The 144,179-nt window shown below is 38.9% G+C and overlaps 6 protein-coding genes and 2 long non-coding RNA genes across 12 annotated transcripts in view; 1 reads left to right on the top strand and 7 right to left on the bottom strand.

The window, feature by feature from the left end:
- The window catches only part of LOC136833287 (uncharacterized), a 7,325-nt gene extending 5,019 nt beyond the window's left edge, over window positions 1–2,306 (bottom strand). The window contains exon 1 of the long non-coding RNA XR_010851402.1: window positions 2,153–2,306. This is a non-coding gene — a long non-coding RNA (uncharacterized lncRNA). The remainder of the gene's footprint in view (window positions 1–2,152) is intronic.
- Window positions 2,307–4,975: 2,669 nt separating this feature from the next.
- On the bottom strand, window positions 4,976–12,151 carry LOC136833543 (uncharacterized). Its single transcript, XM_067095766.1, has 7 exons — window positions 11,677–12,151; window positions 11,065–11,123; window positions 9,659–9,780; window positions 8,346–8,489; window positions 7,836–7,958; window positions 6,827–6,995; window positions 4,976–6,381 (listed from the first exon to the last, which is right to left on the bottom strand). The coding sequence occupies exons 1-7, from the start codon at window positions 11,862–11,864 to the stop codon at window positions 6,260–6,262; spliced, it is 927 nt and encodes a 308-aa protein (XP_066951867.1). The 5' UTR covers window positions 11,865–12,151; the 3' UTR covers window positions 4,976–6,259.
- Window positions 12,152–14,504: 2,353 nt separating this feature from the next.
- LOC136833286 (kielin/chordin-like protein) lies at window positions 14,505–29,371 on the bottom strand. Its single transcript, XM_067095226.1, has 13 exons — window positions 29,007–29,371; window positions 25,977–26,129; window positions 24,476–24,701; window positions 24,158–24,343; window positions 23,574–23,759; window positions 20,555–20,749; window positions 19,883–19,996; window positions 19,118–19,318; window positions 18,272–18,385; window positions 17,553–17,753; window positions 16,365–16,514; window positions 15,413–15,577; window positions 14,505–14,750 (listed from the first exon to the last, which is right to left on the bottom strand). The coding sequence occupies exons 1-13, from the start codon at window positions 29,140–29,142 to the stop codon at window positions 14,693–14,695; spliced, it is 2,085 nt and encodes a 694-aa protein (XP_066951327.1). The 5' UTR covers window positions 29,143–29,371; the 3' UTR covers window positions 14,505–14,692.
- Window positions 29,372–31,072: 1,701 nt separating this feature from the next.
- On the bottom strand, window positions 31,073–35,514 carry LOC136833285 (ficolin-1-like). Its single transcript, XM_067095225.1, has 4 exons — window positions 35,385–35,514; window positions 34,215–34,454; window positions 33,318–33,709; window positions 31,073–32,727 (listed from the first exon to the last, which is right to left on the bottom strand). The coding sequence occupies exons 2-4, from the start codon at window positions 34,425–34,427 to the stop codon at window positions 32,559–32,561; spliced, it is 774 nt and encodes a 257-aa protein (XP_066951326.1). The 5' UTR covers window positions 34,428–34,454; window positions 35,385–35,514; the 3' UTR covers window positions 31,073–32,558.
- Window positions 35,515–39,780: 4,266 nt separating this feature from the next.
- LOC136833284 (uncharacterized) lies at window positions 39,781–45,760 on the bottom strand. The gene is made up of 3 exons (XM_067095224.1): window positions 45,494–45,760; window positions 43,549–43,723; window positions 39,781–43,145 (listed from the first exon to the last, which is right to left on the bottom strand). Exons 2-3 carry the CDS (start codon window positions 43,721–43,723, stop codon window positions 41,695–41,697), a joined length of 1,626 nt encoding a protein of 541 aa, XP_066951325.1. The 5' UTR covers window positions 45,494–45,760; the 3' UTR covers window positions 39,781–41,694.
- A 1,189-nt stretch (window positions 45,761–46,949) lies between these two features.
- On the bottom strand, window positions 46,950–64,894 carry LOC136833281 (serine/threonine-protein kinase Nek4-like). Of its 4 annotated transcripts, none has more exons than XM_067095219.1 (8): window positions 64,776–64,894; window positions 57,536–57,646; window positions 56,423–56,521; window positions 52,889–53,038; window positions 51,006–51,164; window positions 49,740–49,886; window positions 48,592–49,602; window positions 46,950–47,950 (listed from the first exon to the last, which is right to left on the bottom strand). In XM_067095219.1, exons 2-8 carry the CDS (start codon window positions 57,635–57,637, stop codon window positions 47,789–47,791), a joined length of 1,830 nt encoding a protein of 609 aa, XP_066951320.1. In that variant the 5' UTR covers window positions 57,638–57,646; window positions 64,776–64,894; the 3' UTR covers window positions 46,950–47,788. The 4 variants fall into 4 exon arrangements, with proteins under 4 accessions (XP_066951320.1, XP_066951318.1, XP_066951319.1 ...); XM_067095217.1 differs by lacking the exon at window positions 64,776–64,894 and adding an exon at window positions 60,162–60,449; XM_067095218.1 differs by lacking the exon at window positions 64,776–64,894 and adding an exon at window positions 60,255–60,449.
- Window positions 64,352–106,389, top strand: Set8 (SET domain containing 8). Of its 2 annotated transcripts, none has more exons than XM_067095222.1 (6): window positions 64,352–64,570; window positions 71,127–71,313; window positions 95,101–95,634; window positions 96,090–96,327; window positions 101,695–101,885; window positions 103,174–106,389. In XM_067095222.1, exons 1-6 carry the CDS (start codon window positions 64,564–64,566, stop codon window positions 103,382–103,384), a joined length of 1,368 nt encoding a protein of 455 aa, XP_066951323.1. In that variant the 5' UTR covers window positions 64,352–64,563; the 3' UTR covers window positions 103,385–106,389. The 2 variants fall into 2 exon arrangements, with proteins under 2 accessions (XP_066951323.1, XP_066951324.1); XM_067095223.1 differs by lacking the exon at window positions 64,352–64,570 and adding an exon at window positions 64,936–65,182.
- A 9,940-nt stretch (window positions 106,390–116,329) lies between these two features.
- LOC136833283 (uncharacterized) overlaps window positions 116,330–144,179 on the bottom strand; it is a 241,806-nt gene continuing 213,956 nt past the window's right edge. Inside the window, exon 3 of the long non-coding RNA XR_010851401.1 lies at window positions 116,330–120,341. This is a non-coding gene — a long non-coding RNA (uncharacterized lncRNA). The remainder of the gene's footprint in view (window positions 120,342–144,179) is intronic.

Genomic DNA, 144,179 nt, shown 5'->3' with positions numbered 1-144,179 from the left:
TGTAAAAAGCCCAAGATATCTACAACCCACAACTTCTGCAAGTCAAGCATAACTGCAACAAATCCCCATCAACCTACAACTGCAGAAAAACGAAGATAACCTGCAATTGTGGCAATACCAACGACTCAGCCTAAAACAGGAGCTGGAGGCGAACTACCAAGATACTCTTCAGCTGTAGTAAACTGCACAGGAAGCTATGACAGTCCTAAGACACATGAGCTACGCCCTTATTAAGAAACAGGCCAGAACACCAGCATGGCCGAGACCATTAAATGACAACTGCCAAAGAACAAAAATGACAACTAACAGTAACAGCTATAACTAAGTTGTACCATTAAAAGCTTGCCAGATTTTAAGTTTATGGTGCTGCTGATCCTTCTAAACCTAGCAGCATCACCCTCAAGGGACAATAACAAGTTTTAATCAAGTTATTTGGCTTTGCTTCTGAATGCCTTAAGTCAATGAAAGCCGTTTCCTTGCAAAACAAGAACAAAAAACTGAATTCATAAATGAACCAATGCTTAAAACTTCACTTGCATAAATAAAGTGTCCTCGGATATTTCCTAATTCTATTTCACAAGACACTGGACTTCCCAGTAAGGAACCAAGTACTCAGTGTTCATTCATGGAATGGTTCATACCTTTGCCTTAAATCCTCCGTAAAATGCCATTTGGAAAATAATCCAGTCCAGTACTAAGAGCATCCAAACTAATATCACTCTTCTGAAGGGAAAGTTCACCAGCAAACAGCTATGCAAGATTTATGTCCCATATTGCACAGAATCTTATATTATTAACTAACCTAACACTTGCTTTAGTGGGATCTGCTGCTTCCATAACTGGCTCCCGTGTGTAATATGGTATACTACGTGGTAAGATGTCAGTCGCATGCTCTAGTCGCTCACTGAAAACTATATTCAAAATGATTGAGGGCTTTCCATGATAAGCTGACAATAGTTTGAAGCACCACCAACGGAAATTTTCTCGAGTAATAGAAGCAGCATTGATGAGGTTAAAATAGTAAACTGTTAATTTTATTTTTGCCAGGCAGAAACTGAATGGCTACAGAGGTCAGGAGCCCTGCTGAAGTTAAGAGGGTATGGGTCACAAAAAAAAAAAAATCGCACTGGGCAGGAAAACGGCAGCCACAGACAATAAGATTAAAGTAAGTTATCGGGGCAATACTGCCCTAAAGTGGAAAACTACAATATCTGCAAAATTTTCGAAATTGAGATATGCTACCTATTGGGCTTGTGAGACATTAATACACAAGTTACTGCAGTTTCAGAATGATTCTTCAGTGCTTTCCACGAGTATTTAGGGGGTCCCATTTGCAGTATCTGCAAAATCAGTAGTAGGGCAAAGGAAAACTATATTGTATACCATTTTTCTGTTTTGTATTTTTGCAGATACTGCAGTCTGCCATTTTAGGGCAGAATAGGAGTTGGGTGTGAAGTCATCAGGTAGGTTGCTGAACCCCAAATCAGGGTTAAGTTAGGATGTAACCTCCTGGATTACTATGATATTAATAACAGGTTAAATGTTTTATTTATATACCTTATTTTCACAGTTTCAGTACAACACATTATCACGGCTGTCCCTGTAACCAAGTTGTATCCTCAAGTTTAACTCTTGAAAAAATCTGCCGTTTCATTATTTTAGTGTGGGCTGTATTTAACTGGAAACTAAACAAAACGTTTTGAGGAATAATCTGGGGAAATTAACCTCGTCACCATTTTTCTTAGCAATTTAAGAAAGACGATATAAATAAACCAGATGATTGAAACTCATTCTTAGGCTCCTTTTTGAAGAATTCAGACCTACTGCCAAAACCACTGCAATGATCTAGGTCTAGGGTGGTAAATTTTCAAATCATGGACAGCTGCGCGAACGTGGAATCCATCTTTGAGTAAACCATGATGGAATTACTGATTAGGATAGTTATCAAAATCATAATTTTATGACGTTTGCAAAAGCGAGCCGATACTGAATAGGTCCTAAGAGGAATATTGACATACCTAATGCGGATACGTTTGCAGACCTTAAACCTTGTACCAGTGCGAAGACATGCGCCACGAAATATGGAATTCATCCATACAAGACGAAAAACAATTACAATTATGCAAAGGAAACAATAAGATGAAGATCTTACCTGACTAAGGCAGGCAGCCATGATGACACTTGGCGTCCGCCATTGAAAAAGGTTCGCCAGAAGTCCGTCACTGTCAGTCACCGTCCGTTCTTTGAGTTGCCATTTTATGAATTTTTATACACGTAATAAGACTTCAATTACTTCCTTCGACTAGCTGGAAAAATGAAAATGATATATAGAGACTGTTTAATCATCATTGCATATATGGCGTAAGTTTTACATACAAATATGTAAGGTATGTAGATTATTTTGAAAGAGGCTTCTTGCAACGATTCTCGAGGCACTACCGAGGTCTAGTGGCCCAATAAACAGTTGGGCAAAGATTTTAAAAGCTATTACAACTTTCCTACCAGTCAGTGAATAGTCTCAAGGTATCTGATGCGAGATGCACTGCAATGCTGGCTTTGGAGCCGTCAAATTTGCAGCCCGAATATTGTGTTATAACCTTCCATTTGACACTAAGGGAACTTGAAAATCTGAAGTCTTTAAACAACTGAAGACTACTTTTTTAGTATTATGGCATTTATAGTGGCGTATGCTGTACAATTCTTCGAATGCTTCTGATAACGTAAGAGTTTACTAAGAGTTTTGTCTTGGCAACAATTAGTCGTCGGATCTTCTGATCTCCTAATGACGTCTCCTGAGTTTCATTTGTATCTATTTCATTCCCTGTTCCCTCATATTTATCTGTTTATCACCTTTTCCTATAACTTCTCTCTCTCTCTCTCTCTCTCTCTCTCTCTCTCTCTCTCTCTCTCTCTCTCTCTCTCTCTCTCTCTCTCTCTCTCTCCAGGCTGGTTTCCCTTGTAGGCCTCTTAGGTTTGTATAAGTCTGTTGACTCTGTCCCTAAAGGTTTTTAGCTGAGGATTTACAGAAATCAAGAAAAAGTATATAGATTACATTTGTAGGATCACACAAGAAGCCTAATGCGTGTAAGATAAAGCCTTACCACATTTCCCGTGAAATCTTTAATCTCAAAATGAACAAGCGATGAAAAGCAGCAAGATACTATCAACGAAAAAGTAGTTTACAATTTCCAAAAGCAGTAAGCATCTCTAGGGAAAGGATAAGGTGACAAATTTGAGTTAATAAAAACATTCCTTATTAAACTAACATGCTTCTCTCAGAATCACTCCCTTTCAAATCAGCAATGTACCATTCTTTCCCTTATCTTCCTGGTATCAACCCTAACCTTTACGTTTTTACTACAAGTAATATTCATTGCCTCTTCCATTCGTGCTGCTTATCACAAATGAACGACAGCCCGGGAGAGATTTTGCGGACAAGAAGCAGCTACGGTCTAAATTTGGCAACTGGAGTGACCGGCATGCTGGAGTCCAACCACCAAGTGCTCCTGTACTTTGCAAACTAGTTAGGCAAACTTCCTTGGCTGTGCCTTGCTCTGTCTTCACCTATTAATTGAAAACAAATCCTTACGAGAATCTCACAACAATAGTAATCAATTTCATAGTGGCGAAGAGCTGTCAAATGGACGCTAGGCTAATTAATGTCGAATCTTCAAACCTAAGCCAGCCATTATTGGTCTAGAGTGATAAAAATGTAGACTGAGCTGTTAATGTAGAAAACACCTCGCTAAATGAGGTTTTGGAACGTAAGATAAGTCTACAGGACACAAATAATTATATTTTTACAGTACAAATAATTAGGTTAGTCTAACCAAGCCCAGACAACGTTAAGAGAAAATAATATGAACTAGACCAAGCTAGGCAACGCCATACTAAGACTACAATGAAACTCACATTTTTGCTTGGAATGACAACTTGGTTATTTTCTTAATTTTTTCTGCTTCCTTTGACTGAAATTGTGTTGTTTACGATATATAAAACGGACAGAACAGAGACAACGCAACATCTGTTTCCGGTAACTGTTGCTAAATCTTCTTCTTCCGTTTTCTTCCAAAGAGCATTTTTAGTTTTGTTTCGCTGAATCTGATTCGAAATTTTGGTCTGATGACTTTTTTTAGATTTTTCTTTGCTTTCATTGTTTTGCAATGAAAATCCAAACTCACGGGATTACCTGTGCCCAATGGAAGTTATGTTACGAAAGTAAAATTCATATAATCTGGGATACTCGATCTGGTACAATATCATCATTTAGCAAAAGTGATTTGCACAGGTGTAGATTTTTTCGAGTTTCGTAATTTTAACTCATGACATGATTTCAATAAAATACAGTACTTTTACTGTTGCATGCAATCATGCGTGAGCACTTATGAACAAATCTAAAAATGTGTTCCATTAGAAACAAACGGCAGGCCATATTTACAATAGTCTGTCATGAAATATTTTCATTTTCTTGATTTTCACTAAATTAATGCAAAGAAAACTGCATATCATTTTATAGTACACTATGATAAATAGTCCTCTTTACCCCTGAGACGAATCAGTAGATATGCAAGCTATTTGTAATATCATTAAAGTACACAAAATAAAGGCAAATGTCAATATGCAACGGAGTAGGCTTATGAGAAACTAAAAATATTCCATAATTTGCATTTCACATCTTCTGTAAGTGCTGTAAGTGTCGTTCGATTAATTCAAATAAAAGGATCGAATATTTATAGAACCGGACATTACCAGATTGTAAAGTTGAGGCTGTGTCTGTGAACATTTATAATAAAATTGACTGACAAAATGGAAACAGTCTAGCAATGGGCGAATGCTCACTACAAGATGATGATGATGTTTTAATCCCTAGAATTTCTTGGTCTCTGAAAAGACGGTTCTATATTTTTTTTTTCAGATAAACCTGTCATTCTTCCCCTTTTTTGGGGGGGGAGGGTTGGGGGTGGGGTTAGGGGTGTCTGGGCTTCATAAGGGTGAAGAGCTACTCACCCCCTCCGCCCCTTCCATGACCCGGCCCCACCCTCCCAACTATTCGACTAGTAATGCCGAACATTTTTGACGTTTATCAGAAATTCTGTGGGGAATTTTTCTCTAGTATTTTTCGCATAACTAACAACTCTGTTCTGGGGAGGTCGACGGGAGGGGCAGCTTTATATTTCACTGAATAAATAATGCCCATAAGATGGTCTATCAGCCAAATTCATGACCCCATATATTACCTGCAGTTTTTTCTTTAATAGAAAAATTACCTGTATGTATATTTGCTCATTAAATTTGACGGATTTTTTCTCACCTTCTCCACCGATTACTTACTGGAGCTAAGACGACAAACTTCTCTGAGGAAAGGACTGAAAAGTCTTCTTCAATGGACGGAGTTTCAGGTGGGACTAATCATCTAATGGCTCCCTTCGCTGTCGGCTTCAAGATGCTAATTTGAGTCTAAGGAAAATGATGGCCAGTTAGCAATACGCTTTCGTCATTTTTTTTTTTTTTAACCTTTCGTTTTTAATTTTACTCTTTTTACTCCATTTCTCATGAGTATTTTTTAAATCTTGTTCTTTCCTCTTTTTTTTCCTCCGTATTAGCGGGTAATGTTTTTTTTTTTTTTTTTTATCGTGCGTCAGAAGCGGAACAAGGTTCTTGACTTTCTGCTTACACGTGTGATTGATTACATAGATTATCTCTCTCTCTCTCTCTCTCTCTCTCTCTCTCTCTCTCTCTCTCTCTCTCTCTCTCTCTCTCTCTCTCTCTCTCTCTCTCTCTCTCTCTCTCTCTCTCTCTCTCTCTCCAATTCAGTCATAACGAGGTATGACGGGAATGGGCTGAAAATGATCGTAAATTTCAAAGTGTCTCGCAACAAAAGTAGAGGCGCCATTTATTTTTTAGCGCAGGTAATCTTGCGCAGATGTCTCGAAGCTGATGATGATCTTAAACAAGGACGCTTATTTAAGCTTCTTAAGCTTTCGCAAAGCTTAAACTTAAAGATATTACAAGGAACGTCAAGAATCAAGTCAAAATTTTATGGGAAGCTTTCAGTAGTCGCCTAAAACAACTGAATAATAAGAATAACTGGCCAAGGCGAGTGAAACAACTTGTACATATTACATAATATAAAATCTAAGCAAATCACACAGAACTTAGACCATGTAGAGTTACTGAAAACGTAACACTCTTGAGTCACAATCGGGCTCTCCTTGTACAGACCACGTTTTCGTTCCTCCCCCTCATGATGTGGTCCAGACTAGGGGTGTCCCCAAACTATCTCAGTGCGTCCATCGTACTGCCGAGCGCTCATGACCTTGAAGCCGTAACAAGCGAGACGATGGTAGTAGTCCCAGAAGAGCTCTCTAAGGCCTGGACGCCCTAGGAAGAAAAAAAAATGTTTTTTGGCCAGAAGTATGAATCTCTTGTTACAATAAACCTTTTGAAGGGTTTTCCAAGTTCCTGATTCCAAGTTCGCGAACATAGCGTCGAAAACCTTCTCACAAATCCTTCGCGCTTTCTCTGACCAAGAGTGACAGTTGTCATTAAAGAGAGGCGCATTTCAGCGTTCATTTACTTTTCCCTCCATCCTACTGAATCCCTACAGTTAATGGCTTAGGTTCCAGTGTAGTTACTTCACCGATCACAAACCTTGTCAACTGGATGACAGACAAAGACAGGAGAAAGAGACTTGTCAAATGGTCACAAAAGTACTAGGCTTATATCCCAGTCTGTCTTGATAATCTTTTCCATAATTCCCATCAGCCCGAGTGTTCCCCTCACCCACATAACTTTCATTCAAAGCAAAACTGAGAGAATAACGTACCGTAATGCGTCTCCATGCCAATCTGCTTGATGTTGGCCAACAAATGTGGCGTGTTGGTGAAAACGTCATCAAAGAACTTCATCTCGGAGGTTTCAACATCCATTTTGAGGTAGTCGATGACAGTGTCTAGTAGACCGAGTCTCTTCAAGATGTTTTCGTAAGTGTCCAGCTGGGTAGGAAACAGAGGAGCAAGTTAATGTCCCTCCATGGGACACTGTAGGAGATTTTTACGTGCATTAGCAAGTTTAATAATGTATTAGCTTTCTACAGAAGCCGTTTACTACTTGATTTGCTACAGAGCTCGAATTTCATCTGTATCATGTGAGATTCTCTTGCAGTTCTAGAAATTCATTTGGTATCTTTCTACAGAGCTCGAAATTCATCTGATACCTTTCTACAGAGCTCGAAATTCATCTCATACCTTCCTACAGAGCTCGAAATTCATATCATACCTTTGTACACTGCCCGAAATTCATATCACACCTTTGTACAGTGCTCGAAATTCATCTGATACCTTTGTACAGAGCTCGAAATTCATCTGCTACCTTTCTACAGAGGTCGAAATTCATCTCATACCTTTCTACAGAGCTTGAAATTCATCTCATACGTTTCTACAGAGGTCGAAATTCACCTCATACCTTTCTACAGAGGTCGAAATTCATCTCATACCTTTCTACAGAGCTCGAAATTCATCTCATACCTTTCTACAGAGCTCGAAATTCATCTCATACCTTTCTACAGAGGTCGAAATTCATCTCTCACCTTTCTACAGAGGTCGAAATTCATCTCATACCTTTCTACAGAGCTCACATCTCATACCTTTCTACAGAGCTCGAAATTCATCTCATACCTTTCTACAGAGCTCGAAATTCATCTCATACCTTTCTACAGAGCTCGAAATTCATATCATACCTTTGTACAGAGGTCGATATTCACCCGCTACCTTTCTACAGAACTCGAATATCACCTGACTTTTCAAAACAAAATTCGAACATCATGCGAACCTCACCTTGCAAGACCTCCCTCTCATTGTTACAATTTCCGTCTGGTTGCTGATGCCGAGGTTAAGGAACCGGATATTCGGCTTGTGTTGGTGGTCCTCCTCCCCAATGGTCGGGTCAAAACTGTACACCTGTTCGAAGACGGATGAACGAGGAGGACCTTTAACATACTCCTGAAAGAATCCTGGAAGTGTTCGAATACTTCTTGGTCTATTTTCGATTGCTTATTGGTCTACTTTCCAATATTTTTTTTTGAGATTGTTACTTGACTACTTTCGAATACTTATTGGTCTACTTTTGAACACTTGGTGTAATTTCGTATACTTATTGGTCTACTTTCCAATACTTATTTTTCAAATGGTTACTGAACTGCTTTCGAATACTTTTTCGTCTAATTTCGAATACTTATAGACCTAATTTTTAGTACTTATTGGTCTAATTTTTAATCCTTACTGGTCTAATTTTAATCCTTACTGGTCTACTTTTGAAGACTCATTGATCCACTTTCGAATACTTACCTTACATCCAAATACCCCAAAATACTCATCGAATGTCCAGTCGTTATTGATCCCGAAGGAGAGAACGCTACAGTTCCTCTCGTCCAGCCTGAAGACTGGGTCTAGGCAAACAGCTTTGCTGCCATCGCCAAGTCCGAAATATATCTGTAAAGGAAGGAATACAGAAACCGATTGCTAATAGAATAGAATATAGGGTTTAGGCCCAATGCCAAGCACTGGGACCTATGAGGCCATTCGGCCCTAGAAGGGAATTTTTTTAGTTGAAAGGTTTGAAAGGTGTAACAGGAAGGAAACCTCACAGTTGCACTATGAATCAATTGTTAGGAGAGGAGTCAGATGGAAGAGAGAATGGGGTATTAATCCGATATGCTAGTACTAAAACATGGCAGAAACTCAATGGGACGCCTAGTACTAGCCCCTCGGCGATCAAAGCTATCGTTCATTAAAATATAGGAATATATAGAAATGGGTGTATTTAATACTTTGGTCCCGAGGTGCTAGTACTAAAACATGGCAGAAGCTCAATGGCACGCCTAGTACTAGCCCCTCGGTGATCAAAGCTATCGTTCATTAAAACATAGGAATATATAGAAATGTGTGTATTTAATACTTTGATCCCCGTGGGGCTAGTACTAAAAACGGCGTTCCGTTGAGCGCCAACCATGTTTAGTACTAGCACCTCTTACTGATTGACAGGTAAATCTTACTCCACCTGTCATGATTTCAAGGTTACCAGCACATGATATTTCGGCAGCGAAGCTAAGGACAGGATATTTATCATTCATTCATGTTGCAATATCACGCAAGACTATAAATAACTCAAACAATGAATAACCATATTGAAAACACTGGTTCATAAATATTGTACTATTAATCACATAACTAGCTTCTCAAGCATTAGAACTTTATATTTTCCCGCACGCAAATTTCTTCGCTCTTTGACGAAAACTCCCTTGAAAACACCTGTCAAAAAAAGCACGGTTTATGTTTTCCTTGTAAATATCGACTCACTCTTTCTCTCTTGAAAACACCTGTCAAAAACAGCACTGTTTATGTTTTCCTTGTAAATATCAACTCACTCTTTCTCTCTTGAAAGCACCTGTCAAAAGACAGCGCTGTTTATAGTTTCCTAAATTCCTTGTAAATATCAACTCAATGTTTCTCTCTTGAAAACACCTATCAAAAAACAGCACTGTTTATGTTTTCCTTGTAAATATCAACTCAATGTTGCTCTCTTTTCAGAAACAGTCAATTCGCGAAGACATAATTTAATTTTCAGTTGACACGAGAACAATAATCTCCTGCCGACTTACCAGAGTCTCGCATTTGTACTGATTTTGCTTTTCGTATTCCAGAAATGCTTTCGAGCCCTCATAAGCGGGTATTGGGCAAGGTTTCCCCTGGGCACTTTCTTGTCTGGGATTTGGTGGCAATCCTGAAAGAAGAAGGATGAGAAGAAAATAGAATAAACTGACAACATTTCGCGAGCCTTTGCCCAGCACGCGATATGAACTAGACGTTGCGAGCCCTCTCTCTCTCTCTCTCTCTCTCTCTCTCTCTCTCTCTCTCTCTCTCTCTGTGTGTGTGTGTGTGTGTGTGTGTGTGTGTGTGTGTGTGTGTGTGTGTGTGTGTGTGTTAAAAGTAGCAGCGATTCTTTGTTTTACAAATTCTAAGTCACTTTTCTTCTTCTGAATTCACGATGTCTAATTCTCGTACCATAAATAATATTTTGCATGCACTGAACATACTGTACATGCACAAATGGGCTACATTGAGAGAGAGAGAGAGAGAGAGAGAGAGAGAGAGAGAGAGAGAGAGAGAGAGAGAGAGAGAGAGAGAGAAAGGTTACTCAACTGAATGATTATAGGCCTATGGTTACCGTATTCATTAATATCAAATAAAGAATATATAGTTTTCTACATTGACACTGCGCTACTGGGAGCCACGTCTCTTTCCGTAAAAGCGACATCGATAATTTTTTTAAATATATAAATAAAACTGGGAGCATGGACTAAGCGAACTAAATCTTCCATTTGACTTCGACGACACAGCAAGATGACAGTAAACAGAAATTTACATCTGGTTACATTTATACCAGTAAAAAGTTACGTGAAAACCCAGAATTTTACAGAGCTGTGCCTTGCCTCCAGGAAAACTGGACGAGAAATGCGAACACGCAGGTACGCCTTTACTCGATTGTACCATCTCCAATTTTACAGCTGAACGTATAAAGAATTTTACGTAATAATAAAAATACATCTGCCACGATTTAATTAAGTACAGGATATCAAACTTGAATTTCACATTTTTAATTAAAAATATGTGACTTTCATTGACCCCAGGTTCAGCACCTCTGAGAGAAACATCACTCTTTCTTTCCTGATGAGGACACTTAGTTTTCTCACCCTATAGTCTCTTCCTGACCCACATAGGACTATTATCCCTTCCAAATCTTCCTTAGGCTGTGATATAAACGTTTTAAATATCAATAGTCACTTAGAAAACCAGAAAAAAGACTTTATATAGACCTATACAAGGCCCCACATTGAATGACTCTCTAGGCTTACAGGGGCAAATCTATCTTTTCAAGGACATATAAAAATGTCAGTGGTATCGTAGCGATCTCATTTTCCCTTTCCAAAATGATGACGCGAAGACTTCCTTTTAAAAAAACAAAAGTGACGTGAGAACGGAATCAGAACTGTAAGATTCCTCTTACCGCTGGATGATTCTTCTTCTTCAGTGGCACTGGTGAGCACCTTTGTTTGAAGAGGTCGCCTGTGAAAGAGAGTATATTGGTAAGTTTGTACGAAAGGTATTTTTGAAGCAAAATGACTCGTTCGTGATGCACTGCAAAATATTAATGTTAAAATATATTCATCATCAAACAGTTATACATAGTTACACACAATCACGGCAAAAGGATAACTATTTTCTCACAATGCAAAGTCAGAAACTTTTCTAGGATGAATTTCTTCTATTTTAACAATTTTATTAGTTAATAAGGTACTGTTTTAATTGAATCAAGCATTGCGAATAAAATTATCTGGAAAAAAACCACGTCATTCATATAATTCAGATTCTTGTACAGAATATGGCCTTCAGTTGGCTCCCTTCATTTCTTAAACAGCAGAAAACGTTACACAACGACATTTAGGGGACCGATTTTTTTTTTTTTTTTTTTTTTTTTTAGGTTTGATATGCTTCGAATTCATCTTTCTTCTTGCAGTTCCGAGTCCCTAAGGTGATACGTGATACTAGACTTCAATACGCTCTCTCTCTCTCTCTCTCTCTCTAGTGAAAATCCTAGATACTGAACGTACACACTTACCAAACTGTGAACACTGTGATTCCCAACAGGGCAGCTAGGCCTAATCCGGACTTGAAGGGACTAGACCGAATCATTCTCTTCAGACGATCCACCACCACAAAAACCTGGAGAACACTGGCGTTAATACAAGACTGCCGAGGCTCTGCCACGCGAAGAATAAAAGAACGAAAAGGGTACACCGCAAGCATACACGACTGACTGGACGGTTTAGACTTTAGAGGGACGGGCAGCACTATAATTAGGTAGGCTGGCTCCGAACAACGCTGCGGCACCTGTGATATAATTTTCTTTTTAATTTCTGAGAAGGTTTCGTTTCAGTTTAAATACCAAAATAAATGAATAACTCATTCGCTTATGAAACACACACACAGAGAGAGAGAGAGAGAGAGAGAGAGAGAGAGAGAGAGAGAGAGAGAGAGAGAGAGAGAGAGAATTCGTTTCACAATGGTTTCTTTAAATAAAAAGGTTAATTGATTAACTCCGTAACTTGTGAGTGTGTGTGTGTGTAGGTGTGTGCAGGTGTGTGTGTGTTTGTGTGTGTTTGTGTAGGTGTGTGCAGGTGTGTGTGTATGTGTAGGTGTGTGTAGGTGTGTGTGTGTGTGCAGGTGTGAGAGAGAGAGAGAGAGAGAGAGAGAGAGAGAGAGAGAGAGAGAGAGAAAGGATTCGTTTCACACACAAAATTAGCCTATGATCCGATCTTAAGAGTACAGCAAATGCGTTTGCACGTATTTGTGCGCGCGTGTGCACACGTGAAGCTACAGTGGAGTAATAAGCTTTCTTAATAGTTTAAAACACCTCAATGTTTTATCAGGATGAATAAGGATAGTCACTACATTCCACACGCAAAATACGCGGATGACGTCTCGCGAATGTCGCAGTGTCCACTATATCAAACAAAACACGGTGCTACTATAGTGGGCGGTCTACTTAGGGGATCGTGTTTGTTTCGCCGTGTTTAGTACTAGCCCCTCAAATGTGATCAAGTCCCATATAACTCACTCACTCACTCTCAACGCTAAAAGTCGAAGTGACAGAGGATGGAGCTGCTTAGCTGGCGTGGTTATAATACCATGAGGAAAAGAGTAAGAAATAATATGCAATAACCTACCGTTGAGCGTGAGGGAACTATGGAATTTAGACACGAGACGTTAGAGAGAGAGAGAGAGAGAGAGAGAGAGAGAGAGAGAGAGAGAGAGAGAGAGAGAGAGAGAGATAAGAATTCTAACTCACGAAATACGAAGCCGATTTCGAAATACGGTAGCAATCGAAGTCTAAACCAAGGTCTAAAGATTGGTACAGCAATAATTTGTAGCCTTCTCTGTAACAGTCTCTGGGTATCCTTGAGAAAAGTCAATCAAATTACTTCCCCAGAGCCTGTGAGGAAAAGCCACGAAGCTCAATACGGGTAAAACACCTGAGCACTTTCGAGGACACAAAGCAGAATTAGAGAGCGGAAAACACGGTAGAAAGAATGGCCGCCCTCGAGCAGTAGGCCGATACAGATTATAATAGAATAGAAATGCTGAATCTAGGCCAAAGGCCAAGTGCTGGGACCTATGAGGTCATTCAGCGCTGAGACGGGAATTGACAGTAAAAGGTTTGAAAGGTGTGACTGGAGGAAAAACCTCGCAGTTACACTATAAAACAATTGTTACAGGTATGAAATGTCAGATGGAAGAAAGAATATGAACTGAGGTACAGTACATGGGAATGAAAAGGGTTGCAGGCTGGGGGCTGAAGGGATGCTGCAAAGAACCTTTAGTAATGCTTACAGTGTGCCCCTTAAGGTGCAATGACAGAACTATCCCCCTACAGAGGCCTTTGTACTGATGACAGCCATGAATCCTGCTGCGGGTATTCTCTGCTACATTTTAGTTCTTCTTTCTACATTTCTGCACTTATTAGACTTCAAAAATAACTTCTAGATTAATTTATACAAGTTACAGCAATTGCAGACTTTTCACTTTCTCAATGCTAGAACAAGCAGAGGTCCACTAACTTTCGTCTGTGTCAATTTTTTTAAGGTGTGCTTCAGACAGCAACTTTTTATAGTGTCCTTGCATTTTAAGAACTACATAACATTGAGCACACATTTTATATTGCAGCAAGTAATGCCATGGCTACGAAGGCTGTCAAGTCTAATCAAATACCATTATACTATGCACCTCTCCCACATACAGTATCTGATGGTCTTTAAGCCACTGCAACAAGTGACAAGTTCCTATTTTGACAAAGTGCAACCTGAACCTCGGTCAGCACACTGGTTTGATTGATGGAGCATGCATAATACTTTCAATCGGGATCCAATTAGTACAGAAATACCGTATGACCAAAGATAAATTTCCACTCGACATAGAAGTGTGACATTTGCTATATACACAATTTTTATGTCACTGTTGAATTAATATATGACCTTTCACCTAAATATACTAACCTTACTGTACATATCAGATACGTTAGTGAAGTATACATTTAAGTATTTTTCAAGGTCACAGGTATATATGACTAGATTTTCCTGTAAGCGTTGGTAACGCTGACAGTTAATTACCCACTTAGTGGGTAAAAAGTTATAGGGATGTAGTTTGGGCTGGTAAGTGATCCCTATTTGACCTTGGCATGATTTTACATAACTAAAATATCAAAGGAACCCATCTTATACTTTGCTCTGGTTTCCAAGAGTATAAAATATTAACTCTTGATTAATTACAAAGTTTAAAAGAAACCAATTTAAACTAGTCTATTGAGTTCAATAAACCTGGAACCAATCAGATATGTAGGTCAAAACTTTCCCAGCCTCTAAAAATAAAAGGAAATTTAAATTACACAAGAATTTTCAACACTTTCTTCATATATTACAAAATTTATAAAACTACAGCAGGACACACCAAAAAAATTCTTAAAACTACTTTAAATACAAATAAAATCTAACCTCTTCATTTATAAGTTAAGATGTAAAATGGCAAATTGCATCCAAGTAAAAATTAAAAATCCAAGACAGTAACGCTGGGCAGTTGCATTACACAGGTATGGGGATTACCAACTCCGATTCATCTCCGATTTCTGGTGCACTTTTACTGAAATGGGAAAATATATCTGAGTTTGTGGATGCATTAAAAAAGTTCATATTTTGGAATTTGGAAATGAATTTAGAATAGGATAGAATATAGAATTTGGGCCAAAGACCAAAGTCATTCAGAGCTGAAACAGAAATTGACAATATAAAGGTTTGAAAGGTGTAACGAGGAGGAAAACCTCTCAGTTGCACTAAGAATCAACTGTTAGGAGAGGGTGGAAAGTAAGATGGAAGAAAGAGAATATGCACAGAGGTACAGTAAAAGCAATGAAAGGGATTGCAGCTGACAACCGAATCCTTACAATATTACTGTATCTTTGCTATATCTGACTGACAACTACCATTTCTAAATTTATGAAAAACTGAAGCAAAATATTTGTACAGTTCATTATAGGTTAGCAGTGCAAGTGGAATAAATTCTGAAGCACTTACTTTAAATCAACTTACAAGAACCTTAAATTCTGCAGCATTCACTATTAAATCAACTTTTATATAAGTCCTCTTTTAATGAAATATAAAATGGTCAAGACTACAGTCATCCATGATTAGTCAATTTTAGAAAATCTTGAGTAAAGCAAAATGAGAAAATTTAATTACTACCCCATACACTCCAGGATACTGCTATTCAAATACAGTCGCTTGAGGAGAAGATACTGTACTTACGGGCACTGCCACTCAAGGCAACATTTTCCCTGGGGCAACACCAAGCTGCAACTGGCATACGGCCTTGGGCTTATTTCACACCGGAAGGGCTTTGACACGATTCCTTCCGCTGTGCAGTTGTGCTTAAGACAATCTTGTATCCACGTTGATCCAACTTTGCACGTCCTTTGGAAATGGCAAGTTTTAGTTTTACGTTGGCACTAACAGCAATGTCAAGGTATGTACGGTACCTCAAGAAAAACCATTTTCATCAACTTCAAAATCCCTTTAACTTTCACCTCCGAATTCTACACAAAATTTATAGTTGCTTTCTAACAGCATGGATGAGAGTTTAACTTTCATTTCTTAATTCTACAAAAAAAAAACGTTTAGTTGCTTTGTATAAAAATGAATTGGTTACTTTCTAGAGACAGAACTACCCTTAGGAATCATTAATTCCTCAAGATGCTCACTTCATTTTTTTATTGTAACTTCTATGAATTTAAAAAATTCTTCCCAAACAGATTTTCAGCAAAAAATTTCAGAACAGTTGCAGCATTAACCCATGATTTTAAGATGAAACACTTTCTTCCAGATGTAGTACTGTACAATGCTCTGTATACAGCCTGTACTTGAATACCATGCAGTTCCAAGGAGCACCATTTTTATATATTTGATTTGGAGAAGAATAATTTAAGGTGAAACTTGAAAAGGCCTGCCATCAAGAACTTCCTATAAGCATTTATAGGAACTCAAAATTTTAAGTGCAAAGGCTCTAAAAAACAAACCATTTTAACCCCTAGTGTGTGCAATCAATTTTTCCCCACATTTTTTCAGAAACAAAGTCCCGTTTATTGCTTATTTTCTCTCTCACAGAGTATCCTTTACGAGATGTATCATACTGTACAATACATAGGTAGAAAACTAATCTGATTACAGAAAAACTTCTACACCCAGCACTGTAACGCCTTACCCAGTATTGCTTTCAGTTGTGACTGCAGGAGTGACTGCACTAGTGGCTTCAGGACACGTGTAAGTAGCACAGCACTCCAGCGGAGGAATTTCATTGGCTACGCAGGAGCTATTGGGAGGGCCTATGCAGCGGGCTGCTAAACAGTTAGGGCTGAAAGAAGTCAAGATAATTTCTTTAGCATACAAATCTCCCACTGCAAGAGTAAAAGCCTCAAGTAAGGATTTCCCCAATACATTAACCCATCTTGAACTGCAGTTTCCATAATCTACAATTAAACACCACCATAATTCAGTAATTTGTTTTATGAGATCATTAATCAGTGTCAATAACACAGTTGGTCATTCTCAAATGCTCCAGCTGCTCTGGAGCCGCAAACTTCAAAGCATACTTGTACATGGCAAGACTTCACTCAAACTTCCCACTAAATGTCATTTTTCCTAAGTAATCTGGAGGTGTAAAGACTACTGTAAAGTTACTCCAAGCTCCAAAATTAACATCTTTTGTTGATGTGCCAGTCATTTTACATTATGAATCAAGACCACCACCTGGTGTTTCTATTGTAGTATTCAAGAATACTTCACTTCAAAATTTTCTATTTATAGCAAACACCTTTAAACGCTTTGTTACCCTGAGCTACTTTTGACAAAGTGGTTACCCCCATCAATCTTATTTCTGTTGCCTGCAGTGTAATGCATGCAATTAAAAATTAACTGAAGAATACTGGAAGTAGAGATAACACAAAGTTCCCATCAACCCAACACCAAGTACAGATGGTAATCTGGCCACAATGCGCCCAACTTTATGCAAATTCCCAAACACACTCACCCATTACTCCATAGGTCACAGGCAGTTTGCCTCTAGCATTTTGGCCATTCTCATTAGTGGCCATGATTTATCATTGTCTTCACTCTAAAAAAATTCCTTATTTATAGTAATATTAGTCCCAAAACTTGATAAGCAGTGATCATGGTATTGCTCAGTCAAGTAGGAAGTACAAATAGGAAGTACGAAGCTCTTCCTCTTAGCGGAAAATCTATTTAAGTGCTCTCCACTCTCATTGAGAAGAGGTTAAAACATCCAATAACTTTCATTTGAGAAAGAGAGAGAGAGAGAGAGAAAAAAAATGGATGGTAAAATGCAGAACGTTCTTTATTTAAAGTTCATATCAAACAAATCCATTATACTTACCCACAAATCCACTCAGGACAACATTTCCCCGGAACTATGCCAACGATACAGTTAGAATGAGGTGGATTCCCAAGAGCACGGACTGACGAACAGGTAATCGGGGCTTCGATGATGTTCCCCTCCTCCACACACTGGAAGGAGGTGCAACCCCTTTCCCACTTGCTTCCTACGGCCCGGAAGATTCCGTTGACATCCTTGCAGCTTTAGGTAAGAGAAAGGAATCCCTTTTATCAAGCAATTCTAGTTAAGATACAAAATTGTACTCCTGCTTTATAATAATAATTCCCACAAAATTTAGTCTTAATGAGTGCCTAGCTGACATTACCTCAAGTTTTATACAATCTTATCATGCCTATAAAATTAGTAAAGACTAAGTCTTAGAGTGATGTGTACGTATATTTTAGCATTATAAACCACTGGGAATGAGCTGCTTAATTTGTGAAAATATCAAGTCAAAATTTGGGTTCTGAGAGGTAATCGAGCATCAACATGGCTACTTCCTGATCTATTATATTCATCAATATTAAAGCAATACTGGAAAGCATTGCTTTAAAAGGGAATGGAGGAACATCACTTCCAAAAAGTTTAAACCTTCAAAGACAGCTAATATGCTAAGTGGAATCTCCAATTCAGTACACCTCCCATATCTTCAGTATTTCATGAAAACACTGCTAATTCAACAGCTACTCATACCCCAATTCAACAAACCTCACCCTTACCCTGTACGATTTGTAGGACACGTGTAAGTTGGACAACACTGCAGAGCAGGAAGGTCATTTGCAACACAGTCTTTACCAGGAGGGGCTGGACAGAGCAGAAGGTGACAGTCGGGGCTAGAATACGCAGAAAATCATTTGAGTAAAAAGTTTTACAGTGAACAGGTCCCCGTATTCGCGGTCTCACTATTCGCGGACTCTCATATTCGCAGATTTCTCTGTGGAACGTTATCTACCCATTATTCGTGGAAAATTCGCCCATTCGCGGTATTTTGCACCGAGAAATATTCACTAATTACAGTATTTTCATATTTTCATGACTAAACGCACTTTTTGTGATAAAACTATTAAAATACTCGGGTATATGCATTTAGAGGGTTTTTGCGTTTAAACTATCAAAATAGGCAGTTCTAAGTGTTTCTAGAGGGATTTTAAGTATTCGTGAATTTTACCTATTCGTGGGGGGGATGCAGCACGCATCCCCCATGAATAAGGGGGGTTACTGTACTGTTAGCTACAGAGGGATTCAGATACTGCTGATTATCAGATTCAACAGAAGACAAACCAATTAAGAGACCAGGGTACTCTGAACCACTAAATTCATTCAATATTCTGCATTGAAATACATGAAAATTTCAGTTGAAAATCAAATCACAATGAACCATAATTCTGGGCTTCTTGTCATATTCGAGCCAAGTTTCTGAAGTAATAATTACTACCAAATACCTGCAACCACTATATGCCACCTTTTAAATATCCACTGCACTACTGAAATTATTTCAAAATCCGAAAAATCCAATGCTTACAATTGTACAACAGGCAAAAAACAAAGCGAAAGAGGACACTAACCCACAAATCCAAACAGGACAACATCTGTTTGGCGGAATACCAATGATGCAGTTGGCATGTTTTGGTGCGCCAAGATCAGCGATTGAAGGACAGGTAACAGGCACCTCGATGATGTTCCCTTCTTCCACACACTTGAAGGAAGTGCATCCCTTTTCCCACGTACTTCCAACTGCTCTTCTGTTCCCGTCCGCATCCACACAGCTTCAGGATGCAAGAGAATATTGTTACTTGGTTAACAAGCAAGAGCTTTTCTCAAAAACAAAATATTCCTCTTGATGTACCCCCAGCATAAATCAATGCATGGGATGAGAAGAAATTTGGAAACTGACAAGTCTTTTTAAACCACACAAAATTCACTGACTTCAAAAGATGGATCTTTCCTGGATTGTGACCCCAAGGGTTTTCGGGGGTCATTGTCTAGGACTTAAATTTCTTGGGGGTCATCATCTTTATGGTATTTACAGTCTAAGTTTTTAAAGTAACCCCCAACGGACTTGTACTAAACACGCCACAAAGGTGGATGCATACCGAGTTAAAACTCTTGGGGGTCACTACCTAGGAAAGATCCCAAAAGACTACACGTCTAATCTTATACTCAACAACTTTGCCAAACCTTATACTTGTGCCTAACCTTTTCATGATCATAAAAATTGGTCAATTTTCCTTTCCTCATCCTTTCTTGCTCATGGGAAAACTGGAAAATCCTACGTCTATGTTACTGGTGAAGATTAAAACATCCAATTAACTAAAGGAGGAGACCCTTACCCTTTGATGTTATCAGGACACGTAAACGTAGCGCAACACTGCAGAGGTGGAATGGTATTTGCAACACAGTCTTGTTGAGGAGGACCAGCACAGCGCACGAGTGCACAGTTTATGCTGAAATAAAATGCAAGGTTTTAATTGATTATCCAATAAGTATTTCATAAACTTCCATGTTCCAGGGCAGTTTCACAGGACTGATGTAAAAATACTCGTAATGAATATTCCACGACAGGCTACTGCCCTTTAATACTTAATGCTCTCTAGCAAATATTGAAAATATAATTTTGAGAAATACAGTAAGTTTACTGAGTGGTCACAAACTTTGCAAGATGAAGAAATATGGATGTCATCCACTTTCCACAACCAATGCATTGCAGCAAATTGTTGAATGTTCCTACAGAATAACAGCAATTTATTATATAATCTGCACAGTTTTGCTATAACTTTGAGCTGACAACTGCTCTCCACCGATATTTTACACACTGAATACTAAGCTTGTTTCTAAAATGTGCTTAAAAACAGCTATTGTGTGGATAATCTCACATACACACCATATAAGAATACCCCAAGTGGCTACCACACAGGGCTATTAGGCATTATGTAACTAATTTCATAAGCAATGACCAAGATCCACTATTTATGGTTAAAACCAAAAAAAGTAAGCACACTTACCCACAAACCCATTCAGGGCAGCATTTTCCAGGAACAACATCGACAATGCAGTTGCTATGCGGGGGGTTGGTAAGGGGATAATCAGCGCAGTGTAAGTGACCTACAATGATTCTTCCATCAGCACACCTGAATAATGTGCAGCCCCTCTCCCACGTACTCCCATTTTCATGCCTAATGCCATTTGCATCCACACAGCTTTCAAGGTAAATCAATCATTAAAAATTGGTGACAAATATTTTAGTAGAATTAAGAGCAGTTTTTAAAATCTTTCACAACTTTTTCTTAAGATTCATTATAAACTTCGGCTTGATTTCAACAGATTGGTACAGCTAATCAAGTGTTCCCACAATAAACGTGGAACAGTAATGACTGCTAACAGGCTTAGCAGGCTAAACCAGCTAAAGGCTATCTACTGCACACCAAGGAAAAGAGGTACCCATCTTTGACTTGACATTCTCTAAATGTACCAGTATCACATAGTTCCTCCTCCTCCTCCTCCTAATATTGCACAAACTACAGGAGAATTAACTATCTACCCAGGCCCTCACCTTGCGTTAGATTTTCATTTTGGATCAACAAAGCCAATGCAATTTAGTAATAATATCAAAGCCAATGCAATTTAGAAATATTAAAAAGACTTTTCATGTGGGAAAAAAAAATTCGTGAAGATTGGTTCTGTAAACCACGATGGCTTTCAGCACACCCACACAAAGAATTACTCAAAATGAGCCCTTTATATTGCAGCATCTTGTTCTTGTAAGGTTTTGAAGTTTACAGTACTGGGTATGACACCTACAATACATCAGTCCATCTAAACCACAAGTTCAACAGCACTATTTCCCTATGCAGCATTTTTTCAGTACCCATTCAACCACCATTCTCGGGGCGATTTCTACACAGCGCTGAAAATGCTATGCTTTCTTAAGCAAGCTAATAATTTCCATTATATCTATTTTACTTGTATAGTTTCCTAAATGAAGACTACCCTGTTGAAAAACCTACTTCCCCTCGACTAAGTAATGCTTATAAACTTTTTTCAAAAGTTACTAGAGGTCTTGGAACATTTAGTAGCCATCTAGAATAATAACTCAAGGACGAGTGTCCAGTAACTTTTACATTTCACAACCCTGATTAAGTATTCCAAAGTATGTTTTCGTACTGCCTCTACCAAAGACGAACTACTGAAGGAGCCTAAACAGCTACTAACCCACAGCATATTTCTGGGCAGTATTTGTCCTTCCTGGTAACCAACTGGCAAGATGCATTTAGTCTTGGTGTATCTGGGCAATCTTTTATAAAAGATTGCATTTAGTCTTGGTGTATCTGGGCAATCTTTTATAAAAGACTGCATTTAGTCTTGGTGTATCTGGGCAATCTTTTATAAAAGATTGCATTTAGTCTTGGTGTATCTGGGCAATCTTTTATAAAAGTTGCATTTAGTCTTGGTGTATCTGGGCAATCTTTTATAAAAGTTGCATTTAGTCTTGGTGTATCTGGGCAATCTTTTATAAAAGGTGCATTTAGTCTTGGTGTATCTGGGCAACCTTTCATAAAAGATGCATTTAGTCTTGGTGCATCTGGGCAATCTTTTATAAAAGTTGCATTTAGTCTTGGTGTACCTGGGCAATCTTTTTATAAAAATTCCATCAAAGTACACACGTTGATGATGCATGGTGACCATGTTTCATTTGTGGCCCTTTAATTCCTTGACTATCAATACACCTCCGAAGAGCAAAACATGTTAATGGTTGCAGCACCAATCCCCAGTGTTAAGGATTTGTACGACCATTCATTATGTAGCTTTAGTTTCTATATTTGCATTCTGTTTAGTAGCAGACTAACATGCACCACTAAACAGCCACATAAAGACCACTTAAACTCTGTTATTCTTTATAAACTTTGCCCATTGGTATATGAAATAACCAAAGCTTAAAACTTTGCAGAATGTGGGTAGTATGATCAAAATTATCAACACTAGACTTTTACACAACATGACGTCAGAGTGTAACAGTATACAATGTACTACACAAGAACTTCATACCCAGTGACGGAGGTTCAACATGCAGTATTAGAATTGTACATTTAATATTTAGAGGTGCACCAAACCTAAGTTTTTGGAAAAAAATAAGTGCTGAAAGTTTTGGCTAGCATTTAAAAACTCAGAAAATTGTTCCATAAGAAAGCTTCAATGCAACAAGTGATCTTTCATAACCAATGCTTAAAAGCAAAGTATTTCAAACCTTTGTTCCAAGTCAAAATTTCACTGAAATACATGTACTGGATCCCTGTTCTTACTGTAAAAGTAATACACAACATTGATGGACTTAAAATCAAAATAAAACCACCATATCAAACTTAATATCATGCCTGCAGTTGCTATACATACACCCAGAAGGAAACCTAGTTAATATAAGGACAAAATACTTCATGCTGAAAATCCAGATTCCAGAGGTCGCAGGTTTGAACAATGCTCGTTTCCCTAATTCCAGGTTGTGTTTGTTGCTCGTTAAGTCACTATCAGCCAAACAGCTCCTATACCCCAACACTGAACCTAAAACTTTCATTCTTAACCCTAACCCTGTCTCCTGAAGCTACAAGAATCTGTATATTATAACGTATTTTGTGAACAATTATAATTGTGGAAAATAGCAAAACTCTCAAGAATACAGTACAGTAATGTACTGGCATTTCAATACTTACCAAGACAAGAAACTACCCATACATTAATATACTGCTTTAACTTTAGTCTCAAAATTTTAGTTCCTCTCAAAAAAACGGTCTGATAGTTTTTAACAAGTGAACAGAGATATCTGGATTATTTACACCTAGTCTTTTTCAACTTCCTGTGACAAAGAAAAAATTTTTTCAGAGTTTCCATAATGAGTATTCAAGGTACTAATTTTGACAGTCTTCTGAAAATGGGCCAGTTTGATCAGTAAACTAAATTGTGGAACATACAGCAAAATGCACAAGATAGAAAAAAGGCATAATTTCACAAATTGTTACTTAGAAAACTCACCCACATCTCACTACTGGGCAACACTGCCCTTCTGGTGTGAACAGCTCACACGAACTATTCAGAAGAGGCAACGGTGGACAGTCCTCAATTCTAGTGATTACTCCCTGGGCAGTACATGTGTGTACAATACATGGACCTCCCCATTCTTCATGCAGCTTCCTCTCTACTCCTTCAGCGTCAACACAGCTAGAAATTAAGTTAAACAGATGAGATGATACAAAGCAATATGGTGCCTGATCCAACGGGGTGTTCAGGTGTTCACTCCAAGGGTTACAAGCCAATTGCCCTTCAATGTTCTCATTGCTCACTGACAAGAAATTAAGTTCATACCAAGTTCCAGCAACCTTTTGACACTTGCTCCCCATCAATTTAATGTCTCGAGAAAATTATTACACCCCTTTTATAACAAAATCTTTCAAATTCCTTTGGCAAGTTATGTAAATATTTTACTTCAAAACACGAAACTTACCTAAGATTGATTAGATCATTGTTATATTGTACAAGTATACTCTTTAGATTTCCAAGCCTGCTTTGCAGAAAAAATATGTGCCCGAACAGGTAAAAATTTTAACATTTTGACTCACCCACAACTGACAACAGGACAACATTTCCCCTTAGGTGTGAAAAGCTCGCAAGAAGCGTTCAACTCCGGTGGACGTGCACAATCTATAATGCTGGTCAGTATTCCTCGAGGTGAACAGCTGTAAAAAATGCACGGGCCTCCCCACTCTTCATTAATTTCACGACGTTTCCCATCATTATCGACACAGCTGCGGTTTGCAAACGGTTTAAATTTGTAACCAAGTCTACTAAAGTCTACTAAAGACTTCTAAAGGTTCCAACATACTTTCAAGAACTTAGCAAAACCTATCAAAGTTCACCTTATGCACCAATAAACTTACAACTGGTCTGAACATTTCCATGTGGGGCAGCAGGGGCCTGGAATTTCCTCACAGGATGGATTTGGTTGTGGCTCACATGCCACTGGAGCTGGCTTGCAGTCAGCCACTTGTCCAGCAGTACATTCACAGTGAGAACACCCTGTTGGCATCCAAGTCTCGCCGACTGAACGAACTACCCCGGACTCGTCAACGCAGCTTGTGTCGTAACAGTCCTCACACGGCACTCCTCCAAAGTACAGTACAAGGATTTAGGTTAAATGGTTTAGAACAAAACCTCTGACAGCACAGTCTTGTGTCCAATTGCACAATACAGTATCCTTGTCACATTTACCACAGTTAACAAAAACCATTACTGTACAGTATACTGTACACCAATACCTTAGAAGTTTTTGGCAACTAACTAAATTTCTCAAAGATTATTATGGGAAGCAAGCCTAGTACAAACAGTTCGCCTGCAGTTAGTACCCGTTAAACTAGAGCAACCACGAAACTGGACCAAATACTAACATCCCATAAGACTGACAATTCTAGAGCTAGGCTAGCTACCTGATATTTTAAAAAACTGTATTTTTATAATCTAAAATATATTTAATGCATACGAAACTGCACAGACAAGATAATTCACAAAATATGACAGGAAGGCTCATATCTCTTAGCGCACTAAGTACTGCACTGTACCGCAGCTCCCATTATGGAGATAAGGATGGGGGAACTTAGTTTATTTGCTATACTTGTCAACCCCTTTGCTACTTTGAGTTTACTAGTCAAACAGGTTTATCAATAAAGCCATTATGCTTTCCAGTCTATTTCACAAGTTTTTTCTTTAAAGTTTATCACCACAAACCTATTCATGGCTGTCACATGGAGAATTCAAGTGGAATAGAACAGAATATAGGATTTAAGCCAAAATATTTGTTAATAAGGTTTGATAGAAGATAGAATATAGAATTTTGGCCAAAGGCCAAGCACTGGGACCTATGAGGTCAATCAGTGCTGAAACAAAAACAGACTATAAAAAGGTTTTGAACGTGTAACAGGAGGATAACCTCACAGTTACACCATGAATTAACTGTTAGGAGAGGTGGAAAGTAAGATAGAAAGAGAATATGAACAGGGGTACATTAAAAGGAATGAAAGGATTTAAAGATTGGGGCTGAAGAACCACTGCTAAGAACCTTCAGGAATGCCTACAGTGCAGCACATGAGTTTCACTGATGGTACTAACCCCCTATGGAGGAGAATGCAGGTAGCATTTGAAGAGCAAGGCAATAAGCTGTAGGTCCCATTGCTAAGTGACCAATTGGTTCTTAGCCATGTAAAATAAGTCTAATCCTTCAGGCCAGCCCTAGGAGAGCTGTTAATCAGCTCAGTGGTCTGGTAAAACTAAGGTATACTTAACTTACTAAGCCCAGAGAAATTACAACCTATGATGACAGGGGCTAAAGGGGTTACCAAGAGAGGCCTCTTGTACAGCATATAGTGGAAAACGCTTCAACCTCACCTTTACAGTCTTTGGGTGTCGTCCGTACGTGAACTATCACAGCAGCTGGTGGATTTCTACTTTCATCAATGGCACAAACAAGATTCACGCACGATTCTTCAATGGCCAATACAACACTCCCGGGTTCGTGTTTCGTTCCATTGAAACAGCATACTGCCAAAAAAAAAAAAATTAAACTGGCATATAACATCTGAATATATGGCGTACTTTTGTAAATAACAGATTTTCAATTTATTCCAACCTTTTCATCAAAGGATCAAATTAAATTAAAAGAGTAACCTATCACCCAAGGTTCCAGTACTAATACAGTCTAGTCTGTGACTGTGCTGGATAAAATAGGGCAGATAACCCTTACATTATACTGTAAACTTACTTTCATCCTTCTCATAAATAATGGCCAACGCAACAAAAATAAACTAGTACTTTACTGTTATATCTTCCATTGAACCTCATATATATTCCTTTTGAGTCATTCCTACATACAGAGGTTATATTCAGGACAATGCCACTATTTTAGGTCCATATACTTATGCAAATGGGTAGAACTAAGTTATAGGTACACGGCGGGTATTTAGCAAATGGCGGTTTCTTATAGTATTTTGGATGCTTATTAACAATTTAACGTTAATTTTTGGTCGGTCCTTTACAAAATTCCTTGAACTCTATGAGGGGGAATCCAGGGTTTCCATACGCGATCTTCACGAGACAGAGCGCCGGTACGTCTGTTTCGAATGGTTCATATCCCGTCTGGCAAGTGCAATAACTTGTTAACGTATGGGTAACTCCCCATTGCCCCGGGCCAGTACTAAACACGGCGAAGGGAAATTCCATTTGGCCGACAACAAACAAATGCTCCGCCAGTATCAGAAGCCCTAAAAAGTGTTGAAAAAACCAGTTTCCAAGGTACTGCACTTGCCGGACGGGATATGAACCATTCGAAACAGACGTAGCCGTGCTCTGTCTTGTGAAGATCGCGTTAGAAAGCCCTTGTTGATGGACTTCAGGGGACAATTACAGGTTAATTACAACCGACCGCCAAAAAGTAACGAATTGTAAATAAGCAACCAAAATACTATAAGAAACTGCCATTTCTCGCCAAATACCCGCGGTGTCTCTATTACTCAGAAATACCAAAAACTCAAAATATTTATTTATAAGGTTTGATAGAAGACAGAATATAGAATTTAGGCCAAAGGCCAAGCGCTGGAACCTATAGTCATTCAGCGCTGAACAGGAAACTATTATTATTACTAATATTCAAAAGATAAGAAGGCCAGTGGGGCCACTGACTTGAAATTCAAGCTTCCAAAGAATACGATGTTCATTTGAAAGAAGTAACAGCAATAAGGTTTGACAGATGTAACAGCAGGAAAATCTTGCAGTTGCACTTTGAAACAACTGCTAGAGGGGGTGGAAAGTCAGATGGAGGAATGAATATGGACAAAGGTAGAGTAAAAGGAATGAAGGTGTTGCAGAAAAGGGCCGAAGGGATGCTGCAAAGACCCTTAACTAATGCCTACAGTGCACTACGTGAGGTGCACTGATGGCACTAACACCACCCCCCAAGGGGATAGGAAATTTCAGGATGATTGGACCACATTATTTTTAGCCGTGAACCTGTTAGGCCATCACAACTCTAGACCAATTGAAGCTTAGGCAGCAAGACATGGCAGCAGCTCCTTGGGACACCAAGTTTAGTACAAGCCCCTCGGGATCAAAGTATTATATAAACCCATTTCGGCCATTTGCCAGTTTGGATGTTACGGCCTGAATGACTTACAGCCAAAACGACAAAGACTCGAATAGCCTAGGATACGTTAGGTTAGGGAACATCACTCCAACAGGATTTGTGACAGTCCTTTGGCGAGTTAAAAACACTGAGAATATGGACAAAGTAATTTTCCAAACTACTGCTCTCGTACTTTTGGCATTTTCGACCATTCTCGTTAATTAAAGCAATTCATTCTTATTATGGATGCCTACGTAGATGGGGGGCGTCATATAGTCTGGTCTAGGTTACCCCTTAACTCTACAGTAGTATGCATTTCAGAGGGAATACAACCTGACCTGCCCTAGGCTTTCTTTAACCTTACCGCGAACGCAGTGCCCTTGCCTGGCCTGGGAGGCTGGGGATTTTGCTCCCCCCGCCTTTTCTATCTTTTGGTCCCAACGCAAAAAATGTCCACAATTCCCACTAGGGTACGCCCATCTGACATAATATACGGTAGATCTCAGTAATAGATACACGGCGGGTATTTAGCGAGAAATGACAGTTTCTCATAGTATTTTGGTTGTTTATTTACAATTTAACGTTATTTTGGGGGGGTCGGTTGTAATTAACCTGTAATTAGCCCCTGAAGTCCATCCAACAAGGGGTTTCCACGCGCGATCTTCACAAGACAGCGCACAGATACGTCTGTTTCGAACGGATCATATCCCGTGCGGCAAGTGCAATAACTTGTTAAGGTATGGTACCGTCCCCCCGGGGCCGAGTACTAAACACGGCGAAGGGACATTCCATTTGGCAGACAACAAACAAATGCACCGCCAGTGTCAGAAGCCCTAAAAGTGTAGAAAAACCAGTTCCCAAATTATTGCACTTGCCGGACGGGATATGAACCGTTCGAAACAGACGTACCCGTGCTCTGTCTTGTGAAGATCGCGTGTGGAAACCCCTTGTTGGATGGACTTCGGGGTTAATTACAGATTAATTAGACTCGAGCGCCAAAAATGAAAGGTAAATTCATAATTAGCAATCAAAAAACTGTAGAAAAAGTCAAGTTATAGTGCCGTCGGCGACGCGGAGCTACCCTATAGTTCTACCTTTTTGGAATGTAATCTTGACAAGACGCAGCACCTTAATGAAGATTATCTGAATTTCGAAAGGTAACGTGACCCATACATTAAAAATAACAGCGGCCGAATTAATATAATAATAAGACACAGCTCAATAAAGAATATTTATCTGAAATTCGAAAGAATTAATACATACATTAATAATAACAGCAGACTAATTAATAATAACCTTACCCGGGTCATCTAAAGGAATCAGTCGCGCCAAGGCAATTAATTTTGGTAAAAATAAACACACGATAATTAAACGGTTCAGGTTCGCCCAAGACATCTTGAAAGCTAAGTGTAGACGTTCTTCGCCATAACACAGCATAACTGTCACTGAGCCGACGAAGTTGACGAACTAAGAAACAAACAAATCACTTCAGTTCGAACCGCAAAGCGAGACACTGAAAAGAACGTTGTCCCCAATACAACGAGGGGAAATCTTTATTCACTAGCTCTCGAATTTAACAGAAATCATAATAAAATTAAAGATATTATTTTATTTTCTTTTTAAATATGATCCGTAATTCCGAGCGGAAAAAAAATGTTTTATAATCGCAGCTATTTTCCGAGGCTTCGAACTGTTCGTTCAGTGTGAGGCAGCGAACATGTCCACGAGGACGCTGAAATACGGGAGTTTCACTTTGTTAGGTTTTATATACAGCCCTCCATAGGGATAAATCCCTTGTACGTTTTCAAAATAAGGTGCTTCTTATATTTTATTATTGTCTTTCAGTGTTTTCTCGTCAGTGTCATAGCTCCTGCAGGATAGGAGAGTCCTTAGTTCTTTTTTTAAATTTGCTTTCTTCTTATTAAAATGCCTATTAGTCAAAGCCACGGCCCTTATTATTTTTCACCTTTGACACATATTCTTTATACACTGTAAACTTATTGCCATCATATGTTTTATGTTTAGTACCACTATGACCTTTCTTTACACAATTTTTACGCTTTGAGATGTTGCTAGCACGTTCATTTGATTTGTGATTTTCACCACATCTAGGTCAAGCTTGGTCATTTCAAATGAATACCAGTGACAGTGCAGGCTTCCATGGATGGCCATTTCTTAATTTACGCTCAGTTACCCTCAATTCATTTCACATGTAAGCATTAAATACCTTTTCACATAAGATAAAGAATAGCTTTTCGACGACAAGAAGAGATGTACGATAAAATACGCACTCAGGGCAATGGGATGGAAGCAAACAAGCCTACACCACAAAATACCATCACACATAAAGAATTAAAATCAAAATGTGCTCAACTTTCCTCGGGGAAGCGGTTAGATTGAGGCTGCCGCTACCACCAGAGGTAAACAACAAAACTTAAAACAATTAAAATAAATAAATAAACTAAAAATAAAAAGAGAGCACCATCTTCAAGCATAAAATAATTAGCCTACTTGAGACCAAAATAAAAAGGAACCCAACCTGGGGGGGGTTACTTGGACGGGGCATCACCCTAATAAAGGCCAATAGGCCAATGAAATGTAATTTCGTAAACAAAAGGGAGGGAGCCACCGCACCACCAGGAAGGGAACCAAGGGGTTAAAATCTATCTATAACGACAGGAGACAACTCCAACCGATAACATGGTATACACCAGGGGTTGGCGTCATAATAAGACCTCAATATTTATGAAAATACGAGACCAAAACAGCCAAAAAAAGAACAAAAACCCCACAAGAAGATGGTACATAACTTAGAGATGGAAAAGGTGCTCGAATCAATTTGTAGAAAATAATCCAAATAAGAGGACGAGCACACAAAAGAAACGAATTTGTCACGTGCTAGAAAATGGAATGTTTTTTAACGGCTCACCGCTCTATTCCGGGGGTTTTGATAAGGAGAGATCTTTCATTTATTTCCGTGTTTCACTCACCCTTCTTTATACCCGACGAAGTAACCCCAGCTTTCCTGATATCTAGCATTATTATACCTAGAAATTCGTGCTGTAATGGAATTTCACCGGCTGACACGGGACTGGACTCAGAAATATTTATTTTTCCTACAGTGAGTCGAACTTTCATTTTGGTCTCCAAGGTTGAACGAAGATAAGGTGTATACATTTAATAATTACGATATCACACGAGAACAAATCAAGAATTAGGTTTTTTGTTATGAAACTTCATTTGTGTGAAAAGTAACAATTTTTTTTCTTTGGTGCATCTTTAGAGTAGTCGCCACAAATCACATTTCTCTCCCAGCAGAGTTTCACTTGTCGACTTCTAGGTCTAAAGAATAAAAGACTGAATAGACTATGTTTCCGGGACATTTATTTCAGCCTAGAACAACAATGATAAAGCAAACCAAAGTTACTTGCGTGTGTTTCATCGATCCGTGACTTTCTAAACAGAGGTCTAGCTCCAGTCAAACCAAAATGATTACGAACATGGCTGTCATTAGCTACATTGCCAGACTTCTTCCCGACTTATAATCCGGCTACAGATAATCTGCGTCCTCCAATTCATAATCCGGCTACAGATAATCTGCGTCCTCCAATTCGGGGTTCTTTAATCCGGTCATAACATCCTGCTTATCCATCCCAAGGCCTTCCCAGAAGAAAGAGACTGTTCCGGAACGCAGATTCCTGAGATGTATGCTAGTACCTCATCAGCCCCGGTTTTTTTGCCATGCCCCTAGGTTAGGTTAGGTTAGCTTAGGTTAGATTAGATAGGTTAGGTTACGTTAGGTTAGATTAGTACCTTCAAAGTGATTTGCGTGTGAGAAACATAATGAGATAATTTTCAAGAAAATTCTATAGTTAGTTTTTAGGATATGGCGTCCCACTTTTTTCAGGGAAAGATTCCAGTACTCAGTTACATCTCGGGAAAATGCTTCTACGACAAGGCCAATTTGATTTGCAATTTTTGAGGACCAACAACAGCATTTTTTTTATCACAATGTATCATTTATTTTCATCAGTGAATCTGGGCTAGATACTGGGAATTTGTAAAATCATTTAGATAATCACAAACTAATCAGAAACGAAATCATCCTAATCCTACCCTGTAATCAAAAGTTTAAAGTATGAGTTCAAATTTTCCTTTACTGTAATTTTTTCTACTTTAAATAATCCTTTACTCATCATGAAATCTCATTCCTTTTACCCACTTTACGTCTCCAGTTTTAGAAACGCAGAACAATAGTGTCAGGCTGTTTACCCTTTCTGACCAGGTATCAGGAAGATAATATGGCAACATTCCTGCTACATCGACAAGCCATCCCAACTTAGGTCAAAGGCAGGGGCGTCATTTGGGGGGTGCTGAGGGGGTCAACTGTCCCCCTCAAGATTCAACTTGCCCCCCAAGCCTCAACTTGGCCCCCCTCACCCCCAAGCCCCAAGAAGTAACAGCATGTTTTCTTTTTAAATGTGCAATCATAAATATATAAAATTTCTCAGAAATATTATGTTTCTTGATCTTTGTCTGTCTACTAGCTACCAGTGATGATGAGATACAACATATAGTAGTGGGAGTATATAATTTTTGATGAAATGCCTTGCTCGTGTGGCTTCAAAAACACATGAAATAGCTAAAAAAAAAAAAACTCGGCTTATTAGGCTTGCTTTGCTGGCCAAACCGTCTTTGCCCCAACAAAAATCTGAAATGACACCCGTGGTCGAAGGTTTATGAATCAAGTCTGTGAAAAGCTGCCACGTTGAAAACATACACGTGTTCGTAGTCATTTCGGTTTGACTACAGACCAGTTGGTGACTTCCGACGGATCGATATAGGTCCCCCTATTATTCATAAGCCGGTCTGATCTTCATTTCCGTTAACTTGAGGGAATAATTCATCCCATGCCAAGCGGCCCATTCAACCCCATTGGCATAAGACTCGTGTCGCCCAGAGAGATAGAGGCCGTTCAAGTTGCTGCGATGACAGTTGCTGTACCACCAGGCACCTGAATACCTGTGAATCAGTCAAGAAGATATTTTAGTTTGCATATTCACTTATGTATGCATATATATATATATATATATATATATATATATATATATATATATATATATATATATATATATATATATATATATATATTTATAATATATATATATACATATTTATATATATATATATATATATACATATATATATATATATATATATATATATATATATATATATATATATATATATATATATATATATATATAAATGCAAGTGGATATATATATATATATATATATATATATATATATATATATATATGTATATATATAATACACACACATAGTGGATATAAATATGTATATATAAATAAGTGGATATATATATATATATATATATATATATATATATATAAATAATCAACACACAATCACGTGTGGAACAGAAATAAATTTCTGACTCACGTCGGGATCAAACCCAGGTCTCTCAGGTGAAAGGCAAGACTTGTGTGGCCTAGTGGATAGCGCCCTTGCCTTTCACCTGAGAGACCTGGGTTCAATCCCGACGTGAGTCAAATTTATATATATATATATATATATATAATATCTTACTCCTCAGCACAGTCTTGTGTGGAATCATCAAGATCTCTGTCTTTGGTCGAGAAGTAATGCCCATGGTGATATGTGAAAGAGTCCCCGGCATCGCCCGAGTACCCGTTAACCTCCATCAGGAAATATGAGACCCTGTCGTGCACGTAGAAGAAGCGGTAGTGGGCGTGGCGCCATTCGCCCTCGAAGTCGTTCAGGTTGAACAAAATCTCGTTATAGGCTTGGTCCGTCAGCGCGTGGATGTGGTCCAGGCCCAGCCAGAATTCTCCGTTGAGGTTTCCGAAGCCCAGGGCGTATTCCATCCAGGTGAGATAGAAGTCCTGCCTGGGCTGGATGTCGTCTCTTCTCTGGATTACGGTCCATCCGCCTCCCCAGGTGTCCATGTCACATAATACCTGTGTCGAGAGAGCGGCGTGTGCTGTTAAAGCCCTCGTAGTGACTTCTAGCTTACCCAAGGCAAGCCTGTTATTTAAGGGAAGACTCACTGGATAGTTGTCGATTTCATAAATGTAACAGAAGAAGAAGAAAATGACACGTAAACGAGGTGAGGGTAAATTTAAAGGAAGCGTCCGCATGGATATATCGTTTTTTAAATATAATTTATCGGCTAAAGTGTAGAAAATGCAGTACAGGTGAGATAATCTGAGTAAATTACCGAGATACTGAGAAATTTGCCGCCTTTTGCCAAATATTTTCACTTTAATTTTCGAGGGGCTGGAACTAGATACGGTGTCCCACAGAGCTCCTGCAAAGTTAAGTACCAGCTGCTCGGGGATTTGAGTAAACACTTAGACTAAGATGGTGAATTCCTCTCAATCTCGGTTATTTTCTCAGGTTATTTCACCTGCATTGCATTATATGCACTCTTTCCCTTTACATCTACTAAGGCGAGTCTCAAACCTGCACTGGACGGTCTGGGAACCTGTCGTACGGATGGACCGTGTAGATACCACTGAGGGTGACGCCCTGCTGCAGAAGTTCGAGGCAATTCCGGCCGAAGACATCTTGAGACGAAGAGGCACCTTGGCTGGGAACAGAGGAGATAGCAGAGTGCAGCAGCAGCAGCAGCAGCAGCACAAGAGCGATTAGAAATGCCACTGGCGACAGAGCCATCCCGAAATGAGAGAGTTTTGCTGGAGTCTGCGAGTAAATATAACGAAATGGATGCGAGTAGAATTGCAAATAAACAGCATTTGTGAGCCGCAGGTATTCAGATTTGAAAATAAATCACCGGTAGATATGACGGTTATTTCTTATACAACCCCAAAGTTCCCAAATACGATCTTAATTCACAAGTTTTCAGCAATAATAAAAACAGTTTTTTGGAAATAATTTTTAAAAAAGGTTTTTGACACGAAGTCTCACACGTCAGTTAAGTGCTTTTGTTTTTTTTAAATATTTACATGACAGAGACTCCTGCCATCTGCAGAAATCCTCAGCAACACAGATCTAAAAAATAAAAAGCTACAGAATAAGTTGTCCCTCTGAAAGAGAAGGCTTTTACTTTTGATAATTTTAATTTGATTAAAATGGTCTTTTGACAAATACTTATCACGCATACTGAAAATCTCCTTCAAACCCAAAATACACTTATTCATAAGTTTCTTACACCCCTCCTTTCTAGAGAGTGAGAGAGAGAGAGAGAACCAACAGCCCAGAGCCATAACACAAGAGAGGATGGTTGTGCTGACTGACATCAATGCAAAGGTAAGTGATAGAAAAAAATATGGAGTAGCTGTTGGGTTTGAGAATATCTGGTCTGAGAAGGACATAGCTGCTTGGAATTCATGGCTGAGGTGGTAAGCTCACGTGGAGAGAATGGATGACAAAAGAAAGGCGAGTGGCACAGTGTGTGTGTGTGTTAGGGTCGTAAACACGTTGCCGGTGAGCCTTCTGTAATGGTATAAGTTACCAGGGAATTTTTCTGCACAGAGTTCATCCATGACACTGCAGATAAATAAATATATATATATATATATATATATATATATATATATATATATATATATATATATATATATATATATATAAAGAAACGACCACTTTAGAACGATAATGAGTTTAACAAACCTTGGAACCTCAGGCGAAGCTGTACTTGAAAAGTTCTCGGTAATATGGTCTCACTCTTTCTACCAATGGCCGCTGTTTAACAGTATAATATATATACCTAGCTTTGGAAAGGTTGCAAAAAATTATCTGATAATGATTCTCATTATTTCGTCTTCTTTATCTTCTCAGTATTTTTTATTGGGGGAGATTTCTTGGAACGCAGTTATACGATTTCCTTGATAAAAAAGAAATCTTCGTCTTCTTCTTCTTACTAAATAGGCTGCAGGAAATGAAAGAATGCGTGTGTATTTACCGAGCCGTTGCAGCGGCTAATTTTCAATGCTGTCGAGACTACGTTGTCTTTTTCTTCAATAACCAAACAGACAAATTTATTTGCAAGAGAAACTCGACGCATCCTGGCTCAGGACTTTAGGAAAATATTATAAACTTCTTACGGCTTTGACAATTCAGGTTAAGTTTATTTTGGTGCTATATATCCTATTATATTCACGTTTTCACGTTCACCTCCGAGGTGCTAGGACTAAGCATGTCGGAGGCTCCTAGGGACACCATGTTTAGTACTAGCCCCTCGGCGTATATAACAAGCCTTTCTATCACAAACAGTTCCTACACGGTCATTAAAATTGTATTTACACCCCTTCCGTAACTGTCCCAGTAAGAAATGACGTTCACTTTCCAAAACTTGAAAGAAAGAAGGAATTTCCACCCGTGGGCTTGTTTGAAGTTCAGAGAGGAAATGAAAGGGGTACCTCTGTACTGGTGCAGTCAACTACCCACCTTACAGAAGCTAAGCATTCATTCACTCACAGAACTCTTACATTTTATAAGGTCTGAAAGGTGTAACAGGAGGGAAACCTCGCAGCTGCACCATGAAACAACTGTTAGGGTGGAAGGGAAGGTGGAAGAAAGAGTGTATGAACAGGTGCAGTAAAAGGAATGAAAGAGGTTGCAGCTAGGGGCCGAAGGGACGCCGTAAAGAACCCTAAGTAATGCCTACGGTGCACTGATGGTGCTACCCCCCCTACGGAACATTCCATTTTCAAGTCTCACTTCGTGCGAGCTCTATATGAGCATAAATGCTGTGGCAAAGAGTGAGACTACACCAGGATTTTCAGTGTTTGGTTAATATCCCAATATGGGATTTAACTTAGTCCTATTCAATCCAGGAGGAAATAAGATTTCGGGTTCATACGACAGCAACGACAATTGCAAAGTTATTTGAGCATTTTGATATTACTGTCCGTCTTTCATAAGCACTTATGAATTCGTAATTATCTGAATAAAAAGCCACTGGCAGTTTAGCATAGATTAAAAACAATGAGAGCAAGTCCCCGTACAGAGGAGCAATGCCGTCAGTGCACCTCACGCGGTGCAGTGTAGGTTTTGCTTAAGGTTCTTTGCAGCGACTCTTCGGCCCCTAGCTGCAACCCCTTTCATTTCTTTTACCGTGCCTCCGCTCGTATCCTCCTCGTTCCATCTTACTTTCCTTAACCCTTTCCTAACAATTGTTTCATGGTGCAACTGCGAGGTTTTCCTCCGTTACACCTTGAATACTTCCTTTATCCCAACTTCCGTACAGCGCTGAATGACGTCATCTTAAGTCTGATATCCTAATTCCAAAAGGCCTTTGGTATTTTGTATAAGTCAGACTGTAAGAGCCCCGACGCTGTCTCTTCCAAACACGTGTGTGTTCGTGTGTTCGTCGATCGTCATCATCGGAGTCGACAGGACAAAACAGGAGCGTCTCGTTTTCTTTCTCTACAGGAACGCGATTTCAACCATACAATATTTCCGTCTTTTCTCCCTAAGCATTGTTGTCTTAACGTATGTACAATCACCACTACTTGCATTGCCATGCAAGCATTCTAATCATGTACTCATAATGTTCCAACGAATCTTCTGTATCAAACTGTGTGTATGTTTCTGTTTGTGAAGACGCCAAAGGTCTCTCCATTTCACATTTATTATGCTATTGCATTGTATCCATTAATGTGTCTTGAATCTCATGCAATTGGCCATATGTAGAATTTCCTGACCCTTCCACTGATGTATGTTTCATCACCGTATGTTAATCATGTCTTTTGATATCGCCATCTGTTTGTCTGCCGACAAACACAGATGTCTGAACCTTTTATGTCCGTTTTACAGACGCTACATTACCGACGCGTCAATAACATCTTCCAAGATTCTGTACATTTTATCTCTTTACGGGCTGCAACTGGCACAAGGCCAGCTAAATCAAAACAACAACAACATTTATCTCAGTAAGGAACAACCAATAAACCAGTTAACACCCAGCCAGTATGTCGCTCATAACCCAGTCCTTACAAGACCTCTTTGAACAATACTGGTCTCTTTTAATTACAGAGAGAATAAATCAAGTAGGTTTACGTTTACGCCGTGCAAACCTCTGGCTTCACAGCCGTTACAGTACACACATTTAGCCTATCGATAAGAGGACACTGTCATTGATGGAGTGTCAACTCGGACAGGTGTTTAATTGCAGTTTTATTGACAGATAGATATCATTATTATTTTCATCTGCAGTAACATCCATGCACGTACGTATATATGAAGGTCATTTTGGGGCAATTCATTTCAAATCCGGTCCTCGGTGTAGGCATACTATAGGTAATTGGTACGTCATTTATGTCGAAATACCGGCAATATTCGAATCATTTTGCAACTGCATCGTATTCATGACGAACAATTTGCTTTCCTCTGCATTTATTCAATATTTTGTGATAGTTCAACGTTCCCTCTATTGCCTTACAGACTATTGTACATGTTTTACATTGACACTAAGATGGTATAGGCCTACGGATAAAAATTCCCTGTACAGTGGTTCTCAAACTTTCGGCATATGTCAGAATGTCAACCCCCACCCCTTCTTTTCCAAAACTGTCTGCCTCAAAAGGTGCATTCCAAATAATATGCATATACTAAAAATCCTTGGTTACAATTTCGCCCCACCTAGGGGAGAATCCCCTCCTGGATGAGTACCACTGCTCTAAACAGTTCTATAACAATCTGTCTGAGACTACACTTTCTGGCTTCTGCTGAATGACTCCTATACAAAGCCGTGACTTTTCTCATTCTTAAAGGTACTACAAAGTATGATCAAACTTTTCAAAATTTTATAACAATAAATAAACCAGAATCACGCGTTCCGAGTGTAAGGTTACCCAGTGAACTCTGCATGTTATGCCCATCTGTTACTGTTCCCAGGGCGGTTAAACGATATGAATTTGAATGCTGGGAATATCTGCCTGTGTCGCAACTTGTTCCGTCAGAATTGCGTGGGTATGTGTGTGTGTGTGTGAGTCTTCACACGACGCAGACAGGTTTTTGCCAGCATTCAAAGTCGTGTACTTTGTTGAATTCGTTTTCCTAAAACTTATACTAATTATCTTCAACCAGTGCATATTACCAGTCCACTTATGTATATTTCTTTAAGTTTGAAAGAAAAAAGTCTCTTCCTTAATTTTGTAATCTCAATGCTTTGCAAGCCAATTATTTTGGCCCTGTTCAATGCTGGCTTGCAAAGGTCAACAGAGGATCCGTTGCAAAGATTAGTCCCTTCCTTTCAAACTATGACATTTCATGAACAGAAAAGAATATAGAATTTAGGCCAAAGGCCAAGAGCTGGGACCTATGAAGTCATTCAGCGCTGAAACGGAAATTGAGAGTAGAAAGTTTTGAAAGGCGTAACAGGAGGAAAACCTCGCAGCTGCACTATGAATCAATTGTTAAGAGAGGGTGGAACGTAAGATGGAAGAAAGAGAATATGAGCAGGGGTTCAGTAAAAGGACTGAAAGGCGTTGCAGCTAGAGGCCGAAGGGATGCTGCAAAGAAACCTTCAGTAAAGCTTACAGTGCACCACGTGAGGTGCATTGAGGGCACTACCCCTTTACAGGGAAAGTGGAGAATTGAGAGTTATAATACGCCTGATAAATCTAAAAAATCAATCAAAAGTGTGTGTCACGTCACATTTTTTTACTTTGTTATATTCTATGCTGGACAGCTCTCCCAACTGGAGTCTGCATTCTACTTTTCCAATTAGTGGTGCATTGTGGCTTCGCTTGTAATAATAACAACACTAACAATAAATTCATACCTCACATCAGGATCAAACATAGGGCTCTCACGCTAGGGGCTGAGCACAGAGCTAGGTTAGTGCTGCCAGATGAGATCATAACTGGAACCTATGTACTTTCACAGTAACTAAGGGTTTACCTGGAGAAGTTGCACACCTTAAAAATCAGTACGTTTTACCCAACCTAACCCCTTCTGAGTGAATATGAGGGAAATAGTTCAATCCCACTGTGAGGTGGGCATTCCTTTATGTTGCATGTGTGACTGTGTTGATTCCTGTAACATTAATAATAATAACAACAATGAAATGAAATTTGTATTTTATATGAATACACATACAAGGCACTGCACTGTAATCAAGAGACATTAACAATGATTCTTACAAATGCTCTGAATACACTTTATGTACAATACTGATCACAAATACTGAGAATACACTTTACAGCGCATTCTGTATACTGTTCTTACATTGAGTCAGGATTGTCCATGACTTTATTTTTAATTCTCAAAATCCTGTTGTTACAAAGAACACTATGTCCTTCAAGTCAAGTAGTTTGCTTACAGTATATTGCACATTATCATCTTATCAATGTAACATCTTAATTTATAATAATTTGCTCAATATATTCTCATATAACAATAAAAATATAAATTTTGTATAAAAGAACTTGTAGAACTATCCATTTACAATAATACACTGAGTAATGATATTACAAAACAGATTTACACCTACAAGTGCAACCTACATTACAGGTACCTAGTACTATTTTTGTGCAAATACAGGTTACTATTGAAAAAAAATAACAGAATCCTACTCTACCCTACTGGAATACCTGGATTTATGACGTCCTATCTGCAAACGCTGTAGAACTCAATCAGTGATGTCCTGTGATGCAGATGTCTGTTGCTATAAAAAATGCCATCAATTCCACTGTGGTTGCATAAGGCTTCTAAGGCCACTGCACCTTTGACACTCAACTGTTCTTCCTTGCACGTAGTTAAGGGAACGGTATCTCGGATAGACAGTCTTGGCCCTAAAAAGGCCAGCTGTAAACGAAAAATTCTACTTTTACTCTTCCTACACCAGACTAGGTCATGTAGAGGTCTTGGTCTTGTTTTATGCATCTCAAATGCTTGCTAGGAGAGAGGACTGACTGATTTCTTACAACATCTGGCACCAATATTACCAAGTTCATTGACGCTGCCGTCAGGGAGGGTGCGGGGAATTGGAAGGAGGAGAAGAATAAACCTCCCCTTTTTCAGATTATGAGGGAGTGTTGTCCATCCTGATATCTTCTTGCTGAGAGCATTTGTGGTTGAAGGGCTGGAAGTAACAATGGTAGAACCTACCAGACAATGGTAGTTGTTGTATACAGTAGTAACACAAGTTTTGGGCCTGGCTGATTATCAGTGTCAAAGGTGGTGATTGTTATTAGTGATACAGTTTAACCAGACCTCAAGGCCATATTTCTCGACTTAAAGGAATGACCCAAGGGATTACTGTACATTCAAAATTGAAGGTGAAATCCGAGTCAAAGTTGCAGAGGCAAGGCAACTCCGTGGAAAGAAACTGAAAGGAATGTATGAAAAGCATGACAGAAACTATTGAAGCTGATGCTTAAGGTTTGCAACAAAAGAACCTAGTATTTTACAGGTATTCCTGTAGTGCACTGCAGAGGCTCCTGCTCTTCCTTCCAATTTCTCTTAGGTTTTTACAAAAATGGGGTTATAGTTTAATGCACTAAGCTTTCATCTCTTCTTGCTCAAGAGCTTCCAGTAACATCCTGCTCGGGCACACCCTGAGGGGAACAAAAGTTAGAACCATCTCAACATTAATTTTCATTCAGTGTCCCACAGGAGGGCAAAGTCCTAAATGGAACATTTACCAGTGAAATTTTACTTTTCAAGAATATGTATATCCCTTTCTAATGTCTTCTGTCAGAAGATGTTGTCTTTAGAATTCTAACTATATTTTCATTGCTGAGCTGTTGTCAAAGTTTAGAAACTTTGGCTCAGTGGTCTGAATATGCTACTTGGTAATGATATTGATAATATGCTTGCTGCTGTTTAATACTGCAACCTCATAAAACATCAACTTAATAACCCTTTTCATGCAAGCTGCACAACTCTTTTGCAAACACCTGATATGCCTTACTTTTGCACTATATGATCATTCACAAAACATGCATGGGAATGCGTCACATGCAAAAATGTTTCATCGTATCTCCACTCCCAATCTTTCTTCTAACATTAACCCGGCGTTTGCATGGATCTGTTTGGCTTTGCAGTCAGACAGAGGCTGAAAGAAACTTTTGTACCTCATCCTGTACGTAAAGCTCCTTCGCCCATTTCTCGGATGCACGTAAGTACTTAATAACTTATAATCGATAAGCAAGTCCTGTGCAACATTGACAATAATGGTACCAACAGAATCAAGATCGAGAGTGATTTTGCAGTCCCTCAGGCCTGTTGGTGGCAACTCAGTTTCTCCGATGGATGGCTGATCTTTCCTTGTTTCCACCTTACATTGCCAAAAGCTAAGGTCATAGACATACTCCATGGGAAAAAGACTGCTTGGTGAATAAGTAATGCAATGACGATCAGCAATAATGTGATGTCCATGGGCCCAAAATTCATTTCTATCAATGTCCAAACAAAATTCTGCTAACCGCTCAAGATCTATGGCACACATGGACAAGTCATCCGTAGATTCTGATTGTGACGACTCCGAGGGGTTAGAATCAGTAACAGACACTGAATACGAACCACAAATGATGTCTTTCCATATTAGGGTTTTGTTGTATGAGTGAAAAGATTTACTAAGGTTCCTTATTTCTAATGTAGTGTTTTCCAAAAATATGGTTTCAATATCAAGGTATTTCTTCCTATACATAATTAGTAAGTAAGTGTCTACTGAGAATGGTGACTTTTTTAAAATATGTAGAGGATACGCATATACAAGTTTACCACCCGGAGTTAATGAAAATCTACTGTAATGTTGTAATATATTCATGAATTCTGTATTTTCATTCACTAATATATAATCCTTAAATTGTGACATCAAAGTTCTAGATAACTGTTTTTGAATAAGAGAACAAAGCTGACCAGGAACTGTGCTCAAATCCGAACAAACTTTTCTTTGTATCTGAGCAAACATAAAATATGGAATATTCATACACTGTCCATTATAGAGCGTCACATTTTCTGTGCGCAAAGGATCACACTGGAAACAGTTTAACGAGCCTGGACCTCTCTCAAACACATACGTGATGGCTCTGGAGTGATCAAACCCCTTTTCCAAAGACCGATAACCGGTGGCTGAGTAACCATTGTAACGTGAGGCATCAAATTTGAAAACTCTTTTCAGAACTAGATCGGCACGTGATGCCATGAGAACCACTTGCCAAGTGTCGTCCCACCTCCTCTTCTCTGGATCCAGTGGTATTCCTCCTTGCCCAGAGCACAGTGTCACTATGATCTTGCCGCCATCAGTAAGCATGCGACTGGAACTTGCAAAAAAATCCTCTAGCAAAGTTCGATTCAGGTGGATCTTCATTTTCCCCCCAACGTGTGGAAAATTGAAGACTATGTGGGAGAACTTCTGACTTTTCAAGGTTCCATGAGTGTGAAGTTTGGTTGCATCCACACCTAAAACCACTTCAATCCCTGAAACAAAAATAAAATGTTAACCAAATGTATTAAAAGAAAGGGAATGTTACATAATAATTGGTGAATTTTTCCAGCAGCAAAGCTCTGAATAAAAAATTAACATGGAAGCATCAATAAGCAAAATATTAAATTATTATGATTTTTATTTACACCACCCTTGTGAGGAGTCAGCAATAAAGTTAACTAGCATCAGGTTTAACCCCACTCAGCTATGAGCTTTATCTTGCCTACAACTAAAATGTGGAATAGTTTGGCTAGTGCGGTTCTCGAATCTTCTGATCTCCGAATATTTAAGCAAGAAGCAAATTCATTCCTGCTTTCTGCTGATGTCTCAGAGAGAGAGAGAGAGAGAGAGAGAGAGGAGAGAGAGGCTCTTAAAGATCGAAAGAACTTTACTTACCTCTTTCCCTCAGTTTCGTAATATTCGCACTGGCTCTTTCTGTGACATCTTCGCGGAAACATGTAGCAACGAGTGTCACATCGCTCGCAAGTTTGTTACGACTGCTTAATGCTTCAGTGAAAGAGAAGTCACCCTCCCCGACAAACAGCACAGATGACCCTGAGTCAAAGTCCATCTGTGGAAATCAATAAACAAATATTAGCCATTATTATCAACCAAAATGGCAGACAAACATTAAATGATGTGAAAGTATGAAGTTTCTATAATAATTCCTCATAGCACACAAACATAGCAGTCTTAACTACTGTTTGATTATATTTAGTTGCAATAAGCATACATTCTTATAGATCATACCAAATTACCATGAACTAGCAAAACAAGCTTTCATGGAAAAGAATGTCACATGTGGAAACAGATAAGAAAATTAAAAATAAACTTAACATATAGTACAATATGTATTCAGCAATATCTAATCTAAACATGCTGTGACTACACACCTCATAGCTTTGCATTTAGCACACAGATTAGCGAGAGTATTAAACATGGAAATCTAATCTAACACACTGTAGAAGCTGTATAGCATTGGGAGGCAAAATCTTCCCTTATTTTGCCTGATTTTTCCTTGTCCTAATCTATGAAAACCACAGAAAGTTATCTTTCCTCAACTTTCACAGAGCTGAAGAACTGTCCCCATCTTACACTAGCCTAACCTAGAAATATTAAAAATGACAAATTATAAAGTAATTATCACCATTACATATCAATTTTCATGTGTGATTGCCAAAAATATGGGTTCAAGATAATGTACCTCTCAAGTTCTAAGCGAATTTTTCATTTATTTTGGAACATTACGACTGAGGTTTTTCACATCTCAATGGAGGCTATATGCCAAGAGCAAAAATACTAATGATTATAATCCTGTAAAATTTCTTTGGTCTGAATATAGATTCTTCACATCATTGTAGGAGGAGTGGGAGAAGTTTGGAATGCTGTCGGCAAATTGAAAATGTAAAAAAAACAACGTGGACTGGTTACAATCGTTATGAAGTTATACCATACACGGAGCCAGTGTAGACAGGCGGGTCATGTGGTCTGGCCAAGGCTGCCCCTTAACTGTAGTGTGCATTTCAGAGGGAATAAGACTTGCCTAGTATTTACCTTTACCTAATCTTACCTCAGAAGTCGTGCCCTTATCTGCCAGAGGGGATTGCCCCACAGGAACCCCCTAACCTAAGCTGCGTTTAACTCGCCTTACAGGTTAACGCCATACCTTGGAAACTGATACGACCAGACCAATATCAATACATAAGGTAACTATAAAATTGGGGGTGAATAGGCCTAAACATCAATTTTTTTGGCTAAAAATTGTAAAAATAAAATAAAAGTGTCGCTGGTGTAGTGGTTAGTGGAATAAAATATAGAGTTTAGGCCAAAAGCCAAGCACTGAGACCTATGAGGTCAATCAGCGCTGAAATGGAAATTGACAGTAAGAACGTTAGAAAGGTATAGCAGGAGGAAAACCTCGCAGTTACACTACGAAACAATTGTTAAGAGAAGGTGGAAAGTAAAAGGGAAGAAAGAAAATACAAACAGAGGTACAGTAAAAGGAACGAAAGGGGTTGCAGCTAGGGGCCGAAGGGACACTGCAAAGAACCCCAAGTACAGTAATGCCCACAGGATATATTTATATATATATACTGTATATATTATATAAAATATGGTAGATATATATATTATATATATGTATATTATATAGTATATATATATATATATATATATATATATATATATATATATATATATATATATATATATATATATATATATATATATATATATATGAAATTGAGGCCAAGCTGAGATAGCACTTTCTCTCTCTCTCTCTCTCTCTCTCTCAATCCGCTCCTAGCCTAACCTCAGGCTACTCAGCAGTATAATGACTCACCTTCGGTTCGAATCCTGGCACAGACTAGCCCGGGCCAATGCAACGATCTCCACAAATTCCCCAGAAACGCTTTTAAGGACACTCGTCATTTGTCACAGGTACAAAGCTCCACTCCCGTGGTTTTGCCACTCGAAATTAGCTTTTCCAAAATTATCGCCTGCAAAATCATTCTCAAAATCTTCCGTTGGCCTCAAATTAACAGGACATTATAGTTATGTTGTTAACTTCGGCGAAATGACATTTGTAACAGTAGTAGTAGTAATCGAGAATTCAAACCCTTGCAACGGCTCTTCCAGTTTCTTCTTTACTCTGATTTGTGGAAAGTTATATATTAATAATTATTATTATTATTCAGAAGTTGAACCCTATTCATATGGAACAAGCCCACAGGGCCCAATGACTTGAAATTCAAGCTCCCAAAGAAGTAACAGATGGTAGTAATGTAAAGTCCAGAAATAGATCAGTTAGGAAAAGATAGATTAACTTTCTCGCATTCTTAACATGGCTGCCAAATGAAATTTATATCTCCTCTTGGTATTACTGTTTGCTGGACAAGAAAGTAATAATGTTGTAAGCTTTAATTCTTTTTTTCCTTCAACAGAAGGACTTCATGTGGCAGCCACACATTTTCAGTTTACAGTTTTGATTTACGTTACGTGCTTATTAATTGACAAGAATTCTATAAATGGCAGACATGCTAGATCCCTACAATGAGTATAGACAGTCATGAATGTCTTCTGACTCATCATGAAAGTCCAATTCAGGCCATTTGAATATCCTTGGCATAATGTTTCTTTATAGTATTCTGCAACAAATTTTTTCCTAATCTGCTGTTTTGGATATGTTTGACAACTTTTCATCTTTACAATAGTCTAGCTCATCAAAGTACAGCATTGATCTATTCATATTTTTCAACTGATAACTTTTATTTTTGCTAGAACTACACTACACCAAGACTGCATATAGTGTTGGGAGTTGCACTGTACTGTATAAAACCAAGCATTGCTGCAAAACATTTTGAAGTTGGTTGCAAAAGCCAGCAGATCACAGTGAGGCCTGTAAAAGAACCGTCACATTCCTAGACTTCTTACAACTTGTATCAAGGATCTGCTCTTCAGTGAGAACTGAAAACTGAAGTACAGGTTACATAAAATTGAAAGAAATTATTATTATGTCATTTAACTAGACCAATGATCTAATTTACTTAACTCTTACAGAGCTAGCCTATAGGATTTGTTGAACGGGTAAGTGGAATGCAGCTGGGCCAAAAGAAGTGTTTCTAAGAACCTATAGTATCATCTACACTGTGCCACACAGAGTTCACTGGCAGTGACACCCAGAACGGAAGCTTTTGCAACGAACTTTTCAATCAGATGCAGAACAATTTTACCGAGTACTGCACCTCTACTCATAATATTTCTGCATTTTTCTAGCTAAGGAAAGTCAAACAAAAGCATGTTATGGTATATTCATGACATAAATTACTTTATTTACAAAAAAGTGTTTAAAACATATACTGTACACTATTTATAAATATAAGCTAGTAAAAATATATATAAATACATGTAAAACTTTGGTTTCCACTAAGTACAGAGTACTCAACATTATCACGGTGTAATGAACTGTAAATAATTTTTTGTTTTGTGGGGGTGTGTCATCAGTTACTCAAACTTGAATAACTATCAAGAGTACAAAAACTTACCCCCATCTACTTCACTGTCTTTTCCTCTCTCCACACGTATAAAATAGCAATTAAAAACTATATAAACAGTGCCAAGATTGAAAAATCCCAGCTAGGAACATGTGTGTGTTTGGATACACATACAGTGTAAAAGTAAAAAAAACATTCATAGACTATAGTACACTATACTGTATCATTTTTTTCATCACAGTGCAGAGACCCAGATGTTTAAATTTAGCATATTATTAAAAATTACATTCTCTTTGCAGATTACCAAGATGGAGGTCTAGACTTTTGATAATGGCAGTAATGAAGATTATATAATTATTATCATGAACTCGATTTACTGCAGCTCAAGAGTTAGATAACTTGAGCTAAAGAGGTTCTCTTTGTACATAAATTAGTTTTATTCACAAACACAGACATCATAAATAACTATATGAATTTTCTGTTGGATGACAATGACGCTGGAAAGACTTTCAGAAACTGCTATGCACGACATTCGTAAAATACTTCCCAATGTGGGAAAAACTCTGCAATAATAATGATAATTCCACTTACACATGGAAGAAACTGGACAACGACCACAATCACTCACAATTAGCACGATTTTATCACTCCTGCAAAAAACAGTAACAGAGCTTGAAATGGCAAAGCGTCGATGACACGGCAGCAAACTTTTGGTCGCCAAGTATAGTACGCGCCCGCTCGCGCTGTTCGTCCCAGTCATCCCACGAGCCAGATTTGACCACGGACAAGATCAACGCAGCTTGCTCCTGAAAATTAGGCAGTAACATGAAAATAGGCCGACAATGACTTGAGGACGGGGGGTGAAATGTCTTACAATAGATATTTCAAAGATTTTTTGTGATAACACAAAACAAAAGTGTGGAAAATACGATGATCTTTGAAAAATTATATGACAATGCATGAAGGATTTTATATGTCATTTAATCCTGCATCTATTTTTTTATTGGGGACTCTTATCAGCTGAAGAATACTGTTATAAAAATATAATTCCTGACAAAGTCTTCACAACTTTTTTATTTTACCTGTTTCTGTGTGTCTAGGTAGTGTCTTAATGTGAATTTAGTTACGAGGACTGTACTAATAAATTATACTACTGTACTGTATACTTCTATTCTTCTACTGCTTAACTGCCTTCTCCTCTCCTTAGATTTATTCTCCTATAAAGTATCTTACAATTGCTTTTACTCTGTAAAATATACATATCCAACCTCTAATGCTAAGAGTGACACTAGTTATCCTAACCCTGGACAGAAACATAAATTGTGCAAAATGGTTCTTCTGAGGTTCTACAGTGCCAACAAAGTTAAGTCTTGCCTGCAGCTAAAAACAATCAATCTAGTACTGTAACAGGAAATCAACACCCAGCATAAAAGTGAGAATACTTTACCTCATCAACACTTTTCATCAAAGTTTCCTCTAACATCGACAGCCTGCAAGAAAGGTCCATGACACAATCACCAGTAACATTATTCCTCATATCTTCCGTTATGTCACTCTCGCAGCTGAATGAATCCTTCAGTGTCGTATCGAGCATGCTGACAAAGTCATCGATGTCATCTGACTTGGCAGGACCAACATTTTCTGTGCCTGCTGCTTCAGCGTCTTGTGTCCTGGGAGAATTTTCACTGTCGCATTCTCCTTCGCTGCTGCTGGAACCGCACGCTTTGGTCTCGTCAATAGCAGAATTAAGCTCTGCTCGATTAGGCTCGGCTGGCAGACCACTGAGATCTTTAATCTCAATTTCCTTGTCTCTTCTCTGCCTTCTCCTTTCCCTAGCAGATGAAGAAAGACGAGGTAAGCTGTTTTCTGGTAACCCTGAATTTATTGGAGATTCATCAAGACTCTGAAATGGTTTAGAACTGCTAAAATTTTCGTGACGTTCACTATCAGAAGACGGTGTCCTTTTGATGCGCCTTCTTCTACGAGACTGCGATCCAATTTGACAGGCTACATGCACGTCAATCTTTTCCCGACGCTTACACTGACATTCCTTCACTCCGCTAGGTTTAACCTCCATCCGAGATCGATTCTCTAGTTTCATTTTATCGCCAGCAATGTGCAAAGATGCAAACTCTGTAGGCAGAACTTCACAACATCTTTTAACGTGTACATTTGGCACATGGTTTTCAAAATGTTTTTCTTCCTCAATGTGTCTACATTCAAAATTTTTATCCTTGTGTACATATCGAAAACTGACCTTCGAGCGAAGCTTACAGTCTCTCTTATCATCTACATATGAAGGAGCAGTTGTATCTTTAAGGAAGGCTGAAATATGTTCCCGTATGAAAGGTTTGTGCAAAATCTGGGAGGCACTAGGACGGAGATTAGGGCTACGACTCAACAAGGAGTGAATGAGGCTTCGCAACTCATCTGTGTACTTGGAAGATATACCTTCAACCTAAAAAGATGAGAAAATAGTACAGTATCTGAGTGAAGAGTTCCACAAACTGTAACAAATGTTAAAAGCTAAATAAAAAATATGTTGCCAAACATAAATAAACAATAAGAAACAAATACGCTGTACCAGTAACAAACCTTTCCCCTGGATATTCGACAGATAAGTGCTGACAAATCGCGAGCAATGAATGCATGCTTCAAAGTTGTTAGTTCGTATAAACAACATCCAAGAGCCCATACATCACTCTTGTAGCTATAAGGGACCCCAGAAAACAATTCTGGACTCTGTTGATAAAAAAAGAATGAAAAACAAGATTATTACAGCCAGACAAATCTGGCAATGATGAAAACACTTAACTCACAGGCTTTAAAAATGTGAAATTTCATGTCCATCATCTACAGCCTCAATCAATGCTTCAAACACTTAAATGCACACATTTGGAGAGTTTTTCTTTACAATACCTTCATTGCAAAATCTAACTTCCAATCCTTTTTTTCTCATGTTCATACTTAAAATAAACATTTTTCAAAAAAGGAGAAATAATAAACTTTCTTAACTGTTAGTAAGCAACCCAGAAAAGCAATATTTCCTACCATAGGAACACTTTGTCATGCCAATCTGATTTTTGGATACCCAAGGACTGAGGTGTCAGCATCAAACACTGTACCTAACTTGTTAGTTTATGCTGAAACGTTTAATATCCAAAACAGGTATCAGAATGGAATTTGTTTTTCCCTAGCTGGTATGATTTATGAATTTGGCTGACAAGCCAAGCAATGGGGCACTTTCGGCCATTCAGCACTTATAACTGTGAAAAGAAGGAGTTTGAGATGGAACTGAAAGAAAACCCCACAATTACACTTAGAGGTAACAGTCAGAGGTGTTGGAAGAGGGCTCATGAGAGGAAGCAGGAACAAAAGTACTATGGTAAAAGGCTAAAAAATGTTTGCGGCTGGGGGCTAATGGGACGCTGAAAATACCCCTTTTGTAATACCAACGCCGTTTGCCAAAGACCCTATTTTGGAACAAAATCCGAGAGTCAGTTGACGATCTACAGAAAGGCGAGTCAGAACATTTGGCTATGCTTTGAATGTTTCTGGTCTACCTTGATGAGAAGTAACAATTAACTGATTGTCTTATGATCGTCATTATAAATACACGGTTTTATATTCTTTGATGGTGAAACTGTTGATAAAAACTGCTTCATGCAGCACCACAGTTGATTTCAATGTAAACAATACATCATTACAAATCAAAACGAAAGTTATAAAAAAACTCATTAAATCTGCGAACAATCTAGAGCTGCAGTATTTCTAACATGAATAATATGACATTTCCTGAAAGGATTGTGCAATACAAAATAGGCACTCAAAATTACAGACAAGCCAAAACTAACACCTTACCATGTAATATGGCGTGCCAATCATCGTTGTTGCCAGGTCCATTGAGGAGTTCAACACACGGGCAATGCCAAAATCTCCCAGTTTAATAAGACCGGAGCGCGTCAAGAAAATATTCTGAGTCTTCAAGTCCCGATGAAGGATGTTGTGAGACTGGAGGTACTGAAGGACACTCAATTAATAAAACTCCACATCTCAAAAGGTAAATCTACATACTAAACGTACATCTACGGATTCCTGGGTAATCTATCCCTTTGGACACAATGTCTTATCAATATTCACATATTCCCAACAACTACACTGTTTAATCTCTAAAGCCCAGGACAGCAAAACAATACAATCTGTGCTAACCTAAGAGGTTACTTATTTGTTTATATTGTTTGGGCAACACCTGATGTCGATTGCAAATGGTCAAACTGGGCGCAGCTGACAGGAATATGCTAGGTTTCCTAGCACAAGAACCACGTACTCAAAACAGCAATGTCAATGTGGCTGGGTAAATGTGTGAACATAAAAAGGCTTTTACACTGATGAATCTGAGCCAACCGAAAAAAGCCTCTGTGGTTTCCTATTTCCTGGTTTACATAAAATTCAACATCTCAGTCAGTTTTATAAACTGCCATCAACATAAAATTCAACATCTCAGTCAGTTTTATAAACTGCCATCAGCCACATTACAATATCTTTGGATACAAGTCAAGGCAAAAATATAATGGTGGGAAATTAAGTGGACAATATCTAAAAGTAAATCTTATGTTTTCATCACTAACATAGCTTTCTACTTTCCACATATTTCACTGTCTAATAAACTACATACCTCTCTTCATGTTAAAATCCCTCTAAACATTTTCCATACCAAAATTAACCTTTCATTAACATTATAATATATATGTATTCCCCATGAGGCAATGTTTGACTTTAACCCTACAGTACACTGGATGACATAAGATGCCAAATCTTGCAGAGCCATTTCCATTATACTGTATATATGTCATTTGTTTTCCTCTTTTCTCTCTCTCTCTCTCTCTCTCTCTCTCTCTCTCTCTCTCTCTCTCTCTCTCTCTCTCTCTCTCTCTCACTCAGCATCAACAAAAAGCGCCATGAATCCTGAAAACAAGTACGAGCAGTCCTCTATTAGCAAAATCTTGACCCTTCCCATGTGGCCGACATCCACAAAATACGTCGTAAACCTTTCTCGTAAAATGACCTATTTTTCTCATCCAGTCTATGCATAATTTACATTACAATCCTGGATAATGTAGTCATAATTATTAGTACACTCCTCCAAGATCTCATCCTGTGGGACAACTTGTCTCTTAAGAGTCCTGTGGCAGAACTTTTGTTTCTCAAAATCTCACATGTACACGCCTGGGCTTAAAGAGTTAATAAACATACACAAATCAGGTTTTCAAATTTACAGTTTCTCAGTGTAGCAGTGGATGACATCACCAAAAAATAATTCATGACCTGTTGCAGACAACACTAACATAAATTCATCCTTTTATACGAACCTCAGCTGACAGTTGGTAAGTTGAATGAACCGAATCTCAACTGTAAGTGATGTGAACCATATTGGTTTCATAAAAATAATATTTTGAAACAAAATGGATTTTCTTTTCTTGAATGGCAAACAATTCAGGTGGAAAATTGATTAGGAGTAACTAACTTGAAGTACTGTCAAAAGCAAAAGTACATAACCATGATTTAATTATACCTAAAATTCAAGTGAAAAATTGACTAAGAGTAACTAGCTTGAAGTACTGTCAAAAGCAAAAGTACATAACCATGATTTAATTATACCTAAAATTCAAGTGAAAAATTGACTAAGAGTAACTAGCTTGAAGTACTGTCAAAAGCAAAAGTACATAACCATGATTTAATTATACCTGCAGCGCCATTGTGATCTGAATGAACCAGCGTATTATCTGCTGCTCGGGAAAAAGAGCGCCGTGCCGCTGGCGAATTTTCGTGAAGAGGTCTCCCCCTTCACAGTATGTCATCAGCAGGTGCAAATGTTGATTCATTTCAAAGGAGCCCTGCAAAGAAAAATACTCTTCTACATCAGGGGAAATGACTCTACTGTACTTCAAAGGAGCCCTGCAAAGAAAAATTTTCTACATTAGGGGAAATGACTCTACTGTACTTCAAAGGAGCCCTGCAAAGAAAAAAAAAATACTCTTCTACATCAGGGAAATGACTCTACTGTACTTCAAAGGAGCCCTGCAAAGAAAAAAAATACTCTTCACATCAGGGGAAATGACTCTACTGTACTTCAAAGGAGCCCTGCAAAGAAAAATACTCTTCTACATTAGGGGAAATGACTCTACTGTACTTCAAAGGAGCCCTACAAAGAAAAATACTCTTCTACATTAGGGGAAATGACTCTACTGTACTTCAAAGGAGCCCTGCAAAGAAAAAAATACTCTTCTACATTAGGGGAAATGACTCTACTGTACTTCAAAGGAGCCCTACAAAGAAAAATACTCTTCTACATTAGGGGAAATGACTCTACTGTACTTCAAAGGAGCCCTGCAAAGAAAAAATACTCTTCTACATTAGGGGAAATGACTCTACTGTACTTCAAAGGAGCCCTGCAAAGAAAATACTCTTCTACATCAGAAATGACTCTACTGTACTTCAAAGGAGCCCTACAAAGAAAAATACTCTTCTACATCAGGGGAAATGACTCTACTGTACTTCAAAGGAGCCCTGCAAAGAAAAAAAACTACTTTCTACATCAGGGGAAATGACTCTACTGTACTTCAAAGGAGCCCTGCAAAGAAAAAAATACTCTTCTACATCAGGGAAATGACTCTACTGTACTTCAAAGGAGCCCTACAAAGAAAAAAACTCTTCTACATCAGGGGAAATGACTCTACTGTACTTCAAAGGAGCCCTACAAAGAAAAAAATACTCTTCTACATCAGGGGAAATGACTCTACTGTACTTCAAAGGAGCCCTGCAAAGAAAAATACTCTTCTACATCAGGGGAAATGACTCTACTGTACTTCAAAGGAGCCCTGCAAAGAAAAATACTTTCTACATTAGGGGAAATGACTCTACTGTACTTCAAAGGAGCCCTACAAAGAAAAATACTCTTCTACATTAGGGGAAATGACTCTACTGTACTTCAAAGGAGCCCTGCAAAGAAAAATACTCTTCTACATTAGGGGAAATGACTCTACTGTACTTCAAAGGAGCCCTACAAAGAAAAATACTCTTCTACATTAGGGGAAATGACTCTACTGTACTTCAAAGGAGCCCTACAAAGAAAAAAATACTCTTCTACATTAGGGGAAATGACTCTACTGTACTTCAAAGGAGCCCTGCAAAGAAAAAATACTCTTCTACATTAGGGGAAATGACTCTACTGTACTTCAAAGGAGCCCTGCAAAGAAAAATACTTTCTACATCAGGGGAATGACTCTACTGTACTTCAAAGGAGCCCTGCAAAGAAAAATACTTTCTACATCAGGGAAATGACTCTACTGTACTTCAAAGGAGCCCTGCAAAGAAAAATACTCTTCTACATCAGGGGAAATGACTCTACTGTACTTCAAAGGAGCCCTACAAAGAAAAATACTCTTCTACATCAGGGGAAATGACTCTACTGTACTTCAAAGGAGCCCTGCAAAGAAAAATACTCTTCTACATTAGGGGAAATGACTCTACTGTACTGTATCTACAAGATATATAGAAAAAAAGGGGCTTTAATTACTGAAGTATGCCTGGACAACCAGCAAGACCATATCACAGACCATCAAATACTTTCTAAGAACAGCTTGTCTGTTCTATTTTTATTCCTTATATATGGCTGCTAGAATTTTCTAAGCGCTATATTTATGTTGCAACACTTCTTAACATTTTTGCATGTCTTTCCTTCACAGAAACAGACAAAAGCCAAAAATACAGAGATACTTTGTAGACAGAGTAGTGTGAAACGATCTGAGGCATCTTAAATGAAATAGAGACAACTATCCATACAAACTGAAAAATATCAACGGAGAAATAGATTTCCAATGCCTGATACATGTAAAAAGGCCAAATTTGGAAGAACGAAGTTGGAAGGTCATTCCTTAGTGGAAAAATTGGCCTTACAAGTAACGAAACATTTCCATTAAACTAAGGACACCCTGGATCTTGAAGAAAGCTACTGAGAAGCCAGAAACATAGTAGTTACATCCTGAATGATGAGGAGAGATTGCTTAACTACTAGTCAACAGGAGTGTCCCATGGGCACTTCCAAAGATAATGGAGGAATTCTGAACATGTGAGACAACAAAATAAGATTTATCGCTGTAGTCCATTGGGAATATGATAATGGAAATGAAGAGGCTGCTGAGAGAAGGTACCAAAGTTAGAAGAGTAGCTGGAAGAGGGACAAGACAAAATGGAAATTCAAGCAAAGGTGTCCAGGACAGAACACAAAAGAGTTACCTCATTTTATACCCAACCCAGTAAGGAAAATTCTTCTCCAATTGTAACCGTGATAGTATTACACACATTTTTATGTTAATACAGGAATCAGGATTAAAACTCAATACAGCTTCCATGGCACAGCAGTAGCAAAACATCCTAATAATAAGATTGTTAGGTACAAAAAATCATTCAAAACATAAAACTGAAAATAATCAGTTACTTCATCTTTGTGGTCATCGCCCATCTGGTAACGTATCATATCTTACTTATAAGCAGTAACATTATTCCAATTACTGTATTACAAAGCAATAAAGTACAGTACATTTCTAGCCTCACAAGATTTTTCCACAGGATCTGTTCTTAAATGAATGGTGGAAAGTGGATCAGGGAAGTTGAAGATCATCTTTAGTATTATCTACAGTCCATTGTTCAAAGTTAATCATAAGTGGCATCCTCTACGGGTTCTTCTTTGTATAAAACACAGGAACACACCACTTGCCAGACTTCTTCACTTATCTGCTACAGTATCACGATGGTGTTTTGCTAAGCTATCTTTTCAGGCATGATGTAATTTGCAGATAAATCTCCTAGACTGAATGGTAGGTGTAAAGCAAAATTTACTTCAAGCTTTAAATTTTGTGACGTACTGATACTCACCAGATTTAGAAACTTAGAGGGCCAGATCCCCAGAGCATCTGGTAAGCTAAGGGGCTACTATACATAGTAATTGTCATTCAACAATCTTTGTAAATTACCTGAGCAAAATATCATACAACAATCTTTGTAAAAATTACCCGAGCAAAACATCACAATTAAAAAAAAAAGCCACACGGAACCTTTCAAATGACACAGAGCATAAAAGCACATATTAGATAGGAAGATTTTTTAACTGAAGGGACAACTTAAAATTGGAAAAGAACCTCAAACACACATTAGTGTGGTGGCAAATTTGATGTACAATAACAACTGCAAACGAAGACTACTTAAAAAAGGTACTGTACCTTGTATGAAACAATATTAGGGTGCCTCAGTCCTGCCAGAATATGTACTTCCTGTCTGGCAGTCTTTTCTTCTTCTGAATTTAGGTGTGAAAGTTTGACCTGAAATACACAGCATTCATATATCAGTTCACAAGTTTCCACGGGTAAAATGTGATGCACTGCATTGGCAAAAATACTAATATAAAACTGAAATAAAACAATTTTTGAACCAACACAGTAAAAGTAAAGTTTTGAAAGTTTTCAATAATTCATCAAATACAAACCAGTGTTTTACAGCTAGTTGTTAAATGTTACTACAAGGAGGTCAATTACATTTATGCCAGGTTCCTCCTTGGTAGTGGCAGCTACTTGCAGTGTCTGCATGAGAAACAGAGTGCATTATGACCGTAAGCATTAACCACTGTAACATATCAAAAGGAACAGGATATGTCATAAGAAAACATGATGAAAAACTGAGAGGCCACAGATGTACAAGGAAAATTATAACTGAACTGGAAAAAGACCTGCTATACTATATGCCAATGTGCCAAGAAGACAGAGGGGAAAAAGAATTTATCTTCAGGGTCTTAAAAGAATGCACCTGATCTCAAACCAGAAGTGGAAAGGTACTACACTACACCAATTTGCAAATAAACTGTCAAATAAACAATAACTACAGCAACTTGAGGCACTGATCAGTTCTGTCTTCTACACAAGGCAATGAAACTAGTGCAGCCTCTATTTCTGCAAGGTGACGGATGTCCAGTTCTAAAATGACCTTTTTTCCCAAACTTGAATTCCATCAGGTTATGTGTATTAAGTAACAAGGGGACTCTTAATTGGCAATACTACTGTTTAGCTGTATAGTACTTTAACTAACCTAAAAAGTCTATTTCTAGGGTACTAGATGAAAATTGCAATAAGAAAGTCCAAGAAGTCTGTGTTGGGTAGTACATGGAAGAAGAAAAAGGAAAATACTGTACTGTACAAGGAAAAAACTGAAAGAGTCCAGCCAAAAATCAAAAAGGATGTTGGAAAGTACCTATAACTCTACCTACAGGGGTACAAAATTCTTTTCTAGTCAGAGTTATACTGTAATCCAGTGTTTAAAAAGATTATTGTTCATCTACTTACAGACTTGAGAACTAGAAGTCGATGGTCAGAGATTCTTGAGACCAACCACACAGACCCATAGCTTCCTCGCCCAATTTCCTTTATCACTTCGATATCTTCCATCCTTAATTCCTGAAAATAAAACCATAGACTTAAAATTCATTTACACTACATAAATTGGAAGTTATCTGTCATCCAAATTACAAGTCATAAAAATAAGCCCTTCACTTAAACCTGAAACCTGAAAATCATGAAAAATATATTCATCTTTCTGGGACTTAAAAAAACCTCACTTTATTGTAGCAGTGGCGAGAACCACACATAAAACTGAAAGAGCCGCCCTAACAAACTGTAATAAGTGCAATGTACAGCTACTTCATGTTGATGACTTTGGTTAAATTTTACTTTAGTTGTGCAGGCTGATTCCCACTAGATGTCGACCGGGACAGGTTCCTCATACATAAACAGACATAACCTTTCCTATAATGCCAGGTCCTGACCTAACCAGATCTTACCTGCCTAACCTAACTTAGGACAACATGCCCTAACCTGACCTGGGGGGAGGGGGCCTTCACCCCCTGGACCCCAAAAAAAAACACCATAACCTGTCCCAGTCAGCGACTGGCGGGAATCAGGCTGCGCAACTAAAGTAAAGTTTTACCATGACTTTACCGATAAAGACACACAAATCCTGTTTACTAAATATCTGAGAGAGTAAAGGTGTGCTATACTGTACAGTACACAGATGTCAACCTTACAAATTCTGATTTGGGTTTTTGAACCTCTAAGAGTTACAAAATGAATGGCAAATACAGTTTCTGAAAGTTTCCTCATTGAAAGAAACTGTGCCTATACTGTACAAGATCACAAAACTCATAAATTAACTATCAATAATTCTCTGCAGGAATTAGGGTAGCCTGGATTTACTCTCTATCTTGCTGGGCCAACAGACATCGTACGTTTTTAACCTGCGCCATGCTAATACAGTGGACCCACCTATTCGCGTTCTGGAATCGCGGCTTCACCTATTCGCGGATTTTTCTGAGGAACGTATACATGTGTACACATTATTCACAGAAAATGCACCTATTCATGGTATTTTTCATACAGAAATATTCACTAATTACTGTATCTTCAAATCATTTTCATGACTAAATGCATTTTTGTGATAAAACTATCAAAATAATCAGGTATGAGCATTTTTAGGAGTGTCAAATATTTGCGAATTTTAGCCATTTGTGGGGGTTGTGATACGCATCCCCCGTGAATACTAGGGGTCGACTGTAATTCTGTATGATTTATGTACCTTGCCCATCTGAAGTTATTAAATAAACCTGATGCCCAGGATGACAGCAAATTTACTCGTCAAAAGTCAAATTCTACCGAACAGTACTTTGAAAGAAATAGGTCTTCTGTGATGTATTAGGTCATGTGCAACCAGATCAGGCTACCAAGCAAATGTCTTGATGTCGATCTTTCCTTTAATGGGATAAGATGTTGATTAAAAACAAAAATAAAAAAAATATAAAAAAAATCAGGTGAAACAGCAATGCGTAGAATTTCAATGGGCTAAGTCAGACCTACTTCAGCATGAAACCAAGGATAAATCTGATGGACAAGCAGTGGCACAAAATTAATGGATAGCCTATAAAGTCACCTGTAACTTCAAGCTTATGACATCTATTTAATTATAATTAATAGCCTACGCTAACATGATTATACTGGGCCGAAGTTAAGCTACGCTCTGTCCCTGGGAGTTAATAAGGTAAAACTACGGGGTAACTCCGCGAGGACTGCCATGTTGTTAAGGAATGGTTCCGCGCATGCGCAGGTCATCAGGGAGCCATATGCTCAAGAAGGGATTGGCTAAGGAAACCTATTACAAAAGGGACTATGCTAACCTGACGTACCCTAACCTAACCTAACCTAGCAGGCCACGTTACTTAACCGGGGGCAGACCCCCTGGTGAAGGAAAACTCCACTATTTACCAAAAGCTCCCGTTTGACACTGTGCATGCGCGATAGCATTCCGGGATGGCCAGCATACAAAAACATAACAGTTCTGATGTTAATTACAGGTTAATTACAGTCGACCAACAAAATATAAAGGTAAATTGTTAATAAGCACCATAAATAGCCCACTGCAGGAAAAGTCAATTTACGAAGTAATAGGGTACCCGACGCAGAGCAACCCCAGAGTTCTACCGTTAATATAGCCTACTTAACCATAATTTTCATCTAAAGTGAATTAAATTTAACAATGAAGACCTTGCAAGGGCCTACTGCAGGTCCACTTTTAAACAATAGTATACGGTGGTCATCCTACAATAGCCCTGTGGGAATGAAGTCAGGCTTTGACGGGCAGCCTAATTACTAATTTAACTTTGTTTGACCTATAACATACTTAAATAAGGCATCCAAGTCTGAAAATTGCCTAATTACAAATTGCCATTAATTCAAAAGCACTCGCTTTCATAAATAGGTCCTGTGTACCCATAAGATGATGCGAGAATACCTTTGTAAAAGATGGCCTATTTACAGCTTAAAACGCAGTAATTTCGCGATAATTTCACTCTATTAAACCAGATATATATTAAACATTACAAAACTAATAAGGTTATCACATTAATAACGAAATTATACATACAACAAACATTTTTCGTTACGGCCAACGGCAGGCAAACGGAGAAAATTACGCGACCCAAAGACGGCAACGTTTGTTTACATGGGCTGTGCTCACCTGAGAGAGAGAGAGAGAGAGGGAGCGAGAGAGAGTGAGCGAAACACCTTCACTTGACACTAATTATCACAAAATCTTCCCCAAAAAAATGAATTAATTGAACGACATGATTTTAAAAATAAAAAAAGACGTCTGGAACGCGGGACTACGTAGCCGTCGGCGTCCCCAAGACTAAACTCCTGAAGGAGGATGGAGGTGAATGTCACGGGTGTGAATAAGTCATGAAGTCTCCTGTACAAAAAGCACGACTTTTTAAAACAGAAACTCCTTGTCAGACTTTGATGAAGGGATTTTACTGTTTATTTACGATGATTTCGCTTTTTTTGATTTTACGAATTCGAAGATAAATGTTGATTGAACAGAAGGGAGGGAGAGGCTTGGCATTGATCTGGTGATGTACCCGATTAAGAGAACATCAGATATGGGTGATATTCATCTGTCGCGGGTGACTCATATTTACGAAGTCACGCGATTCGAATATTGTAAAGTTCTTTGTACGAATTATTGGGAGAATTGCTGGTTTACATGTGTCTTTTACTGTAATACAGCAGTATAATGTGAAGATAAGAAGACCCATAAGACACCGTTTGAACGTTGCAACCAAACATTTCGAGCACGAGCACAGAAGGAAGTGCTCGAAATATATGGCTGCAACGTTCAAACAGTGTTTCATGGGCCTTTTTGTCTTCATATATATATATATATATATATATATATATATATATATATATATATATATATATATATATATATATATATATATATATATATATATATATATATATATATTCCCAGTAATTTGTACAGATAATGTATAGATGTGCAAGCACTCTTGTCCCTCTTGATTTCGAAAAATGGACGTGTTCAGTGTTGGTTCGCTCATATGAAAGGAAAGTGGGCCTTGCATTGTTGAGTAACTTATTCTCCCACTCTACAACAGGCACAAGTTTTGGAAGTCCGTTACTCTTTTTGTGTTTCCAGCGTCCCATAATTTTACCCTTCTTTCTTTATTTTACCTTCTCTTGTTCCTGAGTTAGAAAAGGTTATCAGGTTACCAGTCCAATCGTCCCCTACACTTAAAAAAGCCAAAATGCTCTAAATAATTACTCAGTGAAACAAATTCTTGAGGTAAGAGTCGCATTTGTAAAAGAGCGGCCTGGAAACAAAAATAGTGTTTACTTGCCTTTCAGAAGAGAGAGAGAGCTCGTAAAGCAAAACTAAAACTAAAGAACCCCAGGGGACTTTGGGTATCGATGAAATGAGAATTAGACCTATAATCGAAATTATCTTGGCTATTATTTTGTTGAATGCCATGGGTAGTTTGCCCCACGCTGTGAATACCCAGAAATGTCAAAGCCTTCTTATCTATAAACCTTCCCTCCTCTACCCAAGATCTTCTTTATTAAAAAGCTGAGAAGTTGACCTTTCAATTGCTTTCATGTATTCCAATTTAACTTTCCCCTCAGTGGACTATTCGACCATTCTAGCTTTAAAACACCTGTTGCAAGCCTTCCTGACTCCGCATCGCCAAATATTTACCTCGCAGGGCTCTAAATTTGGAAAAGACCCCAATTTCTGACAACTTTCTACAAAATTACAGAATCTATCCCCAGATAACTTGACTTCTGACTTCAACAGCCTCAGAGATCTGTTGGAGGAGGCATTCAAATTGGCTCTGAATAGAGCAGCTGAACTCTATTAGGGGTGATTTTGAAAAAGCAGGTTATTTAAACTCTTCGATTACCCATCTCCGTAGGGGGTTCGTGCCGTCACTACTCCTCAAGTGATACTCTGTAGCCATCACTAAAGGATGCTTGCAGCCTCCCATCGGCCCCTAGCTAAACCTACTTTTCAGCTTTGTACTTTACCCCCATTCCTGCTTCCTCTGTTCCGTCTAGCTTTCCAACCTCATTAACTGTATTTTAATATTTTATTTTTATTTTATCTATTCATCAATTAATGTATTAATCTGCTTTTTTTATTTTCTAATAACTGATCTCTTCTTTCTGTATTTTGCATTATCTTCTGTAACTTCTTTAAAAAAAACATATTCTTTGGAAGCTTGAATTGCAAGTCCATATGAATAGGGAATTATCTTCTGAATAATAATAATAATAATAATAATAATAATAATAATAATAATAATAATAATAATAATAATAATAATAATAATAATAATAATAGCGTTTTCTCCCAGTTCCAGACCTTTAGAACTATGTAGTTCGAATCATTTTCTTTTTCTGGATCTCTTATCTTGCTTACTCAACAACTCCAGCTCCTTGTTTTCACCGTTACAAGAGAGCTGAACGAACGAAAGTCCCTCAGCGCTACGCTTTGTAGGCTAAATTTCATTAAATAAATCCTATTTTCCATGTTTGTGACTCAGTCCAAACGTACAACTAGGATTCATTCACAGTCTGTAGACGCAATTCAGACATTGGTCTAGAACTGTGGTTCTTAGCCTTAAGAAGGGGGATTTCCATGGTAGATGCTAGCCCAAGGGAAAAATTAAAAATTCTCTCATTACATTCGATATTCTCTTAACAAGAGTGAGGAGCTAATATTCAGAAGTTTTTGAAAAAATGCAAAACGTTATGACGTTAGTTCCCTATAGCCTACTACCCACCTCACCATTTTCTATAATTATTTATCTCCCTCCATATCCCTCGAAACCGGTTCTCTTTCTCGTTTTTATAATTTTCCTTTAAATCTGGCAGGGACTTTTAATTACAGATGCCAGGGGGAGGCGTGGAGGGAAGGACCAACTCTTAGAGGCGGGCGTGGTAATAAAAATGTTAAGAACCACTGCTCTAGAAAGCTTCTGGAAGACATATTAGACTAATTATCTTTACCCAGTCCACCGGAGAAGATATATTAACGATTAAAGTACTCGATCACTATTCCCAGTGACTTCGCGTCCAGATGTCCACACCAGGTCTCTTATCCATCTTCAAAAGACAATGACTTTCTGCGGAATGAAATATAGAGTTTAGGCCTAGGCCGAAGTCCAAGCGCTGGAAAAGAAATTGAGAGTAGGTAAGTTTGAAAGGCGTAACAGGGGGAAAACCTCAAAGCAGTTGCACTATGAAATAATTGTTAGGAGAAGGTGGATAGCAAGATGTAGGAAAGATAATAAGAAAGGAGGTCCAGTAAAAGGTGGAGAAGAGTTTCTTTGCTTTACAGATCGTTACTGAGCAAGAAGTGCTTATGGGATTAAGTCTTTTGTTCTAGGTACAAAGCCCATTTTAGTCTCGTGACTATGGAAAATTTACTCTGCAAAAGCCCTAATCAGATTCCATAGAAGACCAACTAGAGTTTTTTATTTAAGAAAATTATCCATATTTAATTGAACTTGGTGTTTGATCCTCTAAAAAAAAAAAAAAGGCCCAAAGTTGAATACGACTGAGAAAAATTCTTCATTAGCAATTTTTAAAAAATTAAATTCAGCTTATAGAATTATTTTTCTTATATTAGTGTTCTGTCTTATAGTGTTTTTTATTTGCAAATATCTCTAAATTAATGTTTAATATATATATATATATATATATATATATATATATATATATATATATATATATATATATATATATGTGTGTGTGTGTGTGTGTGTGTAATTCCTTTTTAAACCATAATTAATTCCATAGTTTAATGACGGCCATTTTACCAATAAAAATTAAAGTACTTTTCATAAAAAGACAAAATGTAAGTGAGATTTATATATCAAAATCCATCAAACACAGGACTAACATCAAAGTAAAATAAACAGGATGTGTATATGTGTGTGTGCGTAGAATCTACTGCACACATTGTACCATATACGTATGTAATTGTAATAGCCACAACGCCCTTTTAACTTCTCGAATTCTTCACACTTTTTGGATGCGCCTGTCATTGCAAAGCCTTGGGTCCATATGCAAGAAATACGAAGCAAATTCTGATATATACGTAGTATCATTATCAATCAAACGAGAAAATTTCGAGGTAGGGGCGGTGTCTCTGATGGCGAGAACCAGAAAGAAAATTGGTCTGTTTTCGGGGTATGGCCCGGAAACCCTTTCCTTCAAGAATTGAACCTTGCGGTCGCTGTATGATACAGACCGATACCCGAGTCGTACCATATTTCAGCCAAATTCACCCTGGACCCAGGACCCAAACCCAGTCCTTTCGAGTGGTTCCCCCAATTCTCCCAAAGCTATATAATTGGCCAAACGCGAGACCTCAAATATTTCTTTTCCATCTTTGTAAAACAGTTAAAGATCAGGTATCAGGACGACACGAAAATCTCGCCACGGCAAATATTTCAAAACGGATGGAAGGTAATGAAAAAAAATAAGCTCCGCCTCGCGGGAGCCTTTCGGAGGGGCGCAAATGAGCTCGTTTTGCCTCCGTCCGGTTACCGTGGGGCGAAAAACGAGTGGCACGGCCACTCCGGACGGAAACCTTGTCTTTTAAAAGGCATTTAAATGTCCCTAATCCCCGCATAACCAACATCCACTGTATTTACTTTTCGCTCACTGGTACCTTTTATTGGCTCGGCCGCTAGCTATCAGCTGGTCTTGGTTTCCGGTGGACTGGAATTCTGCGCCGCTGTTTCGCGTTGCATTTACCGCACACGACGTCGCCCTCGATTCTCATCGCGCAGACGGCGAAAAGCGACCGGATTTCGTCGCGAAAACGGCGAAATACGAAATAGGAGGGCGACGGTCCGACCGCGGCCGTTGGCGAGAAACGAGTCTACGTGCATGTTTGAATGGAGGAGGTATCAAAGAGAACGCATGTTAGTGTACATAGTGAAATTTACCCTGTGAGTTTCGCAGCGATTGTGAGTAACGCGCCTTCCTCGAGCCGGATCTGGCTTATGGTGAATCACATTCATAACCGGAGGAGTATCAGCACGAGGCTCGGCCTCCGCGGCAATATGGTGAAAGGTGAGAGAAGAGAAAGAAAGCTTTTGTTTTCCCTCTCCCCCCTTTTGGTGGCTGCTGAGGAGGAGGAGGAGGAGGAAGAAGAAGGATCCTTCTTCCTTCCTTCCTCCTCCTCTCGTCCCCGAACTCCTGCTCCTTTTGACGGGCTGGCCCGGCCTGCCCTGGCCTCCCCGCGCCCTTGGCGAAGGGAGGACCAGGTCGCAAACGGCCTGGCGAGCCAGTGCACGCCCTTGGCAGGCCGTGCACGACCCCTGGGACGTGCGATTCGCTCGCAATGGATGCCAGGCAGGCGCCTCAGCTTCCGTCCCCTCCTCGGCCCAAGCACAGGAGTCGCTTTCGCCTGGGATCGATAATTTCCGAAGGGCGACTTTCCTCTTCTCGCCCTTCGGAGGAGCCTTGGCAGGGGCCGAAGGTAGTTCCCGTGTCCTCGGCTGGCCGTTAGGGTCCGCTTTCGCTCCCCGTGGGCGGCTGTTATGGGCGACGCTTCGTTCGCTCGCTTGTCCTGGAAGGGAGGGTGTGATGGGCATTTGCTCGGCGCCCCTTAGGCCTGGTCGGGGTCGGTCTTGCCCTTTGTGCCTTGGCACCACTCGAGGGTAGACTGCCCTGACCCTAAACACAAAGGGTTTCCTGCTTTAACTAAGCCCTTTCCCAAGTTCACCTTGACTTACATGAGAGCAGTACTGTACCCTAGGCCTGTCATTCTTCTCGGTTGATTGAATTGGCAGGCGTCTCTTTCGATTGGCCAATCACTTGGGCACGGAAACTGTTTGTACCCTTCCTTTGTCTCGCTTTGTTCCCCCAAGGGCCAAGCCTAAGCCCAGGTCAACCAGTGAGAGAACAGCTGGGCTGGCCGAGGTTAGACTTGAGTGGACCTTGGCGTCTTAATTTTAAGCTTCTTGTTTGTAGTTGAAATGTAGCTTAACCTTTTCCAGATTTTAATTTAATGGGAGTATAAGCCTGTCCGCTTTCCAAATGCAGTGCTTGGGCAAGGGTGTAGAATTCTGTTGTGCAGTTTAGCGGCACAGGCCTTTAATTCATTTTTAGTTACATTTTGTATTCAGTATTTTTTTTTTTTTCCCACATGTAAATACTAAAACAAAATTTTCCCGAAACCTTGGTAGATTTCTATGTTTTTCGCTCCCTCCCAGATTTTGAGTTTTTTTTTATGACGATGAGGGTCATATGGATAAGATTGCCTCAATTTTAAAGCGTTCACCAGTTGTGGTTGTCGCAACTGTGGCTAACATCAGCCTTGATTCCCTCTATCAACCTAAAGCGTTGTTAATTCTTAGGTAGAGCTCTGCACTGAATAATTGTTTATTAATGAAATTTTTTGACAGATCATTATAGAATACCATGTAAATTATATAATGCAGTACAGGTGAGAAAACTTGAAGAATTTACCCAGATAATGTGAGAAGTTTACCATCTTAATGTTTATGCTTTTACACAAGAGCTCTGTGGGACACCATGTTTCAGTAACAGCCCTCAGAGATTGTCATCAAAGCAAAAACAAAAGACAGTCAATTTCTCAGTATTTAGGTACATTTTTCTAGTTATTTTGCCTGTACAGTATGTCCCCCTGTATTCGCAAGGGTTAGGGACCAAACCACCCGCGGTAAGTGAAAATCCGTGTTAAGTTGGTACCTCCCTCTAAAAATGCTTGTAACTGCCCTTTTCTATATTGTTCAGTCAAAAATTTGATTGATAAACTATCTATGTGGAGCTCTTCTATAGAATTACCAAAGGATGTTATGAGATCATGTCTTGCTTATTGGTGTTATAGTGTCAGGCTGAATTTCTTCTCTAGATTTGTCGGTTATTTGCTGAGTTTGCTCCTAATAAATTGAGTAGTGTGTGTGTGTTATTTTTGTGAAAAATAGTATTACCTGACAACAGAGTAAAACTGTTCTAGGGCTGGGCCAAAGGATTAGGTAGTAATCTTATTTACAATACCTTTCCAGTAAATTAGGTTTATTTAGAAGGCTGTAGTGCTGTGAAAATTGTAAGAATTGCAACCAGAAAAAATTTTCATTGTTCAGCGAAGGTGTCTTTCGTTGTATGTTTTCCAAAAAACATTTTTTGTTTGTTTTTTCATGCATTCCGTTAAAATATGCTTAACGGTTTCTTGTGTTTGACACATTGCAAATTGATGGGGGACTGTGTGGTGTGTACATTAAAAATTGTCAAATTATTGAGCCTTATTCATACTCTTGGTAAAAGTACCTCTTATTTTTCCGTTATTTTTGACAGTGTCCATAATAGTTCCGAATATTTTTGTCAAGGGATGCCATTTTTCCCTTTGTTAGAATTAATGACATTTATCCAGTCTTCAACTTCAAGGTGGAACCCAAAGATAGGGAGTTATATACCTTGTTTTGCAGCAATATCCACTTCTTTGCTTTCTTCAGTTCCAATGTGAGAGGGTTTTCTTACTGTAATGCATAATTGTACCATAATTGATAAATCAATTACAAGCCTACGACACTTGATCCATTGCTTGAAACAGGCAGACCAACTTGGGTTGTGGTTATTTTGATGACTGAAGAGTATAAATATTTTCACATTAAGTGTTTTTTATGAAGGAATGTCACTTTAGGTTTCTGTATTTTACCTGAGATTCTGCTGAAGATTTTCTTCTAGTTCAGTAGGTAGACTGGGACATATGGTATGTCTGCTTCATTTGGTAAAAATTGTTGACAAAGGGAGAAATGAGCCACATTGGTGGGGTCTTGTTTGCCAGCTGCAGACTGATACAGGCAGTCCCCGGTTATTAGCGACCTGGTTTTACGGTGCTTGGCTAGCGACGATGATAACTGGAATTTTGGTGCCAATATGCGCCAATCTTGCTTATCGGCAGGTTTTACGTGCTTGGCTAGCGACAATGATAACTGGAATTTTGTTGCCAATATGCGCCAATCTTGTTTATCGGCAGGTTTTACGGTGCTTGGCTAGTGACGATGATAACTGGAATATTGGTGCCAATCTTGCTTATCGGCAGGTTTTACGGTGCTTGGCTAGCGACGATGATAACTGGAATTTTGGTGCCAATATGCGCCAATCTTGCTTATCGGCAGGTTTTACGGTGCTTGGCTAGCGACGATGATAACTGGAATTTTGGTGCCAATATGCGCCAATCTTGCTTATCGGCAGGTTTTACGGTGCTTGGCTAGCAACGATGATAACTGGAATTTTGGTGCCAATATGCGCCAATCTTGCTTATCGGCAGGTTTTACGGTGCTTGGCTAGCGACGATGATAACTCCAATATGCTGGTCTTGCTTATCGGCACCGAAAATCTCTGGTCATCGGCGCCGATAACTGGGGATCGGTGCTGATAACCAGGGATTGGCGCTGTTATCGCCAATTTTTGGTTGCTGTCGGGAGCGGAACCCCTGTCGATAATCGGGGACTGCCTGTAGTGAGTGTAATTAATTTATAGAATACCGTTTACTAATACAACAAACTTTTCCATAACTCCCTTTGATTTCCCAAAGTCAGCTTATGTGTTACTTTGCAGCGTTCCATCAGGCCCTAGCTGCAATCTCTTTCATTCCTTTTACAGTGCCTCTGTTCATATTCTTTTCCTTCCATCTTATACTTTCCATCCTCTCCTAACTATTGTTTCATAGTGCAACTGCGAGGTTTTCCTCTTGTTACACATTTCACACCTATTCACTCTTAATTTCCCTTTCAGCTCTGAATAAACTCATAGGTCCCAGAACGTGGCCTTTAGCCTAAATTTTATATTCCAATTGCCTGGCAGTGTTGCGGTAACTGGATGTTACAAATATTAAAAATGGTTTTTGCTTTTTGAATGTTCAGTACTCTGCAATATTTTATTTCAATGTTTTCATGTTTTCACATGCTTTGTAAAAGTGGGAATTCGCGGCCTATGGAGGTGGTGTTCTTACTCTGATGAATATTCAGGCAAGAAACCAATATAGGCTGTACTGGCATATAGTCGACCCCGTTTATTCGCTGCTTCAGTTATTAGTGTATTTTTCTGCGGAACATATATCCACATTATTTGCAGAAAACTCGCCTATTCACAGGTTTTTTCATAAAGCAATTATTGTATTTTCATATTTTCGTGACTAAATGTTTTAGGATAATAATTTAAGGTATAATGGGGGAGTTGAACTATTAAAATAGGCAGTTAAGGTATATTAGGGAGTTGAACTATTAAAATAGGCAGTTAAGGTATATTTGGGAGTTGAACTATTAAAATAGGCAGTTATAAGCATTTTAGAGGGGGTCTCTGGTGTTTGAACTATTAAAATAGGCAGTTATTAGTGTTTTTGAGGTGGTTTTGGTATTCGTGAATTTTCGGTATTTGCGGGCGGTAGTGGTGTGCATCCCCTGAGAATACCAGGCAACAAGTGTACAGTTTTTCTCCATTTCCTCTGGGTCATTAAGTTTTCGTTGCTATACTTACATTCGTGCACACTAGGCAGATTTTTCATAAATTGGCAAAGAAGACTAGTATACTGGTGAAGTTGCTGACGTCAGCTCACAGCAAATGATGATGTGTTAAGCATGTAGTCAGCCAGAATAGAAAGTCGAGTTGATGAGATGAGCATTCATTGTTTTGGATCATTGCCTCACTGGGAATGTAGCAATTCATCTCACGTATGTACGTGCACTATGGCACTAAGAGATTAAAACGATAGGTACTTGGAGTCCAGCTTAACTTTGTAAGATTACTTTTGTAAAGTTCAGTTATTGTCATGGTTAATCTCAGTGTACATTGGCCTTTGACATATACAGTTGCTCATTTTTATTGTCAATATGGGGAACCATAAAAATATGTTTTGTGCTTTTTCACTCAGCTAGGCTAATCAGCTAGCCTACAGCCACTTCAAAAATTTTGAGTTTTCTCCCATTGCTTTCTTGTGTAATATTTATAGTTTATAGTTAAAAATTTTCGAGTTTTCTCCCATTACTTTCTTGTGTAATGTTTATAGTTTATAGTTATATTTAAGCCTATAAAGTTCAAGGATTCTCTTATTGAGTAATAAAAATCCACAATTATATAGTAAATATATTACTATGTAAAAAATCAAAGACTTTCGAACACCTGAACGGTGTTCCTCATCAGTGTTAACGTTAATTACTGTGTAAAAAATCAAAGACTTTCGAACACCTGAATGGTGTTCCTCATCAGTGTTAACGTTAACGTTTAACGTTAACACTGATGAAAGTCTTTGATTTTTTACATAGTAATATATTTACTATATAATTGTGGATTTTTATTACTCAGATTGTTTTTCACGAAATTGTGAATCTATTAACGATTCTCTTATTGTTAGGAAAAACAAGGATTTTTTTTCTTATTTGGCTGTTGTTGAGGTAGGTTTTACATAGAGATTATCAGAGCCAGTTCTTTATGTTCTTTTGCTAATATATTTGCCTCTCATTGTCCTTGAAGAGTTGTGCAATGGCTAATATAAGTTTTGTTTATGCTCTTCTAATTGTTTAAAAAAAAGTTGAGGTCAGGATATCTTGTGATGTCTAGATGTATTGTTTCACAAGACTCAAAACATTAAGGAGTATTATAGGAACAATGTCTTGAAAAAATGCATTTTGAATGAGCAGATTGATCTTTACTAAAGTTGGACTGTTGAGAATATAATCAGTTCCCCTATCAGAACTCTTGACTGTCATGGGGCCAGCTGTCATAGATAATCCGTGCAAAGTTGTTTTTTTATAGTACATTCTGTTACATGTTTTTGGTGCTAGTGTAGTATAAATTTGGTGACTAGCAAAGAAAGGATTTAGATTTTGTGTGAAAATATAAGAGAAGAGGTATACATGTCAGGATTGAGAAAAGTACATGCTGTAACTAAATTTTTGTAATGATTTAAGTATTGTAAGTTTTAGTATTACAATCAACTGTTAGTGTTAATTTGTGGATAATTTTAACATGTATTTTTCGTTTGTTTCAGGGAAGCGTCGAACAAATCGCAACAGCAAAGATGAAAATTCTTTGGTTAATGCAGTGGATGGTCCGAAAGGCCCCAAGGAACCAAAGACGTTTTATGGCTCGTTGAACAGCAGTAAAGCCAATAACTTAGTGAGTGCAGTCAGCCGAAAGAAAGAGACAAAGATAACCTCTTACTTCTCTCCATCAAGGTACATATTCTTGTGTTTGTTTTGACTAGCGTAAGAGAACTGTTTAAGGATGGCTGTGGGTCTTACACCCATTTAACAGTAGGAAGTTGTGGTTCACATGCCCCTAACATCAGCTGTTTTTGGGATATTCTCTTAGTTTGTAATCAAGAAACTTACCAGTAAGAATTCTAGATGTTTTAGTAGTAAAGGACTGCTTCTGTTGTGGATCTGTCAAACTTCACAGCTCTTGGTGTGCTCATACAACTTTATAACATGCCTCCCTTCCACCTATGACCTACCCTAATCACTTTTTGTGTACTAGTATAGGTCATACTAGACAGATTAATGTAAATTTGGACTTTCAACTTTTCTCTTCCTTCTTTGTATTTAGGTCTCTCCATAATTTGATGGTCATTTATACAGTAGCCTATCCACAGAGCTTTTTCAAACTACCTATCATCATTAACTTCCAGTCAGACTTTTCTCCCTACAGGGGTAGATGTAAAATGAGTTTTCCCCTTCCACTCTGTCTTATGCATTGTCATTTTGAGTGTCCACCTAGTCTAGTCTCTGTCTCTGCTCTTTAATCCAGAATTTCATATTTGTTCTTCCTGATCTTTGTCCTGCTATTCTCAGATTTACTACTTTTTCTCTACTTATATGGGGATAGATGGACCTCCATATTTACTGCTTGTTTATACTTAGCCAGTCTTCTTGAACTGACTTATTTAATCCACTGCCAAAGAAAGCATTGCATCTTTGGTAGTTTGCCAAAAGCTGCTCCGAATTAGATGAAGCAAGCTGTCCTCTGAAGTATTACAGGCAGGGTACTTCTCAATTTGCTGTCACTACTTCCTTAAATGTTTTCGTGCTTGTATTCTTGGAAATGAAAAGCAGTTTTCGTCTCCATGAGGGTATGTCATCATCTGAGTTTTGTGCTTTCAGCATAAGACATCCATTCCATTGCAAAATATTTTAGCACCCAAATTTGAGCTTGTGTTACTCTGCAGCCTTGTGGTAGCATCCTTGTACCTATGTGGAAAGGCTTTTTGATAAGTGTTAAAATTTTTATGGTTTTTCTGTAGGCATTTTGCACTGCCACTTCTGTATGTTATTCAGAAGATGAACCCTATTCATATGGAACAAGCCCACCAAAGGGGCCTGTGTTTGTGTTTACAGATAAGTTCCCTGTGAAAGTCAGCGAAATTAAATTGATGTGTAGTTGTGGGAAATTATTACTCGATATGCAGACTACTACACTCAATTGAGTTTTATCGGCCTGTTCCTCCCTCTCTGAACTATAAAACTCGAACACCCTTAGTTTAGGGAGACTTGATAGATCTGTTGCAGATCACCTTGGGGAGCAATTCCTACCCAAGCATAATGCGTACCTAATTCGGTACTGGCCTTACTTAACTGATTCACAGGGGAAAAGGAAAGGGGTCTCGGAATCAATCACTATGTAAAATTTAACAATTTAATACAAGAAACGAATATTTAACACATCAAATTAATTAAATTACTAATAAACAACAACTGAATCACAACAACTGAATCACCGTCGGCTGTCTAGCAATAAACAACTTACGTTAAACTAAAGGTTAATCCAAATTACACATATTACAGTTACGGTAAAATTAACACAGTAACAAAACTATCACAATAAAAAGGCCGCAAATTCTTCCGATAGATCCCTTTGGGTCTTAATATACACTTAAGACAACCTCCAAAGGAACACGGATACTCCCCCTTTCACACCGGAGCTCTCGACCGTCTCTGCCTGCTTCCTGTCAAAAAAGCATAAAGGTAAGACTGGTGGGCGTATGCGTAACTATTCCAACAACGACAAGAAGGGATAATTGCTAGTTATAAATACTAAGAGGGAGTATCGAGTATCAAGGTAATCGCATTTCCTTTACAAAGGAAAATGAAAACTTTCACTCATGAATATACAAATACATAAACATAAATAATACATAGACACAACATGACAATCTGAAAACATTCAGATATTTGGTATAATAAACAACTGAACACCAATAAATTTTTCTGAACTCCATCTACAATGGTTCAGAAAATGGAGAGAATGTAATTTCTCGACATTCTCCCCCACAAAAATAGCCAACAAATACTGTACAGTAAATCAAGGCACAAAAAATTAATTTATGTACCTGAAACACATATCCATTACAACAGATCATGTTCATAATAAATCCTCATCAATCAGCTCCTTTCGCTTGGCATCACACTTTAATGCTGCACGTCTCATTGGACGATGTTGAGGTAGGGACTCCGGTGATGGAGGTACTACGGGATGTGGTGCAGGGAGCAAACCTGCATTTTCATCAAACTGAGGTAACCTCTGACGTATCAACCTCAAGAAGTACTACTTTATTTAGACTCCTATGGTATAATTTGTCACCTACCTTTATGAGTAAGGACCGCATACAACACCATCTGTACTAGGTATGAGCTTTTGTATGCGACCTAATGGCCACCATTTACGGGAAGAAGTTCCCAAATCAACAAGGACAATATCACCCTCTTTAAAGGGGCATTCACAATTGTTAACACTGCTATAGTGTCTTTCCCTTAAAGCGGTGAGGTAATCACTATTCCACAACTTCTCAAACTTACACAGCACGCTAGACAGCCTAGTATACTGATTCCTTAGATCCAAGTTTTCAGCATAAGGGATCTCATCACTATCCGGATATTCAGAGGTGGTGACAAACACACACTTCGTCCAAATATAAGATGTGCAGGAGTCAAACATTCCATACTGTCCTCTGAAAGGTATGTAAGTGGACGATTATTAATAATAGCAGAAAATTCTGACGTAAGGGTTCTCAATTCTTCAAAGGATACAACTTTTCTATAAAGGGCTTTAGCTAAACATCCTTTTGTGACGCCTATTAAACGTTCAAAAACCCATTTTTCCATGGAGCCCTTGGTACAGAAAACTTCCATTTAACAGATAAATTCTGCATATGCTCCATAACCTCAGGCTCGTCACTTATTTCCTTCCAGAAGTGCTGAAAACCTACAAAGTTTCTGGCATTATCTGTAATGATAACATCGGGCACTGAATATAATGCACAAACCTGCTTTAAAGGCTAGCAAAAGTCTGATGCAGAAACTGATGATACCAACTCCAAATGTACTGCACGCTGAAGCACAAGTAAATAAACACACATAAGCTTTCCCTGAATATCAGAATCAGGTTCAGCATAACAAATAGCTCCTGTATAATCTATACCAACACAAGAAAATGGCCTGGTTAAAGTGACTCTCTGCTGGTAAGGGCGGAGGACCAGGATTAGCCATAACCTTACCAGCAACCTTCTTACAAAACACACATTTGTTAATAATAGATTTGACTACCTGTCTACATTTTGGTATCCAAAATTGCTCTCTCAGAAGAACTAACAATACTGAAACTCCACAATGATGATTGAGTACATGAAAATATCTTATTATAAGCGTAGTCAAGTGGCTTTGAGGTGGGAGTAAATAAGGTGACTTTGCAGTTTCCTTCAAGTTAGCATACTGGATACGGACTTTGGTGCGCACTAAGTTCTGTTGATCCACAGATAGATTTAACTGAAAAGCAAAATTCTTAATGTCAGCTGAAACCTTTAGATTACTGTTAAAAGATATGCTACTAAACCAGGATAATGTTGTTGCTGTGCCAACCTTATTAAGTAAAGCAGTGGGTCAAGTGGAAATTGGTAACCAGTTATTATACTGATAAATTTCAATACTAAAAGCATTACTCGCTTTACTTTAATTAAGTTAGAGTAACATTCAAATTTAATAATTATGGGGGGAGGCATAACATTTACTGGTTCAGCAATGATCTCATTAACACTCACGTTCAATGACATATCAACTAAATACTCCTTTGAGGAGGATAATCTCCCTAATCAACCAATCTGGTCCATACTTCCACAAAGAAGAAGCCAACAATACTTTAATATCACAACCTCTGGACAAAAGGTCAGCTGGGTTCTCCCTAGAGCTAACATACATAATGGGAAATGCTGAGTCTCTAATTTCTTTAACCCTATTTCTTACATAAGGGTCTTGACACTTATCACTCCTGATTCGTGCTATAGTGACTTCACTGTCACTCCAAATAAAACAAGATTGAAATTTGAGGTGTGATATTTTCATCAAAGTGTTTGCCAGTTTACAACCAATATTTACGATGTCAGCTCCAACTTTGGCATGGTTAGCTTCTTTTGGGGACAAACTCTAGCTTTACTAACTAGCAAATTACTGGTCTGGGAACTCAAATCAACTGAGTATGCAACTGCACCAAAGGCCTTTTGAGAGAGTCGTAAAAATATATGCAGCTGACATTTTCCTGGGGAAACAGCAAATCTAGGAAATTCTATGGTAGAAACTGTAAGCAATTGCTCTTTAACTCTATTAAATCTCTCAATAATCTCTGGGCTGACTGGTTCATCCCACTTCAAATTTAGTTTCCACAAATCTGAAATTAATATTTTCCCTAAAATTACTACAGGGGAAACTAAACCCAATGGGTCAAAGACACTTGCTATGATGACAAAATAGACCGTTTGGTGACTGATGAGTCATTCACACTACAGGGTTTCACATTTAATACATCTGAAAAAATGTTCCAGTTAATTCCTAACACTGAAGTTACACCATTTTTGTCATTTACCAATTTCTCTGCACAAATATATTCATTAAATTGTGCACTGTTTGACACCCATTCCTGTAGTGGCATACCTGCCTGCTCTAATATATGATTAATAACAGGGTAGTCAGCTAACATTTGTTCAACATTCTCATAAGTACACAGAAAATTATCTACATAAAAGCAAGACATCAGAGATTTTGCCAATGGGTGTGAATGGTTAGTAAAGTGATAATTTAAGGTACTTTGCAAAGGAAAGGTGAACAAGTAGCACCAAAACATACAACCATAAATCTGTATGATACAATACTTGAGGGGTCTGTGGGGTCTGTCATCCAAATGAATCTACACCAATCTCGGGATGATTCATCAATCCCAATCCTGAGGAATGCTTTGCTTATGTCTGAAATAACTGCCCAAGGATTGGTTCTAAATGTAAGAAGTGATTCAAACAACTTAGTGGTCAAAGATGGCCCTGTAAGTAAACATTCATTTAGAGAATAAGTGCCAGACCTTTTAAAAGAGGCATTAAATACAATACGTATTGGGGTTGTATTCGAGTCCTTCTTTACATGATGATAAGGCAAGTAGTGACCTTTGATTGGTTCCGACGGTGGAACACTTTCAATAAATCCTAAATTCAAATACTCAGACAAAATACTACTATAATGGTGCCAAGTAAAGGGATCACTAATGAATTTCCCCATCAATGACTTCAATTGTCCAAGTGCTATACGATAATTTGTAGGTGGTCTGCAACTTGACTTAAATGGCAAACTTACCACATACTGGTTATTAACCTTATGAATAGAATGCTCAAACTGTTCAACTGTTCTTCTCTCCTCTGGCGAGAGGTCAAACTCCTTTATTCCTATGGCATCCAATTCCCAAAGATTGGAAATGCTACATCACTCACTACAGAGGTCCATTACACCAACATCGCACATATCACATGCTGGGTGGCTGGCAATATTCATTGACTGATCATAAGACCACTGAGGCATGGGACCATAAATGAGGGCACCACCAGCTGTACTGAAAGTACAAATACCCATAGTACTAGACTGATTATGTATAAATTTGTGAAAATAGTCTACACCAATAATCAACTGAATACAATTAACATTATCACTAGTAAGGTAGTGATCGCCAATTTAACACCTTTACTACGAAGGAATGTGGCAACCTTAGCTATACCAGGAGTGAAAATACTAGTGTCCACATTATTATGAACCAATGCTTTAACTGAAATTCTTGATTTACCCAAGCGAACCACCACCTTAACCAGATCACAAGTAACTGACACTGGGTCACACCCAAATGGAGAAAGGGATAGTGTAATCCTATCCAAAGTCTTAAGGTTTAACTCCTGTACAAGTGAGGGACAAATAAATGATCTCTGAGAACCTGTATCAAAAAGGTGCGTGTTTGCAACTTTGTGCCACCACCTGAAACTTGAACAGTTGCTGTAGGTATTGCAGTTGAAAACTAACTTACCTTCCGAACAATATCGAGGTAATACTGCACTTGACTGTACAGATACAGAACCATTATCACCCAAATCACTTGTGGTAACAGAACTTGAACTAACACTCTGTACGGAATCACCCTTGACAGATTTCTGGTTTTGAACATTAACTCTGTCCATGGACTTTGAAGGATTCAGTACTTTGTTGTTACACAGCTTGAAACAAAGGAAAGTATGATGACGTCCATCACAGTGTCTACACTTCACCTGTGTTTTGCAGTTACTAACTACATGACCTGGCTGTAAACATAAATAGCATAAACTAAGTTCTCTCAACTTCTGTCTACGAGATTCCACACTAGGATGATTACTAAAATACTTGGCTGCATGGTTTTCATTACAGAACAAACAGGGGCTTATGTTTTGCTGAATATTAACCGAATTTGACCGCTGGCTACCTGCAGAAATTATTTTATATCTATCTCCTACCTTACCTGAATCTGACTGAGACACAATGGAAGCTACTTTTAGAGGGTTATGACCAACTGATTTCGAATCATGAGAACTTAGTTCTTTACAGTATTCAAACAAATCTAGTGCATACTTCAACCCTTCTGAAATCTGAGAGAGTGAAAGATCAAATGTTTGATATTTGCTGATAAGTAACTTTGATGTCTCTGGCGACAACTTCTGGAGCAAAATATTTGTTAGGAGAGACTCAGACTGTTCTACATTGACTTCATTATTACTTGCCTGCAACATCAGCTTCCTATAAGCAAGTCTAAAATTCAACAATTCTTCATAATTATGTCTGGGAGAGGGTAAATTACTAAACTCTCTAAGCAAGGAACGAGTTAGACGGCTACTATCGAGATAGGTCTCTTTCAGCATCTGTATAGCCACATCATAATTCTGATTAGTAATACTAAGACCTTCTATAACCCTAAAAGCATTACCTTTGAGACTGGACCTTAAAATACTGAACTTCAAAACACTGGTTATATCAGTACGGTTATGAATGACACTACTGTACAAATCCCAAAATGCTGGCCATTCCTGATACTTACCATCAAAATCTGGTATCTTTATATGGTAACCTTGGCAAGGGAAGTGCACCATTCCCCTTTATTAGGAGAAATACCTGTATCACTAACCTTAGACAGGGTTTTCTCATTAATTTTAGCAGATAAATCATTTCTGATTTTCCTAGCATTGCGACCAGCAGCTCTATAGTCTCGTAATTTGGGACCCAATAAATCAGGATTTCTAGTCAACACTGACTGATAATGAAGCCAAGTATTCTCCAGATTCTGCAAAGCACCTTGCAGGTCACTACTATAATTCTGAAGAATTTCAAGAGCAGGTTCACCTGTGCCTGCCAAGTACTGCTCTATCTCACTTCCTATCTCTCTAACATGATGGACAGCATCATCATACACTGTCTGAATGAGTGTATCAGCATGCAAATTTGCACCTAGCGCTTCTGTCTCTGTAGCCATGACAAAAAAACTACAACCAAATCACTGACGACAGGAAAATATTGTTAACACTTAAATATTCAATGTTAACCCTGAAATATAACACCACAATACACATTGATATACCGAATCCTGAAATACAAATACACCACAATACACAGTGATAATGGCACAAATGGAACAAAATCCTAAAACATGTTACACACAATGATTATCTGAACCTCAAATCATGGAGACTGGTAACTGCTGGTTAAGGTTATCAAACCCACTTAACATAAGCACAAAACACCGTCATAAATATGATAATGAAACCAGGTAAATGCAAATACCATTTCACCATCGGAAGAACTTATGGAAAAAAAACTATAGCGATTGATTCACGAGTGACTAAAACAAGAATGTTGAGAACTAACTATCTACTAAACTAATGGCATCCGTTCAAAGGACCACTATCTAAGGGTGTGGGAAATTATTACCGATATGCAGACTACTACACTCAATTGAGTTTTATCGGCCTGTTCCTCCCTCTCTGAACTATAAAAACTAAACACCCTTAGTTTAGGGAGACTTGATAGATCTGTTGCAGATCACCTTGGGGAGCAATTCCCTACCCAAGCATAATGCGTGCCTAATTCGGTACTGGCCTTACTTAACTGATTCACAGGGGAAAAGGAAAGGGGTCTCGGAATCAATCACTATGTAAAATTTAACAATTTAATACAAGAAACGAATATTTAACACATCAAATTAATTAAATTACTAATAAACAACAACTGAATCACAACAACTGAATCACCGTCGGCTGTCTAGCAATAAACAACTTACGTTAAACTAAAGGTTAATCCAAATTACACATATTACAGTTACGGTAAAATTAACACAGTAACAAAACTATCACAATAAAAAGGCCGCAAATTCTTCCGATAGATCCCTTTGGGTCTTAATATACACTTAAGACAACCTCCAAAGGAACACGGATACTCCCCCTTTCACACCGGAGCTCTCGACCGTCTCTGCCTGCTTCCTGTCAAAAAGCATAAAGGTAAGACTGGTGGGCGTATCAGTCAACTATTCCAACAACGACAAGAAGGGATAATTGCTAGTTATAAATACTAAGAGGGAGTATCAAGGTAATCGCATTTCCTTTACAAAGGAAAATGAAAACTTTCACTCATGAATATACAAATACATAAACATAAATAATACATAGACATACAACATGACAATCTGAAAACATTCAGATATTTGGTATAATAAACAACTGAACACCAATAAATTTTTCTGAACTCCATCTACAATGGTTCAGAAAATGGAGAGAACGTAATTTCGACAGTAGTTAAACCAAGCTACCTGATCAATTTGATCATTAATCTTCTAATGTTGAGTTCTCTCACTCCAGTGTTAGGAATGTAATGAGATCTCGTTCCATTTGATTGAATGCACTTTCCATGTTTCCATCTGGTCCAGGTCTTTGTGAACATTTCTTTTGGCCCCTCATCCAGTGACAAAGCTGTTTTAATCTTAAATCTCTGTACTGTGCTTTCAAGCCTTGGGACACTAAAGGCTGATTAACCTACTCAGTAACTCTAGTAGAATAAGATTCAATCTATTCATGATGTTACCTCCTTGCAAAACAAAACCAAAAGGGAGCTCTATTTGTTTTTGAAACTTCTCTCGTAATTGAGTCCGATTACCATAAAAGGAGCTTAAGATGGCAAGAATAAAATGGAAATAGATAAGCCAATAAATGAATGGTATCTAAAAACAGGCTCTAAAATTATAATTAGAAGTATAAGTTGAAAGTGTATCTATCTACATCCTTGATCAAAGGAGCTAGAATTCAAGACTGAAAAAGGTCATGATACAAAAGTTTTAGTCAAGTCCTGGGTCAAAGGAATTTGACCAGTGACCAATGAATGTTCTTCATTGTATGACAGTTTAATGTGGCTTGTAAGATTACCCAGCTGACAGCTAAAACTGCAGGTAGTATCGTCACCCCATTTATTGTGTAAAAGTCTCTGGAGGAAGATAGTGTAACCATGGCACTATCATGGTGCCGTTGCCGTCAAAGGAGTGCCTATTCGGACCCTGAGCCTCCTGAAACTGTCTTAAGATCCACATAACATTCTCTCCCACTTGGGTTGTGGATCAACTGGTAATAGCAGATGCAGCAGCAGCTATTGCTTACATCTCCCACATCATCTTGCTGCAGACACTAGTTGCTGTCAGCCAAGAAGTGGTGTCTAGGAGCTCTGCTTTTGACTTCATGTAGTTACACTCCCTCTGTGAGGAGTGGAAGATGTGGGAGATGTAAGCAATGGCTGCTGCTGCGTCTGCTATTACCAGCTGATCCACAACCTAAGAGGGAGAGATTGTTACGTGGATCTTAAGACAGTGTCGGGAATCTCAGGGTCCGAATAGGCACTCCTTTGATAGCAGCGGCACCAAGGTAGTGCCATGGTTACACTATCCTCCTCCAGAGATTTTTCATTCTTCGAAACGTTGACCAGGACAGCAGTCTCCTACACTTCAAGCACAGTTCTTTTTAGACTTTCAAGAGTCCCAAGATCCTAAGATAGACACTCCTCGGGGTGATAGCAACGACACCACAGTAGTGCCATGGTCAACGAAGGGCCTAGTGTCCTTTCATCTACTCGATTGCAGTGCAGGTACACGAGTAGACAGTAGAACATTCAGCACAGTGGCCAACCAGACACATCCCAAGCAAGATGGATGTAATTACAAACAGTTCAGTCGATAAAGTCTGGAGATAAGGACAGTTGATCTTGGCACCTTGACTTCTGGAAATTTGTTCAACCTCTGAAGAAGTCTTGACTTACTGAAGTTAGAGCTGTTCTGCCCTGTCTTCTCACACCCTTGAACAAGCAAGACATCTTTAGAGTCCATTTACATCTGGAGGATTATGCCTTTCGCCATTCTTCATGTTTTGAAGATGATCAGTGAGTTTTATACATGAACTTACCTGTTGTTTACATATAGCTGTAATTCTCGATCTCGACAGAAAATTCAAAACTGGCGGTCCCGCTTAATATATGGTCAGGTGATACGACTACCCCGCCCTCTACCGGGTACCTGGATCCATTTCCATCAACAACTAATCATATTTTTCTCTGTCGGGGCCGGCGACTAGTCGCCTGCTCCTCTTCAGGAAATTCATCGGTGCTTTTTCGTTTCTTCTTTGGTGAAGTACCCACTTTTGTTGACGGTTCTGGCTTGTTTTTGGCTTTGGTTGAGATTTTTCTAGTTATGTCTGATTCAGGATCTCAAATTAGATATTATGGGGGTTGTAAAACTACGAATGTCTCGGTCTAACATAGACCCTCACTCTTCTTGCTCTAACTGTAGAGGGAAATTGTGTGCACGAATCTGGATAGATGTGATGAATGTTAAACATCTTTGTCTGTGCTTGATTGGCAAAAGTTGGCTAAATATCAAGCAAAATTAAGTAAAGATAGGGCACGTAAGGCTTGGCCAGAAGTTCCTCCCAGAGTAGGAGTAGTATTGCCTCTTGTTCTGTTCCTGTTACCCCTCCTGTTCCTATTCCTGCCCCGAACCTGTTGTTTCCAACCCACTACCGTGTCAGACCTTCGGGCAGAATTTGATGGTAAGATTTCGGCTCTTTTTCTCTGATAGAGAAGATTGGCCAGGATGTGAGTCATGTCAGACATCAAAGTGTTACGAAAGTGATAGTGTTGTGGAGGAGGTGACTGTTCGCCCCTCGCTCTCCTAGGTCGAGGCCTCTGTCCGGCTCCCAGGGCTCAGGAGAAGACATGCCAGCCGAAGGGAGGCGAGTGGGGTCTGCTCACGAGCAGTTGCTCCCTCTAACAGTCCTGTTAAGGCCCCAGGCTGTTGCAGCTCGCTATAGTAAAAGCGATGCGGAAGTGTCTTCTTGTGCTTCTGTTTCGTCGAGAGGAGTTGAAGCAGTCAGAGTCTAGTAGGCACTGAAGAGGCGCAGAGCTTCCTCTCCAAGTCAAGTTCGATCAAGAAACTTTCGCACGTTCTCCTCTTCCGTCTTGTAGCTTTTTGGGATAGCCCAGAGATCTCTTCTTCTTCAGGCAGTCCGGATGTACGTTCTCACGGATCGTAGTTGGCGGCGCGGATCCTCCTGTTAGCATGCAAGTAGCGGCTTCCTTCCACGTTGATCCCAAGTCGGCTTTTATGCCTCCGGTTCCTGGCCCCTTCGCAAGAGGACAAATTGGACAAGATTTTGAGACTTTTCGGTTTTAAAGCTCCAGCACTTCAGGTTCCTTCTGCAACTGAGGCTCCGGTCTCTGCTCCGCCACGCACCTGGCGCGCTTCCGCTGTCACGGCCTGGCTCCGCTCGTTTCAAGCGCGCCTGGCTCGCCCGATCGCGCCTCCTGGCGCCACTTCGCCGCACCGCCGCACTCACGACGCTACTTTTGCGCTTTGCGCCTCTCAAAACACGCGTTTCAAGACAATGTTTGCGCTTCTAGCGCTACTGCGTGGTTTTTGGCGCCTCTTGGCTCCTCGGATCTTCTAAGGCTCCTGACTCCTCTCAAGCTCATGTTTCGATACGCTTGACGCTGGTCGGGCTCTTGGCGCCTCGGGTGACGTTCGGCGATACTCAAGAGGATAACGCAAGTTTGGCTCGAGAGTTTCTTTCCCCGGTGCTCCAACTGCTTCAGAGATTCTCTCCCCAGTTTCGATGTTTGAAGTAGATGATGTTCGTCGCCCTACGTCCAACTTTAAGCATCTCTTACAACTTTTTTCCAGAACTTTTCAAGAAGACTTTGCTCCAGCTTCCCTTCGTCTCCGACTCACGCCCAGTTTGCCAAGGATTTTAAACCTCCTTCCTCTAGATTTCTGAAGCTGGTCCTGTCTGTTTCGCTGAAAGAGCTCTCCGAAGGCAAGAAGGATGGTTGAGCAAGAAAAGATCTCAGGGTAAAACATCTTTCTGTTTTCCCCCTCTCATCTGTCTTTAAGTCTCGTTCGTGGTATGAGACTGGGGAAGTCTTTCCTTGGGAGACTCTGCCTCCTCTCAAGGGGATTTCTCCAGCCTTGTGGATTCTGCCCGTCGCTCAGCTTTTTCTCCGTCCAAAGTCGGCTTCGTCTTGAAAATTGACCATCTGGTGAAGAGTTCCTTTAGGATCTTGGAGATCTTTTCTTTTATTGACTGGTCTATAGGAGCCTTTGAGCAGGATAGTGAAAGTCTGTGATCTTCCCCAAGACTGCTACAGATCTTGATGCTATTTTGGCCTGCCTGGACAAGGCCATCACGGACGGAACGTCAGAAATTGCCTCAGTGACTGCTACCGGCATTTTGAAGAAGAGAGCACATTGGATTTCGTTTGTCGCGAGAGAGTCTCCAGGAACCAGAAATCTGCTCTTCTTTTTGCTCCTTTGCTTAAGGAATCCCTTTTTCCCGCCACGTTAGTTAGGGAAATTTCGGAGGCTCTCTCACGATTCACTCAAGACCTACTGGCTCATTCTTCTAAAAGACCCAGGTTTTAACTTCTCCAGTAGTACCCAAGCCTTCTTTCCCTGTATCCTCTAGGCCTTCTCGGGTACTCCTTCTCGGCCCTTTTCGTGCTAGGGGAAGAGGAAAATTCTCTTCTCATCCCAGAAAGCTAGGGTACCAACCGATGAGTTCAAGGTCCTTCATGCAACGGTCGGAGCCAGACTAAAGTCGTTCTGGCAAGTTTGGGAGGCCAAGGAGCAGAACCCTGGGTGATCAACGTTCTGAGAGAAGGCTACACCATTCCCTTCTCAGAGAGTCCTCCTTAAAGTCTTCGCCAGTAGACTTCAACGTATCATCCAGGGACTCAGAGAAACTTGTGGTGTTGGAGGAGGAAGTTACTTCCTCCTTCAAAAGGGAGCCATAGAAGCAGTCCTCGAACCTTCATCTCCGGGGTTCTACAACCGTCTGTTTCTGGTTCCAAAATCGTCAGGAGGATGGAGACCAGTCCTCACGTAAAACGCCCTGAACAAATTTGTGCTTCAAACACCATTCAAGATGGAAACCACAGTCGGTTATCAATTCCCTGAAGGAAGGAGACTGGATGGTGTCCTCGATCTCCAGGACGCTATACTTTCATGTACCTATCCATCCGAGACCAAGGAAATTCCTACGGTTTGTGTTCAGAGGCAGGGCTTTTCAATTCAGGGCTCTTTTTGCTGGCCTATCAACAGCCCCACAAGTTTTCACAAGGACGATGGCTCCAATTGCGAAATGGCTTCACTTAGAGGAATTCACATTTCCCTTTACCTCGACGACTGGCTGATCCGGTCTCCGTCAAAAAGGCCAATGCATGAAGGACCTACAAAGGACCCTTTCTCTTACCCGACGAATTGGGACTCATAGTAAATCTTCCAAAGTCACAACTCTCTCCATCTCAAGACTTGACTTATTTGGGAGTTCGGATGAACTCAGTTCTTTTTCAGGTTTTCCGACGTCTCAAAGGATCGAAATGCCTGCTGAAAGTGAGATACCTGATGGCAGCCAAGACTTGTTCTGCCAAGGAATGGATGAGCCTTTTAGGCACCCTCTCATCGCTAGAGATGTTCGTCAGTCTGGGGAGGCTACACATGAGACCTCTTCAGTTCTTCCTACAGCAGATCTGGAACAGGAAGAAAGACACGGATTCGTTTGTTTTTCCTCTATCCACTCAAGTAAAGCAAGACCTGTCATGGTGGAAACGACAGGAGCAAACTAGATCGAGGTTTGTCACTGAGACAGAGGAACCCAGACCTGATGTTGTTCTCCGGCGCTTCAGACGAGGGTTGGGGAGCAACATTGGGGATCTTCAAGTGTCAGGCAATTGGTCTTCATCCCAACGGGACTGGCACATAAATGCGAAAGAGTTGAAGGCAATACATCTAGCCTTGGAACATTTCGTGCTTCTGGTGGAAAACAAAAAGATAGTAGTGCACTTTCGGACAACTCCACAGCTCTGGCGTGCGTGAAGAAACAAGGAGGCACTCACTCCTTCTCTCTGTTCGAGATCGCAAAGACCTGCTTTTGTGGGCGGCAACCAAGAACATAGAGCTAGTAACTCGCTTCATCCCGGGAGCTCTCAACGTAAGAGCGGATATCCTCAGCAGGTCACTCCAGGTCATTCCGACGAATGGACCCTCCACCAGAAAGTCTGCCAAGGCCTGTGGAAGGTTTGGGGAACTCCCATGCTAGACCTGTTCGCAACGAGGAAAACCGTGAGACTACCTCTCTTTTGCTCTCCTTTCCAGACCCAGAAGCATTAGCGGTGGATGCCATGCTCTGGACTGGTCGGGTCTCTTCCTTTATGCATTCCCTCCCTTCAGGATGCTGGGAGAAGTCCTGAAAAAGTTTCGAGCACACAAAGGTGTGTCAATGATCCTTATAGCTCCATGGTGGCCAGGAAGATCATGGTTTCCAGAGCTACTGGAGAAAGTAGTGGATTGGCCAAGGAGGTTGCCATTCAGACCAGACCTTCTGTGCCAGTTGCACAGCAGAAAGTTCCACAGGAACCCGTCAGATCTAAATCTGACAGGGTTCAGACTCTCGAGCGACTCTACAGGAGGAGAGGCTTCTCTAGAAGAGTGGCGCAGGCAATGGCTAGATCAACCAGGCCCTCGTCTACAAAGGTCTATCAAGCGAAGTGGAAGCGCTTCAGGGAGTGGTGCCCGAGTCTGGAGTGTCTTCCACTTCTACGACTCTAAGCCAGGTGGCGGATTTTCTTTTGTTTCTGCACAAGGAGAAGAAATTGGCTGTCAGCACGATTAAGGGGTATAGGAGTATGCTGGCGGCAGTTTTCAGAAGTGTAAGAGGAACTCATGATTTTTTATGGTGCTCAACTAAGAACCCCAAGAACCCTCTATCTAAAAATGGGATTGCTTTCCTTTTGAAAGAACTGATTCAGGAGGCACACAAGGAATTAAGGGATGTGGATTTCCCCTTAGTTAAAGTGAGGCCTCATGAAATTAGGGGCTATTGCAACTTCTTTAGCCTTCAAGAAGAACATGGCTTTAAAGGACATTCTAAGTTCAACTTATTGGAGATGTTCGTCTGTTTTTGCCTCGCATTGTCTGAGACAGATCCAAACCACATATGAAGACTGCAGTACGTTGGGCCCCTTTATTGCGTCTGACACGGTGATGGGCAAGGAAACCAGAGGCTCTAGATCCTCTCCTTAGTTTCCTTGGGTGCAGAAGTTTCTTTTGGCTGCGACTACTAGAGCCTAAGAGGTTAGATGGCCTAGTAGGTCTAATTTTAATAGGTTGGTGTGAGTTTTTATGGTTGGGTGATATGATGGTGGATGCTTTGAGTACTGCGCCTGAGCAGGGGCATTATATGCTTTGGTTGATTGTGTCAAGACGGCTGGGCCAACAGACCTTTCTCCATATAGCAACCTGCGCCTGAGCTACTAGGCCCCGCAGTTGCACTAAGGATAGCAGGTTACAGAGGCAGTAACCAAGAAAAACAGCTTCCCTTAGCAGGTAAGGATCCAAAGTTAAGACGTTTTTTCTTAGCCTGATGATCTCAGGTTTTTCCTTTTAACACTTACAGCTGTCCATGCCCACCGCCTCAATGTGGAATCAGCTATATGTAAACAACAGGTAAGTTCATGTATAAAAATGACATTTTATAATAAAAATAAGATTTTATATCATACTTACCTGTTGTTTACATATAAAACATTCCCACCGCCTCCCGCAATTACTAAGGGGACATAGAAAATATGATTAGTTGTTGATGGAAATGGATCCAGGTACCTGCAGAGGGTGGGGTAGTCGTATCACCTGACCATATATTTAGCGGGACCGCCAGTTTTGAATTTTCTGTCGAGATCGAGAATTACAGCTATATGTAAACAACAGGTAAGTATGATATAAAATCTTATTTTATTATAAAAATGTCATATTTATCATTCCACTTCTATGGTTCTGTGGTTCCTCCTTAAAGACTAGACCTTCAGCCCAATGCCAACGACTCGTTTGTTAGCTTTGAGTTGGCCGAGAAACAGTGTCCAAATTGTCATTTCTCTGACTAGTGAGATGATCAAATGACCGTACCCTGCAACTTCCTGGTGGACATCTGTATGTTTTGGGCCAGATCTTTTGAGGCCAGGAGCATTGGTCTGTACATCGCACTCAGGAAGAACCTGTCAGTCAAGTACTAGGATGGAATGCAATTGTGCAGATCACATTCATCTCCTTTTACCTTGGGACGTTGCCCTTAAGTCCATGAACACCTTTCCTTTGGGTCCTATGGTGGATGCTCATCAAGACATGTAGTTCACCCAGCTCTTCAGGGACAGGTTGCATCTAGCCTAAGGTTTGCAGCTGGAAGGGGAAGGTGTGTGTGTGGGACTGGCCGCCTCCCTTTCTGCTGTCTTCCTTCCACTTCCAGTGGGCAGAGGAACAGTGAATGAGCCGACATGCTGGATGGGTGTGCATGCAGTTGATCTAGATGACTGATTTCGATTCTCCAACTGGCCAATGAAGAATTAGAGGAATTTATTTCTGGTGATAGAAATTCATTTCTCGTTATAATGTGGTTTGGATTCCACAGTAAGCTGTAGGTCCCGTTGCTGGGTAACCAACTGGTTCTTAGCCACGTAAAATAAGTCTAATCCTTCGGGCCAGCCCTAGGAGAGCTGTTAATCAGCTCAGTGGTTGGGTTAAACTAAGGTATACTTACTTACTGAGTGTCATATTTATAATTTAGCTCCTTTTGGATTATTAGATGCAAATCCTTCCTTCTCTCTAGCTTTATAGTCTCCAAGACTGGGGTTCATCCATACCTTATCGAGTCAAGATTGTTACATTCCATTAATTCGAAATGCCTAGAAGTCTGACAGTTTAACATCTCTCTTGTTCAGAAGATCAGAGGCATGGTCTCCTTCCTTTGCTCTTTCATGACCAGGAATAGAGAACCTAGGTGAGCCGAACTACCAGTCAGTGCAGAGATTTACTCATAATCTTTCCTCTAAAAGTAAGTCTCTCATATGTAGAGACCTAGTGTTTGTATTTGTTTAGGAACAAATGACAAATTTTTTAAGTAATTTGTATTTTTCCTAACATACAAACCTGAGGTCTTTACATAAAGGGCCCACCTCTTACCATCCCTCGTTCTCTTACCTGGGCCAAAAGGTAAACTGCGTAGAATTGAATGCTCACCGACTTGGTGGGCTATGCTTCTGCCCATGCGATCCGTAGCCATTACCATAACCACCTTGCAAAAGTTTAATGACCGGTTTACCAGCTCGCTGAAAGTTAATCCCATATGTAAAGACCTCAGTTTTGTATGTTAGGAAAAATACAAATTTCTTTAAAAATCTGTCACAATGGAAAAATTAAACCCAGTTTTTATAATATAATTCTGTTACAACATTATTTTTATTATACAATTCTGTTACAACATTAACAACTGGATTTTGGAGAAAAGGGTTGATGGTCACATCACAGTGCTAAGCAGTGTACCCTATTTGATAGTCAAAGAAGGCAGTTCTGTTTTCTTTCTTCAAGTTCAATGGATAGGATAGGAATCTTCACCCTGGGAAACGAAGTTCTTCCTTTGAATTGAACATGCATTCATTTCTTCATCTCAGAACGTGGGTCTTACTTTTGACTCTGAATGTCTTTCCCGTGACTTTGAATCATGTGGAGGGTGACCGCAAAGTTAAGTACACCTTAGTTTAACCAGACCACTGAGCTGATTAACAGCTCTTCTAGGGCTGGCCCGAAGGATTAGACTTATTTTACGTGGCTAAGAACCAATTGGTTACCTAGCAACGGGACCTACAACTTATTGTGGAATCAAACCACAGTATACCGAGAAATGAATTTCTATCACCAGAAATAAATTCCTTTAATTCTTCACTGGCTGGCTAGAGACTCGAACTCAGGCCTAGAAAAGTTCCTCGTTGGACGAGTCGGTAGAGTTGTGGGCTAGCACTCGCTAGGCCCGAGTTCGAGTCTCCGGCCGGCTAATGAAGACTTAGAGGAATTTATTTCTGGTGATAGAAATTCATTTCTCCTATAACGTGGTTCGGATTCCACAATAAGTTGGGTCCCGTTGCTAAGCAACCAGCTGGTTCTTAGCCACGCAAAATAAGTCTAATCCTCAGGCCAGCCCTAGGAGAGCTGTCAATCAGCTCAGTGGTCTGGTAAAACTAAGGCATACTTTTTCGGGCCTGGCAGAGTGCTGCCGATAACTCTACCGACTCGTCTAACGAGGAACTGAGAGTGACCACAGTGACCACACTGATGTAAATATGCATATTGCACTTGTGTTACCTCATTGTACCTTCTCTCAGGCAAACCATCCTCAGATCATGACAGTTGTTTTGTTGTTGATACCTCCTCTTTCCAAGCTTCTCACCACCTTCGCACATGGTTGTATTTTGTCTCTACAACAGTGTCTACTGAACCTCTTGCTAGCTATCTTCCTGCCTTTGGTATTGGTCAGCATTGCTTATGAAGTACTTGTACACTGGTTTTGTTCCTTGTGTGACTAGTGCGGTTATGACTTATGTTGAGGATTGTCACTCAAGACAAAGGTGTAGTGGTTGATTATATTGACAAATATAACATAGGTATGAAAAGAAAAGAAGAAAGGCATGAATCATTACAGACATTGGCATTGTGTAGGATACAAAAAACAAAGGAAGGGTGAAGTAGTGTCCTTAGATTCTTTTATAATTTGTTTCATGTCGACAACACCCTTTGGATGATTTATAAAGGAATCAATCCTTGGAAGGGGGTAGTATCTTTGTGTACCTACGTCATTGGGTGTACTAGTCATAACCACATTCTTTACAGTAGATGGGTGCTATGGGATTCCATTTCGATTAGTTAAAACCTGCGCAAAAGACGACACTTAGGTCTAAGGCAAGTTTGGTAACAGTAACAGAAAGGCTGAATAAGGAACCTTAGCTACCATATGTAATATTTATGTAACACCTTGAAGTTGAAAGCTGTTAACTTTGAATGTCATGACATGAGGTAGTCTATGATGGGTAAGTCAGTCAGTTTTTGGCATACTATCCATAGTTCTTGTCTAGGTTGTTTGCCTTTTGTGCCTATCTTTTGGATACTAGCTGATCTGTGGCTGCAATCTCTCTCTCTCTCTCTCTCTCTCTCTCTCTCTCTCTCTCTCTCTCTCTCTCTCTCTCTCTCTCTCTCTCTCTCTCTCTCTCTCTCTGCAATCCTAGAACTGGTGTTAGATGCATGCTGCCCCAACTGGCTGTGTATTATAACTGAATCAAGATTGCTCATACTTATTTATTCATACTTGTAGCCTTTTAACTTATGGAATTGTCTGCCTGACGGTATCTCTCATGAATCAGCTCATGCACAAATTCAAGCATAACTTTGACATATTCCTGCAAATCCTGCAAGATTAGCCAAGATGCAGGGCCACAGTTCATTTCTGCAATTAGCAGGGTCATAAGTTCACACTCAGGAAGGCCTTCATAAGCCCTCCCCATGTCCTCCATCCCTCAAGCAGGTTGGAATCACTTATACTGCCCTTTATGCTTAGTGCTTAACACGGTTTGCACCACTTTGACTAAAGCTGCATAGTTTACAAGTTCTGGTCCCTGTTCTGTTTGGTCCCTGTTCTGTTTTGGTCCCTGTTCTGTAAGGGATTTTCTGTCCTTGACACAGTATGCACCACTTTGACTAAAGCTACATTGTTTTTTTACAAGTTCTGTTTGGTCCCTGTTCTGTAAGGGATTTTCCATCCTTTACACAGTATGCACCACTTGACTAAAGCTGCATTGTTTTACAAGTTCTGTTTGGTCCTGTTCTGTAAGGGATTTTCCATGTAAGGGATTTTTTTACAAGTTCTGTTTGGTCCCTGTCCTTTTACACAGTATGCACCACTTTGACTAAAGCTGCATTGTTTTACAAGTTCTGTTTGGTCCCTGTTCTGTATGGGATTTTCCGTCCTTTACACAGTATGCACCACTTTGACTAAAGCTGCATTGTTTTACAAGTTCTGTTTGGTCCCTGTTCTGTAAGGGATTTTCCGTCCTTTACACAGTATGCACCACTTTGACTAAAGCTGCATTGTTTTACAAGTTCTGTTTGGTCCCTGTTCTGTAAGGGATTTTCCATCCTTTACACAGTATGCACCACTTTTTTGACTAAAGCTGCATAGTTTTACAAGTTCTGTTTGGTCCCTGTTCTGTAAGGGATTTTCCATCCTTTACACAGTATGCACTACTTTGACTAAAGCTGCATTGTTTTTACAAGTTCTGTTTGGTCCTGTTCTGTAAGGGATTTTCCATCCTTTACACAGTATGCACCACTTTGACTAAAGCTGCATTGTTTTACAAGTTCTGTTTGGTCCCTGTTCTGTATGGATTTTCCATCCTTTACACAGTATGCACCACTTTGACTAAAGCTGCATTGTTTTACAAGTTCTGTTTGGTCCCTGTTCTGTAAGGGATTTTCCATCCTTTACACAGTATGCACCACTTTGACTAAAGCTGCATTGTTTTACAAGTTCTGTTTGGTCCCTGTTCTGTAAGGGGATTTTCCTGTCCTTTACACAGTATGCACCACTTTGACTAAAGCTGCATTGTTTTACAAGTTCTGTTTGGTCCCTGTTCTGTAAGGGATTTTCCATCCTTTACACAGTATGCACCACTTTGACTAAAGCTGCATTGTTTTACAAGTTCTGTTTGGTCCCTGTTCTGTAAGGGATTTTCCGTCCTTTACACAGTATGCACCACTTGACTAAAAGCTGCATTGTTTTACAAGTTCTGTTTGGTCCCTGTTCTGTAAGGGATTTTCCATCCTTTACACAGTATGCACCACTTGACTAAAGCTGCATTGTTTTACAAGTTCTGTTTGGTCCCTGTTCTGTAAGGGATTTTCCATCCTTTACACAGTATGCACCACTTTGACTAAAAGCTGCATTGTTTTACAAGTTCTGTTTGGTCCCTGTTCTGTAAGGGATTTTCCATCCTTTACACAGTATGCACCACTTTGACTAAAGCTGCATAGTTTTACAAGTTCTGTTTGGTCCCTGTTCTGTAAGGGATTTTCCATCCTTTACACAGTATGCACCACTTTGACTAAAGCTGCATTGTTTTACAAGTTCTGTTTGGTCCCTGTTCTGTAAGGGATTTTCCATCCTTTACACAGTATGCACCACTTTGACTAAAGCTGCATTGTTTTACAAGTTCTGTTTGGTCCCTGTTCTGTAAGGGATTTTCTGTCCTTGACACAGTATGCACCACTTTGACTAAAGCTACATTGTTTTACAAGTTCTGTTTGGTCCCTGTTCTGTAAGGGATTTTCCATCCTTTACACAGTATGCACCACTTGACTAAAGCTGCATTGTTTTACAAGTTCTGTTTGGTCCCTGTTCTGTAAGGGATTTTCCATCCCCTTTACACAGTATGCACCACTTTGACTAAAGCTGCATTGTTTACAAGTTCTGTTTGGTCCCTGTTCTGTAAGGGATTTTCCATCCTTTACACAGTATGCACCACTTTGACTAAAGCTGCATTGTTTTACAAGTTCTGTTTGGTCCCTGTTCTGTAAGGGATTTTCCGTCCCTTTACAGTATACACCACTTTGACTAAAGCTGCATTGTTTTACAAGTTCTGTTTGGTCCCTGTTCTGTAAGGGATTTTCCATCTTTACACAGTATGCACCACTTGACTAAAGCTGCATTGTTTACAAGTTCTGTTTGGTCCCTGTTCTGTATGGGATTTTCCATCCTTTACACAGTATGCACCACTTTGACTAAAGCTGCATAGTTTTACAAGTTCTGTTTGGTCCCTGTTCTGTAAGGGATTTTCCATCCTTTACAGTATGCACCACTTTGACTAAAGCTGCATTGTTTTGCAAGTTCTGTTTGGTCCCTGTTCTGTAAGGGATTTTCCATCCTTTACACAGTATGCACCACTTTGACTAAAGCTGCATTGTTTTACAAGTTCTGTTTGGTCCCTGTTCTGTAAGGGATTTTCCATCCTTTACACAGTATGCACCACTTTGACTAAAGCTGCATTGTTTTACAAGTTCTGTTTGGTCCCCTGTTCTGTAAGGGATTTTCCATCCTTTACACAGTATGCACCACTTTGACTAAAGCTGCATTGTTTTACAAGTTCTGTTTGGTCCCTGTTCTGTAAGGGATTTTCCATCCTTTATACAGTATGCACCACTTTGACTAAAGCTGCATAGTTTTACAAGTTCTGTTTGGTCCTGTTCTGTAAGGGATTTTCTGTCCTGACACAGTATGCACCACTTTGACTAAAGCTGCATTGTTTTACAAGTTCTGTTTGGTCCCTGTTCTCTAAGGGATTTTCCATCCTTTACACAGTATGCACCACTTTGACTAAAGCTGCATAGTTTTACAAGTTCTGTTTGGTCCCTGTTCTGTAAGGGATTTTCCATCCTTTTACAGTATGCACCACTTGACTAAAGCTGCATTGTTTTACAAGTTCTGTTTGGTCCCTGTTCTGTAAGGGATTTTCCGTCCCTCACACAGTATGCACCACTTTGACTAAAGCTGCATTGTTTTACAAGTTCTGTTTGGTCCCTGTTCTGTAAGGGATTTTCCGTCCTTACACAGTATGCACCACTTTGACTAAAGCTGCATAGTTTTACAAGTTCTGTTTGGTCCCTGTTCTGTAAGGGATTTTTCCGTCTCTTACACAGTATGCACCACTTTGACTAAAGCTGCATTGTTTTACAAGTTCTGTTTGGTCCCTGTTCTGTAAGGGAAATTTCCGTCTCAGCTGTCTTTTAATGTTGTCTTGCTCCGGTTTAGTCCCTCGTGGGCAAATAATCAGTGTTCTGGTTAGACTACAAAGAAACTGTTGTTCATTGACTCAGTTTGGTATTTATACGATGTAACCATTGCTGTAATTATATAAGAGTCCATTGTATTGTGCAGGGGCTACTGAATTTGGGAGTTAGATCATTCATATGTAAATTTTGTTAATACTTGGAGTGCTTTATTTCCAGCTGTGTCAGCAAGTAATTTTCCCTGTGAAACCTTTCATGTTTTCAAAGTTTTTAAGCAGGTTGTTTGTGTGTGTGAAATATGCTAAAAGACATACTATGTGTGCGGGTACCTTACCAACACTTAAAGGGTTGAATTTCAGGTGACTGGCCGGATCAGACAATTTGACAGTAACTGGAAACTGTATAATCGTGCAGAGTGATGCTGAATTTATAAAAAGGATTGTAAATGTTTTTGATTTTACTTTCAGATCTCCACCAGCTGCTGATGATGCGGAAGGAACTCCAGGTGAAACGTTGGCCAATGGGAGCTGTGGATTGAATCTAGAGTTTACGAGTGCACAGCTGACTCGCCCTGTTTCATCCTCTGCCCCTACGACACCCACCAAAATGGTGAATGGTACCACTGGGATGTCTAGCACTGTCGCGGCCCTCATCACCCCCCCGCAGCGGACAGTATGTACGAGAAGCCAGGCACTAAAGGAGCTCCAGTTACAGCCTCCTAAGGATATCAGCAGTTTTGCAGTATCGGCAAAATCTCCTTTAACTGTGCAGTGCCCCGTCAGTACAAATTCTCCCAGCTCCTCGTTAGGTGCGACGTCTGGCGACGAAGGTAACAGTCTTCACACGGGCCCCCCAACGCCTCACAAGATCCAGGCGCTTAATGAAGAAGTTCTGAGGTTGGATTCTCCATTATCGCCATCTTCAGCCTTGTCAAAGCTAAAGCTTTCTATGCCTACCAAGAAACTCGTTTTCAACGGAAAAACCACAAAAGCAAGAAGAAAGTAAGCGACGTATGTTTTGTTGGTTGTTTCCTAAAAAAAATAAATGCCATAAGATATTTTATTACCTAGTTGTGGATGGTTGAGTAAAGAATTAAATGCTGCGATTTGGAACGTTTCCCTTGCTAGCTTAAGATTTCATCCGTATACTAGGTTATTATATGCTGATCACATCCAGTGTTGTTTGCTTAATTACATACATAAATTCAATGAGCAAGGTTCAGTATTAAGTTGTCCCTGCATTAAACAGACTGTCTTTAGCTGGGCACCTTCCATACCCTTCATTGTTCAACTCTACCCTTACCCTGTACATGTGCCGGTAACTTTTTTTTTTTTCTGTCAAGCTGAGTAGTCATTTCTGTGTGGGAAGTTGTCCAAGTGGCCTGCAGAGGCAGACTAATGATAGGTGAACCGAGTTTCATCATTATCATAAATATAGCGGCCCTTCTTTGTTTCAGGTTACCAACCCAAGCACCTGGCCGTATCCCATCGCAACCAAAATTAGAGAAGGCAGTTAAAACAGACACCAACACAGTAGTGACAAATGGAGAAGCTAAACCTGTGTTACGGGGCACTCAGATGACAGAGTTTTTCCAAATTAGGAGATCGAGACGCAAGCCCAAAACAACTTTATTACAAGAACGTCAGAAAGAAATAGAGGAGAGAATTTTGAATAGCTGTGAGGATGGATTAAAGGTAAGGACTGGTTTCATCACAGCCCCACGAGTCGTATATGTGCCCACATTCTTGGTCTTGCAATGTTCCGAGACTGTTTACACTCTTTTGCCTAGCAGACAGAAGAAAGGCAATGTCACGGCACATCTGCCGCTTGGAACCGTAGGTACCTACCCTTTACCCTCCTCATTCTCTGTTTTGTTTGCAGTGCTGTTAACAGCTCTGTCTCCAATTTTACTCATTGTCCCAAAGCCCAACATATACTGGAGAGGTGATGTTGAAGAACTTGTCTTGATGGAACTACGAGGTAACTAACAAGAAGGATTCTGACTATGACCCCAAACCCTCCTACTTAAGTCAAAGTTCTTGGGAAACTTGCAGCATTTTCTAGACAAGGAATGGTACAAAAAAATTATTGACCTTTCCTTTACACATGAAATGTAGGAGCTTCCTTGAGGACAGGTGTATCACTGTCACCTGTTAATCAGGCAAACCCAAAAATGCATGGTTCCTTTGACTAAGGCATTTGCTTATAGAATGTCCAGTTTGGAGAACTTTTAAGATTGATTTCTCTCTTAGGCTTAAGGTGGGGATGGCAGGTGCAGCCTTGCCTAGGTTTTGTAACATTTAATTTTTAGTGTATTTTGATTTTCAGTTATCTTATTCTTAATTTCTGTGTTTTAACTTTACAGATATTTTTATCTATATATTTTTGTTTATGATCTTAGAACTTTTTTTGTTTAAATGTATATTTTTTTTTTTTTATGGTCATTGGCAATGACCCTTGCAGTCATAATGTCAGATAACTACCAGTCTATCAGTCTCCTCTTCAGAATTGCTAGTAGAATCTACCTCTTCAGGAGACAATGAGACTTCCTGGCAGAAAGTATATTGCATCCAAGGTAATGACCTTTCTATTGAAGGAATAGTAACAAGGCTGGGAAAAACACTCTTGAATTCTGCAAGGTTTCTTTAGCCATTGGTTGGGCAAGAAGAACATTCAAGGATACCCCATGGGCCAGTTGTAGCTATAGCTCGTGCCTCAACCTTCCATTCTGAGTGAGACCTTGAGGATGGTAGAAGTGGACTGTCATACATAGATTGTACACTTGAGAATGTGTGTCCTCATTATCCTGTCGTAGTTGCACAACCATAGCTTCCTCATGGGGCCAGGAAGTACATTCACCCCTGAAGATGACCGTTAATCGAGTCCAGTACCTCGCTGAAGGAAGCTTCTCTTAAAAGCAAAATCTTGGCCATTTGCCCATTCACGTCCTATACCAAAGGGACTTTGTCCTGATATGAGCCAAACCTTGGCTGCTTGGATTGGGTGTGAGGAGTACCAGTATCACTTAAGTCTCAAAAGACCTGAAAGAACCATTTGGTGGTCTCCTGGGAGGAGATTGATGATGAATTGCCAGCCAGTTATCCAGGGTAGTTAGGGCTGGACAGGTGACAGGTGCAGGCATGCAACGCCTCTAATGAGAAAGAGATTTCAGAGGAGGATTGAGAATGGGATGTTACCATGGGCTGCCAGAACAGCTCATGGTCTTAGGTCTACCTGACTTGGACTAGCAAAAAGTCACTGGAGTCCTCGTGATGACAACATGATCTCGTGGCACTCCGATGTTTCCAGTATAACTTTCTGCACACAGTTTGAAAGGTATGATGAGTTTTGGGAAATAAATATAATCTCTTACAATTTCTTAAGGCATGCACTACTTCATTAGGAAAGATCTCTGACACAAAAAGTAATGCACTAGCAAAACCCTACATAAATTAGCCGTGTAGGTAATTTAGGTGGTGATTTCTGCTCAAGATAACCAACCACACTCAGCTTTGAAATAGAAGATGAGTATTTTAATAGAAGGTGTACAATAAAAGATTTTGGACATTCTGTTTCCCTGGTCAGTGAATCAGACCTTTGGAAAGATAACATATGAACTCATTAGACAACTATTACCACTAGGTGTGGGTTATTTGTGATCAGCTTTGGCAAAAGTTCTATTTCCTAAAGCATATCACAATGCTATGATTATTGCCATAGACCTGGTAAAGACCCAAGCAATGCTAACAGATTGCGACCAATTTCATTGAATTTCGGTCTCCAACCCAGTTGGATCTCAACATAGCAGGTCCACTTTAGAATTACTGTCCTACCCTGAAGAGTGCTTGTGATGGGGATTTTAAATGGAAACAGATAATTGTGGCTATATTTTTTCTACAGAATACCTTTGACAGCACATGGAGGCAGAATACTCTGAAATGGTGCACAAGACCACTTATCAAATACTCTGAAATGGTGCACAAGACCACTTATCAATAGTTATTGAAAATTTCTTATTGGACCAAACATTCCAAATGGACATAGGCAAATTTTAATTTAGAAAACAGTTCCTGTTATTAGTAAATGACATTACTGGTCATTTACGATTTGTCTGAAATGGAAAATATCTGTGGATGATTTGACTATACAGTTTGTTCACTACACCCAGCTAATCACATGTGCCATATTCATGTAGAACTGTCCCTGCTATGCCAACCTGCTTTAGCCTGAACAAAATACTCCCACTACATATAGGAGCATCTGCATCTGATGCAAAGCTTAAGCATCTGGTCTTGACACACCTCCATTTTGCCTTCGTCTTGAACTGAGTTATTCTTACTTTATGATTTCCTTCTTGACAATTGTGTTCTGTTTTATCTTTTTATTTTTCAATTAGTGTGCATATGCACTTCTCTGATGGTAGTAGATACCAGTTGCTTCATCAGCAGAATTCCAGTTTTCAGTAGAAAAGTGAAACCTCCCAAGTTTGTAAGGACATCAGATGGAAGAAAGATGATAAAATTACTTCAGAATGGAGATCACTTAGTTCCCATAAACCAATGTGTAAAATTCATCCACATATCTGTTAAGAAACAATTTGGCCGAGAGGGAAGTTCATATTGAGTACTTGTATGTAAGAAGAAAAATTAGAAATTCCTTTCGGTCCATTAGCGAATATTGCCTCGTGTCATGGGCTGATGACAGGTGACCCATAATTTTGTTGCATGATGCAGTGGTGTTACTAATGATGATTGTGCTGGTCACACATAAGAATCTGCTACAAAGTCGGCCTTGCAAACGTGAGACTTAGTTTAAAACGAGTATGCAGAAAATTGGATAATTTTAAATCGTCTTACACCATAATCCAACAATTATTTTTAATTATATTAAGATACAAGTAAATAGCATGTTTTCCAAAATTTAGACCAGTGGGATATTTTCGCGAGTAATCAGTTTACACCATTTCCTGTTTGATCCAATCAACTTGAAGCTTTAGATCTAAGTATAGACATCTCTCCAGCAGTATAATTTTTCCTTGTATGATGTATCAAATACCCCTGTTGCAATACATTGCACACGGGTAGGTGTATATCTCCCATTGGCTTTGGATATTGTACAGTACCTCCAGATCAGAAAACTGTCCTTATTAGCTAATATGCTTTTGAGTTTGGCAGCGGAATTGTCAACTAACTTATCTGGTAGTAAGATTATTAAAAGGCACTCCACAAAAGGTTGTAATAATTTTTAGTGATTCTTGAATTGTCATAGACTAATATTTCTGTTTAAGAACTTGGTTTTCAAACAGGTCATGTATTTCTTGCATAAATTACATGAAGTTTATCCAAAGGTTGAAGTACATATATACCCTTGAACATATACAACAAAATATATAAGATACAAAGGTCCACTAAATGCAGAGTGCAGAAATGGATCCAAATCTTCCTTTCATGTCAGTTTTGTTGCAATATCATCTAATGAAACAAGCCAGTTTTCATTACCTATTAGTGCCTCTGTTTTTACAGAACCAATTTCTGTAATATGTTAGCAGTTAAATCATTCAAAACATGCCACTGCAGAAATTTGTCATTTTCAGTGACTAGAAGCGATTTAGAAGCCAGTTAGAATTGCCCTAAAAATTCTTGTGTTTGACAAATTAAGTTTTCATTCCCAAATTACATGAAGCTGGTATATATGTTGAATTATGTTGGGTGCTTGCTCGTGTTGGCATTGAAGAAAATGAGTTTTCTGATAAGGCAGCCACAACTGCTGTCATTATAAGTAGATCAGATATACACTAGCACCTCTAGTATGGCAGGGGAGATTATCACCTGGTCTAACCTTTGTGTTATGAACAGGTAAAGGTCCTCTGTTAGCCTCCTTCCTGGGTAAGTGGGGAACTGGTTGTATTTGAGTTTGTACAAGGTATTTTACTCCACTTGTTTTTAATCATTTTGCCCCTTGTCTTTGCTTTGTTTTCTCTTAGGTGTTAGTGATTGGTACTGTCTCTTAACCCATCTTCAGTAAATGGCAGGGATTGTGGAATAATGACTCAGACAGTAACAAAGGAAAAATATTATCTAGACTTCAAATTGGTCATACTCATCTGACTCATTGGCATTTAATGAATAACCCACAAAAGCCAATTATCCAGACTTCAAATTGGTATTACTGTATTCATCTGACCCATGGGCATTTGATGTGTACCCCCAACCCAATTCCTAAATGCAGAAAATGCAAATCAACATATAGAATCTAACGTATCTTTAATGATTGTCCAACTTTCATCCAACAGTGTACGTCAAGTATTTGAAACAAATCTTCGAATGAGAATTTGCCATCTTTAACTTTTCAGTTTATTCAGTCATCAGATTTTTGAGGAGTTGCAACATGTTTAATAATTTGGACTATCCCTATGGGGATTAAGAATCTTAATTCAGTGGACCAGTTAAACTATTTATTAATGATGATAATCATAATCCCACTGCCTAAGGATATTTTGCAGTATTTGCTTGTTAGAAAAACTCAGTCATTACCTAATGTGGGTTCTGTTTTGACAGCAGAATTGCGTACGATCTTATCTGGTGTTGAGATTATTAAAAATTACTGTCCAAAAATTCATTTTCCAGATTAGGTATTCATTTCACAAAGTGCATGAAACTGGTATGAATGTTTGGCCATGGTGGATCCTTGCTTATGTGGTCTTTGAAGTGACATGGTGCTTATCTGCACCATATCACTTCAAAGACAGGCAGTCAGGTCTGCAACAATTATGGCAGGGCATAGATCTTGTGCATGTCAGTGGAAAGCAGAATTTAAGTGGATGATGCAGTTGATGCCTCATTGTAGGAGTTGATGGATATTGTGCACAGTTGATAAATAACTAGAAAATAACTCCCAATATTTGAAAATAGTGAAGAGTTGAGGATCAGTATAAATTGAAGCGCAGGTCTGTTTTTTTGTGAGTACTGTTTTGGCACACCTAAAGTCTTCAAAATGTTCAAGAGTAGTTTTTTTTGAATTTGTCCACTGTCACACACTGACATCCTTCTCTTGTTTTTCAGGTTGAAAACTTTGGAGCCAAAGGCCGAGGTGTTATCACTACAAGACGTTTTGCCAAAGGTGAATTTGTGGTTGAATACATAGGAGATTTGATCGATATGAAAGAGGCGAAAGACCGTGAAAAATTATATGCACAAGATGCATCGAAAGGATGTTATAATTATTACTTTACCTTTCAAAATCAACAGTACTGGTAAGTCTTCAGCAGGTTTTGAGTTTTTACACACACACACACACAGATTTTGTTTATATTTAGTTAAAAAATATTTTAAGAATTCTAGAGCATTTTCAGTGATGCTTGAGAACATGATTTTGATCTGTTTTAACTTTCTGTGTAGCTGTGCTTAATATGTAATGTGATGATGGCAACAAATTATAACTTCAGTTTTAATTGAGCTTTGGAATGTTTGTCTTCTGTAAGGAGAACATTCCTTTCTCCTGAGAACATGATCTGAACTTTGTGTCATGCATAAGTCGTGTAGCAGTGGCATGTAGCTTTCCTTGTGTTACACACCTTATTTGTGATCAAATTAGTCTCACTAGCATTAATTGTCAATAAAAATGACAGTAATAATCATATCAAAGTTTTGTATTTACAACAGTGCATGTGTAAGCAGATATCTGTAGCAAGTGTTCACAAAGACTGGACAGTTATATAAGGAGGATATATTGAGAATTCCAGCGCTTAGTCGTGCAGGGACAGTATTAACTGCGTAACCCTTTTATTCAAATGAATATATTAGCATTGTCCCATAATATTGCTCAGTTGAGTAAGGACTGTTCTAATCTAGCAACAAACTTTCTGTTTTGGGTGCAAACTGAAGTCTTATCAAGCCTTTTTGTCTTATCTGATGGCCCTTAGCTGCAGTAATTTGTACCGTCAACACATTTGTGCACTCTAATCTCCTACCAGACTCCTCCAACTTTTCCTGCTTCAGTTTTTACCTGTTAAAATAATTGTCTGGTGATGAATTGGTGTGATCGTAATCTTGATGTAGGATTTACTTAGAAGTATGTGAAGTGAGGTTGGACTGCATGCCTCCTCTTCTCAAAAGTGGTTAAGCACTTTGGTCATACTGGGGACCGTAGTTTTGACTTGAAGGTCAACTACATAGCTAGGCTAACTGTAAACTACACACTATTAGTGTTCCTTTCCTTATATGGCCATGTAAGAGGGTGAGATCCCATCCAGCATGAACTTTGTGATTTTGTGTGTAAATCAAATAATTTAATCTAAGAATTTGCGGATAAATCAAATTGAATTTAATCTAAGACGATGATGAATTGACAGCTACATAGATTGTGATCATAGATAGTTTCTCTTCATGCCCTGCACACTTCTCCCTATACAAAATTTGTGTGACTAATGCATTGGTTTCTTCGACTGACGACTCAGACTCATGTGACCTCAAGTCTTTTTTAGCACAAATACAAAATTTCTCTTCTGGACAAATTGAAACAAATCCCTTATCCATTTTCAGTATTGACGCTACGGAGGAGACCGGATATCTTGGACGCTTGGTCAACCACAGTCGAAATGGTAACTTAGTCCCTAAGGCAGTTGAAGTAAATGGCAGACCACACTTAATTTTATTAGCCAAAACAGACCTACCTTGTGGCACAGAGATTCTCTATGACTACGGGGACCGGTCGAAAGAGTCATTACAGCACCATCCATGGTTAGCATTGTGATTACCAGTTAGGATTTAAATTTATATTAGTTTTTTAAGTGTAAGTTGAAGCTCACTGGGGTTAGTCTATAATTTCAAACATCACATGTCATAGTAATATTAGAGAATGTGTCAGTATTAGATTTTATGAACTGAGTAAGAAATTACAGTATTTGTGTGTGTTTTGCAAGAAGTGTGATGAAAATTTAACTGAATGTAATGTGCATTTAAAGGTCATAGTTACTCCCTTACACATAAATGTTACATAAATACATTCTCTGCATATTTATATAGTCTTCGCTCTAGAATTATCTGCTATAGAGGTATCTGCTGAATAGCTACACATCAGAATGTAAAAAAGGAAATCCCTGAATTGGATGTCTTGTGATACAGAACCTCAGTATTTTTTAAGGAATGTACGGAACTGCTTTTCATAAAGATATAATTGTTGTGTATCGAGAATTGCATTTTGAGACATCCAGTGGATTTACATAAGAGTTTGATGATTTAAGTTTTAGCCAAATTTAGTCTACCTGTTAGTTTTAGTTTCCATTCCCACTGAAAGTCTTAGCTATGTGTAAGATGCAGTTACCGACACTTAGAAATAGTGGTCTCCAAACAGGTGTTTGGTATCTACTGTTTTGTAAGCCATTCACTGCCTTTACAAGCCTCCAATATGCAAAGTTTGCATTGTGAATGCTTGACATTACAGTTACTCTGGACTGATGATGAAGCCTACCTAAAATGCTAATCCGCATCTTCAGTTTAACTGTCGAATTGAGGTTCATAGATGGTGCTAATCCCTCCTGTTTGGATAGTGCATCAGTTGGATTCAGTAACTGTTTTGATTTTCACATAACAGAAATAACTGTTGCTCCCCTCAAGTAAGGGGACATTCAGGACTTGAGCCATGAGGAAGTAACTGGAACATTTGTAGCTGGTGGTTCTGTTGAGGGGAGCGGTGAGATAGGGACCCACACCTGTACCAAAGAAGAAATTTAGCACAGCTAATAACTGCACCATCTGTATGTTCGTTTTGCAATTGAAAAGCTTGAAATGTACAGTAGTCTGTATTTAGCACTTGTGTGGGTTGGAAATTGGATGGAGAATGAGAAGTCATTAAAAAATTGCTGGAGTATGTCATACTAGTCACCAATTATATTGGTATTGACCAATTATATTGGTATTGTCATTGATGAGTTTAATTTGAAATTGAATGGTAATCATTCCAGAGGAAATAGTGTATTTTTTGTTGTTGTTGTAAGATTGTTTTGATTGGTTAGTTTGCTTGAGCTATTGTGTAAATGAACAGTAGGAATCTTGAGAAATGAATTTGAGAATAATTAGATTTTGAGGGGGGGGGATTTGTCACTTTAAGGTATTTATGGAACTCATCCTCCTACTTATGAGAGATTTTGTCTTGCAGAAATGATGAATTTTAATCAAGTTTGAGTTTTTCCTAGATTCCCAATTTGGGAAGCTTCTTTGTGATATGATTTCCTGATTTTGGTTGTCCTCTCCTACGTTGTTCCTTTCAGTTGTACGCTGTTGAACTCTTTGAACTTTTCAATGCCGTTTTTTGTCGAACACAATTGTAGGAAGTGATACATGGTCTTATTGTGGTGGTACATCTTCCACCTTTAAAATGATTTTTGCTTAATATTCATGTCTAGAATTTCATCTTTGGGGTAGCACTGTGGTTTTGATGGCTTTTGTAAGTGCACGTTGAAGCTGTTATATCCAGTGCATGTGGAATGTAGTTGAACAAGTTTAGTCCATGTTCTTGATGACACTGCAGTATTAGACTATCTTGGTTTTGTCACTTTGCCTTTCTCATGCTGGAAGTGTCTTATTTATACTGTATATTGAAAGCCATTGACTTATTTAAAGATAGAAATTTTATGATCGGAAGGCGAGCTGAACAAGAAAGTTTTTACGGTGCAGAAACTTGGGACTTTATGGTGTGTTTTAAGTGACCTAATGCTGTTCTTCGTAAAATTCTTTCGTGTAGTTCGAAATGCCATAGCAACATAGCAAATTCTCTTTTAGACCTGTTCTGTTGTCTTCATTTACCTGTTGTGTAGATTACGAGAATATGTTACCGCTGGAATTTAAATATTGATGATGGTTGTATGCAGGTGGTAGAAGTACTGTTCTGTATTTGGTTGGGTCAGATGTAAACTTCATCCTGTTTTTGTTTTTGCATGCAAGTATTATTTGTTTTGATAAACTTTGCTGTTCGTGATGAAAATGTGTGCAGAGGCCCTTTTTTAACACAGTTAATGCTTTTTGAAAATACAGGAATTACTCGTACTTGTGTGTTTCCAGTGAAGTCAGTTGCACTGCCAAAGGGTTTTTTTTTTAAGTGGTGTTCTCTTAACAAGTTGCATTTTTGTGGCATCTCATATCCGTGGTGGCGTCTTGAAAATGAGAACTTCTTGTATGTTTATTTTTTATGTTGTATTTAATGTTGATTTTGACTGAATTCTATTTTTCAAGCTTTTTCAAAGATTAGTGAAAGATGAGTGTTACCAAGTACAAAAAAAAAAATAACAGGATTTGCTCGGGCTTTTAGGTAGATGCTTGTGTGACTCCCTTCCTGTGTTATTCCTTCTACTGTACTGTTAATGTGGCCAATTTAGATTTAGCACTTTGGAATTACCTCTTCATAAGGAAATCGAGGAAACACAGCTAACTCTGGTTTGTTTATATTTTTTTAAGATCACTTTTTTTTTTTGTAGGGTTCCATCTGAAACACAGACATATCTCCGTATGAGATAGCTAACACCATATGTAGGAATTGAGCTAAATGAGATATCAGGAAGTAAAAAGGACTTGAAAGAGTGTGTGTGTGTTGTTATGTCTGTATTCCTTTATGTAAAAGAGAAATAAGTGGTCTGGTTGAATTAATAGGAGTGATAATAAACAGAAATTGAAAAGACAGTAATGATAGAGAAGAATGGAAAGGAAAAAGAACTGGAAGAGTAAAAAGACAATAATAATAAACTCAAATTTATAAGAGGAAAAGATGTGTTCCTTATCCCTAGTTCACTGTCTTGAGATATTGTTATACACTAATTAAAATTAATTCAGTTTCAGAAAGTGTTAGTATTTAAATTGAAAACCAAAATAAAGTAAACATCTGCATTTTAATTCAATCAACGCAAAAGTAAGGTAGGTGGTCTGAGAAAGATTCAAGTTGAGACTGTGAAAATCCTTACACCTACCAGATAATGCAACACTGAACCAGTTTGGTAGATCTCTCGTTACTTTTGGAGTATGAATTATGTGGTGAGGAAGGGCCAAAAAGTCCTGGAGAGGTTTGATGAAGGCATACACCCAATGGGAAACCCTGTGCAAGATTACACTGGCCAGAAGGGTCTAAATGAAACTCATTTGACATCTGATCTCACAAAGGGTAAAATTCAACAAAAAATTATTTATGTTGAGAAGTTATTTTGAACATATCCACTAAATACAAGTTTATATGGAGAGTTAGAAGTTGCCAAGAAGTACTTTTGAGTAGTGATTGGTTTACCCATAGTGGAGCTACATGTCTGGGAGAAACATTGTGACTAGCTGCGGTAGAAGCCCATCCTTCAGTGATAAGAATAGTCAGGTTGATGGGATGGAGATTAAGCAACTGTTGTTCTTTTTAAGGTTCTTTGGAGGGATTGTACTTAAGAATTTCGACAGAATTTATAAAATGTAGTAAGTAGAAGTGGAACATTCACTGCCACATTTTGAAGTATATTTTACTTTTACTTTGCTCTGATGCCTCGAAACTATAGAGTGCATCTTTCCACAGGAGTTTGCAAGTTAGTGTTTGCAACTTCTTTTAACCATAAAAAAGAAAGATTTGCTTCTGGTATTTCTTTTCTGTGAAGGCAGAGATGAATTGAGGCTTTTGTCTGCCTCTGTTCTCTCAGTGAAAAACTTTTCATTTGCTGGATGAAGTACTCTGAAAGTACTGCAGAACTATTGTCCCAAAATTGTCATGTGCAGAAGCTTCAATAATCGCAAATTTCAAGACTGATGGAAGTGTCCTAAAGTTGTGGGGAGTTTGACTTTTTGTTTTGACTCACTCTACCTATGTACAGGCGGCCCATACCCAATTATTGGCGGTGATAAGCGGAAATCGGCGATTTTCGCCGCCAAAACTTGCTGATTTTCGTTGCTAAACAAGCGCCGTAAAACCGGATCGCTGTTAACCGGGAACTGCCTGTAATCACATTACTTAGTTGTACTTATTGTAGAGAACTGCATTTTGGTATTGTAAGGATAATTTTTTATCAAGGTTTATTTCTTCCCATTGAATATTGTGCCTGTTTGTATGTTTTTCCTTATGGGAAATTTTCAGATTTTGTAGTGGTTGGTAAAATTTCAGTAGATTGGTAAGAGGGCATTCTGGTTTGGGGAATTGGTCCGTTTGTAGTCGATCTTGACCTTATTATGACTGGTTTGTCTGTTTGAGGAGGACTTTGTATCACATTTACTTCTAAGGACTTGAAGGTTCAGGGGAGAGTTACTTGATGAAGTTGGCTTTGTAATGAAAAAGAGTACTGGCCATTTATAAATGATACAAAAATGAGAGGGATTGCAGAAGGTATCATTATGTAGGGAATGTTTCTTCAGGTTTCCTGTTTTGTCACAAAAAATAATTTTGTTCATGGTTATATTTTCGAAAATTTAAATATATAGTTCATTGGGACTGCATTTAGAAAGTTGTTCTTTTGTAATTTTTCAAAATTCTGTATATCCAGATGTGTGTAGGTTCCAAGGGAGTACATAAAACCATCTGAGGGCTTGGTTTTTTAAACTTTTTTTTGGTCATTTATAAAAGTATATGTCTTTATTATCATTAAGCTTCATAGCAGTTCCTATTTGCTGGGTGTTTTGGTGTTCTATAGTGTGTTAATATCACCTGAACATTTTTAAAAAAATGATAAACGTTGACCAGCTTGGCAAGGGTTCGAGTGTATTCGCGAAAAATTCCCAACAGATTATGGTGCTACTGGGGCCATTAAGTGGGACTGCATGAAACTCTCTTTGTTGTCTCTCCTGACTCCTTCCTTATGTTGCTTAGACTCGCCAAAATTTACTGAAATGACCCCAACCCAAACTAATGTGTGCTACCATCTACTGTGTAGATATTTATTTTAAGTTTGCCTGAAACTGCTATTAGGTTAGTTATATTTCTGTACCCTTTGTCATTAACTACTGCTCTTTATATATTTTGCAATTGCATAACGTATATCCTTGGCTGCTTTTGCTGTGAATGAGCTTTTTTTATATATTAAGAGAATGCATACTGAAGAACCTACTAGACAGTGTTCTCCATATTTCTGCAAGTTATTCAGAGAATCTGCCTAGTTTAGTAATAGTGTAAATGAAAAAACTGGGTTACTTATAAAGTTGTATACTTGCGAACTGAAACCAAAATATTTCAGAACTTCATTTAAATATTTACATGTAAGTAATGTAAGTAAAATACTGATTTTTAAACATATGGCTGGATTGATTTTTGAGTAGTTTTCATGTGCTTTCTGGAAGTCAGTCTTGCTCAGGTTTATCGTCTTCAATTCGTCGTTTGATGTTGGTGTAACTACGTATTTAGTGCAGTAATTTTTTTGGGTAATGGCATGCTTTGTTTCCATGCCTGCCTTAAGATACAGTTAAGGATCAGTTACCAACTTCCCATTAAAGTTGCCCTTTTAGGATAAACTAATAATAATAATTCAGTTGGTAGTTAATGTAACAGCACCTTTTCAATATTCAGGTGTCTAGTTATTTAAGGGAGTTGCTGTCTGAGGGTTTCTCAAAATTCATCAAGTTTCAGGGCCTTAGGACTTAAAACATCGGAGAGGTTAACTTTGAAGAAGTCTGTTTACTTGAGTTTAACTCCCACTGCCAGTTAGCAAGCAGTGATGGTTCAGTATACTGCCATTCATTTCTTGTCAAGTTTTGGTAAAAAAATGAGGTACTAAATCAATTTTGGAGATAGATTTTTTACCAGAGTTTTGCAGAGACACTTGTTGCCTCTAAAAGAGAGACTATCTAGAACATGAGGAGTTTCAAGACAACCCTGTGCTGAGACTTGCCTATCCTGTGATTATGTCATGGGCTTCCACTGTAATAATGTCGAGGTAATTAGTTCCAGGACCCAGAATTAGTCTTGTGGCCAAAATTTGAGTAATCCTAATGAAATGGCTCCAAATCCAAAGATAATTGAAGCTGTTGTTTTTGGTTTTTATTCTTGCTTACTGTATAGTAATAACTATCCTGTGTATTCAAGAATATATAGGGCTGTTCACAAATAATGTCTTCTGTTGTAACATCACTGTGAATAAGCAAGTTTTGTTTACCATAATTTACTCTTTTTAACCTGTGAAAAGGAATGCTTGCATGCCTTGGAGCAAATTCAAAACCTGCTAGCATTTGGGTCATTAGGATGGTGTCTTAAGGAGTTTTTTCTCTACTAGGGTGAATGGGGTTTCAACCCACAGCCTTTCCTTGTCATCAGTGCCCTACCACTTAACTACAAAGAGAAGAATGACTGTGAATCTCTTGTTCTGATATAGAACTGTAGTGCACAGTGTGTATAAGATTTTAACTGAAAGAACAAATTTTCTGTAGCAATGTACTTGCGCTTCAAATAGCGTAACAACCTCAGACACAAGTTTTACCAATTTTCACATTTGGCCCTGAAAGTTTTCTGTTATACAGTACTTAATGGATGCATTGCATGAACTAAAGTGATTTCACATCCATCACACCTGTAGAAGGAATATCCTTCACTGCAGGATACACACCTAAAGAAACTGTTTGTAATATATCTTATCTCTGCATTATGCTTCTTTCTTTAGTTGCAATAGATTTGTATAAAATAATATTTTGGTAGTTTATGAATATGCACTTAAGCATTACATATCAAAAAGTATAGGATATGCTTTGGTAATTGAGGTCAGGTCCACTTTTCTGACGGCCCTGATAGTACAGCAGTTGTGAGCAGCACATCTTTTTACAGGTCCTGTGTTCAACCTTAATGCAAGAGCTAATTGTTTTTCTGTGTATTAAGGTAGTTTAGGTGAGTAAAATAGGCAGGACAGCCTTATCATAATTAACAATCAGAGTAAGGGAATGTAAATGTGTGATGGGACAACGTCTGTTAAGACCAAGACAGGTTTAGAGATTTTGGTACGTTTGTTGAAGGAGTTATAGTTTGAAATAAGACCAGTAAGGTTTTGAAACAGAAAACCAGACAGCGGGAAAAGAGAAAACAGGGCTTTCACTTGCATAGGAGTGCTAGCATGACCGAGTCCCAACAAAACAAATTTTTTGAATTGGTTTTCCCTGGTTTTGTTTTATGGTTGAACTCGTACAGTGGATGATACTTGCCTTGCTTGGTGAAGAGAAGGCATATTTTGTAGTATTCAGGCACGTGCTATGCTTTTACTTGTGCATTTGAGTATTAAAATTTGTATAAATGCCTTGTATGACGCAGATGTAACACCTCTGATATGAGTCACATTTTGTTATTTGTTGCTTTGGCATGTTTACCTTATAGCTCAGTTGGTTGTATAATTATCTCATTACAGGTTTACTAGCATGGGGTGTGAAGGGTTAAGTAATCTGCAAAATCATACTCAGATGGGAAAGATAGGAGATAATCAGTGAGGAGGAGAAACAGATTATTTCAAAGAAAAGAAAGTAATCTTCCAAATTGGCTTAGGGAATACATTTACTAGGTGAGGGATACTAATTAACACACATAATGGAAATTAAATATTCAGTTTGTATCATTCATTTATGATTTGTGTACATACACCTGGCCATGCCTATCCCGATTACAAAGGAATTTTATTGGACCGTACACCATGTACTAAGAAGACATTCATGCACATTGAAGGTTTTACTTTCACAGTTTGCATTGATGTAAACAAATCAAAAGACTAAAATAGGATAACTTTCTTATTTATAACTTATAACCCTTGTGAGTTTCTGTAGGATCCTGGCTTAGACCATCCATGATAAGTATTTTTAATTCCATGCTATGTATTTTGTTTTGGATAACCTAATCAAGAGCTTACAGAACCGTGCGGCTGTGTTCAGCATGATTTAGATAATGCTTCTGGGTTGATGAAGAATACTTACTTTGTTCATTATGTACCATACCTAGAGTGATTGACTGCATTTTGTTAGTTTTCAGTTTTTTGTTTTCCAAGATCTGTTGTGTATTGGAATTTGCTACAAGGACATCAAGAACTTTATAGAAATAATATTTGGAGGACTTGATTATTATAGACGAATGAGTGTAGAATAATTTTGTTGTCTGCCCCAGTTTTGAAATACTTTTCAGAATAGCTTATTGATCTGTATCAAAGTATAGTATGAGCTGTAATTGATTGTGAATTATCATAATGCCACTTTGAAGTTTTTGAAACCAAGGAAGTATGCACACTTGCCAATACCTCAAGAAAGTAGGACGAGATTGCAATTCTGTTAGCTTTTTTCATCTTTGCTAAACATGCAAATAGGTAACCACAACATTACCATTCACGCTTTTCTGTCCTGGTATTTGAAGGTTGTTAGTGGTACAGCAATGCTCTTATGTGGTACGACATGATTACATAGGATTTCGTTCAAAATTCACAAACTGGCAACCTAACATGCTCCATATTTTTCTCTTAATTCAATGTGAAAACACGATTATTGCATATAATAAGGCCATAATATGTTTCATGAGTGAAATTTGTCATATATATTTCAAAACTGTAAGAAAATATCACATGTAGCTAAATCTTGGAAAAACAGTGACGAAACATTTTCAAAAACTTCGTCCACTCATCACCGATGCATTTGACAAGAGAGTCATCATCGAACCTCAGTTCATATGTTATATAAAAGACGAAAAAATATGTTATAATATTAATATTGCTTCCAATGCAACCATAAGATTATTTGATTGTTTTTATGCCTCAAGGCTGAAAAATGTAAATACTTAAATACAAATGCATCCACCGATATCAGCGGGTGAGTGGAGCGTGTGTGATGCAATCATTAGAGTGGCAGCGCAACATGAACCACCTGGTATAACATAGGACTACAATGAGTACAATGAAATTACAGTATGTTGAAAACATTTATTTTGTTTGTTAGAGGAATATTTGGATTTCATAAATGTAAAACTATTTAAGTTATATTTCATGACCACTTCAAAAATTATGGATTTCTAGGAAATATTTGCTTATGCAACTAAAGCCAAGATTTTGTTCCTAGGCCTAAGTGTTAGATTTCTTTACTTACTATAAGTTAAGTATATCTTAGTTTAACCAGACCACTGAGCTGATTAACAGCTCTCCTAGGGCTGGCCCAAAAGATTAGACTTATTTTATGTGGCTAAGAACCAATTGGTTACCTAGCAACAGGATCTACAGCTTATTGTGGAATCCAAACCACATTATACTGAGAAATGAATTTCTATCACCAGAAATAAATTCCTCTAATTCTTCATTGGCTGGCCGGAGACTCGAACTCAGGCCTAGCAGAGTGCTAGCCGACAACTCTACCGACTCGTCCAACGAGGAACTTTTTTTACTGACTGTAAATACATTACACTTAGCATTCACATCTCTATATTAACAAATTCTGGCCAGAAAGCTTATAAAGTTATCGACACATTCTTGCACTTCAAGTTACCTTAAGGCCCGTCCAGACTATCGAGCATTGCCCGCGTGCACAAGCGAGCAGTTTGCCCGTTGACAAGTTTACCGCTTGTGCCTGCTAAAACAAGTTCCTGTGTTGGTTGTTTAGCGAAAGCACCAGACACTGCCCGTGGCCGGTAATATGACGTCACTGCCAGACACACTAGGCTTCCTATGGAGGCAAGGGGCAGAGGTTGTCATTGTTCACTCGAGTGTTTGACAGACATGTCTATCTCTGCTCCCGCTATGGATCAGTGGTCGAGACCTCATGTTCTACATTTAATAGAATTTTGTCGGGAACCCCCTTGCCTTTGGAATGTAAAATTGAAAATATACACACAGCAATTATTATGCTAGATAGAGCTTTCTTCATCCGATTCTTCATGGTGGCCACCATGCTGGTAGTTGATCATACCACACAGTCTGCAGGTCCTGCCTGAATGACCACACGCTCTGGCTGTGCCCGGGTTTGACTGGGCCACCTCGGCACCATGTGGACAACACTACAGTTGTACCTGTGGGCTTTGCTCATTTGTGGGCAGTGCCCGTCGAGCTGAGCTTGATCGTCTGGACGGGCCTTTAGGAATGAATAAATTACACAAAAAAGTGAGCAGAAAGACTTTTAAGAAAGTAATATTTTAAGCAAGTTAAAAAACGAGTGTCCCGTAGTCCGTGACATAAATACTAATAGATATTTTGATTAATAACCATCTCCATATTATTAAAATCATCAATATCTTTTATTCCTCAAAGAAGTGGTAATCTACAAATAAATTCTCTAGTAACAGAGATTACATCTCAGAAGGCTTGGATTATGTTTTTAGGCCTATAAATCATTTTGCAACATACAGGCATCTTGAACACAGTCTAAAACTTCAACATTCAAAGAAAACTTGTAATTCATATTGCTGTTTTGAAAATGTTATGACTGTTGAGCTTATTAGGTCTACTGTTAAAACGCTGCAGAGGTAGTTACGTTGACCAGCCCGAGGAGCATGTTAAGCGTGCTGTCATTGATGGCACCGCTAACCTTATCACACCGTGCTTTGAGCTAAGCAATATAAAAAGAAAAAAGTTCAAATCCCACAGTTTACGAATTTTACCAGTGCATAAAAGGGATCATATTTATATAACCATAGGGAAAATAGTGCTAGCTGTGAATTCGCAAACTTGTCAACATGTATGGCATTGAAAATGGAAAAAAAAAAGTTGAACACTACTTGGCAAAGTAACGTTGAGTCTGAGATTTTGGACGATACAAAAAGAATCATGTCGCCTCAGATTCGAGCATAACTGTACTAAACCAAGATTAGGACTAGCAGCCAAATTACTTAGGCCTTTTTTTTTTTTTGATTGTGTGTGAATGATAACAAAAACCCATGATTTAATCCACCTTAACTGGGGAGGTCTTGCAGGAAAAGAAATCGGAAGAAACAAAAGTCAGGTCTTGCAGGAAAAGAAATCGGAAGAAACAAAAGTCAAGGATTAGGACAGTCAGTCATGTGTGAGAAGTCCTTGCATCCCTTATGAAATTTAAAATCCAGAATTACTGCTTAAGATTAAAATGTGTGTGGATAAAAGGTTGCAATTTTACATAGCTTATGCATGGCTGATATACTAAAAGTAATTATTTTTTTGTAGTTGGGTACTATCTGAGTAAAGTATTTAAAATTAACTAGCAGTGGTAATAAATACTTTGTTCATCAGAAGCAGATTACTTCAGGGTTAAACTGTCAACCCTAGGGTGGTCTCATGGTTAGTGGGTTGAAGAAAAGTTTATTGGAGAAAGTTGTAAATGCAGTCTCCAACCTCCTCACAAATGTCTGTCGGGTGTACCAAGGAAAATGGGAGGTCTTCCAGCATCAAGTGGTGGGCTTTTCATCTTCCTATGTCAAGAGAAGGTCCTTTCCACGACCGAGATCAAGAGGTACAGAGCTCCCCTCGTTCAAGTGTTCAGACCTTGGGGCATAGAACTTTTGTCTTCTTGGAAACTGTCAATTATGGTAAAAATTTTGAAAAGAAATGTGCCCCCACACGAGTTGAAGCCCCTTGAGTGGGATATGACCAAGGTCCTCACCAGCCTGCGATGGATTCACTGTGAGCCCCAAGAAGGCATCAGACTGACCTAACTCTTGACGGTATTCCTCCTGGCCTTGGCTTCAACCAAGAGAGTAGGGGAACTGCATGCCCTCTCATACATTGTCCCACATACACCGAGGGGAGGTTGTCCCTTGGGCTAACTTTTGTTCCAGAATATGTGGCAGAACCCTTCAACCCTGGACTGGCAGTTTAAAGGTTTTTCTGCCCCCTCTGAAAGAATTTGTAGGGGTGGGGGGGGACAAAGACAAAATGCTACTGTGCCCAGTTAGGTCGTTGAGAACCTATCTCAAGCGTATGGCCCCTCCCCCTCCAACCCAGCCTGTAGGAGACTAACAGTACGGCCGCGAGAAAAAGGAGATCTCAAAAAAATCATTTGGCTGAGGGAAGTCATCAGAGCATACCAGATCAGTCCAGATGGTGACCTGCCTCTAGGCAGAATAAAGGCTCACAACATTAGGAGGATAGGACCCTCAGTAGCATTCAAGAAGAACCACTTGGTCCTCCAGGTTCTTAGAGGAGACAATCAACCTTCACTTCCTTCTATCAAGGATGTGGCACACAAGTCCTTGGGCCCCAGTATTCATGGCCCAACAGGTGATATAAGAACATCAAGCCCTTGGGGAGATTCGCTCAGGGAGGAGGACCTCAGGTTTGTCACTAGGGGATTGGGGAGTATTTGAACAACACTTCCTACAGGATGGTGACCTGAAGTTTAGTAGAGTACAGGAGGAGATCCTTGACAGGTCAACAGGTTCAGCTTCCCTTGTGGGTGGCCCGTAGGAACACACCCACCCGGCAACTTATGAGAGATTGGCCTCCTGCCTTTTACTGGGCTATATATATGAAAGCGTAAGTTCATATTCATGTCGGAAGAAATACCAAATTTTAAGGTAACTTGTATTTTTCTAAAACACAAACCTACACTTTTACATGTATAGTTTTACCCTCATCCCACCATGTAGTCCCGATCTTTCCCTGTCTATAGAGCAGCGTGCAGCTGTGGATGGGCTGGTGCACACAAAGGAAGGGTCAGGGCCAATCCAGGTTGCTGGTGACCATTGGCCTAACCATTAGTATTTTATTTTTTCAGGTGATTCAGTGACAGCTGAAGCATGCTAAGTGCAAGTACTCCATATGTGAAAACATAGGTTCGTATGTTAGGAAAAATACAAATGACTTTATGGTATTTTAGTAAGGAGCTGAATGAATCAGTCCTAAACTTATCCTGTCTATCATTTAATTGATTTTTAAAGTAGCATATTATTATTGAAAATGTAAACTATTAACTATTGGTTTTTATGAAAAAATTGTCATTCTTGGTCCCCAGAACTGAAGGTCATTGAAATCATGATGAAAGTGAAAAATGTTGCAAAAATGAAAGAGATTTGAGGTAAATTTTGTATCAATGCAGTGTATTGCCAGCAGTCCCATTGCAGTTGTAGTAGGATGTGATGATGTATTTTCCCAGAAGTTTGAACCTTGCGTGTGTTTGTGTGTGTGTGTGTTTTATGTATTCTTTGAGGATTTCTAGTACAGTAACTTATTATAGAAGACCAGCTAATGTTGTAAAGTTTTTGTATCAGAATTTCTTACTTTTAAGTGTAGTGTGTATTTTTTGTTTAAACAAAAGCATGAAAATCAAATCTTGTATCTGTCTAATATCTTTGAGGTATGAAGGCGTTGGTCTTTCGTCTAGAGGCTTTTTTTTTTTTTCTCTCAAATAGTAAAATCTGATAGACTTTGAGGAGAGAGGAAGATCAAACGTGACCTTTACTTAACAATTGCTTCATCTTGAATTTTAGCCAACAATCCCACTTCAGGGTAATGCATGCATGGTAGTTGGAATAACCTGCATTATTTAATAGGAGAATTGATAATAAAAGAAGTGCTGGTTAAGACCATTGGTGATTATAGTAAAGACATCAGAACGAGAATGCATTGTGAAAAGTTGAAATCTTTCTATTTTGCCATGTTAATGTCTAAAGGTATTTAAATATATACCGTACATATGTCTTGAAACTTATGCACTCATGGTTTATTAGATATTTGAGGTATCCAATTTGTCGAGAATTGGTATGAAAATGCGAGTTGTAACAATATTGCTGTAACCTGATGGATTGGATATTTGTTGTCCTATGTTGATGAAGAAACATATTTTACATGGTTGCTGCTTGTTTTTTCTATACAATTGATTCTTTTCTATTTAAGAATATACAGTTCTTTTTTCCCTAAAATCTGTTCTGGGTTAGAAAAGAGCACGATGTGTATATTATTTCCTCCAATAAACACCCAGAGATGACACGTTAGTTGCTAAAAATGTTTTGCCCAGGCAGGCAACTAAGTGGAAATTCTTAGCTCTCAAATGATTTGTCATTGTATTTGCTCTGGATTCATTGAAGGAGTTTTTAATTGGTTTCTTCTTCCCATCAGTTAAATGTGATTTCATAGCCTTCAGATTGTAGAAACTCCTGTCACTGCAGTTCGCTAAACACCTGATGTCTATATATTATGGGTAGGTCTTTCATTACAGTACTTCTCTTCACTACAGATTCTTAAATAATTGGTTGAAGAAATTTCTTCGTGGAACAACTTTACTCATCATATTAATGACTATCAAAGTATCTTGAGTATTTTTAGATTGGAAGATAATCCCTCAGTTATTGACCCTTCTTTATATTAACTTTGATCCCCACATAGTAACCCTTTTTATTTATTTTAAACTTAAGTGGATGAGTAGCACTAGATAAATTTGACAGCCTCTTGGGTGAAAGAGGACAGGTGTTGCTGAAATAAAAAATGTTTCTACCCTGTTATTTTGAGGTAAAGCTTCCGTTTTCTTTTCCCCCCTCAGTTTTCTTTAATGAAAGTTTAAGTATGCAAAGTTGATCAAAAATAAGTTTAAAATTTTGTTCTTAAATTAAACTGCATGCCTGTACAAGCTTTTTTGTTGTGAGATTCAGTTTGTGGTTTACAACACTGCTGTTCATTATTATGAATGTAAGGTCTGGGTATTTCCTATGGCATATGGTGTTTGACTGACCCCAATTACTTATAAAAACACTGAATTTTCCCCCTACACCTAGGAAAATGAAATGCGGTTTTGAACATTAGATACCTCATTTCTTATTCTGCATATAGATATCAGTTGTATGATTTGCTGATATTAAGAGGCCTCTTTACCTTCCACTCATGGCTATTTCAGATTCCTTTGGGCTTTAGTCAGCGCTATTTGATATTTGGACTTTATCAGATTTTGTATTTTGGCTTGAGAAGAATTTTTAACAGCCTCTGAACTGCTGAGATACTTTTTTTGAAGCTTTTGTTATATAAAAACTGCTTGAAAATGGTTGACACGTATCTAAAAACCGTGATTTTCTTTAGCTAAAAGTTTGACACATGTTGATGTATCGATATATGCAGAATATATACACTTTAAAGTATAAAACCAGTCTTTGTCTTTTTGAGCAAGAATATTTTTGTATGATAATTTTAAAATGTTTTTATTACTGTGTAGCGCAGTACCTTTCATAACCAAGAGGTCCTATCACATACTGCTCATTTTTTGTTTGCACTGGTAATGAGAATACTGTTTGCTTTTGTATATAATTTATAAATTTGAAAGAACAGTATTTGAATGTTGAAGGCAATTGTACATATTTTTCTTTTTACTTTTTGGTCAAGTAGAAAGCTTTTAAAGTTTGCTGATTTTTTTTTTCTTTTTCTTTACTGGTTACCTTTTTATATGAACCCATATATTATTTCCCAAAATGGTTTGCAAGTCTGCGTTTGACTCTTTGCTGTTTTGGGGGCAGAGTAATTCAGATAACTAGTGAAGCAGGTATTTTTTTTTCTTGTAGTTGGACTTGAATGGAGAGTTGCATTTGGTTGGTCACAAATGGATCCACCTGATGGTTTTCCCTCAAAAGCCATGTTAGCTGTAAATGGTCAGATATGTTTATCATGGCAGCATTAAAAATTCTCAGGATTAGACAGAACATGGTGCGCTGTTGCCAGTTGGTGTTGAAGGCATCATCTGCATTTAGCCACGTGCCTTGGAGAGGAAATGGGTCGTGTTGTTGAGTGGGGGCAGTGTGTGGTCATGGAGTGTGTTGCTGAAGTAAAATGACAACCTATCATTCCTGTTATCTGACGAAAGTAATAGAAAGATGGTGTACCTGTACAGATGTTTGTATTTTGGATAAGCAGACTACCATGGCCACATGGCTTCCAATCCTTTGATGAAGAGTTTGTGAGAATCTAGACTAAGTTATTAAGCATTGTAAGAGGCTAATGAAGTGATTATTGACATAAGTTTTTTGCTGGATTAGAGTGTTACAGCTTAGAAAGATTTCAAGAACTTCATTACAGAGAAAGTAATTATAAACATATGTAACTTTATAGACAAGACAAAAGGTTTGTTCTGAAATTTTTCTTTACTGCTGTGGCTCTCTCTCTGATTAGTACAAATATTATTATAGTGTTTAATTTTGAATACAGTAACATAAATGAATGAGAGAATCTCGGTGAAAAGTAACCCCAGAACTTATACGTGCACAAGACTAGATTGAATATTTATCTTCTTTGCCAGTTTACTATATTGTATGTTATAAAAAAATGTTGCACTAGAAATAAACATTATGTTCCATTTAAGTATACTTTTCTTCGCCTTGCCTTTCTCATCATTAGGAATTGGCATTGAAACCCTACAGTACAAGTGTCAGGAACCAGATTTTCAAAGATATGACTTAAGTAATTACGATACCAAAACAGATAATTAAAAGGAACTTTATTGTGGAAGCACTGGAACCACTATAGGCAATGGTTGATTTCAAAAGAATGAGTTACAAAATGAGTGAAACTGATTAAACTCAGCACAGCGCCATCGATCATTTTACATGGCTGAACAGGTATCAGTTTCCAGACCCCCTTCGATATTCAGTGAATTATCAATGGTTTATGCCTTTCCAGACCCCCTTTGATATTTCACGAATTATCCATGGTTTATGCCTAATTTCCTTTTGATATACTGAAGAGGAAGGGAGCAATCAGTGGTGTCTTCTTCACCTGACCAGGTATTCTCCATTCCATCCACCTCGGGGTTGCATATTGGCCTTTCCAGTCTCTCCTGTTAGCATCATGAGTGTAAGCGTGGATATTCAGTAGTAGTGTGATAACCTGAAAAAAAAAACAGAAGTATTGGACGTATGAGGCTTTCAAATTTATAAATAACAGATTTAACAGACTTTCTGGCAAAAGAATTGTCCCAGGCAGGGAGGCCCTTGTAAGTAAGAAGGCTGACCAGGGTCATGTAAATTACTGGGGAGGTAGTTCAAACACTAGGCGGCACTGTGGCAAACGTACACATAAGTGGAGTTGAAGTTGAAATACTGCAACAGAACCTTGCTCACTACCCTTAGATTATTATGTTTATGAGAAAGCTCATCTTAAAGTTCCTCTCTACCTGCATGTTTGATAACCCATGAATTCCAACAGTTGCAAAATAAATTAAGTTTACAAATTACTGCATTATGAACATTGTAACAGCATTATTATTTGGTTGTGAGATGAAACAACTAAGGGTTTCATACTTATTTCAAAAGCAGGAATGATTATTATTAGTAGGCATTCCACTTCTTGTGGAGAAGCTTTTTGCCTCAAAATTCCATCAAAACTATGGAAAACAAGGAGCCATTAAAAAAAATACATTTATCCATCCTTGAAGAATAATTATCCTTCACGGAAAATGATGAGTCATATGACAGTTCAGAGTCAGAAATGATACCTTATGGAATGGGAGAATGATGAAAGAAGTGGTGGACTGGATTATGTCCTTCGCACTACCCTGGGGAGCAAAGTACATGACAGTCAGCTGGGCTCCTGTGGGCACCAGAAGAGTTGGATGACCCAGACCTACTTGGATTAGAACTATGAGATGGAAGGCTGGATTTTTGGGAGATAAAGCATAGGGAAGATATAAGTGTCAGAATTTCACCAAGATCCTTTGTGTTGCATGCCACTAGAGCCAGTGATGAATATGATGACAATCCTTTCTTTTTCCTTACAGCTGTATGAATTACTAAATAATGGGATAAATGAAAAGATACTGTGCATAGAAATGATGGAGAGGCATCTAAATATTTCAGATTTATGCTTTAGGAGTTTTACAAACATCTTTAGGAGGGTTTTAACAAACAAATGGGCCAAAAATAAGTGGGACTACACAATAATATACAGGAATGTTTCATTGGAGTGTATTTTTGTTACATTGTTACCTATAAGGTTCTGAGTGACATCACATAGCTGTCAATCCCTACCTGCTGAAATTTCAAAAGAAAGAGGAATTTCCTTTGTATTCCATCTAATGATTCAGTACTTTAAGGTCATTTATTTGCTTATAAATAAAACTCATTACAGTATTTTCTTTTCACTCAAAGATTATTAAAGCATCTTTCTTTCCAATAATTGTAATTGTGCAAAAAGCACTCTTTCATGCAGGGTTAATAAATTTTGAACAGTATTGCTTCCAGTGTGTCTTGTGCTGCATGGAAAGTGATTATGAAGCTTTTTGCAATGTCCCTATTGCCTCAATTGCTTTCCTCTAATGTGTTTAATGAGGACATGTTCCTTTTTGTCTCTTCACCCGTAGTTGTTAACTACTTTAACTATGTCTTGCTCCAAATTTCAGCCCTTTTTATGAAAAATCATTCAAGCTAGTCCTACGAGTCTAGAAATTTGACTATGTAATCTTGTTGGACAGCTTTTGTTCTTTCAAGTAAAAATTACAAATTGAAGCAGCTGGAGAATGGGTACCAACAGTGCTTATTGCAAGTTGTATTCAAGCAGCATTTTTTGCTAGGCTCCAAGTCATTCAACTCCATCCTTGCAATCATCCTTCTTAATGTATCATTTTTTCCCATTCCATTTTACTCCGAAGATGATAAATGTAATCCAGTGACGGCTGCTGTCTTGTATCACCGTGTTTATATCAATAAAAAAAACTGCAGTCATGTCTCCATCTGTGTCTCTACTTTGTACTTAGCCTCCTTCAGTAATTTATTTTTATACATGTTTGTTGTCTTATGGCAGCTCTTACAAAATGTAATTTGATTAGTGGAGTGCTCCAAGGTACTCGAGAAAACTGCCACAACACAGCTTCGGTCTATATTACCTCATCAGCTTCACACAAACCTGGCTTCTCTCAACAATAACCATGTTTATTCATTTTGTGATATCCTTTTCATTTAGTGTAGATGATGGTCAGAAGAATAAGTCCTTTGTAAATAGTGTACTGTGCATTCAAGCACTGAAACTAAGTCCTAGGAAGTGGAGAACTGGTATATAGTGCGTGTTCAGATTCTAGAATAGGCCTATACTGAGGGTCAATATGGATGTCAGTGTTCAAGCTTCTATGAACATTACATGATACTCCTGGCCCAGTGGCTGATTGTTGTCGTTGGGATCAAGAATGACATTGTAGTAGAGCTGTTAGTGATGATGCTCTCTTGTAATTAGTACACAGTAATGACTCACCCCTACCGTTGTGAATTCGTTCCATGATGCGATGGAAGTTGAAAAATTATCTGAGTCAAAGTAGCCCTTTAAAAAGTGTCTTAAGACACCCCATAACATTGCTAATATGTGTGCAATATGTTGGTGCTTAAAACATTCTACTGTTTTTGTATACTGCGCTATACCAACATGATGGGTGATATCAAATCAATATGCTTGGTGGGCTGGAGGGGAAGGGGAATGGACAACACTGATGATGTTGAGGACTGAATTTTTCATCGTTTGGACTTGTAGTCTGAACCAATCGAGAATGCTCTGAACTCAGTTGCTCTTTTCATCCAAAATCAACTTACAACAAACAAGTGAGTCATGCCATTACCCCCACCGCCTTGGCAGAGTTTTCAGCACTGGGGTCCATCTCAAAGAGCCCAAGGACTTTGTCAGCCTGTGCAAAGGCCTGCTGCATCTTGCTGATGATGAAGCATTCCGGTTCTGGTGCCTACTCCTCTTCACAGCACTACTGCTAGTGAAGCTTCATTAACTCATCGTTCATGAGTGGCTGCTTGTCTGCCTCAAATAACATCATGAAATCCTCCTCCTCCTCTCAGTCTATTTTCAGCTCAGTGTTCAACGTTACCAGGGCTTTGCTCATGTCCACCTCAGCAAAGCCCTTGAAATTTTGAACATACTGAGGGCACAGCTTCTTCACTTCCAAAATGAACTAGTACATAATGTATGCTGTACAGCCAAATGTTATGTAAATAAGACTATATTGTATCATTTTTAAACTTAAATGATTTTATACATTACTATAGCCTGTATTTTATATATTTTAACATTGTTTTACGAGATATAGCACTTTTTTCACTGATTCCTGTATTTTTGGGCATTTTAACATTGTTGTTGACTGATGTGAAGATGCACAAACTGATGTAAGTCACTTTTTATTTTTCCCTATTATTTTTAACAAAATCTGAGTAAAGTTGAAAAGGCCAGTAACTGGAGGTATTACTGTACATGTGACGGTGGCTAACGCTGCTTTAGGTATTTCTGCACCTCGTATGGATTTTATTTCTCACGATCAAATTATCTGGAATCTTGTGGATGCACCGCTACCCTAGTTTTTCTTCATTGGTGAGCGACATAGTTAATGAAAAGTTCTTGCTAACAAAAGGTAACTAGCCGATTGTGAAGGCTGGTGATGCTAAGATTTTTCAGATTAATTGCTGTGAACATTGTTGACCAAGACCTTACTCCTCTTTGATTAACACGTTTCTGTAACTGCTAACATGAAAGGTGCTGGCAAACAGAGGTCCTCTTTTGGGCAATGACTGAAGGACAAGTAACACAGATGATGATGGTAGAGAACATACAAAAACTGCTACATAAAACTGAGTTTATACTAATGGACAGACTAACTGTTCAGATTACAGTAAGTGCCACCAGAGAAATAACTTAGAATGATAGGGCCAAAATTACCTGACAATGTTGTTAAATGATGTTGGGAGATAACTATAGGAATCTAGAACTTGTGACTTCCTTAGAATTAGGACTGCTACTGACTGCAAGCAATATTTAATGGTACAACTGAAACCAAATGAATCCAATGTATGATCAATGGTTGCCATCTGGGCACTTTCTATAGACAAGACACAGAACATGTGTATGCTACTGAACAGCAGATGACACCAATATGCAAAAACAGACCTCTTCAATGGACAATCCAGTGGATGTCAGATCCAATTTTGAATGGTACCTGGCACAGCTGATACTGATGGAAAGAGGCCCACCTTTGTAGTATCACAACAGTCATTATTCTGCTCTTACATTTTTAACTTATTTGTATTTGAGTGAAGATCCTTCATGAATTAGTGAGGCCAGGCCCAGTTATGCTGTAGGCATTAACTTGACTTACTATACTTCCAAACTTAACATTCACATTATTATGATTGTTTTTTGCTGTTACATTATTTTGGGTGTGATACATTTTTACATGAATTCTTAACTTGACTGTTTGCATCACTTTGGGTGTGATACATTTTTACATGAATTCTTAAATTGAATGTTAAGTGTAAAGTGCTGGTTATTTAGGCTACACAGAAATCAATTACAGGCTATAACATAGGGTCTTTGTTACCTAACTGCTTTGTTGAGTTGAGACGCTACTGTAGGAACATTTCCCAAGACGATATTGATTGATTATGAAATTTAGGTCTTGAAGACCAAGCGCCAGAACCCATCAGGATTATTCAGCGCAGTGATGAAGGTCAAATATATAAATTAATGATGTGACTGATAATGAAAAGGTGAATGATAACATACTATACTAATAAAATTTAGTTTAAATTATGAACGTAAAAAATGAAGAATGATATCAGATAAAAACCATAAAAAATATATACAAAAATTTTAATTTAAAATATATACTTTATATAAAATAAATATGACAAATCTTTAAAAAATATACTAAATTATATCTCATTAAAAAGATCAGATTCTCTCATATAAACCATGAATGTTACCGACTTATTACTTGCATTATATTTGGATATAAGAACTCAAGTTGATGGAACGCTATCTTTCTCTTCCTACAGCTGGGACTGAGTGACAGGACCTGATGTCCAAAAGCCAATGAAACTACTTCACTCCTATGACTGGGGGTATAAATGACCTAGAAATATGCGAAAATATACAAAATCTTCATAGACAAGGGGGGGGCAACGCCCCAGTATGGCCAGCATGGAACAATGCCTTAGGCCAGGTTAGGATGTACTAAGTTTTTTGGGTAAATATGAGCAAAAACCATATTTATAACCAAAAGGTCTTCAGTGGTTCCTTAATCAGCCTAAAAATATAAAAATATGAATTTAACTAACCTCATTTGATTTGGCAGGCCTAAGTTATGTTGGGGTTGTGATGTTGTACTCTGCATTTGCATCTCAACTACAACTACAACTATAACACAGAAAGCAAACAATGGCATTCTTTGGACACAAAGTTTCTCAACATAAATTTATCGCGTGGAAATTGCATTCCTTAGTCCTATCTCGAATAAAGGGATATTTCCCACAATGTCCCAAACAAGGACCCTAGAAGTTCTGCCATGGATAATGTTTACACCTGTAATTTACCTGCATGCCAAAAGAGGGCCAGTACAAGTGTTGCCAATTGAAGAGTGTCAAATTATTGACGTTGGGTCCCTTAGAAGACCTATTTCTGAGAAGCAATGATTTGAAAATATTTAATGAAGGTCCTTGGTATCTGTGTAAATATAATTATGCTTTTATTTGCTGTTAATAAGCCCATCTTCCCCTAAATGAAAAAAAAAATAACTGAAATGACTCCAAACGTCTTTTGTGTCAAATAGCAAGAAGACAATGAAGCCCATTTTGCAACTAGTGGGCAAAACCACAAAACCTGGGCTAGACCTATAGCCTTTAAGTCATAAAATTTCCCTCAGCCAGGCGACGGTGAAGGGATAATGAGAGGGAAGATGCAGCAGAAGTATTTAATGAACGACAAGTCCCCCTTAATGTCAGACGCACTTCGTTATTGACGGCGGCGTCTTGCAAGCCGTGCAAGATGGATACCTGACCTACCCGGTGACGTGGATGAGAAAAATTTAATGAAGTCTTTTCCCTCTGGGTAATTTCAGTCCTTGCACTTCTGTGCGGAGGTTTATGGCACCGTTTTAGCACAATGAAAGAAAAGGAAGCTTTTTAAGTAAGTTTAATTTGCTGTGGTGATTGTTTTTTTTCGCTAGCACTCGAAACTAGGTTAAGAGTGTAGGAAATTCTTGTCTCGTCTGTCGGTTACAGATATCCGATATGTAGACCTATTTCTGCCAAGTGAACGCTCATTTTGAAAGTATTGTTCCATATTTAATTATTTATTTCGTTAAACGACTCGATACAAACACTGATTACCCCTTTAATACATTATTTGTTATTGATTATATGGAGTTTAAGCTGTCAAGCCAAGCACTGGGCCACTTTCGACCAGTAACCGATTGAGACAGTGAAAAGAGGGATTGGAGTGGTTGGACAGCAAAGTAAAGAGATCCAGAAGATAAATGAGACGCAGCAATGCTTACAGTGCACCGCCTGAGGTGCACCGATTGCACTGACCCCCTATGGTGAATGTTTTATCGATGACATCATTCACCTGTTGACCTCAGCAGTGAATTAAGCAATACCTTGTACTCATAAAAAAGAATAATTATTAAAAATTACACAATTGCAAATTCGCGTTCAATGTCGCTACCTCGCGATTGGGGAAAAAAAAAACTTATCATACTAATGGACGAATGGAAAACCTTTCAGATAATCAATAAACCAGCTAGCACTCTCCTACTTCTTCTTCTTCATCAGTGGGACGCCGTTGCCAGAGACTGGCCCTGGCTGAAAACACGAAGAATTTTAAATTCGTTGGATGGAAATGGCGCACAGGTAAATGGATGATGAGAGGCGATACAATGTGACTTTGGAAATAGGCCTAAAGGACTGTAAAGGTGGTGAGATTTGGTGAAGGTACTTTTTCAAAAATTAGATTCAGTTGTCACAGAAGCAACTATTTTTGGATTGTGCAAGAGTTCATTACATTAAATTTGGATGGAATTTTATTAGCTGAGAGAGAGAGAGAGAGAGAGAGAGAGGTAGTGAACAAGTGTCAAATTGTTGATGTCGCATATTGAGAGTGATTTGAAAATATTTAGATTTGGTGTAACTGTTTGGTTAATAAGCCCATCTTCCCTAAATGAAAAAAAAATAACTTGAAAATATCAAATAGCAAGAAGACAACGCGAAAAAAACCTGGGCTAGAACAGGAAAAATGAGCCAGGCGACGGTGAAGGGATGAGAGGAAGATGCAGCAGATCAGTATTTAATGAACGACAAGTCCCCTTAAATCAACATCCGGCGATTTCCTAACAGGTCTCATGAAAAATGCTTGAGGAGTAGGCCTACTTATAAAAAAAAACCGCAATACTGAAAGGCTTGCTAGTACTAAGAGTATGTATATAAAAAAAAAATCTAGAACTCGAATGAAGACGCCATTCACGCCAGCAATTGCTCGACCAAAAGAGAGACATACAGAAATAGACCGATAATAAAAACAAGATACAGAAAGGGTAAAATAGGAAGCTTCTCGGGAGCACGAGGAGGGTGGGAGGGGGGGTTGGGGGTTTGGGGGGAGAAGAAGAAGAAGAATGAACATTCCAAAAACAGTAGAACAAAAACTGCCAGATTCGTTGGCGATCGATGAAGAGCCACAGCCCACATAAAGGAGGGAAGAAGAAGAAGAAGAAGAAGAAATCCCAGCCAGGAAAAACTTAATTCACGGGAATGAGAAAGTCTCAATCACACACACACACGCGCACAATAAAATGGTTCTGACAAAAAACATGGAGAAATCTTCTGCATACAAAGTTGGACAATTTGGACAGCCACAATTGAAGAGACGAAAGGAACAGGGGAACAGTAAGACATTGGAATTTAACTTACTTGGCCCAAATCACTCCAACATCTTCGTTGGGTTTCGAACCCGAATGAGAGAGAGTCAGGAAAACTCGAACATAGGACTATGTCTTGAATAGCAGGACAAAATTGACGGTTGCTTATTGCGAATGCGGAAAATCATTACGACTCCGGATACTGTATTAATGGAATATGAGATCAATTCCATATTTCGTAATGACAATGAAGCAGATATTGCGGACAACGGCATTTAATTCCATTCACAAACATTCGCTGTTGCGACAACATGATGGCATGTTGCTGACAAAGTATGGGAACCGTCTGACAGTTTTGACCAGAACTTTGTTTTGCAGTCTTACACAGTCTCGTCACACACACACACACACACACACACACACACACAGAGAGACAGAGAGAGAGAGAGAGAGAGAGAGAGTCTCACTTCCGCTTGGTAGACACATTCGTCTGTTTTTTTTTTTTTATATAACCTCTGGAAACGTGCTTAGAGGAAACGAACTATAGCGCACTCTCGAACAAGCGGAGTCAATGATGTTATGCAGTTATTTGCGTGTTCACCAATGGTTTTACACACACACACACACATAAACACATACACCAACAAATCCACAAAACTCCTGTTTTAAGAAACACACCAACGAAAGAAAATAGGGGAAAATTTTCCAACTGCACTTCTTTAATCACTGAGGCAAGCGTATGTAATCATTATCTACGCTCTCTCTTTCTCAAACATTTGAAGACGACGACGATGATGATGATGATGATGATGATGATGATGATGATGATGATGAGAGAGAGAGAGAGAGAGAGAGAGAGAGTCCAAACAACAGCCACTATAATAGGACATCTACTGACCTTGCTGAATCTGTGCACTCTTAGGCCCACTCACGTTTTAAGAGCAATGAAAGGGAAGGGGGGTTAAGGGGGGAGGGGGTATAGGTAACCCAAGGAGGTTACACTTTAAATCCAACCTCCGTGAAGTAACCCCTCACCCGACCCCCTCCCATTAACCCCCCCTCCCTGTAACATGAAAGATAGCTATTGGCCTGTCGTAATCTTCCTTCAATATTCTTGACATTCTGTTGTCACAGTTAAAGAAGTTCTGGATATTATTATTATTATTATATTATTATCATTTTTATTATTACGATAAAAAACCCTTGGAAAATTGCATAGTGCAAATGGTTCGATCTTTAGTCTAGACCCAGTATCAGTCCTGTGGCGATGAAAGCTAATTCAGACTGAGAGAAAGAAGCCTTTACTTATGATTCTACTCTGTAACGACAGACACCTACTTTTACCAACAATTTAACAGATAATGGCTTTCCATTTTGAGTCATTTCAAGTCTAATTGAACAACGAGTGAATAAACTTATTTTTATAACTGAAATCCAATTAAGAGGAACAGACCTTCCACGTAAAAGTATACAGGACGAATGCCATTTTTCTTCCTACCTACCGGAAGCAGCGTTACGGGGAGAAGAGAGATATTTCTGCAATGCATTCGTGAGAGAGAGAGAGAGAGAGAGAGAGAGAGAGAGAGAGAGAGAGAGAGAGAGAGAATCCTTAATCGCACTTGACAGCAACCGTCATCTTCATCCAAGCTGTCTGTCATCCATACTCTTCAGACTCCTTCAGAGAGAGAGAGAGAGAGAGAGAGAGAGAGAGAGACGTGGGAGGTGATGATGGCAAATCACAGGGGTGAGACAGACAGACGAGTGAGGGAGAGGGGGAGGGGGATGAAGCCAAGTGCGGCAAGTTCAAGTTCAAGTTCAGATAGGCCACCGCTCTTCACCTTGCACTACCGGACATGTTGTATTGCGGTCTCAAGGGGCTGAATGAAGTGAGTGAGTGAGTGTGAGAGTGAGGATCACTCACTCATGCACACACACGCGCGCACGCACATACACGCACGCACACGAGGCCGCACGTAACGGGCAATTCCGAGATATATAGGTGGCGGGAGAATGAATCGGTTCGTAGCAGGCGACCACGACACACGCCAACGACCGTTTTGCGTTGCTTGTGTGCTTGGCAACCTGCTCCTCCTGCTTCTCCTTCTCCTGCTGCTACTGCTGTATGTCTGCCTGCCCGACTGATAAAAGGACAAGTGCAGGCCGCTACCGCTGACACTGTACTGCTTCGTGAGAAGTTGTCAGGAGATCCCTGCTTGAAGGAAAGCAGCAGAGGGCAGAGAGTGAAGATTTTTTTTGCTCTGCTGCTTCGTAGACGTAGAATGTGCAAGCACAGAGAGAGAGAGAGAGAGAGAGAGAGAGAGAGAGAGAGAGAGAGAGAGAGAGAGGTTTATCTGGTCTAGACCCGGAAGAAGCAACAATGGAAAGAGGAAAGGAAAGAAAAGCTCATCATTTGTCTCGTCTCTCGGTGACTGTAGGAGTCAAAGAAAATGGGGAGTTGCCTTAACCCAGTACAGTATTGCGAAAGATAATCAACATAATGTAGCATTATACGCAACGACAGCTCAGTGCTTTAAAGCTTACGACTGAGTTCCACTGTGAACTTTGCCTGTATCCATTTCCTAATTCGGACTTGAAGGCTGTCGGTGGAAGTTTATGGTTCCTCATGGCTGTTTCGACATTGTTTTTGGTGAATGTGATCAGTAGATTCTACTTCTCTGGGTTGCAGGCAGTGATTAATTCTCCGAAACTTTCAGCACATCTTAGGAGCTTGGTGTGCGCAGCCATCATGGGTTACAATGAGACCCTGGAAGTCAATAAAGCGGGAAATGTTCATCCTCAAAGGTCAACACGAGTTTGGTCTTTCCTGCTGCACTTCCGGTCTTCGGGATGATGTGTTCCTGGTGGGCTATTGTGCAAAGTCACTCGCAACCTGTAACCTGATCTTGCAGTTAGCTTATCGACTCGTCTTCTAGGAACCAACACAGTAAAATGATACACTGAGTCATTCAGTTTGCTTCTAAGTGAAAGTTTATCTAAAAGCATACCAGGGAATAGTGGTAGGGATGCATAACATTATTACACGGAGATTATCGCTCTCGTATGTAATTAATAACTCCACTGGTACTACAAAACCAGACGTCTGTTTTCAAAAGTTCTCTGGAATACTGGAATGAAAATGCGTGTGAACACACCCCTACTTAAAACAAGTAAAAAATGCGCCAAAGTTTCTTCGGAGCAATCGAGTTTTCTGTACAGCCTATAATGCTGTATGAGCCGCGGCCCATGAAACTTTTAGCCATGGTCCGGTGGTGGTGGCCTGTCTTACAGCATTGCCAGACGCACGTTCATGGCTAACTTTAACCTAAAATAAAATAAAAGCTACTGAGGTTAGAGGGCTGCAATTTGGTATGTTTGATGATTGGAGGGTGGATGATCAACATACCAATTTGCAGCCCTCTAACCTCAGTCGTTTTTAAGATCTGAGGGCGGACAGAAAAAGTGCGGACGGACAGACAAAGCCATCTCAATAGTTTTCTTTTACAATAAACTAAAAATGGCATAGATATACAGCTACTAAGAACATTGCCAAAACATGCATAATACATTCATACATACAAATTATTCCTAAGGAAAGGAGAATATGCTAATAAGGTATCAATCAGAATAAGAGTCAAGAGCGAAAAATAAATGGAAGAAGTGACATGTTTCGATTCTTCTGAAGACTGATATGAAAGTAAGAAGGAAGAGAAACCATCTCTGGACTTTGAAATGATATAATTTTCTCAAAATATCTATACACCAATTTGGGATGACTTGTCAGTCTTGGCTTGCTCTACAAGAAGATATTTCTGTTATAATACCTAAAAAATGTTTTCATCTTGGACTGAAAAAAGTAGAAGATGCATCATGAATGATTTGGACATATTTCTTCTAATTTAATCCCAGCCAGATTTTAGGCCTGATTAATAACTTGTAAGCCTAGACCTTGACAATGCAGGCACCTGCTTGGAAATTACAGGAACCAGAAACTGTCTGGTGTATGGCAAAAGCTGTATTCATTACACCACTAGATTCAAGAACTACAGTGGACATGGCTTGTGACTATATCCAGTGTGACTTTACCCTATTATTTCGTAGTCGTGGTTTACGACACTGGATAAAAATATAATCTACGAACTGAACAGAGTCTCTTTTGTCCATTTCCCGAACTCTACATCTTGAAACAAGCAAAAGTAGTTTTTAGGGAAACTGAATATATTAAAAAAAATCTATATATAAAACTGGAGTAATGAAGAATCATGATCTGCCATAATCTATGAAACTGGTAATATATGGTACTATATACTGTACGAAAGAAGACTAAATCGACAGGAAAAGCGAAATATCTTCAAACGGTTAATATGGCGGCTTTCATATCGACCGAGACAAAGCAAGACAATGAAATTTCCACGTGGATAACAACGACTCTCGGGAACTCAGCAAAATCTCGAAATAGGAAATACCTTCCCTAGTCTCACGGCGATGACACATTTCTTCCCACAGATTTTATTCCGCCATTTAATGCAATGCGGAGCCTTTTCGAGTCACGTCCACGTTTAAAAGGCCATTTATTTTTCTTTTTTTTTTCAGACGGATAGGAAGTTTACCTTACGCTGAAAGTAAGTGGCGAGAGGAACAAAAGGGACAATGTAACTGGAGTGTAGTGAGTAGGTCTGTGTTTCTGCCTGGGTCATATATCAACAATAAGTCACCGCCCGAACCCGCCCCTCATCGGCTCCGTGGCTCAGGTGTGTGTGTGTGTGTGTGTGTGTGTGTGTGTGTGTGTGTGTGTGTGTGTGTGTGTGTAGCGGGTTGGAGGGGGTGCATGGCAAGGTGGCAGGATAGTAGAGGGGAGGAACACACACACAAAAAAAGGAGAAGGCCGACCAGACTGAGGGAGAATGCTTAGGGGGATGGGGTAACAGTGGTAGTACCAGTGGAGAAAGACGTTGCCAGTTTCTCCACTTTTGTGCTGGTATTTGGGCCTTCCTCAAGGCAGCCTCGACGTTTTAAGGGAGGCATAAAACATCGCCAGATGAATTCCCGATGCTTTTGTCAAATCGGGTGGTGGTGGTGTATTTACAGCACGAAATGGCGTACGTTCCTTCGTGACAGATCTGATAGCCTGACAACAAGATGGGCTCTCTCTGCCTCTGTCTCTCTTTTTGTCTGCGTACAGTATATGGGGTTAAATTTCCTCTTCTCCCTCTCTGGTCTGACCTCCCTACTACCCCCATACTTCCTCCTCCTCCTCCTCAGAGTCTCAGAATTAATGCTCGGTCTAGAGCTCACATACACATGGCTACGTACGCACTGTTCCTCTGTCTATGTCCTTTCCTCTACCTCGATCGACTCTGTCTCTGCGTAAATCTTTTAACCGAGATTCAAGATGTCATCGAATGATGTCTTTGCTGCGACATAACATCCAGTTGGGGTTCTCACTTATTTTACTTCCCAGTTTTAAAAAAATATGAAAATTTAAGTTCTAGGTAGACCCTTGGCTGGGCTTCAAGTTTGCATCACTGATCAGCACCTCAGCGTTGTCAAGTTTTTATTTCAGCTTTGCAAGGAATTAAAATTCTTTGTTGTTCAAACTCCAGTAACTTAGTTTCGACGTCACGTTGCCTATAGACTGATTTATATCTTAACTCCTCACTGTTTGAACTACTGAAGGCTATTTATCTATAAGATACTTCTACCATTCCTAGTACGAGATTCAGAAAGCCCATCAGCGCACGATGACGAGGCATTCCCGAGAGAAAACCTGTGGCCTCTCCAAGCACATGGACACACTTATCACCGAATAATGACCTTGAAATCAGGGCTTGGAGGAGAGAGAGAGAGAGAGAGAGAGAGAGAGAGAGAGAGAGAGAGAGAGAGAGAGAGAGAGAGAGAGAGAGAGAGTTGTCTTAGCGGCTGCTTCTGCGGCTGCTGCCTGCTGGTGATGGGGATGATGATGATGATGGTACTACCTGCCCATCTCGGGAAGGATTTTAAAACCGCTTTTGTTGTTGACCTCTTTGCACGTTCGCGACGAAGACATAATTTACTGTTGGGCAATGACGTGGCTCTTTCGCACCGGAGAGAGAGAGAGAGAGAGAGAGAGAGAGAGAGAGAGAGAGAGAGAGAGAGAGAGAGAGACTGGTCATGTTGCTGCAAAGCTGTATAACATAACACGAAATTTGCTACAGAGAACAAGACTTGACAGAAGCGACAGAGAGAGAGAGAGAGAGAGAGAGAGAGAGAGAGAGAGAGAGAGAGAGAGCTTGTAATGAAGCTTGCTTCACAAAGCTTAAAAAGACTGATTTCGTTTTGGGTGAAAATAATACAAGCGATTTTGTTTCACGAACCATCTGCGTCCAACTCCATCTGCGTCTCTATGAGTTGGTAAGAGTCCTGCGATTCAAACCAGGCTTCTTAATCCCTGTTATACCCTTGGAGGAAGGTTATACCCTGCGACAATGACGGGCAGCCTTCTGGGCGATGGCTGTCCTGTCATAAGCTAGATTAACTAGACCTAGTTAAGAATCTCGGTATTTATATAAGTGTCACGCCCTAGGCCTAGTGACACTCTCCAACCTCCTCTTCTGAGAGGCCTATAGTTAGTGATATGATATATTCCCCATCTCTCTCTCTCTCTCTCTCTTCTCTCTCTCTCTCTCTGCCTCACTCAGCAACAAAAATCGACCTTCTCAGCCTTCGCCAATAAACTTTCTTCCTTCTATCTGGTGACATTGGATCTCCTGACGTAGTGACACTACCACAGTACCTACCACTAGGCCCCCAGCAGCAGTAGGAGCTGACTCACGCAAACGGAGGAGTCAAGAGAGAGAGAGAGAGAGAGAGAGAGAGAGAGAGAGAGAGAGAGAGAGAGCCTGGCGACATCACCATCACCTCCCGGAGTGTCAGCAGAGACCTCATTGACTGCGACGCGTCGAGTCTTTCATGAATGAGAGAGGGACGCAAGCCTCCTGACGTCACAAGTACTCTCCTCCTCCTTCTTCTTCTTCGTCGTTGTTTACTACGAGCACCTGACGACACCGTGATTGTTCTCTGCATTCCTCGTCGTGACGTCCAGGGCTAAAAGGAGTGTGTTTTTGGACGGCAAGATGAACTGCTGCTGTTGCTGCGAAGTGTTGCTTTGTTACAAAGAACGAGGCACAAGGAACGAAAACACTGCATCAGAACTGTAGCACCTCCGTGCAGATTGAAGTGAAGACAGAGAGAGAGAGAGAGAGGGGGAGATTAGCATGAGAGAGAGAAAGAGCAGGAGTAAGAGACGAAGAAGGAAGAGAAAGTGAGAGAGTAAAAGGACGGAATGAGCAAAGAGAAAAAGGAAGAGAATGAGATGACGGAGGGAACAAGGAAGAGAATGGAATGAGGGGGAGGGAAAAAGGAATACAATGGAATGAGGGGGAAGGAACAAGAGAATGGAGTGGGGGAGGGAAAAGGAAGGAAAGGAAAAAGAGAGGAAAAAATGAAGAGAATGGAATGTGGGAGGGAAAAGGAAGAGAATGGAAAGAGGGGGAGTGAAAAAGGAAGACAATGGAATGAGGGGGAGGGAAAAAAGAGAATGGAATCAGTGGGAATGGAATGGGAAAAAAGGAAGAGGAATGGAAAAAAGGGAGGAAATAATGAAGAGAATGGAATGAGGGAAGGGAAAAAGGAAGAGAATGAGAATGGAAGAGAATGGGGAGGAAAAAGGAAGACAATGGAATGAGGGGAGGGAAAAAGGAAGACAATGGAATGAATGGGAAAAAGTAAGAAAATGGAAGAGAATGGAATGAGGGGAATGGAAAGAGGAAGGGAAAAGGAAGACAGTGGAATGAGGGGGATGGAAAAAGGAAGAGAATGGAATGAGGGGAGGAAAAAGGAAGAAGAAATGGAAAGAGGGGGAAGAAGACAATGGAATGAGGGGAGGGAAAAGGAAGACAATGGAATGAGAGGAGGGAAAAAGAAGACAATGGAGGGGAGGGAAAAAGGAAGAATGAGGGGAGGAAAAGACAATGGAATGAGGGGGAGGGAAAAAGAAGACAACGGGATGAGGAGGAGGGGAAAAGAAGAGAGTGGAATGAGGGAGGGAAGGGAAAAAAGAAAAGAATGGAATGAGGGGAAGAAGAGAATGGAATGACGGGAAAAGAAGAAATGGAATGAGGGGAAGAGAAAAGGAAGATAATGAAATGAATAAAAAGGAAGAGAAAATGTAAAAAGAAGAAACGGAATGAGGGGGATGGCAAATGAAAAGAATGGAGTGGGGAAGGGAAAAGGAAGGGAATGAAATGTGGGAGGGAAAAGGAAGACAATGGAATGAGGGGGAGGGAAAAAGAAGACAATGGAATGAGGGGGAGGGAAAAAGAAGACAATGGAATCAGGGAGAGGGAAAAAGAAAGACAATGGGATGAGGAGGAGAGGAAAGGAAGAAAATAGAACGTGGGAAAGAAAAAGAATGAATGAGGTGGGGAAAAGAGGAGAATGGAAGAGGGAAGGAAAAAAGAAAAGAATGGAATGAGGGGGGGTAAAAAAGGAAGAGAATGGAATGAGGGAGGGGAAAAAGAAGACAATGGAATGAGGGGAAGAGAAAAAGGAAGATAATGAAATGAGGGGAGATAAAAAGGAAGAGAATGGAATGAGGGAGTGAAAAAAGAAGAGAACAGAATGCGTAATGAAAGAGAATGGAAAACGAGGAGAGGAATGGAATGGAATGGGAGAGGAATACAAAAGAATGAATGAGGAGAAAAAAGGAAGAGAATGGAATGAGGGAGGGAAAAGGAAGAGAATGGAATGAGGGAGAGAAAAAGGAAGAGAATGGAATGCGGGAGGGAAAAAGGAAGAGAATGGAATGAGGGAGGGAAAAAGGAAGAGAATGGAATGAGGGAGGGAAAAAGGAAGAGAATGGAATGAGGGAGGGAAAAAGGAAGAGAATGGAATGAGGTAAAGGGAGAAAATGAGGAGAGAAAAAGAATGGCATGAATGGAGGGAAAAAGGAAGAGAATGGAATGAGGTAGGGGAAAAAGGAAGAGAATGGCATGATGGAGGGAAAAAGGAAGAGAATGGAATGAGGTAGGGGAAAAAGGAAGAGAATGGCATGATGGAGGGAAAAAGGAAGAGAAAGGAATGAGGAGGGAAAAGGAAAGAATGGAATGCGGGAGGGAAAAAGGAAGAGGAAGTTAATGGAGGGGGAAAAAGGAATGGAATGCAGGAAGAAGAAATGGAATGAAGGAAAGGAAGAGAATGGAATGAATGCAAAGAGAATGGAATGAGGTAGGGGAAAAGGGAGGAGAATGGAATGAGGGAAGGAGAAAGGAAGAGAATGGAATGAGGGAAGGAGAAAGGTATAGAATGGAATGAGGGAGGGAAAAAGAAAGAGAATGGAATGAAGGGGATGGAAAATGAAGAGAATGGAATGAGGGGAGGGAAAACAGAAGAAAATGGAATCAGGATGGGAAAAAAAGAAGAGAATGGAATGAGGGAGGGAAAAAGGAAGAGAATAGAATGCAGGGGAGGGAAAAAGAGAATGGAATGAGGGGGAGGGAAACAAGAAGAGAATGGAATGAAGGAAAGGAATACAAAAAGAATGGAATGAGGGAGAGAAAAAGGAAGAGAATGGAAAGTGTTGGAAAAAAGAAGAGAATGGAATGAGGGAGGGGAAAAGGAAGAGAATGGAATATGGAAGAGAATGGGAAAAAGAGAATGGAATGAGGGGAATGGAATGAAAAAAGAAGAGAATGGAATGAAGAGAAAAGAAGAAATGGAATGAGGGAAGAGAATGAAATGAAGGAGAGGAACACAAAGAAAATGGAATGAGGGGGAGGGAAAAGGAAGAGAATGGAATGAGGGAGGGGAAAAGAAGAAACAGAAATGTAAGGGAAAAAGAATTGAAAACAAGAAGAGGGAGGGGGAGGAAAAATTTAGAGAATGGAATGAAGGGAAAAGGAAGAGAATGGAATGAAAAAATGAAGAGAATGGAATGAGAGGATGAAGAGAAGGGAATAAGGAACACGAGAAATGGAATGAGGGGAAGGGAATAAGGAAGAGAATGGAATGAGGGAGTGGAAAGAGGAACAGGAAAAATACGACTAGGAAGAAGGAAGCAGGAAGAAGACAGCAAGATTGACAGCCAGCACGACCAAGACCTCTTCCCTATCCCCCCCCCCAAAACCCACCTTGACCCTCGAGAAAGACCTGGGTAGAAGATCATGACCTCTCAATGCAACCGATCAGCGGGCACGTCCCTCATCCGATCAATCGTGCCCTGGCCAATATTTCCTCTTTTTTTCTCTATCTTTCTTTTATGAAAGAGAGAGAGAGAGAGAGAGAGAGAGAGAGAGAGAGAGAGAGAGAGAGAGAGAGAGAGATGGACCGGTATTCCTCGAAAGCGTGTTCTCCAATATCGCCTACGGGCGTTGCATTCAAAATACTGACATATTTTGGGCGTGTCTACACGCATGGGCGTAATTATGAGAATTACTTATAAAAAAAAAGTGGGGAGCACCGAAGCGGGAAAAATATGAGGGAAAATTTCCTACTTATTTATTGTATCTGAACGAATACGCGCACGGTGTACGCGATAGTATACTGCGCACGCGCGCACTCACAATTATAAATACATAAATAAATATATATGTGTATATATATTATATATATGTATACACACACACACACACACATATATATATTATATATATATATATATATATATATATATATATATATATATATATATATATTGTATATATATATATATATCAGACCTCATATATATATATATATATATATATATATATTCAAAATATATATATATTGTGTAGTTTTCTGTATTCAAAATCTCCGGTAGTTTTCTGTACAGCGTAAATCAAGGCCACCGAAAATAGATCTAGATCAATCTTTCGGTGGCCTCGGTATAATGCTGTATGAGCCGCGGCCCATGAAACTTTAACAACGAATCTGTGGTGGCCTGGCATTTATCGTTGCCAGATGAGCGATCATGGCTAACTTTAACCTTAAATAAAATAAAAACTACTGAGGAGGCTTAGAGGGCTGCAATTTGGTATGTTTGATGATTGGAGGGTGGATGATCAACATACCAATTTGCAGCCATCTAGCCTCAGTAGTTTTTCTGAAGAAAAAAGTCTGAATAAAGTGACGGACAGACAAAGCCGGCACAATAGCTTCCTTTTACAGAAAACTAAAACCCGACATTCAATCTCCTCTTTAATCATTATATTTGACGAGAATATAATTATATTTATAAAGCTAACTAACTCTTTTTTAATCACGACAGAGCTCCATACGTCACACCAGAGACGTTAAGTACCGTCGCCAGGTTAGGACAGAGGTATGTTTAATCTGCATCCTTCGAAAAGCGCCAGGTATAATGTAAGCCCTGGGTTGGACGACGGCCAATCTACGTGGAGTTCTATAAACCTAGTCAATTAGATGAGTGCGGATTCTGTGTCTTCAAGACATCATTATTATTATCATTATTATTTTATTATTACCTAAACACAAGATCCAGTGTCTTCATGGCAGCCATTATTATTATTATTATTATTATTATTATTATTATTATCTCAACACACTGAGAAAATTGTGGATTCTGTGCCTCTATGTAAGTCATTATTATTATTATTATTATTTATTATTATTATTATTATTATTATTATTATTATCAACACACAAACAGAAAAATCTCCAAATCTCACCTGTCAGCCAGTCACCTGCGTATCATCAGACGCTTCTGTCTAATCGTATCAGTATTGTGAAGAGAGAGAGAGAGAGAGAGTCTTCTTCTTGTGTCAGGGCCCTAGGAAACAATTTACATTCCTGACAGAACAAAGGGCCTCTTAAGCCTAACTCCCCGACCGATCACAAACATCTCGGCCGAGTTCGAAGGGAAGAAGAAGAGGAAGAAGAAGAAGAAGATGAAGTTTTGTTGATAGAAATCCTGCCTGACGGAGGGCTGACACCGTATGTTACGTGGAGAGAGAGAGAGAGAGAGAGAGAGAGAGAGAGAGAGAGAGAGAGAGAGAGAGAGAGAGAGAGAGAGAGAGGAGGGGCAGGCCAATTCCAAGCAGTGAGGAAAATATTCAGTATATCTTAATTTATTTATTATCATCTCTGTATCACTTCATTTTATTTTGCATTTTTTTACCCTACTTCGCGCCAGGGGGGAATTCCAAATTAAAAAAAAAATAGATAAATAAAATCATACCTTTGTCTGCCCCTATACCCAGGGCATGTTCCTAACGAGAATAATCGCATCCTCCAGTCCACAGGTGACTAATTAGCCTTAATAATAACTGGTTAAGAGTAATGATAATTGATTAAGAGTGACAATAATCAAGAGCAATAATAATTATTTAAGATTAATAATTGATTAAGAGTAATGACAATTGATTAAGAGTGACAGTAATCTAGGGCAATAACAATTATTGAAATCAGGGGCAATAATAATTATTTAAGAGTAATAATAACTGATTAAGAGTAATGATAATTGACTAAGAGTGACAATAACCAGGAGCAATAATAATTATTTAAGAGTAATAATAATTGATTAAGAGTAATGGTAATTGATTAAGAGTGATAATAATAAAGAACAATAATAATTATTTAAGAGTAATGATAACTGAATAAGAGTAATAATTAAGTAAGGATAACTAAGAGTTTTAATAATTGTCTAAGAGTAATAATAATTAAGAGGAATAATTAATTAAGAGTAATAATAAAGAGCAATAATAATTATTTACGAGTAAGAATTGAGTAAGATTAATAATAATTAGAGTAATAATAATTAAGAGTAATATTAATTAAATAAGAGTAATGATACATAATTAAAAGTAATAATAATTAATTACGAGTAAAAATAATTGATTAAGAGTAATAATAATTGACTAAGAGTAAGAGTATAAATAATTAAGAGTAATGACAATTAATCAAGAGTAACAATAATTACCTTATAATTAACTTTGATTTGATTTTAATCAAAATACGGAAAAGTATGAAAATAAATTGAAACCCTTTGATTATAAACATCGCTGAGCCTGAAAATCATAAGAGTGAAAAGACTAATAAGATAAATTATAATACAGCCATCCTATTAATAAGACCTATTATTATTATTATTATTGAGAATTATGGACCCCCTATTCATATGGAACAAGCCCACCACAGGGGCCACTGACTTGAAATTCAAGTTTCCAAAGAATATTATTATTATTATTATTATTATTATTATTATTATTATTATTGTTAAGATGAAACCTATTCATATGGAACAAGCCCACCAAAGGGGCCACTGACTTGAAATTCAAGCTCCCAAAGAATGAAATGGTGTTCATTAGAAAGAAGTAACAGAAGGTCATGGAAAATACATAAAAAATAAATTACCAAATATTGGAAAAATAAATAAACAAATTAATAAATAAAAACACAGAAAGCTCATTAAAAATGTTTAACAGATCTCAAGATTTATAAACTAGCTACACCTGACCAGAACCCTGAGATAAAGGAAGACGAAATGGAGACTGAGTAAATGGCTTTAAATGGCTTGCTAGTGGGTGCAGCTGCAGACACCCTTTAGTAATGATTACAGTGCACCACGTGAGGTGCACGGAGGGCATTATGCCCCCCAAGGGGCCCGAAACCAATGAACCGAGAGAGAGAGAGAGAGAGAGAGAGAGAGAGAGAGAGAGAGAGAGAGAGAATTTATAAGCAATAAGAAAAACAGAGGAGAGAGAGAGGTATAATTTACAAGCAATATTAGAGAGAGAGAGAGAGAGAGAGAGAGAGAGAGAGAGAGAGAGAGAGAGAGAGAGAGAGAGAGTATAATTTACAAGCAATATTCGAGGGAGAGAGAGAGTGTGTAATTTACAAGCAATATTAGAGAGAGAGAGAGAGAGAGAGAGAGAGAGAGGAAAGAGAGAGATTTACAAGCAATATTCGAGGGAGAGAGAGAAAGAGAGAGAGAGTATAATTTAAAAGAAAAACGAGAGAGAGAGAGAGAGAGAGAGAGAGAGAGAGAGAGAGAGAGAGAGAGAGAGAGAGAGAGAGAGAGAGAGACTTGCCTGCTAACCCCTCGTCGTCATAATGGACCCCATTACCCGAAAATGCATGAGAACGGAAAAGCAGATTTTCACGAGCGTTTGCAAAAGCCGCAGGAGGTGACCTCAGCAGAGATTTAATTCCATTCGCGATCTGAAACTCCCTCGTCGACAATACACGAACAAATAAATTGGGGATTTCAGTTACCATTTTTTTTTATACTGTTTAGTTGTGACACGAATGAATGTATAATGCGTATGACGAATTTTGGTTATGTCACACTTGAAGAGTTCAATATATGTATGTTTGTATATATATATATTATATGTATGTGTGTGTGTGTGTGTGTGTGTATACATGACTGCGAAATATTTTGTGTTGAAACAGAATTCCATCGAATAAAAGGCGCCCATAAAAATTCCAAAATGTAGAGAATAAAGGCTATATTTCAGAGACCAAACTGTCTCTCTCCTCAGGCAAATAGTGACTGTATATATATATATATATATATATATATATATATATATATATATATATATATATATATATATATATATATATATATATATATATATATATATATATATATACATATACATATATAATTTCCTAAGGGTGTTGAGTTATTCCTAAATAAAATGAATGTTCATTCTTATTTTAAATGTAATGCATTATTCACTGCAGTAAACAAAAAAGAAAAAGTTTACAATTTAAGAGCCAAGCCTGAGGAAGGTTGTTTGTTTTCCTGGAAATTTTCCTTTTTTTTTATGAGTTCAGGAGAATCATTTTACGGGAAAAATCTAGGAAATGAAGGGCGATTATGTTAGACGGAAAACTTATGAAAATTGTGTTAAGAGGAAGAGCATAGAGATTATTATTATTATTATTATTATTATTATTATTATTCAGAAGATGAACCCTATTCATATGGAACAAGCCCACCAAAGGGGCCACTGACTCGAAATTGAAGCTTCCCAAAGAACATGGTGTTCTTTTTTAAAAAAGTAACAGAGGGTAATGGGATACACAGAAAGAGATAAATTATTAGAAAAACAGATAAATTAACGAAATAATAAAAAAAATGTAGGTAAACTATTAAAAAACAAAGAGAACTGTATTAGGGTAGTAATGCAATGCATCTTCCCAATTTCCGAAGTCCCAACTGCAAGACATCGTCATCAGGGAGACTGTTCCACAGCCCAACGGTGTGAGGAATAAATGACCTCTGGAGTTGTGAAGTTCGACAGCGAGGCACATTTACAGCATATTGGTGCTTCTGCTGTTCAGCAAATCTGGTTTCCCTCGGCAGGAAAAGGGGATCAGGGATCAATTGTAAATGTGAAAGATCTCTGTTAAAATACGAAAAATCTCCGGAAATTGTTTTAGGAAAAATTGAGGAATATCCGTCCCAGGTAAAAGGTATTGTTAACGGAAGCTTATGGGCCCTGGAATTCATCGGTGGCTGGTCACCCATACGACAAGTGAACTAAGTCAGAATTGGTAAAATCCCTCTTATCTGCAAACGTCAGAGGATTCAATCGATTTAAAAGTATGTATATATATATATATATATATATATATATATATATATATATATATATATATTTTATATAAACAACTTTTATAATAACAAACATTAAGCTACAAATGTCGTTTTAATATTCCAATTTATAATTGATGAACGACTCAGTACCTGGAAGATTCGAATATATATATATATATATATATATATATATATATATATATATATATATATATATATATATATATATATATATATATATATATATATATATATATATATATACAATGAGACACCAATACAATGACAAAGGATTTATACAAGCAAGAGCACAGTAAATGCATTCGCGTAGGAGCATGAATGTAAAAGTAAAAAAATAATGAAATAAAAAAAAAAGAGATTTATAATATACATCTGAGAGCAGCGGCGTTAAGATCAGTGTTCGGATTTCCTTGAAAATGTCTGACAGTGTTTGTATATTTCGTCATGTCCT

The sequence above is a fragment of the Macrobrachium rosenbergii genome, chromosome 51, assembly GCF_040412425.1.
Source record: "Macrobrachium rosenbergii isolate ZJJX-2024 chromosome 51, ASM4041242v1, whole genome shotgun sequence".
Classification (NCBI taxonomy): Eukaryota; Metazoa; Arthropoda; class Malacostraca; order Decapoda; family Palaemonidae; genus Macrobrachium; species Macrobrachium rosenbergii.
The sequence above is the reverse complement of the archived record's forward strand: the minus strand, read 5'-3'. Positions and strand labels throughout refer to the sequence as shown.

Bases quoted from the DNA above. Each gene is read 5' to 3' on its own strand.
- LOC136833285 (XM_067095225.1), bottom strand. From the start codon at position 34,427: ATGGCTCTGTCGCCAGTGGCATTTCTAATCGCTCTTGTGCTGCTGCTG. The intron at 33,710-34,214 runs GTTTGAGACTCG...CTCTCGACACAG, and splicing joins TCCCAGACCGTCCAGTGCAG to GTATTATGTGACATGGACAC. The intron at 32,728-33,317 runs GTAAGATATTAT...ACTGATTCACAG, and splicing joins ACACAAGACTGTGCTGAGGA to GTATTCAGGTGCCTGGTGGT.
- Set8 (XM_067095223.1), top strand. From the start codon at position 65,005: ATGGAGGAGGTATCAAAGAGAACGCATGTTAGTGTACATAGTGAAATT. The intron at 71,314-95,100 runs GTACATATTCTT...TTTTACTTTCAG, and splicing joins TCTTACTTCTCTCCATCAAG to ATCTCCACCAGCTGCTGATG. The intron at 95,635-96,089 runs GTAAGCGACGTA...TCTTTGTTTCAG, and splicing joins ACCACAAAAGCAAGAAGAAA to GTTACCAACCCAAGCACCTG.
- LOC136833281 (XM_067095217.1), bottom strand. The intron at 53,039-56,422 runs GTACAGTACCTT...TTTTCTTTGCAG, and splicing joins CTAATATTGTTTCATACAAG to GGCTCCTTTGAAATGAATCA. The intron at 47,951-48,591 runs GTAAAGTATTCT...CCTAATTTTCAG, and splicing joins TGATGAAAAGTGTTGATGAG to GAGCAAGCTGCGTTGATCTT.
- LOC136833284 (XM_067095224.1), bottom strand. From the start codon at position 43,723: ATGGACTTTGACTCAGGGTCATCTGTGCTGTTTGTCGGGGAGGGTGAC. The intron at 43,146-43,548 runs GTAAGTAAAGTT...TTTTTGTTTCAG, and splicing joins TACGAAACTGAGGGAAAGAG to GGATTGAAGTGGTTTTAGGT.
- LOC136833286 (XM_067095226.1), bottom strand. From the start codon at position 29,142: ATGCTGTGTTATGGCGAAGAACGTCTACACTTAGCTTTCAAGATGTCT. The intron at 20,750-23,573 runs GTGAGTTTTCTA...TTACCTTGAAAG, and splicing joins TGCCCAGTAGTGAGATGTGG to CTGTGTGGATGCAAATGGCA. The intron at 19,997-20,554 runs GTAAGTGTGCTT...ATTTTATTTCAG, and splicing joins TGCCCTGAATGGGTTTGTGG to CATAAACTGTGCACTCGTGC.
- LOC136833543 (XM_067095766.1), bottom strand. From the start codon at position 11,864: ATGCTTGCGGTGTACCCTTTTCGTTCTTTTATTCTTCGCGTGGCAGAG. The intron at 9,781-11,064 runs GTAAGAGGAATC...TTCTTCTTTCAG, and splicing joins AGAAGAAGAATCATCCAGCG to GATTGCCACCAAATCCCAGA. The intron at 8,490-9,658 runs GTAAGTCGGCAG...CTTCCTTTACAG, and splicing joins AGTACAAATGCGAGACTCTG to ATATATTTCGGACTTGGCGA.